The 144,179-nt window shown below is 36.5% G+C and overlaps 1 protein-coding gene and 1 pseudogene across 3 annotated transcripts; one reads left to right on the top strand and one right to left on the bottom strand.

The window, feature by feature from the left end:
* Window positions 1-44,725: 44,725 nt before the first annotated feature.
* LOC142334660 (uncharacterized) lies at window positions 44,726-125,159 on the bottom strand. Of its 3 annotated transcripts, none has more exons than XM_075382869.1 (10): window positions 124,396-125,159; window positions 123,673-124,332; window positions 121,774-122,067; window positions 120,645-121,305; window positions 96,267-96,570; window positions 83,570-83,648; window positions 82,706-83,179; window positions 74,302-74,650; window positions 59,212-59,306; window positions 44,726-45,629 (listed from the first exon to the last, which is right to left on the bottom strand). In XM_075382869.1, exons 1-10 carry the CDS (start codon window positions 124,432-124,434, stop codon window positions 44,898-44,900), a joined length of 3,687 nt encoding a protein of 1,228 aa, XP_075238984.1. In that variant the 5' UTR covers window positions 124,435-125,159; the 3' UTR covers window positions 44,726-44,897. The 3 variants fall into 3 exon arrangements, with proteins under 3 accessions (XP_075238984.1, XP_075238986.1, XP_075238987.1); XM_075382871.1 differs by having other exon boundaries at window positions 82,736-83,179; XM_075382872.1 differs by lacking the exon at window positions 82,706-83,179 and having other exon boundaries at window positions 124,396-125,126.
* A 6,591-nt stretch (window positions 125,160-131,750) lies between these two features.
* Window positions 131,751-138,712, top strand: LOC142334980 (uncharacterized; annotated as a pseudogene).
* Window positions 138,713-144,179: the final 5,467 nt, after the last annotated feature.

The following is a 144,179-nucleotide window of genomic DNA, read 5'->3' as shown; positions in this document are numbered from 1 at the left end:
ACAGTTAGTGATTCTTTCTCCCAACAAACAAGGAAAGACCTTGACTTGGCCATGGGCAAGATGGAACCATTGGTGCAGGACTTTACAAATTCATGACGGAGCATCCTCCCCTTAAAAAACCAGCCGGAAGAGGGACAAGGTCGAGTGAATCGGCGTGAACTGATTAGGAAGAAAATCAGGTTATTCTGCTCGAGGAAATTATCTTTGAGACAAATAAAGAACAAACGAGAAGAATTGCAAAGCAAAAAACGTGATTATCTTTTGAGCCAACGAGAATCCAAAGCTCCAAAGGAAAGACCAACTCAAGCAAGATGAGGACCTAATCCAGATGTTTTTGGTTCAGATTGAGAGATCGGATGCAACTGTAAAGAAATAAGTGAGGCTGGGTAGAAAACCCGAATGCATCAAAAACCCAGTTAAAGCAAGACCTATACGGTTGAACTTCGGCAATGATACGGAAGTGAATGATATCTCGAAAAATCTCAACAGGCTCGCTAACGCGGAATATTCACAGAAGCAGCTACGGATCCATCCAGAGAGAGAGAGTTTCAAGGTCAGAGATACAATCCCGAAGCTCACACAGAGAGCAAAACACATGAAAGAATTGGAAAACGGAATGTACCTGAACCTCATGAGGGGCAAACTAATCATAAAGGTCATATCAAAAAAGCTCTGCAAACGGAAGCGGAAACCTCCACTGACACTTTGGTTCCTTAATGCCGACACACTAACTCTGGATATAATCGCGATCCAAGAACCAAACTTGATTGCAATATTCAAGATGGGGTCGAATGACCGACTTGTAAATACTGCTGGAAATCAGCATTGTCATCTTGCAGAAGCATTTTTTCATTAGGGCAAGGATTCAATTGGCTATTTTAACATTGGTGATGATATGCTTGTCAAAGTGTAGCTTGTTGTCAATTCAGACACCCATATTCTTTTCCGAGTTGGCTGTTTTAACACCATATAGGGCGTACTCGGTTGTCGGCAAAAAACATCGGCACTGGTCATTGGCAAATTGATGCATTTCTTTTCTTGATATTGCTTTAGAGTTTCTTGCGACTAGCTTTCAACGTATTTGAGAATAGTAGAATAGTTTTGTCGTCCGTTGAGTCAATCCTATGGTAGAGCTAGGTGTTGTTGGCGCAGAGTAGAATGCTTGATTCGAGATTCTCTCTTATGGTGTTTGTATGCATGATGAACATTATCGACCCTTAAACGGAACATTTCAGAACACCACTTTGTTTCCTTTTATCTTAATTATCAGCAGAAAGCGTTAGATCAGTATGAGCAAGTCGTCTTTGAACAAACTCCAACTAAGATCCATATCAGTTTGGTTCGTCACTTGCGACCAATCATTTGTAATTGATCCTTGCATTTCTACCTGGCGGCCATTCTTGAAATTTAGACAACCTTTAGTTGTTACATCAACCCGAACAAAAGAAAACATGTCAACCTAATCAAAAATTTCCAAATGAGAACCACGAAATTCGTCAACCAAATGAGAGAATTGGACTATGAATTGAGACTAAGGGTACTGGATCTTCCAGCCCTTGCACACAAACGGAAAAAAGTCAACATGGTAGATATGTACCAGCTAACAAACACTTTTTACGATAGCAGTAAAAGTGACAGATTGTTTGAGCATAACTCCAGAATCTCCAGAGAAAACCAGAAGGTGATGTCGAAAAAGCAGGAAGCGAAAGCGGACGGAACTGCTTCACTGTGCAAACTTCTCAAGACTAGGACAATCTGCCAGAGGAAGTTACATTCAGCCACAGTCTAAACATCTTCAAAGAAGAAGACAAGACATGCACAGGGCTGAACTCCATACAATCATTTTAGATCTGGAATGGCACAATGGACAATGGAGCTGGGCCTAGAGTCAACGCCTGCAGATTAGAAATTCTGACCTGACCTGTAATTAACAAAAGTTATATTATGCCATTAAGGAAAAAAACAATGAGAATAAAAGCGTTTGGTATTTAAATTTGTCAATGTTTATAATTAGTGAAATCTTTCCAATTGCTATTATAAAAGCTCGACGTATTTTGTTTCTGCAATAAAATTGCGTTTTATCCATAATAGCCCCTCCCCATAAAAAATAGCCCTAATTTTGTCTTTTCACTACAATTGGGGGCTATATGTTGTTTGACCACTAAGCTTGGTGAGCAAACAGAATCAAAATTTTGTTTTGTTAGAAGTTCAAAGTAATAGGTACTTAGTTCGGAGTTCGAATTCATGGATGCCTAGTTCGTAACAAGTTTGGATGAATTGGGATGATCAGAATCTTATATGGCAGAAATAGTTCAATGATTTACATTGTACTTTGTACTAAAAAGACTCAGAAAGTATATATTTTTTTCAGTTCCTACTTCATTCGGTCTTCAGCAACAGCAAAATTTTCCAAGAAAACTGAAATTGAGGATATTGGAGAAATGCTCAATTGCATGGAGAAATGATTTAAAGATCTTGTCAATCAATTGATTGGTTTGCCATGAACAAAACATTTGACAAAATCAAACAAACCTACGCTGCTGTAGTCACTGCTGACAAATTACAGCGAGGAATCAAAGAGGAATCAATTTTGAAAAAATGCAACGTCAGTCATCGTGTTTGCATACAGAGAATCAATGAACATTCTAAAAATCAAATGCAGAAAATCTTGTCCCAACCAAAGACGGAGTGACAAACGTACTTAATCGGATTGAGACCAAATATGTTAATCAATTTAAAACACTTAGAAAATTGATAAAGAACGTAGGAAAACCCAAACACTCCTAATCATGTTTACGAGCAAGAAAGATGTTACAGTTATTCAGGCAATAACACTGTTGAAAGCCGAGAAGAGCTGAAGACTATGAAATTGTTCATTCTATCAGCTAAATCCAGAGAAAACGCGATAACAGAAAATAAAGTATTGAAAAAAGAAGAGAGTTATCTGATCAAAGTGTTACGAACAAGCTAGGAGCTTGGAAACTTGAGTTATTCATTTACAGACAAAAATAAATATTGGAGGTGAAAAGACCGAGTCTAACAGACACTGTTTCGTTAACATTCCGCAATTAGATGTACGAAGCCTTGTTAATCAAGAAAGAAGAATGCCGATGAATTCTCATTAGTTTAACTGTTTGAAGATGAATTGTGTTGGCCTGCAGTTGACCTTGCAAATTGCTCCCAAAAAGTCTTGTTGTTTTCTTAAGATACTCTTTCCAAAATGGTCAGACTGACCATGTTTTCTCTGAAACTTGTGATTGATCAGATCACAAAGCGTTATCTTTTTTCAAAATGTCCATCAATTGACGGCCAAGACCCAATTGAAAAGTTTAGAACCTTAGGGAGTGCAAGTCGCAATCCAATGAACATTTTTATATCTAAATACGACTACAAACCCATCTGCTGAAAAGCCGAAACACTGATGCAATCTTCAAACACTTAAAGTGGTTGAGCATATCCCCAAGCTGACCAAAACTGTTGATTGTGAAGAATATCGGAGTAAAAAACGGAATGAGCAAGTAAAGATTATAAACAAGTTTTTCAATTCCGTGTGCTCACCCCTGAGAAAACGTTCAATGATAATGAGGTAAAGGAATTAAATCCGGTGCTAGTAAATTGTTTTGTTTCAAGGCTGGTCATCTGAAAAATGTTGCTCTCCAAACCTGGTGGACAACGTGACTCCCGTCATCATTTTATAAAAAGACCAAATTGATGAGAAAATTCTGGCAATTGAGGAAAATTCCCGATCTTTAAAACGCTGCAGTCACTTTCGTTTACAAAAAAAAGAGACCAAAGAAGTTGAGAACTTCCTTCTTTTGTCTCTACCTAAAATCGATAGCAAAATCTTGGAAAACGCTAATCACATTCCTCTGTACAGTTTTTCAGTAATTATCACACCTTGTATCAGCTCGGTTTTGCAACAAAAATATCAGTCTTGACCAGTACGTGGCTGTACCTTGGAAAAAATAACAGTTCCCTGGTCAGCAATACTCACTCTAAAACTGCTGCCTTCTAAACAAATGCTTCAATATCATTATACAAAAAACAGCACAGCGAAATTATCAGCACAGTGGCAAAGTGGGGAGGTTGCCTGCTGGAAGTCCTCATCAACTATGTTGAAGTCAGAAGAAAGTTGTGAGATTAGACAATGTGAAGTCTGTTGTATTACAAGCGACTATTGAGGTATCTCCGGATTTTCTTCTAGGTCCGTTTCTCTTTTGCATTTTCTGTACCAGCATCCCTGATATCTTGAATTTTTCCGATCCGTTCACCTTCGCTAAAATTATAGAAAATTAGCCGTAGACAAGGCATAAGGGGAAATCAGGATGCCCTCGATGAAATTGAAGAACGGTTTGATGACAAAAAATGGTATTTGGCAGTGGAAAAAAGCTTCAGAAGAAATTTTCGAGGTCATTAATTGTAGTTTCACAATGCTAACTTGCCATTGAACGAATCAGAAAGTGTAAAATTTTAGTCGTTTTTGTGGCAAACCACTTCACAAAGAAAATGTGAATGGGCGGCTCAGAAAAGCCAATAAAGCGTTATATTATTGAAAGGTATCTTGGTTGTCAAGGTGAAGATATTCAGAAATCTAGGCCGACACTATTTTCTGATCAAAACGAGTCCTAACCTACATGTCTTAATGAAGTCCTCGAAATTAAGTTCTCTTGGCATTGATCATAACGAAGACTCCTGACTCTATATTCTAGAATTTGGGGTTTGTTGGCTTGGTGAGCGCCTGGAGATTGGATTTTCCTGGCACCCATTAATGTCAGCTTTTTAAAATAGCTTTTTACTGCCCTGTTTTCAACTATTGTCAACCAAGTTGAAGAGCTAGGAGTATTTACTTTGCTGTTTTGCAATATTTGGGGGATGAACAACGAAAAGGACAAATTAATTAGTTGTCAAGCAACAGCAATATCTTCGAAGAAAATTGAAAAAATGGACGTTGGAGAAACGTTCAATTGCATGCAGAAATGATTGAATGACCTTGTCGATCAATTAATTGGTTTGCTTATAACAAAACGTTTGACAAAGTCAAACAAACCTACGCTGCTGTAGTCACAGTTGACAAAAATACAGCGAGGAATCGAAGAAACAACAAGGGTACGTAAGAATCAACTTCGAAATAATACAACGTCAGTCAAGTTGATCGCATACAGAGAATCAAGGAAGATCCCGACAAATCAAAAGCTGAAAAACTTGTCCGAACCAATGACGGACTAACAGAAGTACTCAATCTGATTGAGAAAGTTGACGAAGAACATTGCAAACCCCAACCACTCCTGGTCTTCAATACGAGCAAAAATGATGCTCAAGTTGTTCTGGCCAAATAACTTTTGAAAAGGGCGAGAAGAGCTGAGGATTATGAAATTGTTCATTCTATCAGCGGAATCCGGAGAAAACGCGATAACAAAAAATAAAGTATTGAAAAAGAAAATACAGTTACTTGACCAACGCGTTCCTCTGAAAAAGATAGGGATTTGAGAAATTGAGTTATTCTTTTATGGACAACGGTAAACATTGGAGGTTAAAAGATCAAATATAATTGACACGGTTTTGTTAACTTTCCTCATTTAAATGTTAGAAGTCTTGTTAAACATGAAGGAAGAATGTCGATGAAGATTCATTAGTTTAACTGTTTGAAGGTGTGTTTGATACTGTTTCCTAATTGCTCAACCTGACCATGTTTTCTGTCATAGCAATGATTGAACAGATTACAAGGCGTTTCATCTTTCTTTGAAATGTCCTTCAATTGAAGGCAGACGCCAGTTCAAAAGTTCATAAGCTTTGGAAGTGCAGGTTACGATGACATGAACGAATTTATATCTATATACCACAAACCCATCTGCAGTAGGAAAATCAAAAAGTATTGTGAAGCAAGTTATCAGTAGTACGACAAAATAGTTGAAATTTATGTCCCCAGGAGATCAATGTATCAACAGAGCCTCCTTCCGAGAATCTCAAGTGTTACTTTGAATCACATGATAAAAACTAAAAACTAGGAATAAAAGATTCGAGGACAAAACTATCAATTATTGAATGCAAGATTTGAAGATCTGTGGTCGACACTTCTGAACGGGAGTTTGATTTGGGCCTGCAGTTGTAATCTGATCATTCATAGCTATCAAAGAAATGGTCAGGTCGAGCACTTAGGAAACAGTATCTATAGAAAGCAACAGGAATTTTGGGAGGAATTTGCAAAGTCAACTGCAGGCCAACACAATTCAGACAAGTTGCTGAAGACCAGGAACACTGATGCAATTTTCAACTTCTTAAAATGTTTTAGCAAATCCCCAAGTTGGCCGAAACCGTTGATTGTGGAGAATATCGGTGTACATAAAAAATGAGCAAGTGAATATGCTCAAAAAAAGTTTTTCCATTCCGTGAACTCACTGAGGAAAATTTTCAGTGATAATGAACTTAAAGTAATAAATTCGGTGCAAACAAAATCAGAACATCAGAAGCATCTTGCTCTCTTGAGAAATATCCTAATCACGTGGTCCAAATTAACTCCCGTCATCATTTTATCAAAAGACCATCCGAAACATTTGCTTCTCTTTAAACCAACTGATGAAAAACGTCAAATGTTTGAAGAAAAACCCCAATCTCTATAAAATTGCTGCTTTCAGTCCCACTTAAAAAAAGAAGACCACCAAAAAATCCCGAGAACTTCCGTCCTGTGCCTCTGCTAAACAGCGAATACAAAGACTTGGAGAGAGGTATTCGCATTCCTCTGTACAACTATTTCAGTAAGTATCTAACCGTTCATTAGCTTGTTCTTTGTTAGGCATGATCATTAAACAAAGAGCCACACTTCGAATTGATCAGTAAAGTGGCAAAAGGGTTGAAGTGCCTGCTGGAAGTACTCATCAATCAATTTGAACCCAAAAAAATTGTAAGAGTAGACAATGTACGGCCTGATGTATTTAACTTTTGAGGTACCTCGGGGCTTCCTTCTAGGTCCGTTTCTCTTTTGCATTTTGGCCTCGAGGAAATTGAAAAATGGTTTGGCAGTGGAAAAAAGCTCATAGATAATTTTTAGAGGTTAAAAGAGTAGTTTCAGAATGCTTAATTGCCAACTGAACATATCAGAAAATGCAAAGATGTAAAAAAAAATCAAACATCGTTGTGACAGAACAATTGACATGGAGAACTCGTGTAGGAGAACAGCTCAGAAAAGCCAACAAATTGTTAAACTTACTGAAAGGGAACGTGGTTGTCAAGGTGAGGATCTTCATGAAGCTAGGCTTAGCCAAATCTAATCTTGCTAGCACTTTCTTGCTGTTTCCCATGCTTTTTAACGGACCGCACTGAGCTCCATCTACTGGAACGATTCAAAAAAATTATGGAAAATGAAACACTGCAATTAATTTAACCAGTTGCAATAATCAACTTTGCCTGCTGAATATTTCGTGTCTGCCAATGTTCAGACAATTGATAGACAATTGAATCTTGTGCCCAATGAAAAAGAGAACTCGAACTACCGGATGTCCAAATGAACAGTGAAATGTGTACTGTCAAAAAACTTGAACTAAGATAATTAGAGACGAATTCTTTAGCAAAAATTGTATAGCAAATCGACTTGATAAACATTTTGATATCACAAATTTGCCTGAATTAAAAGAAAACGCTGCTCATTTTCATATGCTAATGGGTTAATGCAGATTTTTCTGAATTCAACATCTTCACATGGATTTTTTTTTATTTCAGCCTGCGTAAAAACAAGTGGACACCATTTCAGATTGAAGGAACGTGACCAAATGTTCCCTGCAATTGTGTGCTGCAAAATCACAAAAAAAAGACGACAACATCAACATCAAGAACTGTCACAACAAAAATTGGAACTGAAATTCGAAGTCACTTCTGCACAGTCACGTAATCAAGCTTAAGAAACAAAACGAGCACGCTTCAAGATCACAAAATGCAACGGGAGTCAACAACTTCAGTTTAAACAGGATCCTCTAGAACTTTTGGCATTTTGATATGTTTTAATATATATTTAGGGAGCGTAGTTCAGATGATAGTTTTGTTTCAGAGATAGATTGTTTCGTTGAAAGTAGGCTAGTGGAGTCAAGATTAGACAAAACAATTGCATCCCGTAACACTTTCAATTCTATAAGATTTTTTTGCTTGTTTTTCAAAAATCAAAAGCAAACTTATCTCTGAACGTTTAAACAGAACTAAACTAAAACGATTTGTTGACGAATACAGCAAACTTCATAAACATATGTCAACAGAAAAACTTCCAGAGAAGTTCTAATCCTTACGTAAGAAGCGATTAATGATCAAGTGACAACAAAAACAGTGCTTGATGCCCTCCGTGGGGAAAGATCAAGAATCACGACCCACAAATTTGATTTGCCTAATTGAAAATGACCATGCAAAAAATTTGCCATACCTTCAATTCACATTTGAAAAAACAATGGCTCAATGGTGAGAAATTCATCTATAACGCCTGAAAGCCATGGATATTCGGGCCTTGATGCCAAAGATTGGCAAAATCCTCTGACACCCTCCAAGGCATCCTCGACTAATCTCTGCAAAACCAAAACTAAACAACTCATTCGCATAGCAAGTTCTCATTTGACATTCCCTCTTTCGTAAAATTAATTTCAACTGGTAGTTTTCGATAAGTGCCCCGCTGCAAGACCAATTGGAGCCAGGGAACTCTAAGGCGATTTATTGAAAGAACTTCTCTTGAGTGTGTTAAACTGGACTGTAAGATAAAAGATGCCAATCAACAATGATGTGCGAGCCGAAATTGAGGAATTAAATACAACGTTCATTCATTGAAACTTGTTTTAAAAATACAGATTTGGAAGCAATCTTGATCGTTGACACGAAAAATTCTTTCCATAATCTCATTCTTGGCTTGGTCACAAAAAACAAAGACGAATTATGCCCGTCTTTCTATCATTGCATGTGTAGATTTTTGGGAACCGTCGAATTCTCTAGTTACAAAACAGAAATACTCTCTAAAGAATGCACAACACAAGGTTGCCCCCTTGCAATATCGATGTCTGTGATCGCCAAGATCCCCTCAATTGATTATCTCGACGACTGTTTAATAGTTCAAAAGATGTATACGGACAACGGTAACGCTGTCGGCGTTCTTGATTAACTGAAACTTTGGTCCTACTTTCAGTTATCATCTTACCTAGTGCTATGTTACTACCGAAGAGCACCTTTTTCAAAAAGCAAAGCTAAATTTTGTTAAAATAGAAAACAGAAGTCAAGCTACTTAACATTTTAGCTTGTAGCTTTTACTGTCCGATAATGCAGAAGAAGTAATTTGTAGAGATATCACTTGCACAGCAGAAGCCTTTGTTAAAAACTTGGCCGTTCAAACCAAAATTTCAAATAAAATTTGTCTAAAAAGGGTTCAATTTGTTGGATCACTATAAATTGATTTTCTTAGCTCGTACAGTGCCTTATTTTAAAAACCTTTTAAGCAAATGTGCGGAATCAGTCAAAAATGAGCTAATAGCAAAACCAGCAAATGATCACACCTATGATCAAAAACACAGTTAAATATTTTTTGTAGCCAATAAAGGAAAGCCACGTAATCCTCGTTAAACCGGAAGGCCGCTGTTAGGAAAAAGAACAATCAGTTATCTTTTCACGTAATTTATATCCTTTCCCTTAAAAGCAAACTAGAGCGACCGCGGATGATATATGGTACAAAAATAAAGGAGAAAGGTATTGATAGCAAATGGAGAAAGACAACATTCGAGAGCAAATTGAATGATAGCGAGAATGACTCACTTAACTTAGTCAGTGCATTACGACTAAGTTCGACTAAACTCTTTGCAATTGAAGAGACATCAATTTGAGCCAACGAAAAGCGTTGCCCCTCCCTATGGTTAGAACCCAAAATGATGCCTTCATTATGCGCTTGTAATAACAATTTCACTGTCACATGCCCTCTTTTGTCCGAAAAAGGAGTACATCTATATGAGACATAATAAGCTTCGCGTTTTCTTTGTGAATCTGATAAGTGATGTCCGTCAGGATGTTGAGATCGAACAAGAACTTTAGTCGTTGGAAGGGGAAATTTTTGCTCTTTAATCACCGACAACTGATGATTATGCCAGATTAGACGTAAATTTAATCGGACTTTGGGAATCCATGTTCCACAAAACATACTTTGAGGTGGCATTTTTCCAACCACTAGCAAAACCGTGCCTGAAAGCAGTATCAAAGACTGCAAGTGTCATGAAGCTGTTAAAAAGAACATATATGAAAGAAGAGTTTTCGATGTTGAGAACGCAAAATTTTCTCCAGTTGTCTTCGCATGCAATGGTGGAGCTGGTCCATCAGCTTCGGAAGCGCTGAAAGAACTGGTACCAAAGTTCTCCGCGCAAACAGAGGACAGCTACGCTGACATCATGTCATATCTAAGGACAAAAATAATCACTCGCCTAAGGAAGGAGCACCATCCTCTCCATTCGAGGCTCCAGGACACATAGTCAGCGCGAGTTTTTTATGCTTCAATGGGAGCTGTCGATGAAGAGGGATCGCTGTCAGTTTGACTCATCTACTTTTGCCTGTAATTTTTTGTGGTCAATAGTTGTCTATCTTTTATTGTACAATTTCTTTAACTAATGTTTGTGTAATGGTTTCATTTTGTTCAGAAGTTTAGAAGTTTAAGAAATTAAAAATTCAATTTTTGTGATGTTGTAGTGCTGAGAAGACTCCGGACCAGCCCTCAATCACCAGGCGGTGTGGAGTGTATTTCTAAATTTAGGTTCGTTTTTTTAGAAATCAATGGCAATCTAAAAATGAAACTAAAGTGCCTTCCCTTATTCGTACTTCTTTTGGATGTCTTTTTGTTTGATGGTTCCAGACGCTTGTCATTTTTGGTTCCCAAAAGTGTCTTTGATTTGTTTGCAGGTGCTCGATATTAGCTCGTAAATTTTGAAAAAATTCTAGATTCTGCAAGATTTTATTGCAAGTTGTTTCCAGCCTTTTTACCTCATTTGTCTGCGCGCATCAGTCGTGGTAGCGCTTAAAAATTTTTTTTCACCGCATTCTGACGGTAGCGCTGAAAAATTTTTTTTCACCGCATTCTGCTCGTAGCGATGAAAAAATTTTTTTCACCGCTTAAGCGGTGAAAAAAATTTTTCAGCGCTACCACGAAGCGGTGAAAAAAAATTTTCACCGCTAAAATCGCTAATCTTACAAAAATTCACCGCTAAATTAACCGTTAATCTTACAAAAATTCACCGCTATGAACGCATTGAACGCTAAAAGATGCGGGCGCTTTGCGGTGAAAAAAGTTTTATTTCACCGGTAATCACCGCTAATCTTACATTATTTTTTGACCAAACCTCGACCCGGGCGGAGAACAATCAATCAACTTATTGGACAAAGAAAAGTGCTTGCGCTAATTGTTAGCTCTATCCCATGTGGGACAATTTTTGTATCATACGTGATGGGTTATTGGTGGATTTTTATGCAAAGTTGAATTATTTCTGATAAATACGTTCCTCATAACGAAACAGAGTTTTTAGTAAAAATCAGTTGAAAGCTTGCGCAACAATTTGAAACTTGATTTTGAGCCAAAAAGCAGAAAACGCCTAAAAGTGCAACTTTCTCGTTGAAGTCAAGGTCCCTTCTAAAAGACTCTAAAGAGTAAAATAGGTTGCCATGTACGGAGAATTTTTGTCTTGATTCAAATTGTGGAGAGTTCAGAATATGTTCTCTTTCAGATGCGTAGAGATTTGGGCATGCAAATTGCACTCAATTTTTTTGAAAAAGCTTTGTAACAGATATAGGTATGTTGTTCATAAAGTCTAAGGGAATGCTTAGTTTAAAACGAGGGTGAAACACAAGCCAATTTGAGTTGCTTAGGATTTTTTTTGGAGTTACGGCATCCAGTCATCATAAAATGTAGGTGTGACCAAAACGGTTGAGTCTTTCAAAATTGCCGAGTGGATAAAGTTTATTAACCTAGATGTTTACGAGTGAATAGCTGCTTATTTGGCTTCAGTACTAAGTTTTTGGTTTCCCTGTCAATATTGAACAATCTGGTAAAGTTCGGCTGTTTTGCTTATGCGAAAAATTGGGTCTTTGCGTTTTCATGCCCCCAGTTTAGTAGGTCATATCATTTTCAACCCGGACACACGTCCCTGATTTTTACATAACAACTTACGTAACAACTTACTTAGTGAAAAGTGCTCAGCTCCGTTAGGAGATAAAAGTATATTTCGTCGGCATGATTCATTTCATTGATATTCTGCCTTAGACTGATTTTGCATGTTGCGTAAAGGCTTTTTCACTTTCTCTCACTGTTCTTCTCTTTAGTATTTACTGAAGAGCATTTGTTTTTTGTAAAGATTTATGCTCTCATCATCATCATCATCATCATCATCATCATCATCATCATCATCATCATCATCATCATCATCATCATCATCATCATCATCATCATCATCATCATCATCATCATCATCATCATCATCATCATCATCATCATCATCATCATCATCATCATCATCATCATCATCATCATCATCATCATCATCATCATCATCATCATCATCATCATCATCATCATCATCATCATCATCATCATCATCATCATCATCATCATCATCATCATCATCATCATCATCATCATCATCATCATCATCATCATCATCATCATCATCATCATCATCATCATCATCATCATCATCATCATCATCATCATCATCATCATCATCATCATCATCATCATCATCATCATCATCATCATCATCATCATCATCATCATCATCATCATCATCATCATCATCATCATCATCATCATCATCATCATCATCATCATCATCATCATCATCATCATCATCATCATCATCATCATCATCATCATCATCATCATCATCATCATCATCATCATCATCATCATCATCATCATCATCATCATCATCATCATCATCATCATCATCATCATCATCATCATCATCATCATCATCATCATCATCATCATCATCATCATCATCATCATCATCATCATCATCATCATCATCATCATCATCATCATCATCATCATCATCATCATCATCATCATCATCATCATCATCATCATCATCATCATCATCATCATCATCATCATCATCATCATCATCATCATCATCATCATCATCATCATCATCATCATCATCATCATCATCATCATCATCATCATCATCATCATCATCATCATCATCATCATCATCATCATCATCATCATCATCATCATCATCATCATCATCATCATCATCATCATCATCATCATCATCATCATCATCATCATCATCATCATCATCATCATCATCATCATCATCATCATCATCATCATCATCATCATCATCATCATCATCATCATCATCATCATCATCATCATCATCATCATCATCATCATCATCATCATCATCATCATCATCATCATCATCATCATCATCATCATCATCATCATCATCATCATCATCATCATCATCATCATCATCATCATCATCATCATCATCATCATCATCATCATCATCATCATCATCATCATCATCATCATCATCATCATCATCATCATCATCATCATCATCATCATCATCATCATCATCATCATCATCATCATCATCATCATCATCATCATCATCATCATCATCATCATCATCATCATCATCATCATCATCATCATCATCATCATCATCATCATCATCATCATCATCATCATCATCATCATCATCATCATCATCATCATCATCATCATCATCATCATCATCATCATCATCATCATCATCATCATCATCATCATCATCATCATCATCATCATCATCATCATCATCATCATCATCATCATCATCATCATCATCATCATCATCATCATCATCATCATCATCATCATCATCATCATCATCATCATCATCATCATCATCATCATCATCATCATCATCATCATCATCATCATCATCATCATCATCATCATCATCATCATCATCATCATCATCATCATCATCATCATCATCATCATCATCATCATCATCATCATCATCATCATCATCATCATCATCATCATCATCATCATCATCATCATCATCATCATCATCATCATCATCATCATCATCATCATCATCATCATCATCATCATCATCATCATCATCATCATCATCATCATCATCATCATCATCATCATCATCATCATCATCATCATCATCATCATCATCATCATCATCATCATCATCATCATCATCATCATCATCATCATCATCATCATCATCATCATCATCATCATCATCATCATCATCATCATCATCATCATCATCATCATCATCATCATCATCATCATCATCATCATCATCATCATCATCATCATCATCATCATCATCATCATCAGCAAACAATTCTTTTTAAAGAAATTTTGCGGCTATCTTGTTCAAATATAATTTGTCAAGAAAAATGCGTCCTTTTGTAATGTAATAGTGATTGGTTAAAAAAAATTACATGCACGGATGGCAAGTTAGCACTGATAATATTTCCTCGTAGACAGAAGGATTGATGGTAGGCGCTGAACAACTTAAGTGGTCCAATTAAAGTCTCGAAAACAATTTTGCGCTTAAATGATTTTCCGTCCAATCAATGTATAATTGAGTTGTTTCATCTGTTTTTCCAGAATTTTGTTACAGTTAGCAACTTGTTTTGAGTGCATTTGGTATTATTACACAATCAAGAATATTCTTCTACCAAATTTTGCAGGTGATCTATGTTAGAATTTTTTTGTACACAAACTAAGATAGATTGACTTTTAGCATTGCCAAGATTCAAAACTAAATTTTTTGCTGGATGCAATTATTTGGATTAAGTGTTAAATTAAATAACAATTTTTTATTGTAAATGACTTGGGATTGGGAAAAAAATTCAACTCAAACCCAATTATTTAGATTTTTTATGGTTTATCTTTTTAAATTGGTTCTCATGTTGGTTGATTTTTGTTAAGAAGACAATGCAACACCCCCTTTTGTTCATCTGTCAACTTCCTGACAATCCATTTTAATCATTATATGTGCGTTTCCGATGAAAAATGTAAGTTCGTCTGCGTCCATGCCATTTAGCCAACTTGTGAATTAACGATTAATATGATTTTGATCAAAAAAAAGTGCGTATTTTTCCAATTTATTGTTGACAAATGTGCGCGTCGAGCTGCTTTTTCAAGATTTGTGTTACATTTTGGAAAAAATGTTGATAATAATAATTTCGTGGTAATTTAGCGTGTGATCTCGGTTGGTTTCAATGTCTTCATCTGTTTTTAATAGAGACACCATTTGGGTTCAAATTAACAAAATTTTTGTCGCTGCTACTTGTTTGCTACGGAATGTTAAGGTATGACCTGAATTTAAAAGGGGCCAAACAAAGTAATTAGAGGAGCACGATGAGGATTCACCGACAATAATTGACTACTTAAACTTTGACAACTATTAAGGCATTGAAAAACTCGTTCAGAGAATTTCATTCTTACATTATGTTGACAACCAATTGAAAAATGATTTTTGGTCTCAATGAATCTTCTCTGTCAAATTTTCTCTTCCATTGGCATAACAACTTGCCCCTGAGTTGATTTAGCATTGCTTTTTTACCGCTCGAGACAAATCTAAAAATAAATAGATTGCTCTGATTTTGTAGGAACTTTAAGAAAGAGCTACAAAACGGTTCCATAGGAGTAAAAAGTCCAACTGATATTACTTCTAGAGGAACGGTTGTATGAATATTTGTAGATAATTTCTGAAGTTGTCAAAATCTTAATTGATTTTGAAGTCGTGGTTGAAGCAGTCATTGACACCAACAAACGCAATTACCTACTCCATTTTCTTGTCCAAATTCTTGTCTCTATCTCTGTTAGCTGGTCTTGGCTCTGGGTCTATCAAAACCCGAAGCCAAACTATACGGGCCTATCTGTTCTCCATTAATTCCGCTGGTTAAAGAATAAATGAACATAATTGTTGATAATTGATGATTAAGATATACGCATTCGATCAATAATCAATTGCAAATATTTTCCGAATAAGAGCTCAGACTGACTCAGAAGACATCATTGTTTTTTGGCCTTTTCACGCAAGTTTTAAGGAGTGAATTACAAGTAATCATTACCTCACTTTATAATTTGCTCAATTTAAAAAACAGCTGACAATCAGACCATCTCTTGAATAAATTCTAATCACATTGCTTGAATATCTTCCCAAGCAAATGACAATCACACTGCTTGCCAACGCAAAAAATACGCATTCGATCAATAATCGATAGCAATTTTAAGATTATTGATGGAAACTTTTAAGCGATGGGAAGTTATCGTATTGCATTTTTCTTCTAAGTAAGCGGTAAGCCGACGAGAGTAATTCTGCTGGTACCTTTGGATCTTTGCAAGTTTCACTGGAAAGGAACAAAAATCTTTTCCAACTTAATGCTGAGTCCAGCTAACGAAAAACAAGTAATTAATCAATCTGAATGAAAAAAAGTTACATTTCTTAAGGTTCCACACTTGAGAAAAAACATTAGTCAGAATGGCGATTAATTGCATTAGTTTCTATCTTATAGAAAAATAATCAATGTGAGAATTTTAGCGCCGCAAGGTTAAGAAAGTCAAAAATCTAATTTTGTAAGCGATTTCAGTCCAACTTGTAGTCAAATTGATTTAAAAATTTCTCTACCAATGATCCACTACGCTAGTGATCTTGCCTAACAATATTATTCAAATGACATGCAAAAGTAACTTACCAGATACTCCAACGTAAAATTGAATAGCTCTGTCGTACAGATTTACAATCTGTATGAATGAGTTGTTTCGTGGTACCAATTAGCTTTCTCTACAGCGGCCAATTTAAGGGTGAATTGGCGGAGCGGTTTAATGATTTTATTTGTTGCTTTAGAATTAACTATTTGAGCTACAGAATTTAGGTCGAATTGGCGGAGCGAAATCGCGTTCAATTATTTGTAGAGTATTTCGCTTAGCGAAAGGTACTAAAATTTTGATGTGTCTGAATTTATACTTTGGCGAATCAGATTCTAGTTAAAAAAGAGAGTCAACTACTTTGAATTACGAAATTGAGAAGAATGAAATTAGACAAAATTAACAAAACTGCTTAACAATTTGTTCATAAGGTAACATTACTAAATGCGGCAACTTACAATCACGAGACAAGGTGAACAGACAAAAGATCATGCATAGGATGTAAACAAGTTTACAAGTATGAAATCATAAGATTTGATCTTCAAAATTAAACTAAATGAATGAACAAAATTAAAGGTAGATGAAATGAACTAAATTAATTTAAACAGAAAATGAACCAAATTGGCTACACCAAATAATAATAATCTCAAACTAAAAATGTACTATTGTACCACATTTCCCCCTTGGCGAAAATAAATAACATGTTATTTATCAGAAAATTAATAGTCATATGTACTTGTTAAAATAATTAATACTGTAATGTTTTAATCAGAGTTTTGAATGCAACAGTTTTACTTAAATACACATTAATCACTTTCACTTTCGTAATATCTCTCCGCTTCGCCAACTGTCATAGACAACTCTGGTTCTTCGTAATTGGGAGAAACGTAGAATTGAGTTGGATATGAGGTTGTTGGAGAGCATGGGCCGACTGTATAGTTAGACTCCTCTTGATTAGACTGTACTGCAGCAGTTTGTATGGCCGATATTATTGATTTATTTTCAATTTGTTGTTTCTTAATGTTTTGTCGTCTTCGTTGTTTCCCGATTGCTGCAGTACTTTGGGTTGTAGGAGGGCAAGTTTGAATTGGAGTCACAGATTCGTCCGATTCTGTGGTCGATATTGCGGAGCGTTTTCTTTTTGAGGGAAGTAACGCTACTGATGCTTTTGTAGCTGCTTTTCTCTTTGGTCTGCTTGGTGGCTCCGCGATAACGATACTTGAAGTTGGTAAACCCATTGGCACCGCGAGATCGTTACTCGATTCTGTTGGTTGATTTGGCGGCGCCGTTCACTGTTGTTTCTTTGGCTTTGTTGGCATTCTTACTCGGAGGGCACGTGTAACATTGGAGTGAATTGACGACACTGTACTGACGTCATCTGCTACTTTTTTTTGTTTCATGCGTTTTCCACCTTCTAACTTTTTCCTTGATTCCTTTGCATGGTGGTTTATGAGTTCCTCAGTTGTTTTGCCCGTGGGAAATTTCGGTCGTCGATTGGCGTATACCTGCAGTTCTGTGTCTCTCTCCGCCTTCGTCCCAAACTTTGCCAGGTCTGAGTTCCTGATTGTTACCTCTCTCTTGCCCGGTTCTTTAATTACTGATGTGTGTTCATTTGTTTTAATTACTGACGATCCTGGTGCTAGGACGTCATTTAAGCCGTCGAGGCTTTTCTTAGATCTCTTTGTTCGTGGTCTCTTTTTAACCAATTTTACCTTCAGTGATGTTTCTGTTCTGGGTATTGATTGGCCGACATCTGGATGAGAAATCAATCTCGATTCCTTGTGTGGGTCCTCCTTTTGTCTTTTCATTGCCTCTTTTCCCAGTTTGTCCTTGTTTACCTCTATTTCAATGTCACTTCGCTCATCATTGTTCCAATTTTCGTCTGTGATAAGCTGGTCCCATCTCACAGTCTCCAAATCTAAATACTTGTTTAGAATGTTTTTGTAAGTTAAACTTTTTTGGATCTGGTTTAGTCGTTATATTGCTTAAAGGTGTATTCGCTTTTCTCCCAAAATGTGCCTCAAATGGTGATATGTTAATAGTTTTTTGACGACATATTCGTAACTGATAGATTATTGAATTTATTGACGCTTTCACATTAATTTGATTTTGCGCCGCCGTTTTAATACAGGCTAAGCGATTCTTGATTGTCTGAATGAGTCTTTCAACCAAACCAATTGCTCTGTGGTCGTGTATTGGCGCCTCGATTAGCTGTATGTTATTTTGACTACAAAATGTTTTAATTTGTTGCCCTGTTTGACATCTAGCTTGATCCAATCTAATTGCGCGGGGTATACCGTGCAGCAAAACATATTCTTGAGGAAACTTTAAAATATTATCTGCATTAGCTCTATCAAATACTTCTGCTGTTGGGAATTTCGAAAATCGATCAATACATGCAAGAAAATAAATCTCTTGTTTTTTTTTTCATTATAGATGAGTCCTCCAAAATCAATTTGAATTTCTTCATTAGGAACTTTACATAACTTTAATGGTGCCCATTTATTTGCTGGTATAATAGGTTTTAAATTTTTACCAATCTTGACACAGGGGTTGCACTTTGCTGTTTTGGTTGCTATGTCCCTGTGCATATATGGCCACCACGCGTGTGTTGCCATGTCAGTCATTTCCCATGTGCCAGGATGAGTTGCGTGGATTGCGTCTACACAAGCATCTTTGATTGCACGGGGAAGAGCAATTCTGTCATCTATGCAGACACAACCGTTCTTCACATGCAAGTCTTTCCAGAAGGAATGAATGTAAGGTGATATTTGTCTACATCTATCTTCATTGTCCGTCAAAATGCAGTCGCGAATCTCTTTTAAGATCGCGTCCTTGGTTGTCAGGCTGGCCATTAGAGAGCTGGAGAAGATCTTAGAGAGCGCGAAGTTGAATGAGTCCAGGTACAAATCGTCTACTGACGGCGAAGTGGCTGTTGTATCAGTAGTTGGTGTTATTGGTGTCACGGGTGCTGCTTGGACCGTAGATGGTCCCTCTTCCGCAAAGCGTACTCTCGATGGGGTCGATTGTTTAACTGTCATCAGCGTTTCATCATCGGAAGTTGATTGGGACATCATGTAAACGTTCTTGAATTTCGTTGCGATTCGTTGAAAGTGATTTAAATTAGAGAGTGACTGTTCGGTGGGTCGGTTTAAGGCAAAAAGCGAGTGAGGAATGTTAGTTGTCTCGATTTTGGGGATGGAATTTAAATTATTGATTGTTAATTCGCAAATTGAGTCGTCAATTTGCGTGCTTGTAGAATGTTCTGGATTTCACGGTGCGAATTCACTACATAAGTTATTAGTGGAATTTGGATTATTTTCGACGCATTTTGTAGATTGATTTCGCGCTGCGAAATCGATGTAATTTTCGGCATTTAATAAGAAGCGTTTCGCACTACGTTTAATTTCATCCAACTTAGCTACAATAAATTGCTCGTCATATGCGGATATATTAGCAGCTTGTTGATGCGGGTCGCGAGATATATAATCCACTAATCCCATTTTTGTGCCCGGAAGGGGATCAATCAGTCAAATGGTAGTAAACGATCTACCCAACGTGTCAGTCTACTATTATATGATTTGTTAGATCTATTTTCTCTCATAATTCAGAGAAGTGCTCTATGATCCGTTATCACAGTAAAAGGTTTGCCGTATAAGTAATACTTAAAATGTTCCACAGACCAAACAACACCCAGAAGTTCTAGTTCGTTTATACTATATCTGTCTTCAACAGAATTCAAAAATCGTGACGCGAATGCTACTGTAAGCCAACCATTAGGTGTTCGTTGTTCCAATGCACATCCCAATCCTTTACGCGAGGCGTCACATTTAATTCGTGTTTCTAATTCTGGGTTGAAATGTTTATTTTCAGTGGTTTCCGTAATCTGTTCTTTTATTAAAGAGAACTGTTTATCATGCTCTTCCGTCCAAAAAAATTTTGAATTTTTCTTAAGCAATGGTCGTAGGGGGTAACATAATTGTGACAAATTCGGGATAAATTTTCCTAGATGGTGCACAGAACCCATAAAAGTTTTTTAAGATTAGTGGGTGCCGATAATTTTCCAATTGCATCTGTTTTACTTGAAAGTGGGGTTACACCTGATTGTGTAATATTATGACCGAGCCATTCAATCGTTTCTTTCGCGAAATGACATTTTGCAAGATTTATGCGTAAGTTTTCTTGATCCAATTTTATTAGACATTTTCGTACCAAGTCTAGGTGTTTTTCGATTCCACCTCTGCTAACGATTAAAATATCATCTAAGAAACAGAAAGTATTTTCCAAACCGGCAAGCGTACAATCAATAGCTTTTTGGAATTCAGCTGGCATGTCTGTTAAACCGTAAAATCCAGTTTTAAATCGATATGTGCCCGTCATATCTCCACTAACAATATTAAAGTTACAATGGCGGGCCGTATCACTGTGTAGCTTTAGTTGACTATAAGCGTATTGCAAATCAAGAGTTGTGAAATAAGCAGTCTCCTGCGGCGCCGTTGACAGTGTTTGCGAACTTATTTGAATTAGCGAATCTATATTGGGCATTTGATACTTGTTTTTATGAATAGCTTTGTTTAGGATTTTTGAATCGAGTGCTATTTTTATTGATTTGTCCTTTTTTACCGTAATGACAGTCGGAGATATGAAGAATTGATCAGAACAGTTGTTTAACTTTTCGATATGTCCTTCATTTAACAGTTTTTCTAATTCAATTTTCACTTTCGGTTGTAGGTGTATGGGCACTTTTTGTCCTTTTTCATGTATTACTCGATAATTTTTGTGAAATTTTGAATTGACCGTGTGATTTTTTGATTTGCCAATTCGGGATATCAGATCAGGAAATTCCTTTGCCAGTGATTTCTTTATTGCACAAGGTGGATCTATATTGTTAACTTCCGTTTGCGGACAAGGTTTCTGAGAAATTGTGATGCCTAACTGATCAAAAAGGTCTCGTCCTAATATTGGTCGAAACCCATCGGCTACAACTGTTATTTTTGCTTTCTCAATGCTCCAATCATTACATTTTACAAGTGTTTTCATAGTGCCAAGGGGTTGAACGTTATCGTTTGAAAATGACTTCAATTCCAATGGTCTTTTTTCCGACCATTGTGATTGAGCACAATTGAGCATAATTTCTCTTGCAAGTGACATATTAAAAATGGTACAACTACTACCGGAGTCGAGAAGTAAATCACAGTTTGTGTTTCCGATTGTTAATGACAAATTTTTCAGTGCTAAATTTGGTGAACTCATATTTTCAACTGTTGCAACGTAATTATCATCCGAAGAATCATAATCTGAGTTGATTTGCTCATTATAATTGATATAATTGACGTTCTGACATTCCTGACTAGAGTTTTGATTAGATGTTTCAGCCGTTTCTGCAGTGTTAATGCGGTTGTTTTGTTGAGTGTTTCTTGTATTATTAAGTCTTCGACGACATACCTTAGCGAAATGGTTTTGCAAACCACAGTGGTTACATTTCTTACCCATTGCGAGGCAAACCTGACGATGTGTAGGTGTCCAGATTTGACCACAACCACGACAGTGTCCAACGGATGCACGGTTGGTGACTGCTCTGCTTGATTGAGTTCCACGTACACCCGCGCCGCGAAATCGATTGAATTGTTGTATTGCGTTCACCGCACTACCAGTTGCTCCGTTATTAGATGAAATTCTTTGCTGATTCTGATTACCCATTTCCATGTTGACTGCAATGCTGAGTGCCCTCTCTGGTTCAACTGTATCCCGTAGAAGCTCTCGCTGAATGTCATCATCCAACATGTTAGTGATGAAAATGACCCTGATGATGGCTTCTTCACGGTTTTCAAAGTCGCAATTTTCAGCCAATTCTTTCAAGATGCTGTAGAATTACTCTACAGTCTCGCCCTTCTTTTGCTTCCGAGAAAAGAACACATATCTATCAAATGTGATGTTTCCTGGGCGGATATAGGCAATCTCCATCATTTGCCAGAGTTTGAGGGTAGTCAAATCGTAAATATTGTGCGGAAATTTTTGTGTTAGTAATCGTCTTCCTTCAGTACCGATACTTAGGTACAGTGGAGATACGCATTTTTGATCACACAAATTCCATGGACGCTCCCCGCATAGTATTCCCGCTTATGTTATCTTTTGACATTTTAGTTCCCATTGCAACTTCAACTGGTTGTTTCTTATTCTACGCTCTCTCTCTCTGCTTCCTCGGTGTTGTCTTCAATCGGCATCTCGTACTTCGGTTCCGCTGGTAGACGAACTGTCGAGGGTTTGGGTTGTAGCAATGTTTCTATAGTGATATTCTCGCGCGCGAGAATCGCTAGTTTTAATTGAATTCTCCATTTCTCCCATCTGATTGGTGGGTCTGAAGTTGGTCGTTCCCAAAATGGCTCTATCGACAACGGTGTTTTTCTCAATTCTCGAGCTGACTGCGCCATGTCATACAGATTTACAATCTGTATGAATGAGTTGTTTCGTGGTACCAATTAGCTTTCTCTACAGCGGCCAATTTAAGGGTGAATTGGCGGAGTGGTTTAATGATTTTATTTGTTGCTTTAGAATTAACTATTTGAGCGACAGAATTTAGGTCGAATCGGTGGAGCAAAATCGCGTTCAATTATTTGTAGAGTATTTCGCTTAGCGAAAGGTACTAAAATTTTGATGTGTCTGAATTTAGACTTTGGCGAATCAGATTCTAGTTAAAAGAGAGAGTCAACTATTTTGAATTACGAAAATGAGAAGAATGAAATTAGACAAAATTAACAAAGCTGCTTAACAATTTGTTCTTAGGGTAACATTACTAAATGCGGCAACTTACAATCATGAGACAAGGTGAACAGACAAAAGATCATGCATAGGATGTAAACAAGTTTACAAGTATGAAATCATAAGATTTGATCTTCAAAATTAAACTAAATGAATGAACAAAATTAAAGGTAGATGAAATGAACTAAATTAATTTAAACAGAAAATGAACCAAATTGGCTACACCAAATAATAATAATCTCAAACTAAAAATGTACTATTGTACCACAAGCTCAATCCAAGTTTCACAGTCAAAGAAAAGTTGTCACCAAATCCTAATTTATCAACATTTTTCTCAGGCCTGTTGATTACGTTCTTTTACATCTTTTTCACCAAAACCACAATCAATACCCAGGTCTAGGTACAGACTTATGATAAGACAAAGCTCGACCAAAATGTACTATGAAAAAGACCAAACTCCACTAATTTGAGCTATGAAAAACGTGTTGAGACAAGAACTTAGACTTTAATACATTCTGCACTTTAACTCGACTCAGATTTTTCGCAAAAGACTTTCACTGGACTTAAAATGTTAAAAAAAGCTTTAGCTCGACCCAAAACTTGAACTGAACTTAAGCTCGACATAATGTTTGCAAACCAGGTTGAGTTAGAGTCTTTCCATGGGCCGACCATTGGTTTTTTCATAAATCTGTTATTTTGCCACTAATTTTTTACGTGCAAAATTGCATATAACGTAGTCAGCACGTACGCTCCTTCATCTTTTATGATTCAAAAGAGCCACAAATCTCTCGAAAACCTGCATTATTTTTTAAAAAAAGTTCAAAACTTTGGAAGGGAAAACAAACTGAATAACGCCATGGCTAATGGGACTAGGACCAATACACTTAAGCTAGTTGGTTTCATTGAGTCAAGTAATGTGGTAATATAATCTAGCTGCCATAACTCTATCTTAAGACTTGACAAAATTTATAAGGTTTTTGGCAGTTTTCAAAATGTTTCTTAAGTTGGACTGCTCTGATGCAAAACTATTTAGTCTTGCTCCGGTTCTGCTTCTATATGTACAGAAGCAGAAAAACATAGCCGGCAGATTGGCGAAAAATAGCCGGGATATACACTTGGGGCATTCCCTGAAATGAAACAACTAAAGAACTAAGATAAACAGATCGACCACCAGCCATTTAATAGACCACTGGACGTTTTCGGTTAGATTCGGACTGTCAATTTTATGATATATACGGTCTATAAGGAAAAACCCTAGAAAAGTTTTTTTCAAAATTGATATTCGAAATCGAAAACTCAAGACTAATATTCAAGAAATAGGGCATATAAGCTTGGCACTACTTACATGCACACTATTGATCGTTAACTAGTAAATGTTCATAAAATATAAAGCTCCATAAGTGAGATCAGAAGTCATTTTTTGAGTGCAGTAAGTCACGCAATCGACCTAAAAGCAGAAATGACGTCACGCACAAAACATTTAACTGCAAAGCAGTAGAAGTCATTGAAAAAATCAATTCCAAATGTCAGGTCGTAAGAATCATTGATGGAGACAACGAACTAAAAAACATAGCGGGACAAGTCCTGACGTACAACTCAAAGAATTTCCATTGACTAAACAAAAAACTAGACCTAGATCGGACTATGAGTGAATTGGGAAAACAATTTTAAAAAAAGATAAAAAAAAATTAAAAAAAAAATCAAATCGATTTTTAGAATGCCGCATGTGAACTTAAGCCACTGGCGAGAAATAGAAATTTGGCTCAAACAAAAAAAACTAGGCAGAGAATGAACTATGAATGGATTGGGAAAACCATTGAAAAAAAATACCATCCAGAAAATCAAAAAACAGTAAAAAAAAATAAAAAAAATTGCCGCATGTGAACAAAAAACCACTAGCGAGAAAGGGTATTTTTTTCTAACACCGTTTTCTCACTCTACTTTAAAATTAGAGCGAAAAAATTCACACCGCAAAACTACTCGTTTTTTCGCTCCACTTCCTGTTTCGGCATGACCAAAATCACAATTCTAATTTGACTTCAAAAATCATGAAAACGTGTGAACAGATCTTAAATAAAAAGACAGACCCCAATACAATTCAATTTCGTTAATTTGTAAAAAACACGTATGTCCCCAATAATAGCCGCTATCGCTTAGCGGCTATTAATAAAAATTTCGAATTCTGAAAAAAAAACAAACTTATGAAGACACTAATGATGGACCCATGAAAAGACCTTTACTCGACTTTGTTGGTTGTGAAATGACTATTGGTGGACCCATGAAAAGACCTTAGCTGGACTTTCTTCGTTATGAAAAGACTTTAGCTCGACCCATGAAAAGATATTAGCTCAACTTTAACTAGGAAGCTCGAGCGTGTATTTATAACCAATATTGCCCCCTCCCCCTACTAGACTTTTTAAGTCTTTTCATAAGTCGAGGCCTAGGCCTGGGTTGTCCTATGATAGGTCTGATTTTGACGAACGCTGCAAAACGTTGCGCCTCATATTATGACGAAGATGGAAACTTGTACGAAAAAACATAAGATCTAGAGACGAAGGTAATCAAGTCTCAAGAAAGTACAAGGTACATCATGTGGATCTCATAGCAGGGGCAATGTATCGTGTGGCTACTCTTTCACGGAAAGATCTACTGAACTATTAGCTAACCATACGTAAATGTTACATCGATGACGTTAATAATACTAGTACTCTTGAACATTTGAAAAGCAGATTTGATAGGCTTAATAAACGTGGATGAGTGCCTTCGATACATCACAGCAAAATTTGCTAGGGAAAAGTCAGAAAGTGAGATTTTATTGATATCCTACGCAAAATGAGTTTTAAACGCTTACAACCTTAAAATAAATGTCCAGTAGGTGAATTATATGCTTTTATTGATAAAAGCAATTGCTTCGTGAGCTTATGAAAACTTCACATAGTATTGAACACTCTTGGGACAAACCATACGTTGTAATTTTAAAAAAAATTAGGGTAAAACTATTTCTCTTACGCAACCGAATTCTTTGTAGGAAAAAACCTGGGATAAAATGTAGAAAAAAAGAAAAAGGAATCATCTCTTTTTTATAACTGACAGTTGGCACCGAAGGACAAAGGGTTATCGAAATTAGGAAACAGTAGTTCGTAAATGATGTTCTTACGACAATTTATTTTTCGAATCTCATCAAAATAAATTTTACTAACACTGAATGTAATTTTTGATCGTTAATTATTTTTTAGCAATGCAAAAAAGCACGAGGTGAATCATACGAACAGTACTACGAGAAAGTAAAAGATGTAGTCAAACCTTGTTAACCAGCGAACGAAGAATACATGGTAAGACGCTGTATTTGTATCAAATTTGTCAAATAGTGAGACGGGGAAACAGCTAATAACATCAACGTTTGATCCGCGTTCGTTAAAATAGGCGTAAATATGGAAACGGCTGCCTGCAATCAAAAGCCGATGACCACTCAGTTTCCTTACAACCTACTTTCTAAGAAAATCCCTGTAAGTTTTCAAAATAGACCTAGACTTAGGAACTAATATCTCTTCACCACATTCAGCTGTTGCCAATGCAGTCTCTTAGTTTTGCATTTTGTGATCAGTTGCCCAACTAATCTTTCTTCTCGCTACTTGTTTTCAATCACAAAATGAGTCAAGTGAAAATTGTAAGTAGATTCCTTCAGCGAAAAACAAAGTTAAACTTTGTAAAGCGGAGGCGCCTAACAAATTCTGTCTTTGCTAATTGGAAGTAAACTCGAGCTTCGAAATATAGTAATAAAATCTAATTTTATATGACAATCCGAATCACAGCAAAGTTTTTTTTCATACTTATGCAATATTGATTCGACGCACTAATTACGAAATAAAACTTTGCTATGGTTCTGATTGTCGTTAAAAACAGATTGTAGTAATTTATTTCGAAGCTCGAGTTTACATCCAATTAGCAAAGACAGAATTTGATAGGCGCCTTCGCCTTACAAAGTTTAACTTTGTTATTTGCTTAAGGAATCAACTTAAAATTTTCACTTGACTCATTTTGTGATTGAAAACAAGTAGCGAGAAGAAAGATTAGTTGGGCAACTGATCACAAGATGCAAAACTAAGAGACTGCATTGGCAACAGCTGAATGTGGTGAAAAGATTTTAGTTCCTGAGGCGGGATACTAAAACCTGTACAAGAACAAGAATGAATAACAACTGAATTAAGAGTGACACCTAGAAATTGATTTTCAAATAAAATAAGTACGTCTCATATATTCTTACTGCAATAAATATATGGAGGACTAATCAAATGCTGTGATTAAGTACGAAGTTTTTGATAACCTGTTGAAATGTACAGTTGGAAGTATTATAGTAGAAATGTTTGTAACGTACTAAAAATTATTAACCAGTTATATAGCACATAAGATATATTTACTTGTTATGAATAATTAGTGATTTTAATAAATCAAATAAAAGTTTTGTGGTCTAGTTTCAAGTTTTTAATCAGCTTTATTTTCTTCTTCATTCAAAGCAAGATCGAAAATCTAGTTTTGACTGGTTCACCGGATGAATCCTTGGGTCAAAGAGATGGAAACAACCAAAATTAGGGGAAGGTAGTTCACTGACAATTAGCTCCAGTTATACTGCTGTATCGCAATAACATGGCTTACGTTGGCTGGAACGATTCGATGTTGCCTTCTCGTCTTTATATTTTTGGAGTTTTTTCGGAGTTTTGGGATCAAGAAGGGGTGGACTCGATGATGGATTCATTTTGTTCAGAGCCGTAGAATTTTCGCTCTTTTGGTTACGATTGCCACTTCTTGGAAGAACTTATTGTAAGTCCTTCACATGGGGCAGACGAAGATGGAAGGATGAATTCGTTCGTGTATGTCAGAGAAGCCGTTTTGGTGTATTTATTTATGGAATATCAATAGATGGAGTCGGAAGGCGTTCCATTGGAGCGAAATTGCTAGGGAATCGCGTAGACATTAGAGCGCGTAGATGAGATGCCGCTTGCGTTGTCTCGTTTTCGGAGCTTAACTTTGTGGTCCCTTTGTATTCTGACCGACCCTTTATTACGGCTAAAAATTTAAGCCTCTGTTGATTTATCAGGAGTCTTTGGTCTTTGGGTCAGTTCTATTTGGAAATTCCTGCAAGTTTGTTTCTCCTTCTTCTCTCGTCCTTATATTTGCGTTGTCACTATATCTCAACGTGAGATCGAGTTTACCCGGTTCGCAAAAGATTGAAGTTTAGTCGCCATACTTGCGGTCTACTAACCCATACTTCAAACAACCCGTTAAATTTCTTCTTGTAGCGTCTCTGGGGACGATGTTTTTGGGCAAATTTGAATTGCACACCTTTTTCCTTTAGTGGAATCAGTCGGCACAATTTGTCTGGACGCAAAAACGTGATTCGTCGTCCGAAGCTCCTTGCTCCCTATCCATTGACTCTCGAGTGGCCGAGCACGTTTTCCTCTCAAGTTACTCGTCGCTACGGTAATGGTTCCAATTCTCTTCTTACATTAAGTAATTTGGGGTAACCGTTGCTTCATCTAAAAACTATTTTACTTCTTGTCTTATCTTAAACGAACATAATTAGATGGTGTACATATGCTGCTGAGCGGATTTTTCAGTTGAGAATTTTTTAACACCTTAAGACAACGGGCTTGGTCAATTCTAAGAGATCTCAGAACGCCATGAATTTGTATGTTTTTTTTTATAAAACTTCTCTAATTTTTGACGCAATCGCAATAACAAAACTTTCAGCTAAAAGGCATTTAGAAAATCAATCCATGCATCTTAGTATATATTTGTTTTGTGCTTTTTTTGCCTTATTATTTGTGCCAGCAAAATCAATCTGCATTTTTCAACTGAGAACTATATATGGTGTGTGTTGTTTAAACTGATTAGCGGGTATACTGGAATTTGAATTGTTACCAATTTCGATCCAAGGGGTCCCCAAAATAGATTGTACAAGTACCTCGTAAATCATGAATGGCCAACAGCAAAGCTGAGCTATACAAACTATTCCCCAGCTGCTTGGGTGACTTGCGTGTAGATCTTCAATTCAGGTATCGTTGAGGGCATGGGGAATCGCTACTTTCTCATCCATGCAAACACAGCCACCACGCACTTGGAGGTCCCAACAAAATGAATGAGAACAGGGTTAAGTTCCATCAGCTGGTTCTCGTCATCTCGAAGTACACAATCTTGTGCTTCCTTTACTACTGCATCTTTGTTGGTAAGTGATGCCAATTTAGTTTTGTCGAGTAACTCCTAACTATTTTGTGGAAGGACCTGCTGATTATCTGTTCGGGGTGTGCTGATTCTGGATACAAGAGGTGATCATCGAAGTTTGTTTTTGCCCAATGGCGAATGAAACGCTTCAAGGGGGAAACTCTTGAGGATTTTAGCACAGATATGCCTTTCATGGGGGAACCTTGTTTCATCTTTCTCAAAATAAATGAACGCAAAAACGTTTGACAAAATGAATTTACTGAGTCAAAGAGCAACTGATTTTCAGAGTTGGAATAAAAAAGCGGTTTTTCAAATCAGCACGTGATTTAATTGAAGTATGCAAATTGTTTGCGGGAGCGTGAAAGTTAGCGCTAACTTGGAAAGAACTTGCGGGGCAAGAGTGATTGGCAAGTTTGTTTGGTTTAAATATTCTTTTTTTATTGCATCTTGACAAGCGAGAGACGCCAATGTGTTGTTATATGTTACAGAATGTAGTGTTAATATTTTACGTTGTAATTAAGGATTAAAATTGGGATGCTGGTGAAGTACTAAATCAACGCAAGTGTACCCGCGTTGTGTGAGTGGTGTGCCAATAGGAGGGATTAGATTTAGCCAACCGTGTAGTAGTGTTTTGCTCTGCGAAGCGAGGAGCGAAACCGGGAGGTGTGCGTAGTATTCTTATTAGAAGAACTAAATAACATGACTTTGTAGTAGTGATTCGCTTTGCAAGTGAATATAATACAATTTTTAACATTTAACATTTTAACATTCGTTTTTTTTCAAAATTTTGAACTTTACATTTCAACACGCGTTACTTGATCACTGCTTAAAATAGTGAGATTCTTTTCAACTGCAGTTGTGGTATTGTCTTGCTCTGCAAGTATACGTCCTACAGAAATTTTACTCAAATGAGTGGCCTAAATAGGGTCAAATTTCTGTAACCAATCGAGTCAGATGTGATATTTGATAGAGTCGCTACTAAAATTTCTTCGTCACAAGCAGATATAAAATTAGCTGGTTGGTATGGTTTTCTAGATATATATTAAACTAAACCCATTTTTGCACAACGTAAAAATTCTATTTTAAATTAGAATTGTAGTAGGCAATCAACACAACAAGAAAACTGATTATTACATGTTATATTAGAACCCTCTTCGTTAAAAATAGGTAATAAAATTTAATGATTCGCTATGACGGAATATTTTTTACCGTAGGGATGATTTTAAAAGTTTTCAATAAAACTTCCCGTATTACTTGCATTTCTTTTTTAATCTAACGCTTTTCATTGCAGTTTAGGAATCGATTTTCGCTCGTCTACGTCGACTGTGAGCTGTTCTCGGGCTGCTCTAAGTCCGGAGCAAGAAGCGTCACATTTAAAGCGTATTTCGAGGTGCAGATTGCATGTTTTCATGGTGATTTACATTGCGGTTTTTTTTGGATTTAAAATGTGTTTTATTTAGATCTGTCTAACTGCAATTTTCTCGAAATCGTGGTCGTAGAGCGTGGTGGAGTTGGGAAAAATTATAGGTAAAATTATTGAAACAATGTACGGAACCAAGAAAATACCGAAGTTTTTGAAGACTGTTTATTGGTTGAAGCTTGAATATAGCTTACATCTTTGACTGGAGAGGCGAGACTTCAAAAATGATTTCTGTTATAAACGAGCCCCGAAAGTTAAGATTTGCCAAAGTTGGCATTTTCGTAAATTTAAACGGAGGTTATCAGCATCAAGATTTTAAAACACGCCCAATAATTTATTCAAAATATATATCATCCGAACTTTCGTTTCCCTAACTATTAAAATATCACCGATTCAGCAAAAAGTTTTTTCGAATCCTATGAGTGTATAATCCGTGGCTTCCTTGAATTTTGCAGGAATGTGGGAGAAATCAGAAAAGTAAGTATTAAAATTGCACTTGCCTGTCAATTCACCACTTATAATGTTAAAGTTACAGTGCTTTGCTGTATCACGGTGGAAGTTTAATGTGTTGTAAGCATACATAATGTCAATTGTAGGGGGAAAAATTGTATGATGTGGCTCAATGTGAAAGTCATTAATTATTTGGGATATTGATTCGATTAATGCGTCTACATTTGACATTCGATATTTATTTTTACGGAAGGATTTATTGGGGCTTTTCGAATCTAGTGCAAACTTTACTAAATGACCTCTTTTTACGGTAATAAATATGGGAGAGAAAAAATACTGATCTGAGCAATTGTTTAATTTTACTATATATCCCATTTTAGTATGTCCCAATGTATCACAAGTAGCTTTTAAAGTTGGTGTTGACTCTGTCTTGCAAATAAATGGGATCACGTCTTCGTTTTTGGTGTTTAGATTGAAATTTTCTATGATATGTAGATTTGACAATGTGCAAATTTGAACGACCAATGCGTAAGATTAAATAGGAAGTTTCACTACTATTCAAATTTAAATGAACACTATCTGGTTATAGTGTTGACCATAGTACCCTCTGAAAAGCTTGAAGTTTGAAGGACGGTGACGCCGAGAGCATCAAAAAGATCCCGACCAATTAAAGATTTGAAGTCATCGCACCCAGCCACAATTTTGACAGCTTCTACTTGCCAACAGTTGATTTTGTACAGTAGACTGTATCACCCCGATTACTTGAATAGGTAAGGTTGCAAAAGTCTTTAAATCTTGTAGTTTTCTGTTTTGTAGTAAGTTTTGTACCTTTTTGTGGTTAGGTATTCTTTAAATTTGTTACAGACCTTTCATTAGACCATAAGCTGGCCCACTTTAGTATTTTCTATCTGAAGATTAGTATTTCGGCGTTCAATTGGGGTTGTATGACGTTCAATGATTGCATCCATGTTGTCATCTGCTCTCGTAGGTGGATCTGCATTCGGCGAAGTAGTTGTTAGTTGTAATTGCATTAGAGGTATCTTCAGATGTCGTAGAAGTACCGATTGCACTGAAATCGGAGCGTGCATTGCGCGGGGGATTTGATCAAATTTTCCAGCAGAAACGTGCCAAAATTAGCTGTAAGCCACAATTGTTGCATACCTCACCTTTTGCGATGCAAAAATTTTTATGATTCGATTACCAAGGAAGGCCAGCTGTCCAGAAGCTGAAAATGAGGTCGTGTGTTCTCAATACAAAACTGACGCTAAGTGGAGATTGCATTCACTATGGGAGAAGATTGTCTATGAGAAGTTTTAGCTGATTTTCAGTTCCAAATTTCATGTTAATGGCCAATCTTAAATCTTGTCAACCGTCAAGTTTCCTTAAAAAGTTCTCTTTGATACTCTGTAACCTTCATTTTTGCTCCGATCAAATCTAATATTATTGTGTCCTCTGGACTACCCAGGTCAAACTTTTCTGAAAACTCTCGAAATGTTTAACCAATTCTCCCATAGACTGTTTTGTGTGAGCAAAACATAACGGCTGAAAATAATTTTTCTAGGTCAAATGAAAGCCTCCTCCAGAGGCACCAGGGTTCAGCTGTTGTCAAGATATTGATCATGAGGTTCCGATTGCTGATGCTTACAATTCGTCTTCCTTCCGTGCCTATGTTAAGATAGATCCCATGAACAGTTTTTCGATGAACTCGATTCCAGCTTTATCACCACCTGACCCCATTTTCTTTAGCATCCATTTTATTTATTCATTTTGAGCTGAGCATTCCCAGCTTGTTCTTCGCGTTTCGATTGAGATGAATCTACTAAGAAAGTGTCTTCATAGATGGGTTTGAGAGTTATTTGCACTCGTTCTGGTTAAGACAAGTACAATGTCAAGTGTAATGATCTGCTTCGCAAGCAAAGCCAATTTCTATTGGGTCCGCCACTTTCAACACTTGAGAGGAGGGTCTGAACTCGGCTTTTCCAAAAAGGGGTCCGTTTGCAAGATGCTGACTGTGCCATGTCGTACACAAACAAATTTTGGTACTCTATTTCGAAGCTCGGGTTTTCTTTAAAATAGCAAAACAATTTGCTAGGCGCGTTTGCTTTACAAAATTTAGTTTTAAACTTCGCTTAGCGGATTGACTTATTATTTTTATTCCACTCACTTGGTGATTGAAAACAAGTAGTGATAAGAACGGTTAATTGGCGAACTGATAGTTGAGCAGCTGCAAAACTAAGAGACTGAGTTTGGGCAACTGATAATTAGGCAGCTGCAAAACTAAGAGACTGAATTAGCAGCAGCTAAATGTGGTGAACAGACCTTAGTTCCTAAGGCGGGCTACTACAATTCAGGTTTGCATGACAACAAAGAGGATTAACCACTGAAATAAGGGTGCCATCTAACAATTGACATTCAAATAAATTAAGTATGTCCTATATAATCTTACTACAATTAAGATGAAGAGGAATAAGTAAATGCTACGACACTGAGCAAAATTGATTGTCGTCTAGCCGAAAAGTTTGCCCTACGAAAAGAAGAGTTTTCAACATTTGCAGAATCTAGAAACATATTCAAAGATTCGTCGTTGACCAGAAAACCAACGTACAAATCTCCCCTCATCTTCAGAGTGTCTCAACTCGACAGAACGGTAGCGCAGACATCGAATAAGAGTCATAGTGTGAATTGTCATGTCAATAACAATGAACATTGCCATTCAATTTTTGATAGTTCCAACGACAATTAGGTAGCTACAATTTTGAGCAATTCTTGTTCACCCGATGCTCTGAGCAGGAAAACGAATCTTTCAGTAGTAACGGATGAGGCAATGTTTGCTCACGGATCATTGGAAACTCGGCAAACGGGAACATTTTTGGATTTTTGGCGCTAAGTTAGCAGACATGCGGGGCCCTTCTAATTTTCAAACGTGTCCTAGCAAGCCTATTACAGCGCAAATACACCAGGGCAACGACAAACCTCAATACAATGACTGGATAGTGCTATATGCATCTTTAAGTGGTCCAGGCGGTCTACGTCCATTAATTGGACATAATTTGTTATCGTCACTGTTTTGCAGAAAAATATATGTGTGGATAATGAGATGTTGAATTGGAAATACGCACTTACTTACAGTCATCACTATCTAATATAGCGCATAAATGTATGTACTACTATTGTGAGGAAATAAGCTACGCATTAGCTCTTACTGTTCGAGCTATATCGCTAAGCATTGAGCCGCCGCGTTAAGCTGAGCTTGTTGTTATTGGCGGCTATTCCTCTGCTGTGGGCTGGAATCGCCAGCCAGTGGATTGAATCCTGGCAGAGTTGGAAAAAGTGCTTCTAGTACAAGTTCACTGTTTTTTATAGTGATGGTATATACTTTCTGCCAGCTGGCATAATGTGATTGGCTGATTCACTATGTCGATATAGACTACAGCAATAGCACAGTAGGATTGCATCAGATAGCACTAAAAATGATTGAGTTTTGTATTGTGTGTAGCACTGCTACAACTGGGATGAGCTCTAACTCAAACATCTGCTTTTTTCGAAACTAATACAATTAACGCAATTAAGAGTCAATGTCTAATAAAAAATTGAAACACTTCCACGATTTTTCAAACAAAATTGAAAATCCTAAACACAATATTGAATATAGGTTTCATGATCACTGCACTGCTAAACTGCAAAGTGGGCGTATACTAGTTTACAAGAACAAGCTGAACTAGCCAAATTTTTGAAATAAGGACATATTAAACACTTGCTAGTTATTCAGATCAAAATTTTATTTTTAAAAAATAGTAAAGTTAGCATTAGATTCCTAAGTTTGAAACAAATCTATGAACACAAAAAGCATCAATTGACAACATTGAATCAAAAATTGATTCCAGCTCATATAATTTGTAAGATCTCGCCCTGCGAAACGCAATTAACTATTCAAGAATTGGCCTTGAAAAAGCAAGTGGGCACAATAAAATAGATCCTGATACCACAGATTGAAATTGAAGCATGCTCTGTTGAAACATTAATTGAAATAAATAGGTTTGAAATGGGCTTCTAGATGTCATCTTACATGCCAGTAGAGATTAAAAAGGCTACAGACTACACATTGGAGCTGTATTAGTCTTCCTTAATGTGATTTTGTTTTAAAAAAGAATTTAAATGACCTTGATACTGTTTTTTTCAAAATCTGGTAATTTGGTCCTCGAAGCAAAAATATTTCCTTTTTTCACACCTGCAAAAAGACGAACATTGAAAAGTTTGAGACTTCTTCTGGATCCACGACTATCAATGATCTAAGCACATTTATACCCACCTTAGCTCAGCTGTCTTCCCCATAAGACCAATTCAATAGGAAACACTTAATATGTATTGACCACATGAAGCATGAACTTCAATTCGATGCTATGAAAGAGAAAATTTATAAAGCAACATAAGATCGCCATTTTTGACGAAAGCTGGAAACCGAACAATTTGCTTCTACTTTTCTCAATTGTTCGGCCCAAAAATATAGTGTTAACGGACTGGAACTAAGAGGTCTCCTAGTATTTCAATTACTTTTCGACGGGAAAACTTTTACTGTCATAACCGATCATAGAGCCTTACTTCCTTTAAACAAAAACATGGGTCTAATGAAAAAAATAGTCGTCTCACGAGTTGGATAGGTTTCCTTCTACTGTTTAGTTTGTCGACTATATGTCTCGAAATCTCTACCAGAAAGCACTACAGATATTCCTAAATCACAATGATCTCTTTGTAGCAACAGTAACAAACATACGCAATGAAATTTTTTAAGTCACTGGAAGTAATTATTTTCCGCAATCGCATCTACCAATATAATCTACCAGCCATGCCCTTGCACCGCAATTTCACACCTGAATGAATGATTTTTTAAAATCTATTCTAAAATAAAATCAATTTGTTCCTCGAAGACATATGTTCAATAAAAATCATTCACTCTCAACGCAAATTCAGCATGATAAATTTGCAACAGCAGCATAAACAATTACTATTCTGGTAATCGTGACGCAATTTAACAATAATACAGTACCCGAATTGCAAAATCATCAATTTAAAGAAATTATTAATATTCATGAATTTTGCGCCGCAAAAAACAAAATCATAACTAGTAGACAATTTGCACGAGCTCACGCGTTTCTGACATAATTTTCAAAACAACCAAATAAATATGAACAGCCCGATTGTTGTCCAAATTCAACCTGAATTTCAGTCACTCAAAATCTATTAACTCCATCGAAATGTCTCAACTCATTAGAGCTAATTTAAAAGTAACATTTTCAACGTCCTTAACAAGCAACATATCAGCAATACCATCGAATTTATCACTCCCTGGAGAATCACCGCATTTAAATCCATCACCAGATCTTACAGCCGGGCAAGTTTCGATCAATGATATGATTAGCCGAGCCTTTAACCAACAATTCCTGATAGCATTCTGCACTTAAGACGCCGAGCCTCAAGAGTTATACGATTGCATAATTACCGGAAACGAGGCCTACACAAAGAAACAATTTTCAACCGCATTTGCAAAACTTAAGCTTGAAAAGAGGACGTGTGTGCGTAGACAATAAAAGATCTACCAATGCTCTCCAAAGAGAATTCTTTAGGGACATTCATGGCACGCAAGCTGCAGTCTTGGCTGTTTGGCTTGGTAAGCAAGGTTGCCATACATCCACCAGGACTCTTAATTGGTCATTAGAATTGGTCAAAAACTTTTAAACTAAGGTTAACTGCAAACGACTTCAATACTTTTGAAAAAGGCATTGAACCCAATCAAGAAATTTAAGTTGATTTTGGCGGATCATTATAAAAACAATAGAATAAAGGAGATCATTTACTTGCCTGTGTCAATATATTTTCAATAATCTATCCACAACGTTATTTGATAAAACAAATGGAACTCATTAATTTCCTATATCATCGAGCTTAGTACAAGCATTAAGCCAAATCCGGAAAAAAAAACGTTTTGAAAGAGTAATATCATTGGAATTATTGAAGCTCATACTACTAGCCAAAAGAGTTTTGTTGTTCTATTTATTCAAAGAATTATTCAAACTATCAAAAGAAGACCAATCTACATGGCAGACAAAAATATCTCATAGCAACTTTCTTCAAAAACTTGGCCAATCTGCTAACATTTATAATCTATTAGTTTGTACGCAAAAAATTAATAGAGTCCAGTTTCTCCCTGAAAAGCACATTTTCGTTGAAAGCTATACACTCCAATAATCAATATTAGTACAAAGCTAATTCTTTTACAATTTTTCTATTTAGAAGGAGATACTATACGCGTGGATGAACTCCTCACAGGTGCTGTTTGGGAGGATAAAAAAGCGACGTAAAAATTGTTTTTTTAAAAAAGTGATGACAAAAACCTAAATCGCTGCCGCAGAACGAGAAGCAATGCAACAGACGGCTAACAGTGGTTCTTTCACCAACAGTGCTGATTGGCCAAATCTGCTCACAGAGAGAGCTATTCAATTGGAATTCGCCCGCTATAATGTTGAAAAAACGGCTTGATGGGTTTCGTTCAGTCCTTTTTCCAGGCCCAGCAGTTCTAAAACACTCACCAACCACATGTGTCAATCGCCTGCCTTTAAAACAAGACGGCCGTGTGAGAAATTTTTAGATCGCGAAAAACTGTTCACAGAGAAAAATGAAAACGCTTCTTCCATTGTTGCATGAAAAATAATAGCGGAACACCATATCGAGTGCAAATTGTGTTGACAAAAACATGGTGTTCAAAAAAGAGAAAAAAAAACAATGCAAAAGGGACAAAGGAATATTGTATCATCTTCAAATTGTGATTTTGCGCAAGCGACGCAGGTTAGAGTTCCAAAAACGGAACCAAAAACATCCAAGAAAAGAGTCTTCTCCAATTATTCCTCACTCATCTGAAGAACTCATCTGATGAACCTACATCTCTCCATTTAGATGTGATCGGCACTTCCACCGCTCCAATTTTGGTTATTCTTTCAAGTCCACAATCAGTAACAAGTACATCAAAAATTCGGAAGGTGCATTCAGTGCACAGGAATGTGGAACTCTTGCTCAGGCTAGATACTCCTAAATTTCTCGAAAAACCAAACCATCTCGCAAATCTCCGCAAAAGTACGGATTTTGAAAGTCGTCATTGAACGAATCTACTGCTTCAACAACTACTGGCCTCCTCGGCACAACTTCCGCTACGAATACAATTATTATGAATGTACAGACTCTCTCCCGTCGGCACAAAAATTTTGGCCTGATCGAGCCCTGTAAATGGGTGTGGTTGCTCCTATTGTGAACCTTTATGCGCGTCTGTTAGCATCCCGAATCAATTCAACTGTTTAGAGGCTGGAACGGCAAACAAAAAAAATTAGAATGAAAAACTACGAAAAAAAACTTTTCTGAGAAACATTATATTTAGTTAGCTATAACTAACTAATTATTTAATTAATTTAGTAATTAATTAAATTAATTTATTAATTAAACATAACCGACTAACATCGGGCGAATTGCTCTCAAACGCCCCGCGAGCGGTTGGCTTCGTCAAAAGCTAAACACCGTTTAGTGAGGCTAACTTTAGCTTAATTGAAGGGGCGTGAGTTGAGCGCAGCGGGGGGGGGGGGGATAGTGCATCGGGGGGCTGATGGGTGGCGGTACAACGGTGGGAGGGGGTCTTTAGCTGCACACGTGGGATGTGCAAGGGTGCGAATTTTTAGGGGGGTAAGTGAGGGGGCGTGAGGTGAGCGCAGCGGGGGTGGAGGGATAGTGCACCGGGGGGCTGGTGGGTGGCGGTACAACGGTGGGAGGGGGTCTTTAGCTGCACACGTGGGATGTGCAAGGGTGCGAATTTTTAGGGGGGTAAGTGAGGGGGCGTGAGGTGAGCGCAGCGGGGGTGGAGTAATGGTGCACCGGGGGGGGGGGGGGGGGGGGCTGATGGGTGGCGGGATAACGGTGGGAGGGGGTCTTTAGCTTTACACGTGGGATGTGCAAGGGTGCGAATTTTTAGGGGGGTAAGTGAGGGGGCTGATGTGCAAGGTTGCGAATTTTTAGGGGGGTAAGTGAGGGGGCTGATGTGAATTTTTAGGGGGGTAAGTGAGGGGTCAAGCAAAAAATTGCATATAAAAAGACTAACGGGACTAATATGATTGCCACAAACTTCGTATGAGAGCAACTGATTATTTTAATAATTGATTAGTTGTTATATCACCAGCTATCCTAACTACTAGCAAATATAATTTACATATTGTATAACGGTGAATAAAATATTTATCTTCCTAAACAAGATATTTTTTGTATGGTTTTTTCAAATTCATTTTAAGAGGAATTGTGTAACGATGCTACTATCCGTTTTTACGAGTATTTATTTGATTCATATCTGCGCTCTCATTTAATATTATTTGTTCATCAAGTGACTTGCTTATCAAACCACCACTCTATTACTCATATCATATCCCAGCAGTAGCATTTCTTATTAAGTACTGTCGTGGAACTCATTCTTATTCTGCTTATTTTAATTTGGACTAACATTAAGTTATCCGATAACTCACGTCAAAACTAAGTAAAGATTCGCCTGACAAATTAAAGCACTTAATAGAACTTTAGTGAATCGCCTATGCAAAAACCTTGACCGTTCTTGGAGAGAACAACACAAACGAAGAATCCTGACTTTATAATCTACCGAAGGATGCTGATACTTGAAGTCGCACTCTTCTTAAATCATGACAAGCAGTTGGATTTTTCTCCATTAAAACTGCGAACTGATTTCTGATCCTAGTTAACGATACGGTCCTAACAATTTTCACTTTTATTGGACTTTCATTCTGGAATCTTTCCAACTGATTCAATTGATCTTAGGATCCATCGATTAACAAGTTTACTTTCGAACTCTCTGTACACGCTGCTCTGTAAAATTGTGGTCTCCGTTACTTGTTTTGTATTCTTCAAACGGTGCGTTCCAGTATCGTAGGCAACAGCTTTCATTTACAGGTTGTGCATGATGTGTTGATGTGCAGCATTCTTACGGATGCAAATCTTTTATTAGGAAGGAGGAGGAAAATACCTCCATTAATAATTCAAAATTTTAGTTAATGGAGTACCGATTAATTCTGAGTTTGCTTTAACCTACGCAAGGTTGGCTCCGGCAGATTTCCAGTTATCAAGAGAGAATTTCTGGTATGTTTTAGAGCACAGTATGCTATTTCCTTTTTATTATGCCAAAAATAGACATTTACATCTTTTCCGCAATGAACAAAAATGTATGCAATTCTCGTGTTTAGCCATGCCCTGACTCTAAAAAATTCCTCCAACTATCTAATTTTGAGCAGGTTTACAGAAATTGCTCAAGAGGCATCTTCGTCAAAATGACAAAAATGTTAAAACTGCGTTTTACAGTCTAAAATTTGCATCAAATTATATTCCTACGGCCAATTTTTATACAGTCAAGTGATTGGTCGGTCGAAAACAGTTGCCTTATATACTGAGTAGCTTCAGAATTTTCTCCAACGTTTCCTTCCATGAAATTTGGTTCAATGCAAAATACATTATTACAATTCAAAACATACCCGGCAGATTACCGAAAAAATAGCCGCTGTTGATTCCAATAAGCATGATTGGGATTGAAAGAATAGAAGATATTGAAAAAAAAAGATATTTGTACAAAAACATTTTTTAAGTCCGATTTATTTTGATGGCATTTCGTAGTTGAACAAAACGTTCTTCTGTTTCTTAGAGAGACGCTACAGAGGCTACTATCAATACCAATAAGCATTAGAGATGGTAACTAAGACTTATAGGAACGACGTTCAAATAGCGGGCATCTAAATTTGATTTATGGGTTTATCCCGTTTCTACTTCTGACTTCAAATTTTTTATACTGACTCTGTTCATTTTGAATTGTTTTGCTGAGCAACTGATGTTCAAAATCACTTTTACCAGAATGAGAGAAGGGAGAAACTAGCCTAGAGAAGTCAAAAAGATAGCACGCAAAATGTTGAAAAAGCGGCAAAATGAGGTAAAGCGAAACATTTTTTTTATTCGACGAAGTAAAAAAACATAGCAGGACAAGTCCTGACGTACAATTCAAAGAATTGTCATTGACTTAAGAAACAACTAGACCTAGAACTGACAATGAGTGAATTGGAAAAACCATTTCTAAAAAAAATCAGATGAAAAATGCAAAAAAAAACAGAAAATCAATGACAAAATGCTGCTAGGGAGAACAAAAAACTACTAGTGAGATGTAATTTTGATTCTAACAAAAAAGCTAGGTCCAGAATGAGCTGTGAATGGATTGGAAAAACTATTTAGAAAAAAAATCCGATCCAAAAATCGAAAAAACAGTAAAATCAGAGTGAAATTTCCACATGTGAACAAAAAACCGCTACCGAGAAACCGAATTTTTGTTCAAACACCGTTTCTTCACTCTACTTTAAAATTAGAGCGAAAAAAATTCACGTCGCAAAACCACTCGCTTTTTCGCTCCATTTCCTGTTTCGGCGTGACCAAAATCACCACTCCAATTTGACTTCAAAAATCATGAAAATGTGTGAACAGATCTTAGAAAAAAGACAGCGCCCCAATACAATTCAAATTCTTTGAATTGTAAAAATTAGGAGCGCTCTAATAGCCGCCTAGAATTGAGGACGCCGCTATTAAAAACGTAACCGACTAACGGGCGAATTGCTCTCAAATGTGCGGCGATCGGTTGACTTCGTCAGTTGCAAGCCACGGTATAGTGAGGCTAGCTTTAGCTTGATTCGACTAAATATTGCAAAATTTAGAAATAAAGCGTCCAGATTTCGCAGTGAAAATGTTCAAAACCAATTTTTGTTTCTGGAGTTAAGTCAAGTAACCCATCTGCCAGACTTGAGAAGCTTCGTTGGCCAGTAATGATAGCTAAACTCAGAAAAAGATAAAATATTCAAAAATTTTGAAAACAACCGCCAATTTTTTAACAAAATTTTAAGAAAATCTCAAAATTCAAGATATTAAAATCGCCAAAAACATTTCATTGTCTCAAGAGACTATCCAGTATACCTATTTGAAGCTTTAAATAGATTCACTGGCTCATAAAGATCCTTAAACTTGGAACAACAACAATTTTCCGAAAATTTGAAAATTTATCAAAAAATTGCTAAAGCTGGAGACATTAAAATACTGATAACGATTCCATCAACTCCAGAAACTATGCTACAGTTTTCATCAAACCTCGGATGCGGCCCTAGGACCCTGGTGCCGAAAAAAACTAACAAAATTCAAAAAGATGCAAAAAACTTGCAAATATTGCAAATATTTTTAAAAATTGCTGATATCAAAAACTTTGAAAAACAATCCATTACATCTAGAAGCTATGAAGTAACCTAAAATCAAACCCTATACGAGGTTATCTGGCTCTTGAGGCTGTAGAAACCTAAAAATTAAAAAAAAATTAAAAACTTAAAATTTGCTAAAATGAAGAAAAATTTAAAAAAAAAACAGCTAAAATTGGTGATATTAAAATTTGAAAACTAATCCATGGCCGTGAAACATTTTCCAATAACTTATTACCAGAACCTAGTGGAGATTTTCTGTTAGGATGAAGAACCTTAATACTGACAAAATGTCAAAAATTGAAAAAAAATTGCAAAATTTCTTTTAAAAAAATGCTAAAATTCGCAATGTTAAAATGCTAACCATTCCCTTACCAGCAGAAACTATGCAGCAACCTATTATAAAACCCTAGAGGAGGTTCCTTGACACCTAGGCTGAAAAAACTCAAAAAACGACAAAAATTTTCAAAAAGCTTGAAAAAATTGTGAAAATTAGTATAGAACTGCGTGTTTTTAGGGGGGAGGCAACATCGCAGTGGGGGTAGGGGCAATAGTGGGGGGGGGTCAACAGTTGGGGTGTCTTCGACCTCTAAGAACCGCCCTGCACAACATAAGTATAAGTCTCCAAAACAGTGAGCTGAAACAGTTGAAAGGCCCTAAGAGCACTTGATGCCCGCTGGGCGCTACCTGTTTATCCCGTTTTTGAGGACGAAAAGTCAAAAGCGTCAGACGGAAAATCGGTCAAGCGAAAAATCGCATAAAAAACCGACAGGACTAATATAATTGCTACAAACTTTGTTTGAGAGCAATTAAAAATATGAATTGTATTGGGGCGCTGGATTTCTTACATTTGAAGATGAGCATTTTTTAAAATCGATTTTTATCGGACGTACTAAATGTTCAAACTGCGTCTGTTGTGACCTAAAATTAAAAGAGTAACATTGCCATGTGAACTACTTTTCTCTGAAGGAGGAAGGATTTTTGGGCATGTGCTGTGTTTAGTGAATGACTTTTCGACATCGAAGTCTTTTAAAGATAATAGCACTAAGTTTCGAAGACCATTATTATGAGTTTCTCCATGGCAAATTTTTAGCACTGTGTTTTGAGCCTGTGTTGTTATCCATCCTAAGATCAACAACACTACAGATAATTTCTAAGAAATTTTTCGGTATTGAGATATGTATTTTTCAATCGAATGAGTGTTTTAATATTCAAATATGTGCGAATTTTTGTATGGAGTCAGAATCAAGTGGTAATGGTTTTATAGCTGGTTCAAATGTCAAGATTTTTTTCGTTGCGAGTAAATGTTTAACAATTATTTTACTAAAATCTGTCAAGTTATAGAATAAACCTGCTGCATTTGATTTTGCTTTGTGAGGTACCACTCTTCGAGCCGCTTTCCAAATTCATTTGGCTACATTGAAGTCAATTTGAAGCAATGATTTTGGTCACGCAGAAACCGTAAGCAGAGCGAAAAAGCAAGAGGCTGTGTGGTGAGAACTTTTTCACTTCAATTTTAAAGTAGAGTGAGAAAACGGCATTTGAACAAAAGTCACTAGTTGTTTTTTGTTCTTTGTTCCTATACTGCGATTTGACTTTGATTTTTACAGTTTTTTTTATCATTTTTTTGTAAATGGTATTTCCAATTCATAGTACATTCGAGGTTTAGTTTTATAGTCAAATTTTTTTTGAATTATAGGTCAGGACTTCCGCTGTTTTTTATTTTAGAACTTAAATCAATGTGCCTCAACTTATTACACTAGGCATAAGCCAGTTTATCCAATTTTTTTCCAAATCGGTCCAATCCACAAATCGCTCAGAGAAAATTCATATGAAAGATTCAGCAACGCGGCGAAAGCTATTGCTAGCAATTTCTTTTGAGAGTGATTAGTCAAGATAATTAAATTTTAAAAATTTATATAGCTACAAATAAATTACAAAATTATTCAGGAATAGAAAAATGTTTCCGGAAAACTGAAATTATTTTGATAGGAATTGCTAAGTTCAATACTGATCATACGTCATCGTACACTGATAGAGTTGACAGAATTTTGGTCTGTTATAGAATACTTATTACAGCTTGCTCGGCTTCGGATTGAGACAGAGGCACCTCTAATTCACCGTTGATAGTTAGTTCGCTTTGGTGAGGATTAAACTGATGAACTAGAGCGCTATTACAGCTTTCTAGCTGAGACAAATAATCACTAGTGATAGGTGCTGAATTGAATTGCGAAGCGTCTGTACACGGGTTTATTGCTGAAACGACTGCTGGGTTATTTTGGTTCTGAAAAACGTAGTGCTCCGTTCCCGAGGTTGTTATTCCTGTTGTTGAACAACCGTGGGATCCAAGTGATCCACTATGGTCTCTCATTTGAGTTGGGAAACTCGTATCCGCATGTGGTTGAGTTACCAGTAAACCAGTGTTGGTCTGTAGTATATTTGTGGTATTTACTTGTTCGCTGGAAAATTGTGGTTCTGTGCTGTTGTAAAAGCCTGATGAGGTATATGAACAGGGAAATTGGTCATTACTTCTTTCTACCGAATTTGAATTGAGCTGACTTGACGCATTTGTCATGTGTATCATATTGTCATTGGCTATCGAATCATTGGTCGAGTGGGCTAGCAACTGTTGCGTCTGAGACGCAACTATTAATGGCATTGAAATGTTCACTTCCGTTTCAACAGCAGGGTTGCTGATCAATTTCTTCTCCTTCAATTGTTGATAATCTTCGTGTGCACTTTGGTGCACTATTCTTTCCAGCAACGCCAAATCGCTCGTTGGGGCTTCCCTCTAAAACCACAGCAAATGCAATGAATTAAATAATTACCCTTAATTGTGGGCTCTTCTTCAGTATAACCACAAAATTTGAGGGGTTAGAACCTATATCTTCCGAATTACACTATATAGCTTAATGAAGGTGCACATTCATGAAGAGCCAATTTTCATAAGTTTCTAGCTTAATGTTTTTGATAAATCAAGGTTTGAAAAACCGCAATATTGCCGAATCGAGCCGAGAAATAGACGTTCTAGCTACAGCCGATAGATAGCACCGGATATATAACTGACATAAGACATAATTCAACAAAGCTGTTTATGAAAATAAATCTATTTTGAAATTTTCAATACCTTTACAGGAGCAACACAGACTTAATTACAAAAAAACGATTCAGGACAAGTCCTGAAATACAGTCCAAAGAATTGAATGAAAAACTTAGAACTAAAGTACCTGACCAGCAGATCAATTGAACAATGCCAGCCAATTTTCAGAAAAATAGAAATTTAAAATTTTATTACAAAAAATGCAAAAACTCGTGATATTAAGAAGTTGAAAACCATTCCCTTGTCCCCAGCAACTCTGCAGTAACATACTATAAAAAACTAAAGGAAGTTGCCTGTTCTCTGAGGCAAAAAAAAACAGAACAAAAAAATATTTTGAAAAAAACTAAAAATTGCAAATTTCAAAAAAATGCACAAATTCGTGACATTAAAATGTTGAAAACCCTCCCCATTGCCACCAAAAAATATGCACTAACTTATTATCAAACCCTGGAAAAGGTTTTATGCCCCCTGAGGCTAAGCAATACTAAAAAAATACACAATTTTCAAAAACTTGAAAATGAAAAAAATATCATTTTGCAGTACCAAAACATTTAGCCCATAAAATGGACATTAAAGGTAATATCTTGTAAAATACCTTTTTCAACTTTGACAGACGTCAATTCAATTCAAGACTAACCAAACAAAAAACACTCGGAAAAAGACGAAAAACAGGAAAAGTTGAACCACTTTGAGCTCAAAAACTAAAAAAGACCTTTTAACCTTGAATTTTGGCATTCCCAGCAGCTGCATCACCCTAAGCGACACCCTTGGAGGACTATGAAGGCCGGCTGCGCACTGGGCTTTACATGTTTATCCCATTTTGAAAGATCAAAGTCACGAAAAACGTGTGAAAACATCTTACAAAACATAAACCGACAAATGTCTGAAGAATTGCTCTTGAACGACAGGCGAGGCAATTTAAGTCATGGTCTTTAGTATGGATCAATTTTTCTTTAAGGGTGCAAAAAATCTTGACCCCACAGGGATACGAACCACTGACCTCCCGATCCCTGGCCACCCGCACTAACCACTGCGCTACGAGTCACTTAATTTTCCTCTGCTGCAACCGGTTTTATATTAGCAAAAAGCTTTACTTCGGAGTACTAGAGATCACTCAAAAATGATGAACGAAAGCGTGAAAAAGTCACTTGAGAAGTCAAAGAATGTTCTAGAAGATCGAATTGCTCTCAAGTACTTTGCTTTGTCGTAGCTAGCTAATCGCCTTAAGGAGGCTAGCTTTAGCTTTGATCGATGGTGGGGTTGTGAGGCCAGCAGGGGGTTGTGGATGAGGGGGTAGTGGATGGGGGTGTGCTCGAGGTTACGGGTGGAATGAGGTGGAGTGGGGGAGGAAGTGGAGGGGGGTAAAGGGGGGAGGGGGGTTAAAGAGGAGTTGAATCGCTCCGACTCCACGAACCACCCTTCATAGCATGAATTTATGTCACAAACTGCTTTGAGGAATCACATACTTAGAGACTAGAGAACCGTAAGGCTCTAAGTACATGTTAGAACAAACGCTTAGTCGGCTGAGGGACTTAGTGCCCTGGCATGAGGGCGCTTGCTCCCCAGTGCTTGTCATGAGCCCCGAGCGGGACTAAGATATTGCTCTAACGTATTTAGAGAACCCACGGGTACGAAAGTGTTGAATCTCATTTGTCATTGAAGTTAAGAGTACAACTTTAAAGGCTATTGAAAGAAACGGTGAAATAAACCAAACGTCTCTGTCTCCAATAGCGAAGCAGCCGACTATTTAATGCAGTTTGATTCAAGTATCAATGATTAGATTTATAACTTAGTCTAGCGTTTTTGCCTAAACTTAGTGTCCTAAATTGGGACACTATGATGAGGGCAACAAAATAAGGCTTTTACTTCTCCAAGTCTAAGATCAATCTTTCACACTAAGCCCTCTGCCTTGAAATTTTAGTCACGATAAAATCGTACCTTGAGGTCTCTATGCCCTCCGGGCTTTTCCTGTTTATCCCGTTTTCGAGGACGAAAAATCAAAAGGATGAAACGAAAACTCAGTCAGACGAAAAATTGCATAAAAACAGAGCTGATTCGAAGAGTAGCGAAATATAATCTCTAAAGTAACCTTAAACAAGTGCCTTAAAAAAACTAAGTGCCTAATAAAACTGCACGAACTGTTTTAAAAAAATGTTGAGACTGTTCAGAGGCGTGGGTGGTGGGGGAAGGGGTACTGTGGTGGCTATAGGTAAGTCCATTTCTGGTGGTAGCTAGAGGTGTAGCTTGTTGGTGCGGCGAGGAGGGAGGTAGAATAAGGGGTTAAGTATTTAGGTGGGGGTGTCCTTAGTTTGGATAGGAAGGACGATTATGGAACAAATTTCTTAAAATAATCTTTTGACCTTAAGTATTACCATCAGTTCCTAATTACCATGTATTGGACTTTTTATTTGCAAAGTTTAATAGTACTCTGACAAAACATTACATAGCTCTCATGGTACCGAGACAACTTTGCCGTCCTCTAAGAGGAGTACTCTAAAAGAGTACAAAATAGATCAAAAATTTAAGCATCAGAGCCTGGTTACTTTAAAGAATATAAATCTTGACTATGTCAACTTGACATCTTGTTTTATGATATCGCTAACTTGCGCTACTTAATTTGGCTTTTTGTTGCGCGTTTGTTTCCCAATTCTTCTCGGGAAAATCAGTCGGAGATTTGATCTGTATAATGAGTAACGACAGAACATTTTCTTAAACTTTGCAGACATCGCAATTTGCACCTCAAAGATGATAGAAAATCGAAAAATTAACTAAAATGTCTTCTATTTTGATCTCCAAATAATTTTGTCAACGAGAAAATTAACATTTCACGTAGTCAATTTTTATGTAGCACAGCGCTAATTAACAAAACTTAAAAACCAATTTTATAGTGGCCTGTCTCGAATTTAGTCTAGACCTGATGACTTTAAATCAAACATCCAAATTCTATTCAAGAGCCAGAAGTCTCAGGAAAAACCTGATATTCCTATATATGATACATACCATGACTTTCGTCTTCTCACCTCCTTTTTAATTGATTGCAATTTGATGACCCTTTGATTCCTCTTCTTTAATAAAAGTAGAGACTTTGGAATCACTTTTGTTCTGAGTGCTTAGTTGAGCTTTGTTTGAAAAATTCTTGGTTTAGCACAGCAGTTTTACTCGGAAGTTACCAAAAATGGTTCATTGGAGATTGACTTCGACTATTTAGATAAATGTTTTAAAACGATAAGAATTAGATAACTTGTTTTGATATCTCATTGATTACTGTCTCAACTCTGACCGGTACCGTTAATCAATTCATACATGCCAAAGTAGTTCTCTAACTATTACTTTGTAACTAGCTCCTGTTGAACTGTTACAGGAAATCAGCAGTCAGTGTTAAACAAAAGCGGAAGTTCAAGTCATGAATATAGCTGGCAGATAGCCACAAAATAGCCGCAATAGCTTCGTAGATCTGCAGTCTCAAAAAATAGTACAAAAACAGGCAAAAAATTTTGTTTAATTAAATGCTGATACTATATATTTTGATTACGAATATGTATAACTTATTGCTGCTCCTATTAACTGGTCTTAAATGACATTCAATTAGAGTGACGCACAGTCACTTGACCTTATCTCTTTGAGTTAAAGTAAGGAAATGTTAATTTGAGTGTGAGTAAGTCATTTTTGAGAGTGAGGTAACTCACGTGTAACCAAAACCTTCATCACGCGAATAAACAATAAACTAGCTCCACTTAGAGTGAAAAATGACGTCACGCACGCAATTCAGTAGAAATTGCATGAACGAATGAACAAACATAACCGACTAAACGTCGGAAGAATCGCTCTCGAACGACTAGTGGGAGCTCTAATCAATAGCAGCCTGCTTCAGTCGGGAGGGGGAGTCTAAATGGGACTAAGAAGTTCAATAGTGGGCTTCAAATAACCACATTGGAGGTTAACATATACCTCTATTAAGATTTAAAGTGAAAAAAGGCACAAGTTTCGGCGCACTTTTCATTTGACTTTTAGGATTAAATTGCCGCCAATTGAGTTCAGCTGCTTGAAACTGTGATTGAGAGAGAATTTTAGATCACGGGAAACGCAAAAAGTCAAGGGCGTAAAAGTCACTCGAAGAGTCAAAATTGTCAAGCAAAAATTTTGCATAAGACCCACACGTTTACAATAACTGCTTCTATACGAGAGCAATTAAAAAGGAAAATTGAAGCGATTCCGACGTCATATGGTCGTAACAAGAACACCAAGAGAAGGGCAATAAACGCCTTGGCTATTGCTTCGCGGCTATTAAACAAACCTGCTTCAGCTTAAAAAAATATAGCCGACAAAAAACTGGAAATGACTCAAAGAATAGGAAGTGCAATATAATTACTACACTTACTTCACTTCAATGAGAAATATGAAAACAAAAAAACTAAATTCCTAATAAAATTATAGTGCTTTCAAAAAAACTGATAACTGTTTTTAGTTCGTTTAGGGGTTTGGCGTTCCGCAGGTGCAGGCAAGTGGAGGGAAAGGGAGGTCGGGGTAGGTAGGATTGGGGAGTGGGTAGCTGGGTAAGAGCGGCTCTTTTAGGGGAGTAGTGGGGGAGGAAGTAGTTGGAGGAGCGGTGAGGAAGGGGGTAGGTGAGGTGGGGGAGGAGTATGTAGTTTGGATTGAGGAGGACTGTTATGGTAAGCAAACAGCTGAAAATGACATTTCGATCTTGAGTATTGCTAACTCTTTCTAATATTGTAGAAGTTACTAAGCTATCGCTAAAGTTCAAGGTTTGAAAAGAAAGTCAAAGGTCAAGTCATGAATAAATTTGCACCATCAGAAAAAAACCTGTAAACCTGTAGTATACCAATACTCTCCGAGTCGTAAAAAAGATAGCAGTAGTAATATAATTGCTTCAAACTTCGTGAGAGAGCAACCTCAAAATTCTAAGTATCCTCTACTGAATTTAACTCAGAGTTGCAGAGACCACACCGAGAGGGCGTGTCTTTTTTGGTCAAAAAGCTTTAACATAGCCGGCAGATTGCCCGAAAATAGCCTCGATAGACGCTTGTGGCCTACCATGAATTGAAACAACTAAAGAAATAAGATTGAAAGATCGACCACCAGCTTTTAATTTATTTCTAGACTTTTTGGGTTAGATTCGGACTGTCATTTTTATGAGACACATTTGCTCTACAAGGAAAAACATTAACATTCGATATTAAAACTCAAGACTCTATTAATCAGGAATTAGGGCATATTAGTTTGGCGCTACTAAGATGCACACCATTGACCTTTAATTAGTAAATGTTCATAAAATTTAAAGTTCCAATAAGTGAGTTTCTTAAGTCATTTTTTGAGCGAGGTAAGGCACGCAATTGACATAAAAGCAGAAATGACGTCACGATCACCAATTTGAACTGCAAAGCAGTAGAAGTCACTGACGTCATTGAAAAAGTCAATACCAAGAAGTCAGGTTAAAACGCAACAAAAATCTGCTAGACGATTAAAAAAATAGAAGCGCAATAATAGCCGCCTGGAATTGCTGACGCGGCTATTCAAAAGAAAACTGACTACAGGCGAACAAATTTCTCTAACAAAGGGAGGTTGGGAGGGCTGGAAGACAGGGTGGTTTCGAATTGCTAGGTGTAGCCCGCTGGACGGGTGAGTGTTAGGGGAGGTGAAGGTGGTCCGTGGTGGGGAGCCAAACTCTTAAGATTAAAAACCCTCCTTCACACCATGACCTCCAATTGTGTCCTCCAAACAGTTTTAGTGAATCGCATACTTAGAGACCAGTAAAGCGTATGGCTCTAAGAGAGCTGCTCAGCAACTTAATGCCATCTGGGCTTTACCTGTTATCCCGTTTTTGAGGACGCAAAATTAAAGTCAGACGAAAAATCGGCCAAGCACAAAAAATCGTACAGAGAAGACAACAGGACTAATATAACTGCTACAAACTTTGTTTGAGATCAATTAAACAGCGACAGACTGCTAAATAGCTAAGAGACTAAGTAGACTTAAGTGAAGGAAGCAGATTTGTAGAATTGGGTTTCACAATTTAAATGGAGGACGATAAAATAATTAAATTTGTTGAGGCACCTTTCCATATAAGAAACAAAGTTCTATTTCTTGTTCACTTTCTTTCTGTAGAAGCCGCAATGGATCTATTCTGTTTTGGTCCCTCACCTTATTGAGCAAAGTTCTTTTGACCCCCAGGCGCACATGCTGATTTCTTAAATAGTAACGTGCTATATAACAATATTTAATTTGTAACTGGGGGGGTCATAAAAAAAACTGGGACACCGAAACAAAATAGATCCGCCTCCTTTTACAAGAAAAATAGAAGTAATGCTTTAAAAATAATTTCCTTTAAAACCACAGTTCTAATAGTAAAAATAAGGTCACATTGGCGCACGTGGCCAAAAATGCTTTCGATTAGATTTTTGTCAAACATCGCGTCTTTAATTAACCTCTTTGAGATAACAACAGTTGCATCAATTTCCCGTGATACTACAATTTTGACACTTACAGGATCTATTCTGTTTCGCCCCCCCCCCCCCAGTGTTTTTTTATGACACCCAGTAACAAATTAAATTTTGTTATAGCACGTTACTATGTAAAAGTAGCACGTGCGCCTGGGGGTCATAAAAAATTGTGCTCACTAAGCCGGGGGTTAAAACAGAGTATATCACACTTACCAATTAACACTAGAAAATCTGCTTAATCATTAGATTACCAGTTTAGCACAATCTTTAATCACCGCTGTTATTGCAACGAGAGTTCATAAAAACTAAAGCCTGAAAAATTCTAACATAGCTGGCAGATTGCCAGAAAAAAGCCGCAATAGCTTCGTAGATCTGCAGTCTCAAAAAAAAACATTAAACAGACCAAAAAAAATAGTCTTTTCATTGGAAGCTGAGATGTTATATTTTGATTAGGAATATGTACCAACTATTGCTGCCTCTATCAGCTGATCTTGAATAACCTTCATTTAGAGTGACACATTCACTTGACCTTATCTCTTTGAAATAAAGTAAATAAAAGTCAATTTCAAAGTGAAGTCATTTTTGAGAGTGAAGTATGTCACGTGTGACCAAAAATTTAATCACGCGAATGAACAAAACCAGCTCAACTAAGAGCGAAAAATAACGTCACGCAAGCGTTTCAATTAAAATGGCATGAACGAATGAACAAAAAGTGGTTGTGAAGTCATATGGTCGTAACAAAAATCCTGATGAAATAAAAAGAAATAGCAGGACAAGTCCTGAAATACAATTCAAAGAAGTGTATGAATTTATGACCTGACAACCATTTTCTCTGCTTTAAAAGGCAAATGAGAGCTGTTAGTAATGAGACTGAACAAAAAAACAACACAAGCACAACAAAAACAAGCAAGACTAAAAGCTCAACTTTTATTTTTTTAAAAGACAGGGTGCAAATAAGAAAACAACTGCTATGAACTCTAACTGCTATTAACTGCCAACTATATTCGTCTTTTCTCATTATCAAGCTGTTATTAAATGTCGATGAGCCCTCTCACTACTAATATTAAGTGATAAGACAAAAAAATAACCAAAAAACGCAATAAAACTCGCTGAATTCTTAAAACAGTTAGTGTAGAAGTCACAGAACGCAACAGATAATGAAGGATACAATTCCATCAACTAATTGAATCCGCAATGACCACCGCTGAGACCTGTCATAATTGAGAGTAAGTGATAAGACAGCAATAAGTACAACAAATGAACTGAAATGGCTTGCTTTAATTGAAGCTTTTTTTAGCAACCAGTGAGACTTGTCAATAATGAGACAAAGAGTTAGGACGAAAAAATTGGCAAAAAGAAAATTAGCAAAACTCAAAAAAATTCGATAATTATTATTGAAAACAAATAGCGTCAAAGTCAGAACGCTCTATCTTTGAACAAAAACGATTAATTCGATAAACTGAACCCCTATCAGCATCAAAGACCCGTCCTCTATGAGATTAAACAATAAGACATCAAAAGGCACAATAAAAACTTGTAGAACTCAAAAAGTCACTCAAAATTTTTGCGAAAAAGTAGTGTCAAAGTCATGAAAAGCACTAGCTGTCAACTCGAGCCATTAATTAGGTTATTTCATGCTTCATTAGCAGAAAAATCAAACCTGTCAATGACGATACTAAGTGAAAAGACAACAGATAATTTTTTTTAAAAAGGTGGCAAAACCTAAAATTCACTAATATTTTATTACAACAAATAATGTCAAAGTCATAAAAAAATTTAGCTGCCCCTTAGTGAATTCAAGCAAAAACAAATAAAAAAATACATCTCCAGAAAACCGCCAAGATGTTCAAACACCAGTTTCTCACTCCACTTTAAAGATATTTTGAAAAAAGTCACGCCTCATACCCATTAGATTTTTCGCTCCCTTTACTATTTCAAGGTGACCAAACAGATAATAAAAAAAGTCTTTTCATTGAAAGCTGAGAATGTTATATTTTGATTGAGAATCTGTATAAGTTACTGCTGCCTCTATTAGCTGCTCTCAAATAACCTTCATTTAGTGTGACACATTCACTTGACTTTATCTCTTTCAATTAACGTAAATAACATAGCCGGCAGATTGCCGGAAAATAGCCGCGATAGACGCTTGTGGCGTTACATGAACTGAAAAACTATAGAAAAAACTAGACAGATCGATCACCAGTCCTTTAAAAGACCACTAGACTTTGGGTTAGCTTCAGACTGTCATTTTTATGAGACACATAAGCTCTATAAGGAGAAAGCCCTAATAGGGCTTTTCAAAATTAGGATCTATTCCGTTTGTGCCCCCTCAGCATAGTGGGCGCATATTATTTGCACCCCCCAGATGCACGTGCAATTTTTGGGGGGGCACAAACGGAAAAGATCCCAAAATTAATATTCGAAATCAAAAACTCATGACTCTAATATTCAAGAATTAGGGCATATGTTTGGCAGTACTTAGATGCACACTATTGACCTTTAATAAGTAAATGTTCATAAAATTTAAAGTTTAATAAGTGAGCTCAGAAGTCATTTTTTGAGTGAGGTAAGTCATTGAAAAAGTCAATACCAAGAAGTCACGGTAAGACGAAACAAAAATCTGTTAGACGAAGTAAAAAAAAACATAGCAGGACAGTTCCTGAAATACAAATCTCCTGATAAACAAATCTGAAAAACACAGACGTACTCTACCTGACCAGCCGATCAATTGAACAATTCCAGACAGAACACAAAAAAATCATCTCGAAAAATTGAGAAATTAAAAGAATCAAAACAAAACAAAATATACTCATTGCTAAAACTCGAAGCTGTCAAACCTAAGGCAAAATTTTTTCCCTTTAAAAATACCTATTTCAAAAATATGTTCAAAATCAACTTTTGTTTCTGAAATCGATCCAGTATTATATCTGCAAGACCTGAAAAATATTCATTGGCCCTTGAAGATCGATGATTAACTCGAAAATGACCAAAAAATTTAAAAGAAATCAATTGTCAGAAACTGTTGCTAAAAATTGTGATATAAATATCTTCAGAATCATTTCTATGTCTCTAGAGGCTATCCAGTAGCCCAACTCCAAGCTTTAAAAAACTCATTGGCTCATAGATCGATAGGCAATAATTTTTAGAAAAAAATTCAAACTTCAAAAAATAGAAATTCGTTCTATTAAAATGTTGCAAGCCATTCAATTGCCCCCTAGCATTTAATAATTATTTAATAACATACTATCAAACACTGGATGAGGTTACCTGTCTACAGAGAGAACAAAAAATAAATAAATTACAAATGTTTTAAAAAAAGTTGAAAAAAATTGCAAATTTTATCAAAAATCCTCCAGAAGTCGAAAGGTTAAATTGTTGAAAACAAATCCATTGAAACTAAAAACCATGCAGTAACTTTTTATCAGAACGCGGAATAGGTTTTCTCGCACTTGAGAATGGACGAATATCAAAAACTGACAAAAACTTTAGGAAATCTTAAAAAAAATTACAGACTTTATCAAAAAAATGCTAAAATTCGAGACACTAAAATGATAAAAACCATTCCATTGTTACTAGAAACTATGAAGTGCCCTATTAACAAACCTCAAAGGAGATTGCCTGGTCCTTGAAGCTGGAAGAACGGAAAAAATGACAAAAATTTTCAAAAACCTGAAAAAATGCGAATTTTGTCAAAAAAAATTGCTAAAATTTGTGATATTCAAACGTTGAAACCTTGGCAACTAACAATTTTTCAGCAACTTATCATCCAACCGCTAATGAAGTTTTCTGTCCCCTGGGACTCAAACAATTTGAAAAAAATGACAATAAATATCAAAAAAATGAAAAAATTGCAAGCTTTGTCAAAAATGCTAAAATTCATGATGGCAAAAAGTTGAAAACCATTGCATTACAACTAGAAACTATGCAGTAATCTATCATCAAACCCTTTATCAAACTCTAGAGGAGGTTTCTTGGCACCTAGGGCTAAAAAAACTCAAAAAATGACAAAAATTTTCAAAAAACCTGAAAAAAATTGCAAAAATTAGTATCCTTTCGCGAGTGTGTTTGTAGTACTAAAACTAATAGCTCATAAAATGGTCAAACCACCAATTTTGTGTCGCAAACGACCTTAATCAACTTTTAAAAACTTCAACCTAAGATTAATCAAACAAAGAAACTCAAAAAAATCACAAAAACATGAAAAATTGCACCATTTTGAGCCCAAAAACTTCTAAAAATGACCTTTTAACCTTAAATTAGGGCCATCCCAGCAGCTTCATCACTATTAGCAATTGAAGGACTACTATTAGCTCACTTTGGGCCTCTACTGAAACTTAATGCCCGCTGGGCTTTACCTGTTTATCCCGTTTTGAACGATCAAAGCCATTGAAAAATGTGTGAACACATCTTAAAAAAAACACAGCGCACCAATACAACAGCGCATGAACAAAAAACTCGCTCAACTAAGAGAGACAAATGACGTCACACATGCAATTCAGTTGAAATTGCACGAACGAATGAACAAAAAGTGGCTGTGACGTCATATGGTCGTAACAAAAATCATGACGACGAAATAAAAAAACATAGCAGGACAAGTCCTGACGTACAATTCAAAGAATTTTCATTGACTAAACAGAAAAATAGACCTAGAACGGACTATGAATGGATTGGTAAAACCATTTAGAAAAAAAATCCGATCCAAAAAACGAAACAGTAAAAATCAAAGTCAAATTGCCGCATGTGAACAAAAAACCACTAGCGAGAAAGCGAATTTTTGTTCAAACACCGTTTTCTCACTCTACTTTTAATTTGGAGCGAAAAAAATTCACGCCGCAAAACCACTCACTTTTTCGCTCCACTTCCTGTTTCGGCGTGACCAAAATCACTACTCCAATTTGACTTCAAAAATCATGAAAATGTGTGAACAGATCTTAAAAAAAAAAAGACAGCGCCCCAATACAATTCAAATTCTTTGAATTGTAAAAAACAAGAGAAGGCCAATAATAGACCCAGCTATCGCTGTGCGGCTATTAAAAAAAATAAGGAGCGCTATAATAGCCGCCTAGAATAGAGGAAGCGGCTATTAAAAAGTCAATTTCAAAGTGAGAAAGTCATTTTTCGGAGTGAGGTAAGTCACGTGTGACCAAAAATTTAATTACGCGAATGAAAAAAACTCGCTCCACTAAGAGCAAAAAATGATGTCACACACGCAATTTAGTTGAAGCTGCATGAACAAATGAACAATAAGCAGATTTGAAGTGGTTGTGACGTCATATGGTCGTAACAAAAATCTTAACGAAATAACATAGCCGGCAGATTGCCGGAATAGCTGCGAAAGAATAGACCTGCGTGCCATATAATAGAGATAGAAACAGATACAGATCTAAATTGAAAAAAATCGACGCCGCTCAAAAAACTAGGTAAAAAAAATTTAGCGATAAATTAATAAAGCTAGTTAAAATTCATTCCGCAGAAGCCTCTTATTAAGGACCTTTACTGCACATATGAGTTCCTTTGACCTTAAACAAATTCAAATTAAACTTAAGTTTTAAAGTGCAAAAGTCATTTTATTGAGTGAGGTAAGTCACTTGTGATCAAAATCTAATCACGCAAAAAACTTTTGCTAAAGAGAGTGAGAAATGACATCACGCGCGCAAACGCCGTTAGTGAGAGGAAGAAGTCATTCAGAAAATTTGACTTTTTCGGCTTTGCTGTGTGAACAAATGTAAAACGAAAAAAGAGCGTCAGACGGCGAAACAAAAAAAAACCAAGAGCACCGCAATATAGCTACGCTCAGCTTACAGCTTCGCAGCTATAAAAAAAAACAAGGGAAGGCCAATAATAGCCCCAGCTATCGCTGTGCGGCTATTAAAAAGGAAATCCGCTTTGTCATTAGATTACGAGTTCATCACACTCTTCAACCAGCACGGTTACATGAACAGTGGCGATAAAAGAGTGTGATAAACAGTGGTTCATGTTATGCAACTGTTGTAATGAGAGTTGACATAAAAACATTGCCACACGGTTGTTATCGCCTTCTCAAAGTTACTCAACAACTCTGCTTTGCCTAGTAGTTTGATAACTACTCGATGCCGCGTGTGGTTATCATCATTAATCTGCTCCACAAGTGTCATGAAAAAAAATTGCATGCCCGAAATTCGGTCACATTTTTACAGTTGTTTTTGGGTGCCATGCTTTTCTAATTCGACACTCTTATAATGTGCAGAGAAATTCGTTGGCACACCTTGCGTCACCATCTACCCTCCGCTTAGAGCTTCGAAGCTAATTATATGCGACCCCTCGTTTCCTCTAAATTGAGCCATTGAAAGTGTCTGTCATAGGTTATATAAAGGGGCCATCTTGTGGTTCTTTAGTTCTACCCTCTACCCTGAATGAAGTCGCATTTGTCCGCAACACTAATTTTTACTTATGATGTGTTCTTTGTTTCTGCTTTAACAACCGCCATTAGAAGACCTCAATTACTTGACGTTCCCCATCCTCTAAGACTAATATAGTAACGAACATATGTTACAATAGATATAAAATAACTGCAGCTACACACGTCATTGCCATTGATAAACCTTCGATAATTTGTTTCTCAAACATAATACGAATACAAAACAAAGGTAGGTTAAATTGTAACATATGTTCGTAACGTCACAAGGGAGGTTCAATAAGGGAGGTTAAATAGCAACGGGCTGCAATATCGGAACGATCGAATTGATCAATAAAGATCAATCGTTCGAAGCATTATCCATTTACGGAATGACTATCTGCTGTAATACAAGGTGATCTGTGATGTATCAAATACTAACCATGGACTGTTTGAGCATTGCTGATTGAAATCGCGTGAATAGATTATTCGCCCTCTGCATCAGTGCCTCGCAATGCTCTTCAAAGTGCTCGTCCTCTAAAATAAACACAAAATGAAACAGACATGAACACAACACCAAAACTTCAGTAAACAACGAGGAACTTTTCAAAATCCAATTTTTAAAAAGTTTTACAGAGAATACACCGGGTAATATCTATGAACAAAAAACAGATTTCTCCAAAGATTTTTTTGAGAATCCGAAAAGAAGCTTAACTCTGGGAATTATGATGTCTTTAATTAGAGTAATGCACTGCCAGGCTGCCTTAAAATAACATTCAATAAGAGTGATATACTTTTACTTCACACTAACTCTTACCATTAAAATTTAAGTAAGCAAAAGTCATTTAGTGACAGAAGATACTCATTTTGAGAGAGAACTAAGTCATGTGTCACCAAAAAATTATTAACGCCAAAGAACAAATTTACTCGAATAAGCTAAAACATAAACACGCAAGCAGCTCAGTAAAAATGCATGAAATAAAAGCTGTGTAAAGGAAACAAAATCATTTATATTTTCTTCCTAACAAGTTGCTTTACATAACAATTTTATTCAGAAGTAATAAACTGATTTCCACTAATTTGAACATGCGGCGTTTCCTGTATCCCAGACACTCAGCCAATTAATAGAGACTTGCTTGTCAAAAAATTTACGAAAAAAGTTGATGGGGGTAGAAAAAAGTTGGCAACGAATACAGAAGAGAGCAGACGAAATTGACAAAATCTTTTAATACCTCATTAAAATGTTCAAATGGCATTGTTTCATTTCGGCCGTGATATTTACAATTAAGAGCAATCATTATTTAGAGTCCATTTCGGACCTTAATAAACTTAGAATAACATCAAATGACCATAATAATAGTCTTCCCAGCCATCTAAGGAGGTAGTTCATTTCATCACTCAGTAGTATCAAAGTTTGTGGTGTCGAAGCTTTTATCAAGCTTTCAATTGTCTTCTCTGAGAAATCATTCCCATAGTAAGTTGTAGATAACAAATTATACGGCACCAAAGAATTCCGATAAGCATTAAAAAAATTGGCAGCCAACTTCAAATATAATAGGGACAAAAAGCGCGAAATTCGAAACAGACTCTGAACACGCAGTTAAACACCCCCCTAAAACCGACCGAAGATCAGAAAGTGCTATTGAAACAATGAAATTCTGGTATCAAATTCGATCATTAATTTCAAAACAAAATTAAAACATACCCGGCAGATTGCCGGAAAATAGCCGCCGTTGATTCCAATAAGCATGATTCGGATTGACAGAATAGAAGATTTTGAAAAAAAAGATTTTTGTACAAAAACATTTTTTTAAGTCCGATTTAATTTGATGGCATTTCGTAGTTGAACATAACGTACTTCTGTTTCTTAGAGAGAGGCTACAGGGGCTACTATCAATACCAATAAGCATTAGAGATGGTAACTAAGACTTATAGGAACGATGTTCAAATAGCGGGCATCTAAAATTGGGCTTTATGGGTTTATCCCGTTTCTATTTCTGACTTCAATTTTTTATACTGACTTTGTTCATTTTGAATTGCTTTGCTGAGCAACTGATGCTCAAAATCACTTTTAGCAGAATGAGAGAAGAGAGAAACTAGCCTAGAGAAGTCAAAAAGATTTCACGCAAAATGTTGAAAAAGCGGCAAAATGAGGTAAAGCGAAACATTTTTTTATTCGACGAAGTAAAAAAAAAATAGGAGCGCTATAATAGCCGGCTGAGAAGATGAGGCGGCTATTAATTAAACTCACCATACGATCAATAGCTTTACATTAAAGCAGCATGTGTGACCTCTTTTTAATTTTTTAATTTAAATTTAATTTGAGAATAAAAACTTTAAATGAAATTAACCGTTATAATTATCGACCATACTGCATATTTTGACTATTCTTTTGTTCGTGTGTTTGTCTTCTCGCTAAATCTCATTAATGATCGTTCTCAGCGGCTTTCTTCCGAAGCAAAATTATACCTTTCTAATAACTTCATTTCATAACTTACTGTTTTACTGATTTTGCACTATTTAAAAAATAAAGAATTTTTTAATTTTACCGGTTTTTGTCTAACTTCTACAATGACAATTTTTGAAAGTTGCCTTTATTTATTATCTTTGTCAGGTTGTCCCTTAAAGATAATAAAAGTTGGTCGTGGTTTTCTATCATATACGTACGTCAAGCGAGTAATATGCTCAAATAATTAAAACACATTTCACCTGAAAACTTATATAGAATGAAGTAACCAACGACTTCACGCACCAAAATGCATCTGCGCGGTGGCTCGTAATAAAAAATGTGTGGTAACAATGAAAACCAAAGAATTGAATTGAAAAATGACCCCACGATGAGCCCCATTAAAGTAATAGCCTCCGATAGTCAACAAACATATGACTCAACATACAGGTCAATTCGATTACATTTTATTTCAAATTCCAGGGTGCTTAACTAACTATACCGGTAACAATAAGTTAAATCATTGACACTATAAACTGCATAAATCTTTGAGGAAACTATTGAGACGAAGTAAATGGACAAAAAATAAGAAATTTGGCAGATATCGAATTAAAACTGCTGCCGTTCAAAAGTGACCTTAAAATCATTAAAATAAAATTGTTGAACAGATCAAACTATTCATCACTAGAGAACCGCGGCCAGCATTTATTATCTTTTAGGGACAACCTGACAAAGATAAAGGCAACATTCGAAAATTGCCATTGTAGAAGTTAGACAAAAACCGGTAAATTAAAAAGTTCCTCATTTATTAGACACTGCAAAATCAGTAAAGCAGTTAGCTATAAAACGAAGTTATTGGAACTGAATAAATTTGACTCGGGCGAAATCCGCTGAGAACTATCATTAATGAGATTTGGCGAAAAGACAAACATACGAACAAAAGAAAAGGTCAAAACACGCAGTATAGTCTAATAATTATAACGGTTTAATTTCAATTCAAATGTTTATTCTCTAATAACGCAAAAACAAAACTTATCACGCGATAAACCTAAAGAATACATTTAAATTGTTAGTAAAAAAAAGCCGCTTTTTAATTTCTAGGAGAGTATTCAAATGCTCATAACATAACCGACTAACGTCGGCCGAATTGCTCTCAAACGACCGGCGCGCAGTTGGCTTCGTCAGCAGCTAGCGACGGTTTAGTGACCTCTGCGCGCTTGATTGCAAAAAAGAGAAACAGGCATAATATTTGCTACAAAATGCTTTTGAGAGCAATTAACAATGATTTCCTAAAAAGTATCTGTTAGATCGTTTATGATTAAAAAACATTTCCATTATAATTCATTGTTAATGAGGACCAGAGATGATGACATTACGCCACATAATAGCAGCTGAAGGGTGGCATCAACAAAAAGAGATAGAGAGATAGAGTGAGAGATAAAAAGTGAACGAAAAAAAAGTAAAGGAACCCTAACGGACAGAGAAAAACTGACAGGAATATTTTCCATGGTTGGATTTGTCTCTGCAACTTCTAGTTTTCTAGCCTTGTTAATAAAAAACAATAAAAAACTGAAAAAGGCAAAATCCAAAAAAAAATTCAACTTCGCAGTAAAAAAAGTTCAAAACCATTTTTGTTGTCTCCAAAGTTCTGCAAAATCCTGCTAAAATTCAAGATATTAAAATCTTAAGAATTATTTCATTGTCAAGAGACTATCCGGTATTCTTGTTTCAAGCCTTAAATAGTGAAATAGTTTCAAAGGCTCATAAAGATCCATACACTTGAACAAAAAATTTTCCAAAAACTTGAGCTAAAATTTTATGCAAAATTTACTTAAAAAGGAGTAAAAAAATGATGATTACTATATCATTAGCTCTGAAAACTATGCAGCAGCTTATCATCAAACCTTGGAGGAGGTCCAAGAGCCTCTGGTGCCGGAAAAAATTCAAAAACAGTAAAAATAGCAAATATTTAAAAAATAGATTCCATTACATCTATAAACTGTGCAGTAAAATATTAAAAAACCCCAGAGGAAATTCGGTGACTCTTGAGGCAAAGGAAACTAAAAAAATGACAAAAAAAATTGAAAAGAACTTATTATCACAACTTTTCAACTTCTTAATATCACAAGTTTTAGCAATTTTTATTTTATAAAACTTGCAATTTTTGTTAAAACTTGTGACATTAAAAAGTTGAAAATTAATCCATGGCCAACAAAAATTTTCCAGTAACTTATTATCAAACCCTAACGGAGCTTTTCTGACCCTTGAGGTTCAAAAAATCTGAATAATGACTATAAATTTCAAAAAATTGCAAAAATAGCAAAAATTGTAAAAATTATGCTAAAATTCGTGATTTTAAAATCTTTCAAGAAATTCCATTTAAACTAGAAATTATACAATCACCTGTTTTCAAACCCTGGAGGGGGTTTCTTGGATCTTGAGACTGAAAAAACCTAAAAAACGACAAAAATTTTCAAAAAAAAACTTGAAAAGCAAGTTTTATAAAAATTGCTAGAATTTGTGATATAAAAAGTTGAAAAACTATTCCATGGCCAATAAAAATTTTTCAGTAAATCATTATCAAACCCCTTAGGATGTTTTCTGGCCCCTGGGTCTGGAAAGACCTGAATAAAAAATGTTTTAAAAAAATGTCAGATTTTGTCAAAAAAATTGCTTAAATTCGTGACGTTAAAATGATGAAACCATTCCACTACCACCAGAAACTATGTAGTAGCCCACTATTAAATCCTAGAGGAGATTCCTTTACACCTAGGGCTGATAAAAATCAAAACTGTCAAAAATTTTCAAAAAGCTTGAAAAAAGAAATCGCAAAATAGTATAAATTTGCGTTTTTAGCCGTCGGTTGTTCGTCATTAGCTAGCCACGGGGGGACAACGGGGGCTGATGGGGAGATAGGGGTGGTTGGGCAACACTGGGGTGGGGGGCAACAGCGCAGTGGGGTGTTGAGGGCAACAGTCGGGGGGTCAACAGTGGGAGTGTCTTCGCCCTCTAAGAACCGCACTTAACACCATAAAAATAAGCACAAGTCTCCAAAACAATTTGAATTGAAACAGAGCTGAAAGGCTCTAAGAGCACTTAATGCCCACCCGGCGCTACCTGTTCATCCCATTTTTGAGGACGAAAATTCAAAAGCGTCAGACGAAAAATCGGTCAAGCGAAAAATCGCATAAAAAAGACCGACAGGACTAATATAATTGCTACAAACTTCGTTTGAGAGCAATTAAACAAAAATCGGGAACCAACGGTGAACTACAAACGTAGCCAAAAGAACCAAAAACGAACCAAAGCTTCGTACTAACTTGAACTTTTTCATATATGCTTGAAAAACTTATCACAACGTTGAACTAAAAATCTATACAGAAAGCAGTAACAAATGCTGTCACAGACACGAAATCAGCTGCAGAATGATATAAGTCACCGACGAAAGTCGCCCTCTGAATTCTTGCCGCTAGATCAAAGCGAATAATACTATCATAACTTGAATAAGATGTACACCATAAAGCTCGATAGGGTCTAGAATATCCTCAGTATCCTTAGATTTGAGTGAGAACTCATCAAGAGACTAACATTCCTTCTAAAATAGCCACAAAATTTGCCTGAGAGCATTTAAACAGTTATATAGCCTAAAAACAGATTAGCACAATCTTGACTCAATTTAATCATTTCTCCTGCAATATCGTTTCCAAAATGATACATATCCCAATAAAAAGCAACACACGCATCACCGTACCAGCAAAACAACGAAAAGACTGAGTGCAACCAAAAATCTCTCCTTACAATCGGCCAACTTAAAAACATAGCCAGTAAAGTTCTCAAAAATAGCCGCCGTGTTTGAAGCAGAAAAAAATCGAAGGAATTTTTAATAGGAAAGTGTCCAAAAGCGTTCAAAATTGGTACAGTTTCATTTAGATTCCGAAACAATACGTAATTCAAACTCTACACTGAAAGCTTTTAAGTTTATTAATAATATCATGTAGCAATCGCTCTAATGAACTTTGATAACCCAATGCACTATGACCTAATGACAGGGCTATATCGTTTGATCTTTTGATTTTGCTCTTTTGAACTTCACCGTATTCAATACATTGCGAAAATCAGTGAGTTAGTAAGTCAAGAGTCAAACGTGAAAATCGTGACATAAGTAAAACAAAAAAATGTGATCAAAAGGTAAAGCGAATTAAAAAAACATAGCAAGACCAGTCCTGGATTACAATTCAAAGTATTGAACCAACAGAAGACAACACTACCAGCCTCTTTAATACAGCAGCCTCCTTATTTAAAAAAAAATAATAAAGGAACACGTCCACCAAAGCAAACAGGACACTACAAAAATCTAAAAAAACTTATATCAATTCACTTTTAGAAAAATAGGGTCATCGAAGTCAAACAACGCCAACTTAGAAAGACTTTTACGCAAGGCGCTAACACCAAATTTGTTTAAAGAGCAAACAGCAACTTTGTAGAAAACCATTGACAGACCAAGTAAAAGCAAGACAAACCTTTGGCAAAAACCTCTTCTTACGGTACGATTTCATTGAAAATAAGTGTCATCAAAGTCATCGAATAATGCAAAGAAAACCTGAGCCAGAACCTTCTTTCCTACTATCCATATATAAAAAGCAATATCAACCTCAATTAAAATATTAGAGAGAAATGGGGGACCACGTAACAAAAGTAGCAACAAGTGCAGACTGCAATCAAAGGTTCAAATAAATTGAAAAACAAATATTGCCAAACTCAAAAAAACTATTAACAGTATACTGAAATCCCTTAAATGGATTCAATTTTTCCTAGTGAGAGAATGAGAAAAAAACCGGTAGATTGCCGGCAAATAGCCATCATTGATTCCCACAACACGGATTGGGATTGAAAATGATTGAATTAAGAAAACTAACTATTCTTATTTCATTTTGTTGTTATACATACTCCTGTTATAAATGAGGGGATACAGGGGCAATGATATACCAATAGCAATTAGCATTAGAGATGGTATAAAATATAGCCTGCAGAGAAGCTGATGCCGGCTATTAATAAATGAGGCCTAATTTTAATGACTATGCAACAGAACCAGGAAAAAACGAACGAAAACCGGGCAAAAACCACTAAAACGTAATTATCTTTTGAAACAGTCGTTTCAAGGTCGTAAAAATTGTTAGCTTTGAAAAAACGATTAAATATACTCAAACATGACTCATTAGAGAAACTAAAGACATGTCATTAGTGACACTACCTAACGGAACAATGTAAAAAAACTATCAGAACTCGCAATATCTGAAAAAAACTTTGAAAACAATTACTGTCAAATCCGTTACTTTCTTCAGTTTTGAATTGGGAAAAACAGATTACCTCAAAAAAACCTAATAAAATGGCCATTGAGATCAATAATCAATGAGATGAAGTGAAAGCACTATACAACGAAAAAACGACAAAAAAATAATTCTTGAACGCACGTGTGTTAAAGTCATAAAATACGTTAGATATGGAAAAATCTTCAAATTGATCAAATTGTGAAACATAAAGGAGCTAATTGTAGCTGTACATAATCAGGCTGATTTATATAACGCAAAAAAATTACGATAAGACAAAATTTTCAAAAATTCGTTGAATTTTATTCAAAACAATTAGTGTCAGATTTGTTAAAACTATTCTACTCAAATCAGCAAATTCATTGGCATAGACCTCAATAGAAAGTCATCCAGACCCATCGGAGCCCCTCATTAATGAGACTAAATAACAAAACAACAAAAAGGGACTACAAAAACAGGCAAAAATAAAAAAATCACTTAAATTTTTTTTGAAGGAAAATAGCGTCTAAGTATTGAAAACCATTAGTGGCCTTTGGAGGGTTTGAAAATGTAACTAAAAATGAATTATTAGAACAAACGCATCACCTTTCAGAAATAATCGTACAGAAGATGGAGAGAAAACAGTGAAAACAGAAGTCAAATTAACGCACGTTAAACTTCGCTTTCAAAAACCAAATATCTGTTTACACGCCTTTCTCAGTTCATTTTACAGCATTTCGATGTCACCCCTCCTCACTACTCGCTAATGGATCCTTTTACTACTGCAGTGTGATTTGACTTCTACACCAAATTTGCCTTCTAATTGCCAAGGTAAAAAAAAAGTGTGAACAGCTTTTTAAAGAGACAGGACACCAATACAATTTTAACTCTTTGAAAATAGCCTCCGCTGATTCCAATAAGCATGATTGGGATTGAAAGAATAGAAGATATTGAAAAAAAGATTTTCGTACAAAAAAAAATTTTTAAGTCCGAATTATTTTGATGGCATTTCGTAGTTGAACATACTTCTGTTTCTTAGATAGAGGCTACAGGGGCTACTATCAATACCAATAAGCATTAGAAATGTTAACTAAGACTTATAGGAACGACGTTCAAATAGCGGGCATCTAAAATTGGGCTTTATCGGTTTATCCCGTTTCTATTTCTGATTTCAATTTTTTATACTGACTCTGTTCATTTTGAATTGCTTTGCTGAACAACTGATGTTCAAAATCACTTTTAGCAGAATGAGAGAAGAGAGGAACTAGCCTAGAGACGTCAGAAAGATTTCACGCAAAATGTTGAAACATAGCCGGCCGATTGACGGAATAGCTGCGAAAGGATAGATTTGCGTGCCGTATGATAGAGATAGAAACAGACAGATATAAGCTGAAAAAGTTATCGACGCCGCTCAAAAAGCTATGTAAAAAAATTAAACGATAAATTAAAAAAGCTTGTTAAAATTCATTGCGCAGAAGCCTTTTCATTAGGGACCCTTATTACACACATGGGTTCCTTTGACCTTCAACTAAATCAAAATATTATTAAATTTTAAAGTGCAAAAGTCATTTTATTGAGTGAGGTAAGTCACTTATAATCAAAATCTAATCACGCAAAAAACTTTTGCTAGAGAGAGTGAGAAATGACGTCACGCGCGCAAAAGCAGTTAGTGAGAGGAAGAAGTCATTCAGAAAATTTGACTTTTCAGCTTTGAGGTGTGAACAAACGAAAAAAGAGCATCAGACGACGAAACCAAAAAACACAGCCGGTAGAATACCGGAAATGACTCGAATCGTCGTGCAAAATAATCTCAACCCTAACTTGAAAAAAATGAGAATATCGAAAAAACACTAGAAATAAAAATAGTAGACCAATATAACATAAAAAGCGTTAATTTTTTTCAGTTCAGGGGTGTGGGTAGGTGCTGGTTGGAGGGGGTTGGTAGGCTGGGGCAGGTAGGTACGTTACCGGGGGGGGGGGGGGGGGGGGTAGGTACGTTACGAGGGGATGGTAGGTAGGTACGTGGGGGGGTTGGTGTAGTTAGCTAAGAAGGTACGAGGAAGGGGGGAGGTACGTTGGGGTGGGGTGGGGGGGTAAATGCTCGGGGGGTACAAACGGAGGTAAATGCTCGATCAGGAAGAAGTCAAAATTCAAGTCATGAACAAACTTGCTTTCTACTAAAGAAAAAACCTGTAGAATCTCAATACTCCTCTTCGAGTCGTAAAAACCAAGAGCACCGCAATATAGCTACGCTCAGCTTACAGCTTCGCAGCTATAAAAAGCGGCAAAATGAGGTAAAGCAAAACACTTTTTTGTTCGACAAATGAAAAATTAGGAGCGCTATAATAGCCGGCTGAGATGAGGGCGGCTATTAAACACCCAAATAATAGTCATTAGGAGGCTGACGGCGGCTATGAAAAATCGCATGAAAAAAGCTACGAAAAAAGCTGCAAAATGACACAAAAAAGGGCTGAAGATTGCATAACATAACAGACTAATGTCGTTTGAATTGCTCTCAAATACCTGCCGAGTACTTGGCTTCGTCGGTAGCTAGCTGCGGCGTAGGAAAGCTAGTTTGAGCTGAATTGATGGGTTGGAAAGGAGCTCGCCAGGGTGGTCAAGCACCATGCATTTATGTCCTCTCAACTATTTCCGTGAATCGCATACTTACAAACTAGTAATGCGTAAGGCTCTAAGCGAACTGCTCATCGGCTTAATGCCCTCCTGGCGTTACCTGCTTATCCCGTTCCAAAAGAAGTGAAATGGCTACACAAAAAAAGCAAGCCATTCCTCTGTCAGAAATCAGAGATGAACTCCAAAGAAGCCAGCCTGGCTCTCCTGAAATCAGCAGACTCAACCTCGAAATCGATAAGTGTGTTCAAGATCACAAACGCACTAAATGGGTCGGGTTTCTTAAAAATGTCGATTATAGGGGAAGCTGTAGTAAATTAAGGTTGACGATCATGGCTTTGTCTGAGAACACTCGTACAGCAACCAAGAACCGTCCCATTTACTTTAAAAGCAAGCCAGCCTATAAGACCCCAAGACCTGCACGAATTTTTTCAATCAACAGTTCACACCCCATCCTCTCCGCTGGAGAGAAGAACCAGAATGCGTGAACTGAGGAATAATGGCTTGATACTCAGCAGCAGAATCACGTAATAGAGGTCCAGTCGGCAGTGAATGAAACAAAGAAGAGTAAAGCGCTGGGACCTGACGGCCTAGCACTGATACACCTTCACCACAGGTGTAAACGGCCTTTACTATCTCACTCACATAATTATGCCTCACTCCGCAGTGCAGTTATCCCCCAGAACTGGAAATTCGTAAGAATAATCCCACTGCACAAGCCCGGGAAGGACCCAGAGCAGTCGAAAAGCGTCCGCCCAATAGCGCTTCTCACCATAGGCAAAATTGGTACTTCCTCTTTTTTGAGGCCACAATTAAGTTGGCGGACCACCAACATGGCTTCAGAAAGGGAATGTCGACCACCACTTCACTCACAACATAACCAGCGGCTTAAATCAGCCGACACCCTGCCACAGAACACAGCTGGTTTCTCTGGACCTGGTGGCTGCTTTCGACACAGGTGATCATAGTGAGCTGTTCCATGACCATTCGGAAAGCCAACTCCCAGGATTTGCCAGGAGGTGGACGCTTTCATATCTGCAAGTGAGGTTCACATACACAGAATACAACGAATCCAACTCGAAGAGACGAAAAGTGAAACAAGGAGTACCTCAAGTTGGCATCATCTCTGCTTTCCTTTTCATTATGTATGTCGAGCTTTCACGAACCCCACCTCACGTCAGCATTGTCACCCATGCTGAGGACATGACCTTGATCACCTCGGGCCCAGTCGTTGAAGATCTTCCATCCCAGATGAACCTATACCTGGAGAAGCCGAGTTCCTGACTGAAACAGCAAAGCCTCACCCTTTCAGCAGAGAATTCGACAGCCAGTTTTCACGACATGGTCCAAAGAAGTCAGTTTGCACCCCGAAGTGTCAGTCAACGGTCAAACCTTAGCTGTAACGAAGTGTCCTAAAATCCTGGGATTCCATCAGGATAACCTGAAATGAGGTCCTCACTGTCAGAAGGTATGAGAGAAGCTTCAATCCAGAAACAATGTGAAGAAACTCGCTGGTAACAGCTGGGGATGCAGCAAGGAGACCCTCGTCACCACCTACAAGGCCATAGGAAGAAAGGTTCAAAATTATGCTGCACCGATATGACAACCCGGAATGAGTACCACAAACCTGATTAAACTGCAGGTCAAACAAAATGCCGCCCTACGAACTGTCACTGGCTGTGTTTCGATAACGCCGACGAACCACCTACAACAAGAGTCTCGGGTGTTGTCAGACCTGGAGCATAACAACCTCCTCTCCCAGCAGTTTCTCCTGCGAAGCATGATGCCAGAACGTGTAGACCATCACACAAATGACTTCGCCAACCTGTCGAAATGTAAGGGTTACGCTGAAATCAAGATTCTCCACGGACGTCCAACTCCACATTGACGAATCGACTAACTCAACCAACAGAAAACCATATAAATCTGGCATTAAAGACCTGAGCAGCAAGGAAGTCAAAAGATTCAAGACTGTCCACTCGAAACTGTTGAATAAACCTCCTCCAGATATCAACACCGGAAAGCGGAAGTTGGATAGGAAACCAAGTTCAAATTGCCACAACTCCGTGGAGGATACTAGCTCGTTCTCAACAGTTACAGAAACCGTCTTGACCACGAAGTTGAAGATCGATGTGAAAAGTGTCATCAGACGCCGCACGACACCATTCATTTCTTCAACTGTCCGGGAAACCCTACCTGCCTATTTTGTGGACAGACCCGATAGCAGCTGCCAACTTCCTGGAACTCAGTGAAAGTGCAGACACCAAGAGGACCTGGACATCGACAAACCAGATACCCTCCCTTGACGGTTCTACACAGCGCAGGATGACCGAACCAGAATCAACGACGAGTACTCCCGAACTGTTAGCGTGGGCGCATTCCTGCGATGTCCACAAAACCTCGCCAGCCCGGGAGGGCACAGTTCAGGGCAAGGACGAGACGACGCCTAGCATCATCAACAACGATGAAAGGAGTGAAGAAAGCAATGCCGTCTTCTCCGAAGACGCCGCGCGGCGAGGAACCCGTAGGAAGAAACCGCCCGACCGTTTCACCTCCTGCTAACAACGATTCGACAGCAGCGGTTAATACAACAACGAAAAAACTAACATAGCCGGCAAATTTCCGGAAAATAGCCACCGTTGACCCGCTTGACGCTCATTGGGATTGAAACAAAAAATTAAGAGATTGACAGAATTTTTCTAAGTGCAAAGTATTCATATTTGTGAGTAAATACTGCATATTCGGTTAGTTTATAAAATTACACTTAATTCAGCTTCTAAACTGAAGGCTATTAATCATAATAATAACGCCAGCCAGCAATCGCTTTAATGCACATTGATAACCTAATTCATTATTACTTAATGACCTCACTTTATATGTTTATCCCGTTTCTTTTGATTTTGCTCATTTGGATTTGAATGTATTCACTACATTGCGTAATTGAATGCGTGAAAAAAATTAAAATCCAATTAGTTAAAACAGTGAGTCGTGACTTATGTAAAACGAAAACTGCAATCAAAAGGTATAGCGAATTAAAAAAATATAGCAGGACAAGTCCTGACTTACAATTCAAAGAATTTTCATTGACTAAACAGAAAACTAGACCTAGAACGGACCATGAATGGATTGGGAAAACCATTTAGAAAAAATCCGATCCAAAAAATTGAAAAAAAAAACAGTAAAAATCAAAGTGAAATTGCCGCATGTGAACAAAAAACCACTGGCGAGAAAGCGAATTTTTGTTCAAGCACCGTTCTCTCACTCTACTTTAAATTTAGAACAAAAAACTCACGCCTCAAAACCACTCGCTTTTTTGCTCCACTTCCTGTTTCGGCGTGACCAAAATCACTACTACAATTTGATTTAAAAATCATGAAAATGTGTAAACGGATCTTTAAAAAAAACCTAGCCGGAAGAATTCCGGAAACGACTCGAAGGAGAAAATTGTCCATACTTATGACTAAACAAATAGAACAGCTATTGTGAACCCTGAACCTCCACAAAGGCCATAAAAAATAAGGAAGAATAGAAACCTCATTCAAAAACAAATTGAACAAACATAGCTGGCAGATTGCCAGAAAATAGCCGCAATAGATTCGTAGATCGGCAGTCTAAAAAAAACAGTAAAGAAGACAGACCAAAAAAATTCGTCTTTTCATTGAAGGCTGATATGTTGTATTTTGATTAAATCTGTATAAGTTTTTGATGCATCTATTAGCTGCTCTCAAATACCCTTCAATTAGAGTGACACGCCCATTTGACCTTATCTCATTCAATTAAAGTAAATAAAAGTCAATTTCAAAGTGAGGAAGTCATTTTTGAGAGTGAGGTAAGTCAAGTGTGCCCAAAAATTTATTCACGCGAATGAACAAAAAAACTCGCTCCACAAAGAGTGAAAAATGAAGTCACGCATGCAATTCAGTTAAAATTGCATGAACGAATGAACAAAAAGTAGCTGTGACGTCATATGGTCGTAACAAAAATCATGACGACGAAATAAAAAAAAACCAAGAGAAGGCCAATAATTGCCCCAGCTATCGCTGTGCGGCTATTAAAAAGAACCAGAAAAACTAAATGAGTTTTTTTTAAATAGTACAAGGAAACATAGAGCAGAGTAAAGTTCCTTTGCAATTAGAGCAATGAAAACCTCGTAACATAATGGGCAAGTCGTATTAGGCTAAGAAACTTGTGTAAGATTAAAAAAAAAGAAAAACAAAAATAAGAAACTTGGTTCCAAATTTCTCAATTTTTCTGTCAATTTTACTTAAAAAAATATATTTTATACCAAAGAACTTGAGTCAATTGGTATCTGAATATTCCTTAAGTAACAAGCTTCTATTAAAATCCAACTTAAAGCATTAAAACAAAAATAGGCAAAAAATCATTAAATTTCGTCTAAAAATCAGCAAAACTGATCAAAAATCTACAAATTATCAGTAAACTCTAATTAAGTACTTGAAACTTTCAATTCCTATCAAAACAAGCCTAAAACTAATACAATATCATAATCAAACCTCATAACCATCAAAAGTTTTAAATGTCGCACGTGAACAAAAAAATTTCGCTCGCTTAGAGAAAATTTTTTCACACATCAATTTCTCACTTTCTCACTCTCTCAAAAACAGCGTTATGAACAAAAACCACTCTCTTTTCGCTCCGCTCTTAACTTTCGTTCAGCACCAAAATCACCCCAAATTTTTTCACGCGTTTCATTTCCCGCTTCAAAAATCACTCCAATAAAATTGATTTAAAAAAAGACTTCTCCAATACTCCTCTTCGAGTCGTAATAAAAAGACAGCGCCCCAATACAATTAAAATGCTTTGAATTGTAACAAATTCTTTGAATTGTAAAAAAAGGAAAGCGCCTAAACAATAGCCGTTGAGAGGCTGACGGCGGCTATTAATCAGACAAAAAGCTGATAGAATGATAAATCGCATAAAAACGACCAGCAGGACTAATATAATTGCTCAACTGCGTCGAGATCAATTAATCAGCTTGTTTAAAAAATAGTTTGTACTACCGGCATCGCTTTAATCACTAACTTTATCATTAACAAACTATGCCGCGTACGTGTAGTTGAGGCTTCCAACAAAAGCAAAACAAGCGGCCACGAAACAGTTGACAATCAGACTTGGAATTAACTACTACCTCTTGCTAGGAATTCTGCATCGTGGGCTGTGGTATCCTGGAGGACGTGATAAGGAAGCAGACGCAAGGTAGCATCTCTCATATGTTCCAGAGGTCTGGAGAAATCTGGGGCAAGTACCCTATTTTGCTCGTAATTGATGGCTGCTTGAACGTGGTCTGGTGTAGGCTGGGTTGGAGTGACATAATTTACACTGGCAACAGGCACGTCTTCTGAATTCTGACTTTTGTCCTTTGACTCCGAGACCTCGTTGCTTTCTTTATTCGCTTTTTTCTTTTCTTTAGCTTTTGGCTTCGAAGATACCTTCTGCTTCGATTTCTTGTTCCCTTTCGCAGTAGATGCCACCTCTGCCTGATAAATAAAGACCAATTTTCATCTAAATTGAAGATTTACTACAAATTCAACAGCAGACATACATTAAGCTCAAAGCATGCTCTGGCATAAGATCATACATTAAGATCAACATGCAAACCTAAATCCTTGAAATCCACACCGATATTATTTCACTTAAAATTAGAAGGCACCATATAACTTCACACGATTTATAAGTGAATCCGAAACTTTATGGCAGTTGACTTACTGTGCTTGAGTTTTTTCTACAGGCATTCTAAGAAAGAAAAAGTTGGACATTTGAATTCCAGAAAATCCAATTGGGTCTGAAGAAGAAATTAAAAATGACGAGTGTTCTTGAAGACAAAATATAGATACCAGCCTGAAGGCTGGTAGCTATATTTTGTCTACAAGAACACTGTCTTCATTTTTCAAATTATTCTTTAGACCCAATTGGATTTTCTGGAATTCAAATGTTCAACCTTTTCTTTCTTGGAATGCTTGAGGACGCAAAAGTACAATGATATGTTATCTGTCAAAAATTTGCAAATATTTCGATTATTTTTTCATGATTTCAATTTAGCATCCATACTGTATCTATACTGCTGAGTCGGGACACGATATCAAAATTGTGAGAAAATTAAAAAAAAAGTTGTTCGACTGAGTTTACATCAGGCCGTGTAGTTCTTGAATTTTGTTCCCGTTTTTAATTTTCGACTCATCGACCTGCAAAATTCAATGCTCTCATGAATGAGTGGACAGTGGCCATTGAAAACTGGCGCGCCATCAACATGCCTGATGCAAAATGGAGAAAACAAAAACAGTAAGGACGAGCAAGCAGCCGACAAAAATAAGAACAAATTCCGCTAATGGCAACAGGGAGGCGAAACATTTCAAAACTAGAATATGCCAACAGAACTCGCCACACAAGGTGAAATACAGGGAAAAATTCAACCAAAATTGGCAACCGTCTAAAATAACGTTAGCCAGTTTTACAACTCAAAGACCACGCAAAATTTGATCACAGTAATTAAACATAACCGATTAAACGTCGGAAGAATTGCTCTCGAACGACTAGTTGGAGCTCTATTCAATTGCAACTTGCTTCAGTTTGATAAAATATACCACTATTAAGATTTGAAGTAAAAAATGGCACCAGTTTCGGCGCACTTTTCATTTGACTTTTAGTATTAAATTGCCGCCAATTTAATTCAGCTGCTGGAAATTGTGATTGAGAGAGAATTTTAGATCACGCGAAACGCAAAAAGTCAAGGGCGTAAAAGTCACTCGAAAAGTCATAATTGTCAAGCGAAAATTTTGCATAAAAAAGACACGTTTACAATAATTGCAAAGAACTTCGTTCAAGAGCAAATAATAATAAACAGCATTTGTTCCATTGCAGCCCACTTCTGACCTTAAAAGGGGACGAAAGAAATTCAGCGTTACAAGTAAGAAAAACTGCTAGCCACATTTTACATCAACTATTGTTCTCTCGCATTATTTGTTAAAAAGTGAGAACAAAAACCCCTCTATTCTGCAATCACTTCTGTACACCATATATTAATCACAATCATTATTTTGAACGTGCATCATCTATGATTTTGCTCACAAGCAACCGATCAAAAATACAGAAATCTGATTGGCAAAATACCAAAAACTGATACATAGCTGGCAGATTGTCAGAAAAAGAGCAGCGATAGTTTTCTACATCTGCAGTCGCAAAAATGAAAAAAACGAAGATCCAAAATTTCTATCTTTTTAAATTAATTACTGAGATGCTACATTTTGAATAAAGTGAGGAAAGTCATATTTGATAGAAAGTCATATTTGATAGGAAAGTCACGTGTGACAAGATCACGCAAATCAACAAAAAATCTCGCTCAAATAAGAGTGAAAAAAGACGTCACGCACTCAATTCGAAAAGCAGATTTGAAATGATCGTACTGTGGTAACAAAAATTCAAAAACACATTCTTTTAAAGAAAGCTCCCCAATAAGATTCAAAATGTTTGAATTGTTAAAAGCAAGATAAGGTCAATTATGCCAGTTGCTTTACGACTATCAAACACGCAGTCTGTAGCAGAACGTGGCATAAACGTTGAGAGTAACCTGAAATAAGCTTTATTTAACCGTTGAAGTCATTTGGAGGTTATGACCGCCATGTACAATTAGAAACCGCCACTTCAGGCAAATCACTTTAAAGCTCAAAATGAGTAAAACACATATTAATGTGAAACAACCACTTTAAATCACGCAAAAATGAAATCAAGCGTGGTAAAAATCACTCAGAAAGTCAAACCGTCAAAGCCAAAGTAAAAAAAAAAACAGAGGACTAATATAATAGCTTAAAACCTCATTTGAGAGCATCTAAAAACATTGCCACAAGATTCCGTAACCGACTCGAAGTACATATTACTTTAGCACCCCACCAAAAAAACTCATAAAAATTATAGAATTACTCCAATTATAGTTGTCATTATGGAACAAAGAAGGTAGGAATAAACATAACCGGCTAGCGAGCCGTTGGATTTTGTAGTATTCAGTTGGGGCTAAGGTATGCTAGCACATAGGGGGTGAGCTGATTGAGGGGTCCAACGTTTGGGGGGATCAAGGAGTGGGACAGGTTTGGGAGGGCTGGGCGAGAGGGGTTCAAATCGCCGGGTGGATGAGGATGAACGAGGGTAGTGTAGTATGTTGTCTTTACCTGTTTATCCCATCATTGAGGTGGAAGAGTTAAAAGCGGCAGAGGAAAAATCTGTCAAGCAAAAAAATCGCACAAAGACCACAGGAATAATGTAACTGCTACAAACTTCATTTGAGATCAAGTAAACAACGGCAGACTGCTCAATTAAAGCTACGATAGAATAACAAAACAATTGTTCCTTTTGATCAATGAAACACCAAAGCCCGATAAAATATTTTTGCTAGGAAATTTCCAGTAGGAAAATTCCGAGCAAAAATTCAAGTGTCTCCTATTATTAATGACTTCCAATTAGTAGCGCAGCGGAGGGGGTTGCACCGGGGGGCTGATGAGGGTGGCAACAGGGGGGGGGGGGGTCAATCTCAAGAACGGCCCTTCGCACTATAAGTATAAGTCTCCGAAACAGATTCTGTGAATCGCATACTTGAAGACTAGTGATCTGAAAGGCCCTAAGAGCACTTAATGCCCGCTGGGCGCTACCTGTTTATCCCGTTTTTGAGGACAGAAAGTCAAATGCGTCAGACAAAAAATGAGTCAAGCGAAAAATCGCATCAAAAAGACCGACAGGACTAATATAATTGCTACAAACTTCGTTTTTGGGTGCAATTAAAAACCAACCATTAAATCAAAAAAGCATACTAAACTTGCTTAAAACTTCTAAAAGAGGCAATATTACAAAAATAGCTCAAAACATCATCTAAAAGAATTTTTAACATCTTATTTTCTCGCTCTCTCTCCAAAACGCGACATGAACAGAAAATCAGTCTTCTGTCTTTCTGCTCTTAGGTTTTTGTCAGTAATTTGACCCAAACACTTTTAGCACTTCACGCGTTTTACTTCCTATTTCAAATACACCTACAAAATTACCGATTAGAAAGACGCTAAATTCATACTGCTCTTCGAGGGGTAAAAATAGGACCACCTGCAGAAAATGATGCCGTTTCTTCAACAAAAACCGACGAATGTCGGACACTTCCAGCATACCAGAGTGAAGCAATAACCACTCGGCTATCACGGTCTTAGCAGCAGCCTTACTTTTTGAGTAAGAGCACTTAAGTTCACGCGTGAAGTGAAATCGAAAGAATGTTCTAGAACAAAACGGTCAAGCGAAAATTTAACACAAAAAAGACATATTTACAATAATTGCTTCCAAATCAATTCGAGAGCGATTAAAAACAGTTGATGACCGTATTCCAGTTACACTCAGCTATTTACCTCAGAACACTTGCTCAACTGGCAAGTATTTCGGAAGTCGCTAAACGAAATAAGGGAGCTTATCTTTACTCGGTCAGGGGGCAAGAAGTGTGTCGTGGCAAAAGGATGTCTTCATAATCTGTTATCTGAACAAGCCAAAATGAAGAGTGCAGTGGAGCGGATATGGGTTGTAAAATGAGAGTGGAGTGGATAGTGCCCAAAAAATCAAACAAGAATCGCCCTTCACTTGAATTTATGTCTCCTCGGCATTTCGGTGAATCACATACTTGAGACTAGTGACGCTATTAGAGAACTGCTCATCAACTTTATGCCTTTGGGTTTAGCAGTTTATCCCGTTTCTCGTGGCAAAATGTCTAAAAGTTTGAGACGAAAATTTGCATACGAAAGCCTACCTCGGTAAAAAAAAATGACTGCTACAACTTAATTGAAAATTTTTAAAACAACAAAAAAAAACAGAAAAAAACAGGAGAATGCTTTTCGAAGTCCTTATCACTTTCAAAATGCAACTAGAAAATTCCCAGAAACTAGCCGCCCTTGACTAGCTCGACCACTTCGGAATTGAAACAGAAAAAGAAAAGAGAATTTGAATAATTCTCATTTGAAAAGAGAATTTGAATAAAGTGTCAAAAAGTGTTCTAATTTTGTGTGCAGTTTCAGTTTGATTCCGAACTTATACTTAATTCAGCTACTTATTTGAAGTCTATCAAGCTTAATACTAATGCCAGCTAGCAACCGCTATAATGAACTTCGATAACCTAATGCACTATGACTTAAAGACAAGACTATATCGGTTTACCTCGTTTCTTTGGTTTTTCTGTTTTGACTCTATAATCAATTACTAAATAGCCTAAGTCAAAATATATATATATATATATATATATATATATATATATATACCGAGCAGATTGCCGTACAATAGCTGCCGTTGATTCCCATAATCAAGATTGGAATTGAAAGAAGAGAAAAACTAATGAAATAAATGATTTTGTACACAAACAATTTCAAAGTGCGAACCATTTTGATGTCATTTTGGAGCTGAACAAACTCCTATTTCGCGACAAAAGGGCTAGTATCAATACCAATAAGCATTAGAGATAGTAATTAAGATCAAAGTTGGAGTAACAGGCATCTAACACTGGGCTTTATGGGTTTATCCTGTTTCTATTTCTGATTTCGTTTTTGATACTGACTCTTCATTTTGAATTGCTTTGCTGAGCAACTGCTGTCTAAAAACAATTTTAGCAGAATGAGAGAAGAGTTAAACTAGCCTAGAGAAGTCAAAAAGATTTCACGCAAAATGTTGAACAAGCTGTGAACTAAGGTAAAGCGAGAAAATTTTAGTACGACAAGGTAAAAAACATAGCTGGTAGATTGCCAGAAAATAGCCGCAATAGATTCGTAGATCGGCAGTCTAAAAAAACAGTAAAAAAGACAGAACAAAAAAATTCGTCTTTTCATTGAAGGCTGATCTGTTATATTTTGATTAAAAATCTGTATAAGTTATTGCTGCCTCTATTAGCTGATCTCAAATAACCTTCATTTAGAGTGATACACACCCATTTGACCTTATCTCTTTGAATTAAAGTAAATAAAAGTCAATTTCAAAGTGAGGAAGTCACTTTTGAGAGTGAGGTAAGTCAAGTGTGACCAAAAATTTAATCATGCGCATGAACAAAAAAACTCGCTCCACTAAGAGCGAAAAATGACGTCACACAAGCAATTCAATTGAAATTGCATGAACGAATGAACAAAAAATGGCTGTGACGTCATATGGTCGTAACAAAAATCATGACGACGAAATAAAAAAAACCAAGAGAAGGCCAATAATAGCCTCAGCTATCGCTGTGCGGCTATTAAAAAACTAGGAGGGCTATAATAGCCAACTGCAAAGCTGAGGCTGCTATTAAAAAGAATTTGAAATCCATTCAGTGGAAACAGTGAGTGAGCTAAGTTAGGAGACAAGCGTGAATATCGTGACACATTCCAAAAGAATTCAACTAACTGATAAATTGAGAATCATCACAGCAACATCACACTAAGACAGACAACAAAGCCCATGGCCCTATATGCTCAAAAACTAACAGAAAATTAGAAGACAGTAACAATATCTCCTTTTCAATATTCAGTGTTTTAGGAATCACTAAAAATAGCAAAAATTAAAAAAAATATTGACTTCACGCTTCCAAAGATTGAGTACACGATAACAATCTTTAGGTAATCAATAACAGGCAAAGCAAAGAAGCAAAAATTTAAAAAATGACAGAAAGAGAGTATCTTTGAAAGCCTGCGGCCTCAAACTTATAACAACATGCCTGTATCCCTAACCAAAGCACCACACGAATTTAGTAGAATTACTAACAGCCGAAAATGAACATCAGAGCTAGAAATGAAGGCAAGATTCCGAAAACAAAAGGTATCTCAGTCAAAGACAACGTTGGCAATAAGTTGCGTGCAGTAAATTGACACAACAGTACGCCGCACCAGAAGCCAATAACAATTGTTATTTTCGACACTAAGCGATAATACCAAAAGTACAACAAACATGCTAAAGTAAAAATCAATTGTCCGATAAGAAAGTTTTAAAAAGAAAAGGACTGCTATAAACTCAAACGTTTAATTATGTTCACCTCATCAAAAAAAAACAATAAAATCTGTCATAAATGAGATTAAGTAATCAGTACAACAAAAAGTACAATAATAGACAACAAACACTAGCAAAAATTTTTAAAAAATCCCTAAAAAATTTTTTGGAAGCAAACAACGTATATATCATAGAAACCAAACTCTATTAACTGCAAAGAATAAATTAGGAAATCCTGGCCAACAGACGAGACTTCTCACTAATAAGACAAGAGTTAAGATATGTTGAAAAAGGAACACTCCGAAGAAACACACAAAACGATAGTATCTGTTGAAAACAATTAGTAAAAGAAAGCATAAACTTTGAACTGAAAAAAAATCGATTAAATTACCACCTATTAGAATCTTATGATACTTTTCCCCCAGTGAGATAAAATGTCTAGACAAAAAATTTGAAACACTCGCAAAATTTTTTGAGAACAAATAGTGTCCAAGAAATGAAAACTCTAGCCAAAACCACAAACCACTAAATGGATCTATATATGCCTCATAAACAACCAATGAGACCTGTCATTATTAATACTAAGTGATAAAATAACAGAAACAATAATAAAGGGAAAATCAAAAATTCGCCAACATTTTATAGCAACAAATAGTGTCAAAGTCTTTAAAACATTAGCTGCTCGTTGAAATCATGCAAAATAGGCGCAATTAGAACACATGTATTGTAATAACATTCAAGATAATAGCCCCAGCTATCGCTGTGCGGCTATTAAAAAGAAACAAGTCAAATTGCCGCACGAGAAAAAAATCGCTTTCAAAAACCAAAAATTAGTACAAATACCATTTTCTAATTCCACTTTATATCTTAATTTGAAAAGAAACCACGCTTCATATCTCGTTTTATTGCTCCCTTTACTACTCCGGCGTCATTAAAATCACAACTCTAACTTTACTTCTGACTGACGTGAAAAAGCCGCAAGTGAGAACAGATCTTAAGACAACGCACCAATACAACCTAAATCCCTTTGTGAGAAAGGAGAGCGTCTAAATAACAGCCATTGAGAGGCTGACGGCGGCTATTAATTATCATTTCCCAGCAACTTCAGAGCACAGTTCATTTAAGAGACCAACCGAAATGAAAAACCAGTCTGCAACTTAATGCCGTCGGGCATTACTAATTTATCCCGTTCCAAAACGTCAACTCGATTCAAAGTGTGAAGAGATCTAAAAAAAAACAGAGCACCAATACACATCAGGCTTTATAAATATAGTAACAAATCACGAGGAAATCAATAGTTGCCTCAGCTAATGCTTAGCAGCGGTTAAATTAACCTGATAACTGATACAAAGCCAGTGCTCGCCTTAAGTTCGTAAAAAATCAGGAAACCCAAGTGATCTATATGGTTCAAATTCAGGAATATTTAATCACAGGAACAGCAATTAACACTAAAACGACTATTTGTAAAATTACAACATGCATTGGATCAAAGCACTTCAATTATTTAATAGCGGATATTTCCACAATTAGGTGTGATAACATTTTGAGAACACAATTTTCAGCTCTCCAAAACCACTTACAGCTAAGCGCTTGTCAACGAAACCACTAACACATCTTTTCAGGTCATTGAGACCGTCATCTTCACTTGATCGACATTGACCACCCAACTCGCTACCCTCCGATGATTGACAACTGCCTGCCGTTGATGATTCAGCCACGCGTGGAACCGATATGTTTACCGGTAAGTGACGTCCCCCAATGTAAACTCTGCTAGACATGCGAGGTCTGTGAGTGAGGGGACTTCCAGTGGAGGCCACGGAAGCCACATTGACTGGACTTCTGTTTGATGCCAGTGATGACTCTACCTGACGGTGCTTGTATGTGGAGGACACCAATGTGTGACCTTGCTGGGAAGGCACAACCACGCAAGTATATGGAAGAGAGGTGCTCATGGGAGTTGTGGTTCTGTCAGCTGCCAATCTCAAAAGTCGAGTGACCGACTCCTGGTCTACCAATTTGCGCATGTTAACAGTTGCTTCGGCAATGCTACACTCCTGGTGCAACAATTAATAAGCACAAGGACACAGTTACAATACATGCTTCAGTAGAACAAAAAAGGTCTATTTCCGTTTTCCCGAGATTTTTTCTGTTTTCACCCGCTGTGCATTGCTGGTTTGAAAAAACTTGTTTGTATTCAGTACAAATTGTTTGTATAGCCCAATGAAGGGTTGAATGAGCATTACAGCCACAATATATAAATTTTAAGCCTATGGCAGACTCATAATTTAATTGGAAAAAAGGAAACAGTTCAAAAATGCAGGTAACTACATATTCGATATTAAAGAGCAAACTCATTTTATACATAGCCATGCATAATTCTAGCCAGTGCACACATTACGTTCAATAAGCATTAATATCAAGCCTAAAAATAAGACAGTTCTTACCTTGCTTTTCTTTTTATTTGTCTTTGCATTCGGTTTTGGGGTAACTCCCTGCACTCCATCATTGCAAGTTTCCTTATCCCTGAAAGATACTGAAATGGAACAAATAGCAAATATGATCTCAAACAATTGATGCCCGACTGCTCCACTAACACCAACTAAGTAGCCTTACTATAAATATTGTTAGTAAAAGAACTGAGTTTCTCGGATCATAAATAAATCAAATTCGTGATGGCATCGGAGTTAACAGCCCAACAATCCTCTCAGTGTGTTCAGAAAATTTGGGAAAATGTGGACTCGAAAGAATTTAGCAATGCTTTGGAGTTACCGTTAACTCTCAATCAGCACATCACAAAACACTTTTGATGAAGCTGTGAAATATAATGTACCCGCTGAAAAGCGCTGCACAAAAACAAAGATTTGTCCTTTTTTGACACAGAGCTTGAAAAATTGAGGATGTGTTGCCGAACAGAGCGTCTCTACCAGAAAACCCAACCAGTGAGAAAAAATAAGCGTACCAGCAAGCTATTTTAAAGTATAAAAAGGCGTTTAAACAGAAGAAATCGATGTACTTCGACAGAAATGTTAATAAAAACAGCAACCTGTGTGTTAAACTTCAATTGCCTACTTGGTGTTTCCACTGAGCACAAGGTTCCAAGAAACTGGGGATCAGTTAAAATGGCCGTTGACCGAGTTCAGAAGTATTGCAGAGACAAGGCACTTGATATCGGAGAATTCATTCCTACTTCCGCTGATAATGGCCTAACTAGCTTGTTTTTGGTAGATGAATTTTATCACATCGAAATGTCTCTTGATCAGTTTAATTTATTTGAATTGAAAAATTTAAGAGAAGCTCTTATTGATACATCAAATAGTTTTTGCGTATTAGACTCAGTTCCAACGAGTGTGGCCAAGCAGACTTTTGTCTCCTGGTGTGATCATTTTCTGAATTTAGCTAATACCAGCTTTGAACAAGGCACCTTTCCTGATTTTTTCAAAACTGCAGACATAAAGCCGAATCTGAAAAAACCGAACCATGACACTGAATTACCTAGCAGCTATAGGTCTATTGCAAATACATTTTTCTTCTCAAAATTATTAGAACGGTTAGCCGCTGATCAACTTAGGGAGTAACTTGAAAATTACAAAATTTTGGATGTGCAACAGTCGGCATATAGAGCTGGCCACTCTACCGAAACTTGCTTAATTAAAACTTTCAGTGATATCCTGCTCCAACTGAACTCAAGTTTGACCTTGGATCTCTCGGCAGCTTTTGATACAATGGATCAGGACATTTTCGGCTGGTTGTTAGAAAATCGTTTCAGGATCAGAGGTAAATGCAAAAGTTGGATCATGTCTTACATCAGCAAACGGAAACAGAGAGCACAAATTGGAAACGGTCTGTCTGCTGAAGAAATTGCTGATTTTGGCGTACCACAAGGTTCGATCCTTGGACCTCTGCTTTTTACTATGTACGTAACTCCCATTGTTAATTTCATGAAGGAAATTCAGTTGAGACATCAGGTATGTGCAGCTGATACAATAATTCTTTCGAGTTTGAGGCAACAAACTTTGGATCATGATATAAAGGATCTAGAAACGAAATTCAGTCTTGTTACAGGCTTTCAGTCAAATCAAGTTAAGAATAAATCCTAATAAGACTGAAATAATGTTAATCTCATCAAGAAAGCAAAAATTGAACTTAGCTAAGCTTGAATTAGCAGGGGAAACTCTCACGTTGAAGCCCAATATTAAATCACTGGGTATAACGATAGACCAACATTTTTCTTCGACAAGGCACATAAACTCAGTGACTTCTTCGAGCTACAATGAGCTTCGCAAACTGTACAAGATCAGACATTATCTTACGATTGAAACGAGAAAACTAGTGGTCCAGAACCTAAAAACATCTCGTCTTGATTACTGCAACTCAGTCTTATCTGGAGTACCCAAAGCAGAGATTATGAAATTCCAACGGGTAGAGAATGCAGCATGCCGGTTTATCTTTTCATTGAAAAAGTCCGAATCATGCAAAAGTCCTATCGATAAACGGATTCATTTTAAAGTGCTGATTTTTGTGCATGAAATCGTTCATAAGTGCCATGTGCCGGATTATTTGAATCATCTTGTGGAAATTCAACCTGACCAGTACAGGAAAAGATCAGTTAATGCTTTCAAAGCTGTCACAGTTCAGTCAAAAAATTCATATGGTGATGCTTTTGCAGTCGCGGTCCCAAATGATGGAACATAATACCTCAAACACTAAGAGAAATAAGCAACCATAAACTGTTCAGGAAGGAACCCAAGACACTTTTCTTTTCAATGTGTTAAGGACAGCCTGTTTTCAGAAAACAGCACGGATTGCGAAGCTAGAAGAAAGTCCAGATTTCATACTATCAAAAAAACCTCAGTTTGAGGGGCTGTCCTGTTTTATGTCAAATCGAAGCCGTATCGACGAGCTATCGTTGATAATGAACAGCAATTTCAAAAGCGTATCTGCATTTTGGGTTCATCTCTTGTATTTTGTGTTACAATTTCATGTCCAGGTGGTAGTATATCTACTATGTGCTCAGAAAGCGTCTTTACATAAAATTTTGACAGAAATGTACGCCAAGTTATTGTGCTGGCAAGAACGAATAATCTTTTTGACAAGAACAATGAACGATCGATGGGCCCACTAGAGACATCGGATGATATGTTCTATCTTATTCAGAAATTGAAGTTTTACCTTTTGCACGTTTCAATTCTTGTACCCATTAGTCGACGAGGGAAAGCGGAAACATAAGCTAGAGTGAACTATTGTTACAGAAATGTTGCTGGAGAACTGAATGTCCCCTTTGTATTATTGAAGAAATTTAAGGCTGTGAAGCACCTAAGCAATGATGGAATCCATCGAAATCCTCGAGGTATTCGAGAACTTGCCTCTGATTTTAGACGTGCAGTAAAGCACACTGAACTCTATTATACAGCCAAAAGATTTCATTAAGAGCACGGTTAGTGCTGAAGACTTTAATACTTTTAGCAACGTTTTAAATCAATTATTCAGGATGTATGCGATTCGAACAATCTGACGATATTCCAGGTCTTGTTGAGTCAGAATTAGTATTTTGAATTGCCTGGTTAAGGCAGAAGATGAACTTTCCTTGACGCTCAGCACACCCCACCTTTGTGTACATGAAGGGTGGATAAAGAAAGACCAAAACTACCACTTACTATAACCTTACTTCGTCGTCCTCTCGCTCTAACAAAATCTGACTTTTGAGTGTCATTTTTTACCCATTTGAATCTCTATACCGTATAACAGAAATCCTAGTCAACCTTGGAACTTGTACCTTGTGTCAGTGAACTAAGTTTTACGGGCGAGTCAGATTAATGTTCAAAAGCTTCTATCGGAAGAAAACAACAGATATATTCCACGTGAAATTATGAGAAAAAACTTAAACAAAAACTTCTTCCAATTTTAATTTCAATAAGTCCTCAAAGGGGAGGAGCATGTAGTTTGGATGGAGGCGGACTGTTATGGCAAGCAAACAGCTGAAAACGACAGTTCGATCTTGAGTATTGTCAACTCTTTCTAATTATGTATTAGTTACTAAGCTACCGTTAAAGTTCAAGGTTTGCAAAGAAGGAAGTCAGTGTTCAAGTCATGAACAAATTTTCCCCATCAGAAAAAAAACCTTTAGTATACCAATAGTCTTCGAGTCGTAAAAAAGATCGCAGTAGTAATATAATTGTTTCAAACTTCATGTGAGAGCAACTCAAAATCCCCTTTGACCTCAAAATTCTAAGTGTCCTCTACTGAATTTAACTCGAGTTACAGAGGTCATACCGAAAGGGTATGTCATTTTTGGTCAAAAAAGCTTTCAAAGAAAACAGACTAACGGCTGACAAATTTCTCTAACAATTGGACGTTGGGAGGGCTGAAAGAGAGGGTGGTCTTGAATTGCTAGGTTTATCTGGCTGGATGGGTGAGTGTTAGGGGAGGTGAAGGTGGTCCGAGGGGGGGGGGGGGGGGGGGGGTGTGACTGCGGGGGGTCAAACTCCAAACTCTAAGAAACTCTAGGAACCCTCCTTCACACCATTAAATTGTGTCCTCCAAACAGTTTTAATGAATCGCATAATTAGAGACCAGTAAAGCGTATGGCTCTAAGAGAGCTGCTCAGCAACTTAATGCCATCTGGGCTTCACCTGTTATCCTATTTTTGAGGACGCAAAATTAAAGTCAGACGAAAAATTGGTCACGCAAAAACCGCACGGACAAGACAACAGGACTAATATAACTGCCACAAACTTTGTTTGAGATCAATTAAACAGCGGCAGACTGTCAAACAGCTAAGAGACTAAGTAGACTTAAGCGAAGGAAGCAGATTGGTAGAATTGGGTTTTACAACCCAAATTGAGAATACAGAAAAGAATTAAATTTATTGAGGCACCTTTTCAATATATGAAACAAATTTCTATTTCTTGTTCACTTTTTTTCTGCAGAAGCCGCACTTGATCTATTCTGTTTTGGTCCCCCAGCTTAGTGAGCATAAATCTTTTATGACCCCCAGACGCACGTGCTATTTTCTTAAATGAAAACGTGCTATATAGCAATCTATAATTTGTAACTGCGGGTCATAAAAAACACTGGGGGACCAAAAAAGAATAGATCCGCCTCCTTTTACAGGAAAAATAGAAGTAACGCTTTAAAAATAACTTCCTTTAAAACCACAGTTCTAATAGTAAAAATAGGTGACACATTGGCGCACGTGGCCAAAAAATGCTTTCGGTTAGATTTTTGTCAAACACCGCGGTATTAATTAACCCTTGTTGCGATAACAACAGTTGCATCAATTGCCGGTGACACTACAATTGTGACACTTACCAATTAACACTAGAAAATCTGCTTCAAAATTAGACTACCAGTTCATCACACTCTTTAATCACCGCTGTGATTGCAACGAGAGTTCATTAAAAATTAAAGCCTGAAAAGTTCTTAACATAGCTGACAGATTGTCAGAAAACAGCCACAAAAGCTTCGTAGATCTGCAGTGTCAAAAAGACAGACCAATAGGATTCTTTTCATTAAGGGCTGCGATGTTAAATTTTGATTAGGAATCCATATGACTTACTGCTGCTTCTATTGGCTGCTCTTAAATAACCTTCAATTAGAGTCATATAACTCTCACTTGAACTTATTTCTGAAATAAAGTGAAGTCAATTTCAGAGCAAGGAAGTCATATTTGAGAGAGTGAGGTAATTCAGGTGTGACCACAAATTTAATCACGCGAATGAACAAAAATCTCGTTCCACTAAGAGTGGAAAATGACCTCACGCACGCAATTCAAATGATATTGCACAAACGAATGAACAAAAAACAGAGTAGAGTAATTGAGACGTCATATGGTCGTAACAAAAATCTTGACGAAATAAAAAACATACCCAGTAGAATTCCGGAAATGACTCGAAGAGCCGGCTCTGAGAAAAAACATTTTAAAAATTAACTGGTACTTACTAAAGTGACTACTAAAACTTAAAAAAAACTAGGTCAAAAATTGAAAACAGCCCACAAAACCAAATAAACAAAAAAAATTGAAAGTCCATTACTCATGTATTTAATACAAACAAAAATAACTAATATTTCTCAATAAAAACACAAATTTATAACATAAAAACTGTAATCTAACATAAACTGTAACATAAACTAAATAAACCTTAAGCAGTATTTTTCGTTTTAAGTACCAAAGAACGCGACGATAAAACTAAACAATGCCCAATAAATTTATTCAAGTCAGAAATTTATCATGAAAAAATTATAAGAAAGATCAATATTCACAAGCAAAAGTCTTAGGTTATCAAAACCTAGCCCTGTGAATAATCCCAGAGGAAAGAAGTCATCAAAAATTTTGAAATCTAAAAATTTTGAAAAAAGTCATCAAAAATTTTGAAAACATTGAATCTAGCAAAAACTCGGTGCTATATTGCATCTAAAAACAATGAGCAAATAAAATGAAAAAAAAAAAATCAAGACTAAAATTATTAGTTCAAATCAGTACTTTTAAAACTAGTAAAAGCAGGGCCAATAAAACAATAAACCTCAGGAGATTGATGGAAAGATAGAGTGTGGAGAACACAGATATTATAAAAAAATATATGAAAACTAACTCGCAACTTTTAAGAAATAAAAAATCGAATAGGAAACTCTAATTAAAAATCAAAAAACGTAAGCAAAAAACATGGATTTGTCATTATTATGCAATCGAGGCTCAAAAACCATGCATACCCATCTTCCTGTCTCAGCAAGCAATAAAAACCGTTCATGCTCGAAACAAACAATTTGAAAAAAAAATGTCAAAAATTGGTCAAAATTTTTTTCTTAATTTTGATAGAATGACTACCAAAAACTACTTCAATTAAAAAATTAGAACGTACAAAATCCTTGGCTGTGAAGATGAAGAGTTTTTAAAAGAATTTTAATAGTAAGTAACTACAAAATACAAAAAAAAAACTGCGATAAAAACGCCAAAACCGGATTAGTTTCTGTACAGTTTTATAAAAACAAAACATCTCACCTCAAAAAGAAGAATTCAATTGATAAATTATCAAAAGGACGTTGCCATATATATTGAGCAGGCACAAAAAGTGCACTCAAAGCTCCAAAAATGACGAAATTGATGAAAAAAGCCAAAAATTGACTAAAAATTGAGAAATATGTGCAAATTTTGCGCTTGAAACGCATTGTTAGGCACGCAAAAACATTGTGGTATCAATTTCAGAGGGTTACAAATTAATGCAGCAACGATGAAAACTAATTTCGACAAAAAAACCAATTAACAACAAAACAATTGGGCGAAATAGACGAAAACACGGGTAACTGTCATCTATATGCGCCACTCTCTCAAAAACACTTTTCAAAGTCGAAAAGTCATTCACTCAACGCAGCGCGTGATCAAATAACTTCTCTGGCTCAGAAAAAATTAGTTCACATGACAATTTTACTCACTTTCGCTTTTAGGTCAAAACGCCGTTTGAACATATAGTGCTTCCAGTAAATAAAACCAATACTCCTCTTCGGGTCGTAACAACCAAGAGAAGGCCTATAATAGCCTCAGCTATTGCTTCGCGGCTATTAATAAACAAATTGATACCACGAGATATAAATACAACGGACTAACGTCGAATGGATTGCTCTAAAATGACTTATTTTCTGGATTGGATAGTTTAAACTGAGGGAGTTTAACCGGATTGCGTAGCCGAGGCGAAAAGGAGGTTCTCCAAAAACAAACCAAAAAGGTCCTTCTAGCCAGAAATTATGCTTTTTCAATCGAGCGAAATATTGCAAAACACAAATAGTAGAAGAATACTATAGAAACCACTCCGACATTTGTGCGAATATGACTCCAAAAACAGCTATGACCCAAAAATAGGGATACAAGAAAAATAGACGCCGCTGACCCCATTGACCGATGTTGTAATTGAAACAGTTAGAGGAAATGGAAGAAAAAAATGACGTCAGCCTAAATTAAAATAATTGTCACGAAAAGGTTATAATTTAAAACGCAGTTCCATTAGATTCGATAAACAAGGTGAACTCCTCCTCTAATGTGGCAGACAATAAGCTTAATACTAATACAAGTTCGCACTATAATCTAAGGAACGTTGATATCTTAAGGTATTAAGTCTTATAATGACCATATTTGCGTAAATTTGCCGACTGAATTCTAAATTCTATTAGTTGGAACAGTGATTGAGGTAAGTCAAAACTCAAACATGCAAGTGTTGACAATGTTAAACGATTAAAATAGAAAGTGCGGACTAAAAAAAACGAGAGCGCCTAAATAATAGCCCTTGAGACACTGATGACGGCTATGAATAACTAAAACGGCAAAAACGTCAAAAAATTGTGATCACAGAACCAACCCAAAAACGGCTAAAGGAAAAACAATCCAAACAGCAAAAAATCTTCCGTTCCAAAAATTTTTGTTCTGAGCAAAATAAATAGAAACTTGTGAAGCGACAAAAAGCAGTTAAATGATAACAGAAAGACTAATTTTCCTGGAGAAACATTCTCCCTCGAAACTAATTGAGGAAAACGGGACTAAATGCAAATTGAGGAAGATAAATTCAGGAAAACGGGACTAAATGCAGAAAATGTGGCCTTCTCAAAATTCATGGCTAGTTTAATTTAGACCGTGTAAACATAGCCGGAAAACAACCACCATAGACGCTTGTGGTCTTCCATTAACTGAAACAACTGAAGAAACAAGATAGACAGATTGACCAGTCCTTTAATAGACCACTAGACTTTTTGGTTAGATTCGAAGACTCTAATACCAAAGAATTAGGGCATTTACGTTTGGCACTACTTAGATGCACGCTATTGACCTCTAACTAAAAAAAGTTAATAAAAATAAAAGTTCATTAAGTGAGTTCAGAAGTCATTTTTTAGTGAGGTAAGTCACGCAATTGACCTAAAAGCAAAGCAAAGGTCGTCACGCACACAAATTTCACCTGCAAAACAGTAGTAGAAATTACTGAAAATGAAAAAGACAATTCCAAGAAGTCAGGTTGCAAAAATATCGATGTAGACAACTAATAAAAAACATAGCAGGACAAGTCCTGGTGTACAATTCAAAGAATTTTCCTTGATTGAACAAAAATTAGACCTAGAACGGACTATGGGTGAAGTGGGAAAACCATTTCCAAAAGGAAAAGATCAGATCAAAAAATTCAAAAAAAAAACTGAAAATCAATGACAAAATGCCGCATGTGAACAAAAAACCACTAGCGAGAAATAGAAATTTGGTTGAAACAAAAAACTAGACCTAGAATAAACTACGAATGCATTGGGAAAACCATTGAGAAAAAAAATTCGATCCAGAAAATCGAAAAACAGTGAAAAATAAAAAAAATTGCCGCATGTGAACAAAGAACCAGTAGCGAGAACGGGTATTTTTGCTCAAATACCGTTTTCTCACTCTACTTTAAAATTGGAGCGAAAAGAAATTTATGCCGTAAAACCACTCGCTTTTTCGCTCCACTTCCTGTTTCGGCGTGACCAAAATCACTACTCCAATTTGACTTCAAAAATCATAAAAATGTGTGAACAGATCTTGAAAAAAAGACGTGTGAAAAAAAGACAGCGCCCCAATACAATTCAAATTCTTTGAATTGTAAAAAACACGATGTCCCCAATAAAAGCCGCTATCGCTTCGCGGCTATTAATTACAAGAAAATGGATGTCCGTAAAATAGATGCTTCAATTGCCGACAAGGCTTTGGTGGGTGGCGCTCCATTAATAATGACCACAGCACGCAAAGATACCTGCATAAACCCAAAACAGGTCGCCGAATAACTTATGTACAGCTAATTTTTCAGAGCCAGTAATGCACCAAAATTAAATACTTGATTGTGACTGAGCTATCAGTGTCTGAGGAAAATGCAGTTCCCGAAATTCTTAACCACAGAAACAATAACCAATTTTGCAACAATGAGCTTAACGATTATCATAGTTCCGTTTATATGATAATCGAAGCTCTTTTTTGTTTAAAAAAAGGAAGAGAAATCACATCAGATCTCATATTCATTAAAACACAACGTGAGAACGGCCAATTATTATTTTATAACTTAAAAAATTGGCAATTAAATGGCCAGTACAGCCTCTTAATAGGCTAAACAAATCGGTTTTTGTGTAAAAGATTAAATTGTTTATTAATGAGAAACATAGCCGGCATATAGCCGGAATAACTGCGAAAGAATAGACTCGCGTTCCGATACAGAGAGAAACAGATCTAAATTGGAAAAAAATCCACGCCACTCAAAAAGCTAGGTAAAAAACAATCAGCTATAATTTAACAAAGATTGTAAACATTCATTCCGCAGAAGCCTTTTATTAAGAACCTGCACATATAAGTTCCTTTGACTTTTATTTCAAACTAAACGAAAGTTTTAAAGTGAAAACATCATTTTTTTAAGTAAGTCACGTATGATCAAAATCTAATCACGCAAATGATCTGGAAACATTTGCTATAGAGAGAATGAGAAATGACGCCATCCACTAAAACGCCGCTAGTGAGAGGAAGAAATCATTCAGAACATTTGACTTTTTCAGCTTTGCTTTGTGAACAAATGAACAACGAAAAAGAGCGTATGACGAAAAACAAGCCGGCAGAAATCCGGAAACCACTGAAAGAGTCGTCTTCGTGAAAAAAAAATACCTTTTACATCAACTGCTTCCTACTAGACTGAACACTAAAAACAAAAACAAATCAGTCAAAAAAGATAGCCCATAAAAAACCAGCTGAACTAAAAAAGACATTACACCTATATATAAAACACGCCAATTTTTGTACGCAATTTATAACATCAAAGTACGCAAGCAGCAAAAGTCAAGCCGTGTTAGGCTCCCAAAACTTTGATTTTGAAAAAACAACTTTGAATACTGTAAGAAATCGACAAAAATTGTTTAAAAAACTCATCAATTTCCGTAGGTTCTCTCAACCGAAACACTATTTTACAATCTGAAAACAGTTATCAAGCGGTAACTAAATAAACTATGTCTTCAACTATAAACATTTGTTGTCGAAAAACTATACAAACAGAACAATATTCAAACGCGAAAATTCGTATAAAAGAAAAACAAAGCCCTAAACATAATCGCGGAAAATGATTGTTGATCAAACTTTGTAAAAGTGACGCTAAAAACCTCAGTGGCCTATTAATTTAAAAAATTCAATTACAAAGAAAAAGAACATTAAAAAATTGAAAAGAAAGCGATAAAAACTGTTAGTTCAAGTCGATAATTTTCAGTTTATTAAAAGCAAAGCGAATAAAACTATAGGTCTTAGGAACATGTTAAAAGGAAACATGCTAGAATATGGAGAATACATACACTGTGAAACCGATAAAAAACTAATTAGCAAATTCTGAACAAAAAACATAGCCGGCAGATTGCCAGAAGAGCTGTGAAATAAGACTTGCGTGCCGTGTAAGAGATAGAAACAGATACAGATCTCAACTTCGACGCCGCTCATAAAAACTAGGTAGAAAAAACATTTAGCAATAAATTAATAAAGCTGGTTAAAATTCATTCTGCAGAAGCGTCTTAATAGGGAACTTTACTGCACATATGAGTTCCTTTGACCTTAAACTAATCCAAATTAAACTTAAGTTTAAGTGCAAAAGTCATTGTATTGAGTGAGGTAAGTCACTTAAGATCAAAATCAAATCACGCAAATAATCTTAAAATCTTTGCTAGAGAGAGTGTGAGAAATGATGTCATGCGTGCAAACGCCGTTAGTGAGAGGAAGAAGTCATTCAGAAAAATTGACTTTTTCCGCTTTGCTGTGTGAACAAATGTAGAACGAAAAAAAGCGTCAGACGAAACAAAAAACCAAGAGCACCGCAGTATAGCTCCGCTCAGCTTACAGCTTCGCAGCCATAAAAACATGAATTTAAATTGAAAACTCTAACCAAAAAGAAAAAAAATAAGGTGAAAAAACATGAAATTTTCTGATTAGGCAACCGAGGTTCAAGAACAATACATATCCATCTTCCTGTCTCAGTAAGAAGTGAAAACAGCTCATTTGTAAGAAAAAAAGTAAATTATGAAAAAAATGTTCAAAATATGGTAAAAAATTTCACTGAATTTTGAAGAGCTATCGCCAAAACTAATTCAATTAGCCACAAAAACGAAACCAGAACCACCGATGACACTTTATCAAAACACTATGATAAATAAATTCACAGTACAAACAAAAAAATTTAGGAGAACTGTGCCAAAAACCGCCAAAATCGGATTAGTATGTGTACAATTTTATAAAACAAAAAGAGGCATCAAATTCAGGAATTATCAAAAACACTTTGCCATATTTACTAATTTCGTTAAGAAAGTCCACTCAAAGAGCCAAAAATGAAGAAATCAAGGGAAAAAAACAAAAAAACAAAAAGTGACAAAAAAATGAGAAATAAGCGCCAATTTTGCACTTGAAACGCATTATCAAGCTCTCAGAAACCATGTGGTACCAATTTCAGATGGTTGCATATTCACTTTCTACCAAAAAAAAAACAATTTACAACAAAACAATTCGGTCAAATAGACGAAAGGCTAAAAGGAGTCATTTATAGGCTCCAATCTCTCAAAAACTCTTTTCAAAGTAAAAAGTGTTTCACTGAATGCAGCGTAAGAACAAAAACTTAAAAATAAAAACAAGAACGCTCAGAAAAAGTTAGTTCACACGAAAAATAAAAACAAGAACGCTCAGAAAAAGTTAGTTCACACGGCAATTTTATTCACTTTCGCTATTCGATCCGCTATTCACTATTGGGCCGCCTGAACAAATAGTACTTCTGGCAAGAAAACCTTCAGAAAAACAATACTCCTCTTTGAATAGTAAAAAAAACCAAGCGCACCGCAATATAGCTCCGCTCAGCTGACAGCTTCGCAGCTATAAAAAACATTTTTAAAGTTTTTAAAAAATACAGCAGCACATGGTAGTATTAAAATAGGAAGGTCAAAAAACGGGCATAGGATCTTAAAAAGGCCGAAAAATGTGTTCAAATTGATGAGGTCAAATTTTGCCATTTAATTTGAAAAATTTTTGTTCTGGTATGAACTATCAACAAAAAGCTGTAAATGGCACCAGTTAAATTCTCTAGTGTGGCAAAGCATTTCGAAATCTGTCAGAAAATGGGTTGAAAGGAACAATCGTGATCTTACGCAGTGGAAGCCTCTTTGCCCTGGGTTGACTGAGACGAGCTATCAACCTGAGCATGTACAGGTTTGGGTACCAATAGCGGTCCCATTGAAGGCATGTTTCCTTGACCGCTTGCGCTAACGCCACCGTTAGCGCCCGAGTTATCCAGACCAGAATTTGCAAATACTGGGGAAACGGTTGCTCCGAGAGATTTCAAAGCTGCCGAAAGCTGGTCAACCATCTCTTTGCTTTTAGTGCTGATATTTCCACCAGGATTTTGGTTTGAGGGTCTGCCCCTCTTCTTAGGTACTTGTATCAGACCACAGGCTGAAACAACAGATCAAAAATATGCAACAGAAGTGTACATACGCCTAGGCAACTCACCTGTTAGGCATTTCAACCTCCTGGGTTAAAACCAACTGAAAATTATCCCAAAACTACAAAAGAAGCTCTAACTTAAATTCTAAGTGGGAATTCTCCATACCACATCTAAACAGACTCAGTTTTAGGGCACAACTGATACCCGCAACGGCATAAAATAGTTGCGGACGATGTCGAACCATTTTGGTATGGTCCTAAGTATATTAGCTCTATTGAGTGCCGAACTCCAAGGTGCATTTGCAGTAATTTGTGTCTAGTGTACTTGCAATCAGACCTCTGCTCCCTGGAAGAAAAAAATTAAGACCGAAAAATTACATTCCAGAAAAGCTATCAGAACAAAGCCTTCGCGTAGCTATAACTATAACACTTATGGCGCTGATCCTGATAACGACTGCACCGTTTAAAAACGGATTTCGAACAAACTCTGCAAAATGGATTCTTCTTTTTTAAACTTCTAATCATGTAAAACTATCGTTAGCTGAAAATGTTCGATGAGTTTATTAACAATTTGCTGTCTGCTCTATTGAAAATATGGACAAAACAAAACTGGCTGAATTTAGCTGCGAAATGCCTGTAGTAAAATACAGATAGAAACCGATACAGAAATGAGATCATGAAAATATAGACACCGCTTAAAAATATGAAAAAAACTTCAAATCAGCGTGCATTGATAAGGGATCAATTCCATTCCGCAGCCTTTTTATTAGATACGATAAAAAAATATGAAATTCTTTAATCTTGAAATGAATTAAAGTTTTAAACATAGCAGGCAGATTGCCAGAAAATAGCCGCAATAGCTTCATAGATATGCAGTCTCGCAAAAAAAAGACAGTTAAAAAGACAGACCAAAAAAATTCGTCTTTTCATTGAAGGCTGATATGTTGTATTTTGATTAAAAATCTGTATAAGTTTTTGCTGCATCTATTAGCTGCTCTCAAATACCCTTCAATTAGAGTGACACGCCCATTTGACCTTATCTCATTCAATTAGAGTAAATAAAAGTCAATTTCAAAGTGAGGAAGTCATTTTTGTGAGTGAGGTAAGTCAAGTGTGACTAAAAATTTAATCACGCAAATGAAAAAAAACTCGCTCCACAAAAAGCAAATTTGAAGTGGTTGTGACGTCGTATGGTCGTAACAAAAATAGCGACGGACGAAAAAAAACATAGCAGGACAAGTCCTGACGTACAATTCAAAGCACTTTCATTGACTAATCAATAAACGACTTATAATGGACTATGAGTGAAATGGGAAAACCATTTCTAAAACATATAAGATAAAATTAAAAAAGCAAGAATATCGGTGTCAAAATGCCGCATGTGAACAAAAAACAAATAGCGAGAAATGGAAATTTAGTTCAAACAAAAAATTAGGCCTAGAATGAGCTATTAATGAATTGGAAAAACCATTTAGAAAAAAAACGATCCAAAAATCGAAAAAACAGTAGAAATCAACGTGAAATTGCCGCATGTGAACAAAAAACCACTAGCCAGAAAGCGAAATTTTGTTCAAGCACCGTTTTCTCACTCTAGTTTAAATTTAGAGCAAAAAAAATCACGCCGCAAAACCACACGCTTTTTCGCTCCATTTCCTGTTTCGGCGTAACCAAAATCACTACTCCAATTTGACTTTAAAAATCATGAAAATGTGTGAACAGATCTTTAAAAAAGACAGCGCCCCAATACAATTCGAACTCTTTGAATTGTAAAAAAAAACCAAGAAAAGGCCAATAATAGCCCCAGCCAACGCGGTGCGGCTATTAGAAAGCAAAAAAACAAAACTTTTGAGTGAGGCATGCCATGTATCATCAAATTCTAATCAAGCAAGTTAGCTTTTTTGCACTTTTTAGTTTCAAACTTGTCCACGCAAAAAAACCTGAAAAAAAAACTTTTTTTTTTAAATAGACTTCCTCAATTACGACATTAGTGCGCGTGAGTTTATTTCCAACTCCATCTCGCTAAAGGTTTTAGGTTATGTGCATGACTAAATTTTAATCATACGTTACTTATCTACCTCAAAAGGATTTTTTCACTAAACAAAGAAAACACGCTTATACTTTAATTTAAAATAGTTATTTCTTGTTAGACTAATTTTTAAAGTTTTAAAGTGCAAAAGTATTTCTTTGAATGAGGTAAGTGACGTATCCTCCAAACTATAATCACAAGAGTTACCATAAACTCTTGCTATATATATATATATATATATATATATATAAATATATATATATATATATATATATATATATATAGAGAGAGAGAGAGATAGAAATGAAATCACGAACGCAAATAAAAAGCTTTTCGTTAGAGTAAGAAGTCGTTAAAATCTTTCAGCTTCTATGTTTAACCACAATAAACTGAAAAATCCATATACAGGGAAAAAGAACAGCAGAATCAAATCCTAACTACAATTGAAAGCAATCTAATTAACACAACCAATTGGAAAGAATGGCCCTTAGATTGTTTCGGAATGAACCTTTACACCCAATAAAAAAACTCAAAAGACGAAAAAAATGATATAAATGAAATCAAGTTCAAATACAACCAGTGACTAAAAACTCCGTCAAAACGAACAATTTTTTCTAGATCGGTCTTTTCACTGCATTTTAAAGTCAGTTTGAAATTTAGACCTTAAAAAATTTGCACGTTTTACCATTACGACGCAGAAGTATATTCCACAATTTCCGCCTTTAAAAATTGATCAAAAAATAGATACACAAAATGAGCAAAATTAAGAGAAAAGCTATTTTTTGCAAGTGATTCCGCCGTTTTTGCAAAACAGATGAAATCAATTTGAAAATTAAGTGAAAAATCCAGTAGTAATTTCGTTCAGTTTCCGTATCTATTTTCCGCATTGAATGAATCTGTAATCCGCAATTGTGTCTAATTAATGCGCGGTTTTGAGTATGAAAAAATGTTTTTAAGGCTTTATTAATTGAGCATGACAATTGTTTATAAGATACCATATACGGCTTAGATAAATTTACAAATCTGTTCAACAATGGGGACAGATTGAAATTGATACAAAAGATTTGTTTTGTTGGTCAGCGTGTCAAAAGTCACTTAAAAAGAATGGAGAAATTTTTCAGACAAACTTAGATACCTGCCAACAGACACTTGTATATAGACGCAAAAAAATAGCAGATTGCAGTGGATTTTCAGAAACAATTCACTGATATCTGTCAGATCGCGGGTTTTACGCCACTTAGATCTGGAAAAGTTGTGTGACAGACCTGTCGGGAACGTCGTCGGAAATGATGAGTTGTAATAATTACTTCCATTTTAAAAACTTGTTTTCCTTTTAGTGTATCAGAAGGACACAGAAGGGTAAAGACCCAAAATGGAGTTTTGCAGGAAAAATAGTAGACACCTGTAAAAAGAGGCAGAAAGGCGGGCTTTTTCAGCAAAAAAAATTTGATAAACACCTGTACACAGACGAAGCATGGAGGTTTTTCAATAAGACACCTGGAAATAGGCTTTCAGACTTCATTCCTCTTTTTATGCTAACGAACAGAACAGCCTGCAAAAAACCCAGTTTTAAAACAACGTTATTCATTTCATTGAATCAAAATAACATAAAACTTAGGCAGTATAACTGATTTTTTTCTAAAACTCCCTCAGAAGAAAAAAGCTTTGGGAGTGTGGTGATGTCAATCCCATTTCCCGACCTACACTTGAAAACAAATAAAAACATTCTGGTAAATTTGAGACCCATATGGTGTTATTAAACTTCTAACCACTTTCAATTACTTTGAAATCTATCAATTAAAAAAACTTAAAAAACCACTTAGAAAATTGGGCACAATTGCGGCTTATAGGTACATTCAGTGCGAAAATTAGATAAATCAGCGCGGAACTGAGCTACGCTGCGTGCGACAAAGAAATACCTTAATCGAGCAAACTGTGCTACATAGCGCGCGAACAATATTGTACATAGATTGTATCTCAATTCTGCTGTAAATTTTGAGAACACGGGTTGCAATTTCCTTCAATTTCAGCCGATTTTGCTTAAGTACCTATTTCGCAAATTAATTGCACTTTCAATGTTTTAACATAGACAAAACGAACAAAAGATACGCAGATAGGGCAGATTTTCCCGTGACGATTTGGGTATACCTCTGCGATGTTATGACTACTCCAGATTGACAAGAATCACATCCCCGATTTGACTGCTGACAAAAAGCTCAAAAAATGTCATTTTTTATGGAAGACAGCGGCCCAATGCAATTCAAAATCTGAAATCTTGATGCAAACACCGTTTTCTAAGTCACTCTAGAAGCAGCGAGAAAAATTTATGCCTCAAGACAATTAGCCTTTGCTTGTTTTCTACTGCAGCGTGACTAATATCAATTTCAAATTTTGACGCACTTTCAGCTGACCAATGGGAGTGGAAATTTTCCTGGTTACTCTTATTTGGAGAGAAATTTCAATTGTTTCATTCTCTATGGCAAAATTAAAGTGTCAAAACTAGATATTTAATTCTAGGAATTCACGTAGAAATTTAAGGATAAGATATTACCTGATCATACCTTCTGTTACGCACTTACTTTTAGAATCATTACTTCGGTCTTTTAGAGATCAATACTCGGAGTAATTAACTAGATTTATGGCCATTGAACAAGGACTTATTATGGATGTTTCAGTGCAATTTTTAGCGAATACAGTTCGAATAAAATGAGCTATCAATAGCTTTTTATTGAGCGGTTCAGATGCGTCAAATATACACTAGTTGCCGTGTGTTTTAATAACCTTTCACAGTGTTATTTAGCTCTATGGAAATCTGTAGGGAAGTCTGCGTTTTATACAGATTTTCCAGTTCAATCTTTAATTATATTAACAGAATTAAACTAAAGTTTTCTAAATTAAAATGTGAAAGTTTCAAGATTATTAATGAATTCTTAATCAACTGGTTATTAAGCTGGTTTTACGGTGTTCTGGTGATCGTAGGTTCCGCAGAGTTGTAGCTCAAGTTGTATTGGTCCTTCGGAAACATTTACTGATCTTCAAAGTGGGCAATTTCCGACTTTTGTACGTCTCTTGATGTTTGTTAAGTACACATACATTTTCCGTATTAGCACCTACTTACCAGCATAATTACTTCACCAAGTACGTATTTTCTCATGATGTTATTAACCAATTATAGAAAACACATCGTTACGCAACTTAAAAAAATAAATATTGAGGCTTTTGGGTACGTAATAAGCTTACCATTAACCTGTCAATTTGCAGTTGTTTTTAGTAAACATAAACAAGAAGTTACAGGCCTAGATGGAAATACCGGCTATATATGGCCTTGAGAATTACCTGAATATGAACTATATATCACTTTTTATAGATATTAAAAGGGAAAACCTCACGCAACTATGATGCACGAAATAGGGGCGTGACACTACCTGACTTTCTGAACATTTTCCAAGAAAATTTTAAGAAGGAACTGAGTTTTAAAGTTTTTCTATAAAACATACAAAATCTAGACTGGAATAAACATATACACATTTTTTGTTAGAGCCACCCAATTTATGTTTCAAAGTGTTTTGAACAAAAGCATTAAAGTTAAGACAATTAAACAGTTTAAAAAAAAAATTTGAGTTAAGACGAAATTGAATAAAGATTAAGGTGAACAAAGATAAGACAAGATAAGAATTATTGCTGTTTAAGGGATGTTAAAGAATTAGGGATGGGCTAATTCCGGAGAAAAAGGAGAAGATATATGTTAAAGTTAAGATTGAGAGAAGAGGGTTGGAATTAGTACTGAAATAATGAAGGTCAATGTCATCGAATGAAGGCTCTAAACTTGAAGAAGACAGCATAGGTAAACTGGTTAAGTGAATGGTTTAAAGCACTGGTTACTTTTATGGATTTTAGCACTGAAGCACTTTCATGTTTAAGCACTGGTTGATAGAGCTTAATAGGTTAAATGCGGCTTAATGGGGTATAAGATTAATACTTTTCCATCTATGTCAGACTTTCAAGAACCCAAAGCACACTTTCCGCTTGCGATTGAGTTTCGTGATCCTGTTCGTCTTCTGTATCGAATTGTTCAATTGCGTTAAGCGACATTGTGGACGTTGCAGGCATGGAGTGTCGTCTGTGTTGTCGTCTTAACGTTCCCATGTCTTCTGGTGCTATAACTGTTGGCGGCGTCTTGAGCTGTTTTTTGCGGTTGGCCACTGCTTCGGCATTGAGATGTCTGGGTACGGAAACCACTGGTTTTAGCGGTACATTTTTTCCATTTAGCCTCATAAAGTTTGGTACCATTCGTCGAAAAGCTACTTCATGGTATAAATACATGAAGAGGGGATGTAGCGCTAAGTTTCCGATAAAGACAAAGATTGTAAATGACAGAGAAAGCATTAGTGGCACACAGGATTCGAGTTTCTCAATTAATGCTGGCTGGCAATACTTCATTTCGGTAGTGGCTTTTATATTTCGTCAAGAGTCGGTTGGTAGTTTTCTATTTGAATAAATGAATTCTGCTTTAACTTCTTACAATAAATCGAGGTTTGCTTCAGTGCTAGTTACATATTTCGGCAATTCATCAATGTTTGGCGCAAAATCTATTAAGTGTGCAAGTGGATCAGGCAGCTTCACATTGATTCTCTGGGAGGTACTGACAACTTTGTAAATCAGCTATAATTTTAATGTGGTCGCTGAACATGCTATGTCCACATTTTAATGTGATTAAACAGTTGTTACAATCTTTATGAGCAATGTTGGTTTGTCGGCCATTTTCGTCTATACCAATCTCACTAAGGTTAAAATCACTTGAAGCTGAAAATCACTTGGAGCCAAATTCCGAATCCAAGATTCTGTGCTCGTTCTGGGTTTGGAAACACTACCTTCTCTGTGTCACCTACTTTCAATGTTGTAACGGCATGATGAAAATTGAGGATTTCTAGACACGTGGAGAAATCAAGGTGGGTTTCCATTGTCTCGTGACAGATGAGGTATCGTGGCGATCCGAGGCAGTTGTCATACTGAACCCTCGTCACTACTGAACCTTCGTCAATACTGTTTGTCACATCTGTCCTTCTGAGATTGCTAGGTATTATCCATCAATTACCCATTGTAAGGCTAACAGAGTCCTTCTGGGGCATATGGATTGCGTTTGCACGATATACTTCAAACAATGTCTTGCTTGAGGCTAGAAGAATGGCTAGTTTCAGTAAAAAACCGCCTTCATCTCTTGTACAAGTTTCGAATAATAATACGAAAGGACGTCAGCCATAGGTATTATCAAAGGTAGACGATCTGGGGCGTTCTTTTAAATTTCATGGACTAAGTCGAGAATCTCTATCAAATATTTATGTGTTACTAAAGAGATTGGAAGGCGTTTGTCAAGCAAAGTTGGAACGGCATTAATAACATTTATTCTGAGTGAATATAAGGCAGCTCGATAACTTTTATATCGGCTTAGAGAGTAAGTAGTAATAACGCTGCTGTATCGAAGTTGAAGTTGAGTTGGTGTTGTGATGCTTGCATTTACATGCATTTTGTTATTTTTGTTATTCCATTCAAGTTATTGTCTACAATAGCAAATTGATCCTCAACTAGTTTCCAGTTTCTGTTCTGGTTTTCTTGCATTTCATTTTGAACTTTACAAACTTTTGCAAGTTCGTCAGCAACTAAGAAAAATTTCTCATCTGATTGGTCGCTGATTTTTATGACTTAGTCACTGAGGCTGTTGAAATTGTTGGCTAATCTCTCAATATATTCGGAGTCCTGAGATAGTCGTTGGCAAGAGCCGAAAAATTCCTGTGACTCCGCCTCATCCTCCGCTGCCAATTCCTGGGCCGAAGAGTCCAACTCCGGCAACAGCTGCTGCTATCGCGAGAGGGGCGGCTCTCTTTTGTTGATTTTTACTGTCTTCTTCGACTCTGGTAAGAGTTTTTGTCTCATTCCTCAGTTTGTGCACTTCAATTTCAGCTTCTACTGTTTCGTTGAGTATTTTCGAGCAGAGCCAGTCAACGTTGAACATTTCCGTCGTGTAGATGTACGTTTTGGTGTACATTTCTTCACAAAATGCTGACGATGTAGCCCATTTTTTGTTAGTTCAATAAGTAGCGTCTCTACTTGTTGTTGAATCTGGAAATTATAACGAGGAAACGGGACTAAGAACTCAACATTGATAAATTTTTCAGTGATAAGGATCTTCCTTCCTTATGAAATAAAAACCTTGAGCTACTGCTTATTCAATGTTGATCGGTGTCTCAAACCTACGGCCAAAAAGTACGAGATTTACAACGAATGTAAATCATTAACATATTCGTGTTTCAACAATAACGACTATGTTTCATGACAATCTTCTAGTGATGTGGCTGATATGGACTTCAACTGAGGTCTCTTAGTTTTCCCGGTGTTTATTTACTCACTTATTTGGTGTACTCAGGCTTCTAATTTTAATTTTTTCACTTCGGTACTTGATTATTTGGTATTTAATTGCTTCAGGTATACTTTACTTTATGTTCATGTGTATTAATGTGTGTGTTAATTGATATTACTACTAAATATGGCGTTTTAGAGTTGAAGCGTATTAATATGGTTGCATGGTGGGTGTGTGGTCATGGTAATAACGGTTGGGGGGTCGAATTATGCAGTGTTTACATGTTTTTTGTTTTTCAGGGCGTAAATAGGGGATACGGGGACAATAAGTGAGTCTTTGTTAATTAGTAATAGTCAGTGAAAGGAGTGATAGTTCGTTCGTATCTTTGTTGTGTGGTTTGGTGCGCGTGTTAACAATTGGTGAACCGTGCTGTACCTTTTGTGCCTGGACCGTGCTGTGTGCTGCCCTGATGGACATTAACTAGTTTCGGTTCAATTTCTATCATCATGTAGTATAGTTTCGTTTATAGGTATATTTTTCAGTAATATATTTGAATTTTGACATTTATGCTTGATTTTACTGATGACCCCATTAGGTAAAATTCATGTGAGCATGTGTCATTGGTTTCGTGAAGGTTCGTCGCTGTAAAATGACTTGTTTGTGATAGATAAAGAACTGCGATAAAAACTACTTTTCATTTTTGAGCATTATTTTTGATTAACTAGCGGAATACTTGTAATAGACCGGTTCTAAGGGTTCTAGGTGATTATCCTGGTTGCTGGTAACTGTTGTGTGTGCTGAACTGGTTTGAGAAGGCATTTGGTACTGAGGTTCTTGGTATTTAATTTTGTCACAACTTTGATGATTTTGCACATCAGACAGGTGGTACAAATATGTAAATTTTTCCAATTTTATCCTTTTTTGAGCAAATTTTTGGTCTTGGACTACTCGGTAGGCATCTGTGGGGAATGACTATGCTGTAAGTTTATGTTCAGTAACGTTTTTTGATCGACACTTGTAAATTTCTGAAAAATGAACAGAATTCAGGGTGCTCACCGTCACTCGATTTTTATATTGCTCCAATCGTGCTCAAAAATTGCAGGTCACTTCAGCGGCTCAATAAAGCTTGCACCGCAATAAGTTGGTACGAAATGAGCATTTTTGACAACGTTATGACTATTTTGCAGATCTGATCCTGGCTATATTTGAATCACCAGAGTTGTGTAAGTCGCCACTGTTCATACAATTTTGGTGAAGGATGGTTAAAACGGCACTGGCTGTACCAGGTACTGACCTTTTCTGCTGAATTATAAGGTTTGCAACTATTTATCGGGTCAGCACATTTGATTTTTCTGTCAAAAATGCTAAATTTTAGAGTGATTTTTCCACTAATTGAGATTTTTTAAGACATGTGCTGGTCTAGTAATTCTCTAGCGGCCTAAATCAGGTTATACCAGCTAGAACTGGTTCCAATAGCTGTAAAAGTAGCATTTTTTATGACTTTGGAGGCCACTAACATTTATTTTTTATCCGCTTTTTCTGGAAAAATTGCAGGATTTTTGATTGTGGTTCGTCATGTCTGGTGTATAAATTGTCGCAGGTTACAGATGGGTAAACTTTGTTAATAATTGAGACTCGTATTTGTGAACACTAGGTTGGTAGCAGCTATTGTTGCAGTTTGGTGCAAGAATTAAAATCAGGATTTTGAGTTTTTCACTCTAGAATTTGGCACTCAATTGTGTCAAATATATGCAAATTTCGATTTTCAACAATTTTGAATTTCTAAGCGATTGAATGGGTTGATTACACTGGAGCAGACTACTAGAAAAAATTAATAGAGACACTGAATATTGGATATGGGCTCATTAATCGGCTATTTGATACTAATTTTCTCGTCAAAATCTGGCTCCGTTTCGGTTAAAAAGAAGACTTTGGTAGGCATCAATAATTCCTATTTTTTTAACATTTTACTTTACAATTTTTACTAATTTGGATATGAGCGTGTAGAGCTTGAACCTACGGATGTCTTAAAAAAATGATTTCAGGGTTTGGACTATTATTGTGGATTTTTGAACATTTTCGTGAAATCTCAAAAAGTCTTCAATCAAAATCAGGGTGATCGCAGTCACTCAGTTCTTAAAATGCTCGAATCGATCTCAAAAAAAACGGCCAATCGCTTTATCAGCTCAAAATACCCAGACCGCTCATAAGTAGGGCTAACTGAATCCATAATAAAATCAGGCATATTCAGGTTTTAAGATGCATTTTTGACAACTCTTCAAGAATTTCTAAAACTTTTCAGTACTTTGACAGTCCTTTCCCAGCTTGCATCTGCACTAGGGGGCTGGGAGCGCATATTCTGAGATTAATATATAAGGCAGGACTGGTGGTAAGGTTAATGTCTGTCAGAGGTCAATATTTTTGATTTTAGAAATTAACTAAATTTTTGCTAGGATAATTGATGCAATTTTGGAGCTTATTTGGGTATAAGTCAGCATGGCTGGCACAAGTGTCAACTTGGACTAATTTTTCTGGTATGATTAGACTAGTGACGGGCTATACTAGGCTATTAAGGGGTATATACTGTGTCAATCGGGTCAGGGAGGGCATAAAATGACAAAATTTTAGAGGCGGTGATATGTGTTTGAGGCCCGATTTTCATTTTATCGTCACATTTCCACATATACTTGAAATAAACGGCTTCTGCTGATTGATTGAGGTTGCATCATGTAGGTGGCTTCTGGGGTTAGCTAAAGGAGGCATTTGGGGCTGAATTTTGCATGTTTTTAGGGTATAATTTATACTACATTTTGATCAATTTTAACGCATTTTGGTAGTACTCGGTATTTTTGTCAAATCTGAACTTTTATTCATTACTGACATAATTTTTGGATACTGGGATGACAAGCATGAGCAGTAAAAAGGTCTAGACATATGAAATGGGTCAATTGGAGAATTTTTATTGGTGTTTTTGGCGAATTGGAGCAGATTCGAAGTGTCAAATTTCAGGGTGCTCGCCGTCAGTCGATTTTTAAAATGCTCCAAATCGCTTTAAAGTTTCTGGTCAACTCCCCTGCTAAAAAAAACTGCAGCGCGAATAATTTGGAGTAACATTTTAACTTTTCTGAACTGAGCCTAGGATTTTTGGAAAGTTCAATTTTGGAGTTTTTGCTACCTAGAGCGGGTTGGAATGCGTCGATTATAGCTGCGATCAATCCTAATTGACAAGGCTTTTTGAGAACACTAGGTTAATCTAGGTTTGGATATATGGTTCACGCGATATATCGAAAAAACTGGAATCCGAGGTGTGGTTTTTCCGAATTTTTGGCTGTTTTTATGCTTTAGAGTCATATTGCTCAGAATTGTTGGGCTTTTTGGGCTAATAGGGGTACTGCGGGACTGTACTGAGTTTACTTGCTAATGAAAATCGATGGTTATGGGTGGAGGGTCAAAGACATGACATAATCCAAAAAAACGTTGTTGAAGTCAAAAGATTATAGCCACTGGCGAGTTTTTGAAGGTTTAAGTGTCCAATTCCTTCACCTATAACCATTTCTCTCAGTTCATAAAGGCTTGCTAGTAACGAGTCGTATGTGGGCTTGTCATAGAATCTAATTTTTGTAACTAAGTTGAACACAACGGTCGAGATATGGGTCAAAATTTATTAACTGAGCCAATAATTGGTGGTTATTTGAATTTGTTTTAGCTGGGTATTGCAGGGTATCAGCTAATGACTTGTCGCATTATTCCTTTTAACATTGAAGGGTCTAATGATACAAAGTGTGCAAAGGAGTGTGGAGATTGTAAGATATTTGTTGGGGAACTGAGATGTTGAATTTATTTTTTGATTAAAGTGATTTAAATTCTGATGAGATGGTCCTGGTGCAGAATGTTTTGTTTGTGATCTAGTAACGGCTCTAATTACTGAACTGCTGGGCTTTTTCCCTGAACATTTTGCTATATTTGTTCTGACTTGGTCTAATTTTGTCTCTCCAGTTGGTGTGTTTGTTTTGCAGATCGTGCCTTCATTGCCTCCCGTTTTTCTTCTTGTTCCAATCCAGCTCTTGCATTTTGCGGTTTTGGACTACCTGATCGTCTAATTTGGTCAGCTCGGTAAGGGTTTCTTTGATCTTCTTTAGAAAATGAAAGTGTTTTTTCCAATTTGAAGCCATGTACGTGTTTGTGTTGCGGGTTACTTCCTGGTCATTTGAATGAAATTTTCTGTGGTTTCCGTTTCGGGTGAAATGGTCGCTCTCTTATTTCTTTTTCGTTCATTTCATATTGTTGTTCATATGTTTCTGGCGGCGATTCAATATCAAATGGTACTACTGTTGGTTGAGGTTGTTCGCCATCTGCTTAAGAGGATGATACCAGAGATGTTGTTGCCGAATTTCATCTGCAGTCAAGGGGTCAACCCGCATTCTTTCTTTTGTGCCTAATCTAGGTTCAATTCGGCTAGATTTACGTTTGAGTTGCTATTGTCTTCAAACAAGTTTGGGACTCATTCATCTGAACTTGAAGAGTCAAATACCGGGAGATGTACTGATGCTGTTCGTGGTATAACTACTGGTACTGATACTCTTGGCCGGGGTGGAGGTGGTGCAGGTATTGCGCGGGCTGCGGCTGCTACTGGTTCTGCCAATGGTCCACCTATAGTAACGTTTATAGTCCCTCTGCCCGGTCTGTTATCCCTGGTATTGCTTTCTCTTTTGATTCTTCCGGTTCCTTGAACAGTTCCGGGACATGTTTGTCAAGAAGGTATGGTTCCATGTGTTGTCGCCCTGAATGGTCAGGTTGAAAATTTGAAGGATTGATAAATTCGAGGTCTTCAGGAGTTTCACTTGGCTTTATTGGTTTTGATCTGATACGGCGAACACATTGCGCATAATTTGTATTTACTTTTCCGATTATGTAAATTGAATCAGCAAGGGCTTTTTCCACATTATATAGCGTAGCCAATTCTGAAATTGGGAAGCAATTACCGTTGATTGTTGTAGCAGCTTAGGGTTCAAAAGTAAATAGAAATTTTCAGGTATGGGCTTTGCAGACGCTTTTCGGTCATTTTACTTTTTGTACTTCAAGTATACTGTTGTCAGTTTTTCCTTGTTTTCCCCTAACTGTTGCTTCATGGCATCTTGTAGTTCATTTATAAAGTCTAAAATCAACTGCTACTGCATCTATTACTTTTCTGATGAACCTAATATCAGGGGGCTCTATTGGTTCCCTCCCATGGAATAAAGTTGACGGACAACAATTTATCGCTGAGTGATATGACGTATTTTAGTGTGATTTTTCCACTAATTGAGATTTTTTAAGACATGTGCTGGTCTAGTAATTCTCTAGCGGCCTAAATCAGGTTATACCAGCTAGAACTGGTTCCAATAGCTGTAAAAGTAGCATTTTTTATGACTTTGGAGGCCAATAACATTTTTATCCGCTATTTCTGGAAAAATTGCAGGATTTTTGCTTGTGGTTCGTCATGTCTGGTGTATAAATTGTTACAGGTTACAGATGGGTAAACTTCGTTAATTATTGAGCCTCGTATTTGTGAATACTAGGTTGGTAGCAGCTATTGTTGCAGTTTGGTGCATGAATTAAAATCAGCATTTTGAGTTTTTCACTCTAGAATTTTGCACTCAATTGTGTCAAATATATGCAAATTTCGATTTTCAACATTTTGAATTTCTAAGCGATTGAATGGGTTGATTAGACTGGAGCAGACTACTAGAAAAAATTAATAGAGACACTGAATATTGGATATGGGCTCATAAATCGGCTATTTGATACTAATTTTGTCGTCAAAATCTGGCTCCGTTTCGGTTAAAAAGAAGACTTTGGTAGGCATCAATATTTCCTATTTTTTTAACATTTTACTTTACAATTTTTACTATTTTTGATATGAGCGTGTAGAGCTTCAACATACGGATGTCTTAAAAAAATGATTTCAGGGTTTGGACTATTATTGTGGATTTTTGAACATTTTCGTGAAATCTCAAAAAGTCTTCAATCAAAATCAGGGTGATCGCAGTCACTCAGTTTTTAAAATGCTCGGATCGATCTCAAAAACGGCCAATCGCTTTTTCAGCTCAAAATACCCAGACCGCTCATAAGTGGGGCTAACTGAATCCATAATAAAATCAGGCATATTCAGGTTTTAAGATGCATTTTTGACAACTCTTTTCAAGAATTTCTAAAACTTTTCAGTACTTTGACAGTCTTTTCTCAGCTTGCATCTGCACTAGGGGTCTGGGAGCGCATATTCTGAGATTAATATATGCGGCAGGACTGGTGGTAAGGTTAATATCTGTCAGAGGTCAATATTTTTGATTTTAGAAATTAACTAAATTTTTGCTAGGATAATTGATGCAATTTTGGAGCTTATTTGGGTATAAGTCAGCATGGCTGGCACAAGTGTCAACTTGGACTAATTTTTCTGGTATGATTAGACTAGTGACGGGCTATACTAGGCTATTAAGGGGTATATACTGTGTCAATCGGTTCAGGGAGGGCATAAAATGACAAAATTTTAGAGGCGGTGATATGTGTTTGAGGCCCGATTTTCGTTTTATCGTCACATTTCCACATATACTTGAAATAAACGGCTTCTGCTGATTGATTGAGGTTGCATCATGTAGGTGGCACCTGGGGTTAGCTAAAGGAGGCATTTGGGGCCGAATTTTGCATGTTTTTAGGGTATAATTTATACTACATTTCGATCAATTTTAACGCATTTTGGTAGTGCTCGGTATTTTTGTCAAATCTGAACTTTTATTCATTACTGACATAATTTTTGGATACTGGGATGTCAAGCATGAGCAGTAAAATGGTCTAGAAATATGAAATGGGTCAATTGGAGAATTTTTATTGGTGTTTTTGGCGAATTGGAGCAGATTCGAAGTGTCAAATTTCAGGGTGCTCGCCGTCAGTCGATTTTTAAAATGCACCAAATCGCTTTAAAATTTCTGGACAACTCCTCTGCTTAAAAAACCTGCAGCGCGAACATTTGGAGTAACATTTTAACTTTTCTGAACTGAGCCTAGGATTTTTGGAAAGTTCAATTTTGGAGTTTTTGCTACCTAGAGCGGGTTGGAATGCGTCGATTATAGCTGCGATCAATCCTAATTGACAGGGCTTTTTGAGAACACTAGGTTAATCTAGGTTTGGATATATGGTTCACGCGATATATCGAAAAAACTGGAATCCGAGGTGTGGTTTTTCCGAATTTTTGGCTGTTTTTATGCTTTAGAGTCATATTGCCCGGAATTTTGGGCTTTTTGGGGCTAATAGGGGTACTGCGGGACTGTACTGAGTCTTTACTTGCTAATGAAAATAGATGGTTATGGGTGGAGGGTCAAAGACATGACATAATCCAAAAAAACGTTGTTGAAGTCAACAGATTATAGCCACTGGCGAGTTTTTGAAGGTTTAAGTGTCCAATTCCTTCACCTATAACCATTTCTCTCAGTTCATAAAGGCTTGCTAGTAACGAGTCGTAAGTGGGCTTGTCATAGAATCTAATTTTTGTAACTAAGTTGAACACAACGGTCGAGATATGGGTCAATTTTTATTAACTGAGCCAATAATTGGTGGTTATTTGAATTTGTTTTAGCTGGGTATTGCAGGGTATCAGCTAATGACTTGTAGCGCTATTCCTTTTGCCATTGAAGGGTCTAATGATACAAAGTGTGCAAAGGAGTGTGGAGATTGTAAGATATTTGTTGGGGAACTGAGATGTTGCATTTATTTTATGATTAAAGTGATTTAAATTCTGATGAGATGGTCCTGGTGAAGAATGTTTTGTTTGTGATCTAGTAACGGCTCTATTTACTGAACTGCTGGGCTTTTTCCCTGAACATTTTGCTATATTTGCTCTGACTTGGTCTAATTTTGTCTCTCCAGTTGGTGTGTTATTTTTGCAGATCGTGCCTTCATTGCCTCCCGTTTTTCTTCTTGCTCCAATCCAGCTCTTGCATTTTGCGGTTTTGGACTATCTGGTCAGTTCGGTAAGGGTTTCTTTGATCTTCTTTAGACAATGAAAGTGTTTTTTCCAATTTGAAGCCATGTACGTGTTTGTGTTGCGGGTTACTTCCTGGTCATTTGAATGAAATTTTCTGTGGTTTCCGTTTCGGGTGAAATGGTCGCTCTCTTATTTCTTTTTCGTTCATTTCATATTGTTGTTCATATGTTTCTGGCGGCGATTCAATATCAAATGGTACTACTGTTGGTTGAGGTTGTTCGCCATCTGCTTAAGAGGATGATACCAGAGATGTTGTTGCCGAATTTCATCTGCAGTCAAGGGGTCAACCCGCATTCTTTCTTTTGTGCCTAATCTAGGTTCACTTCGGCTAGATTTACGTTTGAGTTGCTATTGTCTTCAAACAAGTTTGGGACTCATTCATCTGAACTTGAAGAGTCAAATACCGGGAGATGTACTGATGCTGTTCGTGGTATAACTACTGGTACTGATACTCTTGGCCGGGGTGGAGGTGGTGCAGGTATTGCGCGGGCTGCGGCTGCTACTGGTTCTGCCAATGGTCCACCTATAGTAACGTTTATAGTCCCTCTGCCCGGTCTGTTATCACTGGTATTGCTTTCTCTTTTGATTCTTCCGGTTCCTTGAACAGTTCAGGGACATGTTTGTCAAGAAGGTATGGTTCCATGTGTTGTCGCCCTGAATGGTCAGGTTGAAAATTTGAAGGATTGATAATTTCGAGGTCTTCAGGAGTTTCACTTGGCTTTAATGGTTTCGATCTGATACGGCGAACACATTGCGCATAATTTGTATTTACTTTTCTGATTATGTAATTTGAATCAGCAAGGGCTTTTTCCACATTATATAGCGTAGCCAATTCTGAAATTGGGAAGCAATTACCGTTGATTGTTGTAGCAGCTTAGGGTTCAAAAGTAAATAGAAATTTTCAGGTATGGGCTTTGCTGACGCCTTTCGGTCATATTACTTTTTGTACTTCAAGTATACTGTTGTCAGTTTTTCCTTGTTTTCCCCTAACTGTTGCTTCATGGCATCTTGTAGTTCATTTATAAAGTCTAAAATCAACTGCTACTGCATCTATTACTTTTCTGATGAACCTAATATCAGGGGGCTCTATTGGTTCTCTCCCATGGAATAAAGTTGACGGACAACAATTTATCGCTGAGTGATATGACGTATTTTGAACAAAGGTTGCTACAGGAACATATTTGTACCAGCCCTTCCATTGATCCTCAGTGTTGAGCTTTAGAATTCGTTTTGAATGGTTTATCTGATTTTTCTACTGCCCCGATGGCTTGGGGGTGCTTTTGTGAAGCAGGTTTTGACTTTACTTCCAGCAAACTCGCTAATTCGGACATTAATTCTGATGTAGAGTTTGTTCCTAAGTGACTAAGTATTGTTTGAGGAAAGTAGCTGTGCTGGAAAAAAACTTTTTCTAGTTCTCGAGCTACTGTGTCGGCATATCCGTTTGCCAGAGGGACTGCGAATAGATATTTCGTGAGAACATCTCTTCCACTCAAAACGATTAAACTGTGTTGAGGGCCTACTAAATCGATTTAGAGTATATCACCTGGGTGTGAATGTAACGAGCAGATTAGTTTGCGAAATGTGGCTTTTTGGAACTCCATTCAATTGAAGGTTTGTTAGACATTTTTGATGAAATGCTCAGTAAAACCTTTGTAGTAAAATCGCTTTCTGAATTCTTGAATTGTTGCATTGATGCCTAAATGTCCTGCTGCTTGCGAATTATGCAACCTATATGTAGTCTCTGCTTAGGTACACAAAATTCTTTATGGAGTATTTTCTTGTATCATCATAAAAATTCCGGTATAAAACAATTTTTTCAAGAATTATCTTGTACTTTTTTTTAAATTAGTTGAGGCATACTTTAAGTCTGGTTAATGAAAATTTTGGTGTATCCAGCTTATTACTGCTCTAATATCTGCATCTTTTTGCCGCTTTTTTGCTAAGTTAAGGCTAATTAAATTGTCTGAGGTCCGGAAACTCATCTAATGGATTTGGGTACTGAATTGAATTCATTTGTTGCTTTTTTAAGTTTAAATAGTCCTTGAATTTCTGATATAGGTAAATTACTTTGTCGTTTTTGTAATCCTTATAAAGTCCAAGTTTTTTGAGCACATCAAGTTCATGAATATTTATTTCGTCACCAAGATTTTCAGTATCAAATAACACAATTAATTCAACACCGGGGTTTTGTGCTTCTGCGTCAATTTCAATTTCTAACAGGAAATCTATCTGTTAATTACCAAGACATTGAGGCTGGTTTGTCATTCTCCATTCTAGAGAGGAAATCTGCTGCATAATTAGAGCGTCCAGGAATGTGGGCAATTACTAAGTTAAAGGCGAGTAATCTGTCTAAACAATTCCAAAGAGATGGCGGTTTTATTTTTGTTTGAAAGAATTATGTAAGGCTTTTATTGTCAGTGATTATAATTACTTATAATTACTTGTTTTCTCGATCCCCAAATGTAGTGTGAAAAATAGTCCAGCTCATAACACAAAGCTAGGAACTCTTTGTAGCAGACAGACAATTTTAATTGCGTTGCATTAAACAAGTGCGATCCAAACGATACAGGCGCGTATGCTTTCTTTTTTCCTCCCAGTTTCGTTTACATAGCCTTGCACCATTAGTACAAAACCTACGCCATGGTAACCAGTGTCAGACAAGATTACCTACTGTAAGCCAGCTTTTGGTAGTCGCAACGTTACAATTAAGGCTGTGGTTTCTATGACTGCATCCTTCTTCAGGAGATTGTAAATTGACATTACCTTCTCACCTAAATTAGGGATGTAATTACGGAAGAATTGTATGAAGCCCATTAATTGCTTAACTTGCTTTATTGTTTTCGGGATTTTTAAATTTATCAAGGAATTTTGTTATTTTCGGCTTTTCTGGTGATATTTTTTCTCAACTAATGTTATTTCCGCAGAACCTCATTGTATCTATTGCTATTTCATTCTTCGGATGACAATTTCAATCCCGATTGACGTACACAGGTAAATATTTCTCGTAAAGATGGTAGCAACTGTTCAAAGTTTGTTACCGCATTACCGATATCATCCATAAAATGGGTACAAATTCTGGTGGCTGAGCACGGGTCCAAGTAATGCCTAGTGAAGAAACTAAATCCAGTTACTGACTTTTTTAATCCCTGGGCAAGACATTTATATGCATAAATTCTCGCAGCAAAGTCAAATGCTAGCAGCTGCAACGATACATAGTCTGCCATTTGCACACAGTGATATGCTTGAGAACAATCAAGTTTCATTAACAACTTTTTTTCCGGCAAAGTAGTTTCTTGCATCACTCATGTTTGATTTAGGGAAATTCGTGTTTACACAGTCGATTATCAGCAAACAGTTATTCTCAAGTCGATTAATAGTCTAAGTCTTCCTGAGTTTTTTTGTTGTGCAAGAAGGGGACTACTATATCTTGATTGAGACAAAGTGGTTATCAGTCCATAGTAATGCATGAATCGAGTTCTACTTGCAGTTCATTTCTCGGATCAATAGGCGTACGCGGGCCTTGTTGCTAAATTGATATACTTTCTGGAGTTTTTATTTTTAAATCTGTATTATATCAGACGTCAAATCTGTTTTTTGCAAAGATATCACTAAATTCAACTAATAAGTCGACTACTACAGACTTTCGTTCATCATTCAGGCCCAATTTTCCCCACGGGAATTTAAGTCACTTAGAAAAGTGATTTTGTCAAAATGGTTACCCTTTGGATCTAACTTCTCCATTTGCAGTTTTAACAATTGTTCAAATATTTCTCTCTGCAAGGTCGACAAATTTGTCGGATCAGGGCACCTTTCAGGAGTTAGGAACCACAACTTTTCAAATTAGGGGTTGCGTTTCTCTAGTTGCGCTTTTCGTTTTGGGGTATCTGTGACTCGAATCAATTGGTTTATTTCTTACTCATTTTTGCGACATTTATTAATTGGAGATCTACTTCTAATAACTTTTCAAGTTGGTCAGACGTTAAGGAAAATTTGGCTATTTCTTGGTGACAGGGTGTTCAGTAATGTTCAGGACATAGATATAAAGTATGTTATTTTCAGACTTCACTTAAAGAGGACGCTAATAATACTTCGCTACCTTTTTCAAGGATTTCATTCGGAATTATTTCTCCACAAAGTTCAGTGAATGCTTCTAGTTTGTCCTAGAGCTTGACTTCTAGTATTTCTCGTTGATTTGGCTGGAATACTTGCTTTTTGTGGGTATAAACTCACTTTTTCCGCTTTACTATCCTTATAGGTTGTTTTTCTGGCTTGATTCAATTTATTTGCAGAGTTTGATCAGGGAATTTAACCTAGCTTTGTCCAGGGCAGATGCTAATTTTATGATTAACAAAGAACGGGTCTTACAGAAGTTGTGACAATTAAAAAAAGGAAGTCTTCAGTGAATATACGAGTGCCCAACTTAAATGTAACATCAATTGCTTTATCAATTTCAACTATTTTTCCGTTAACCATTTTAACTTTATCTAGATCAGGCTTTTTTACTTGTGTTACTGAATTGATATTGGTGTAAAAAAGTTCCTTGTAAAACTCACGACTTGCCACGTTTGCAAATGCTCATGTATCAATTAGTGTGCGTCTATCTAATGCTTCATTGAATTCAACTTTAACGTAGAAAAATGTTCAACCTCATATTGGGACAATGCTGAATAGTTGCTGAACATTTGTTAACGGCTTTGGTTCATGTTGGGGTACTTGTGTTGAGAATTGTACAGATTTATTCACTTTATTTTTGTTATTATTTCTTTTTCGCTTTCTGCGATTATTATTTTCGTTAAACTGGTTTTTATTAAATTATCTAAGCTAGGACTAGGCGTGATTTTGTTACAAAAATTTCCTGAGTTCTGTGGCTTTTTATTATTTTTTGTGTTTTAAGTGGCTTTATTAGTTTTTTTGTTGATTAAAGGGGTAGTTCATACCTCTTGCATTCTTGTGCTGAAATGCACCTGCATAACTAAACTCTTTTGCTTTTAATACTGCATCGGTCTCCGTTAGAGTGGGACTATGATAAATTAGTCCCAGTTGAAGCAGAGCTGAAAGGGTATTTTTGTTTGGAACCGATCAATAGGTCTATTGACAAAAGATGGGTGAACGAATGGTGGACTATCTGGAGGTTCATTCCAATAAAGCCGAGTTTGTGGTTGCTCTTTATAAAACGGTTTAGGAGTATTAAATCGGGGTCTAAACCCTCAGTATTTATTAGAACGGGAGTGTACTGCTGCTGAGGCCAATAGATTGGTTGAAATTGACGCTAGTTTGGCTGGTATTGACGATAATTTGGCTGATATATTTGATAGTGGGCGATAATTTGGTCTATAACTGTCTGTATATTTTTTAGGGTAATGTGGTGTGAACATGTTTACTGAGCCTTCTTCTGATGGCTCATTTCAGTTTCCACTCGAGTTTCTGTTCAAGTTCTTTTTGATTTTTGGAGATAACAGTTATTGCCTTTAACATTTCATCTGTTTGATTCTGTTATTTCGTTAATTCCGTTAATTCCATCATCAAAGTACTCTTCTCTGTTACAAATTTCCCTGATTGCATTTTGTTGGCTAGCTAAGGTGCATAATTGATCTATTGTATCTGTTTCCAGCCTTTCCAACAGCTTAGGTGTTAGCCAATTGGGCATAGACTTTATTGAAAAAAAGCTTTATTTGCATGTTTCAAGGGCAGAATCTCTTTCTGCTGTCTCTCATCCCAACCTACGGGCTTCACGGTCACCTGCTCCTGCTGGCGCTACTACTATTTCGGGGGCTGGGTATGCTTTATTTGCTTCTGTTCTCAATATCCCCAAAAATTTTTTACTGTATCTGTTTTTGGATTGAGCTTTTGGTTCTGACTTTATTATTCTGACTCTCTCAAGTCATCTTGAGGGAATCTATTTCTTAAAGCTGTTATAATATCTGCAAAAACTAGTCTGGTGGCCCCTGGAAACGCTAAAAATTATCTTAAAGTGTCTTTTTAAGCGTAGCTGTAGAAAATTTGATTGTTGCGCTGCCTCAATTCCTGCAACTCCCGTTATTTGTTCGAACTCGTTAAAATTATCGATTTCTGATCCAGAGAAGGGAGTGATGTTGATTTGTGTCTGTGCCATTTTGCTTATTACCCATTTTGGATTATATACTTATCCTTCAATCAGTCTCATTGCGTTCTAAAGTATTAATTAGCACGCTCAGCTTAACTAAATGAGATTTTTCGGTTAACACAGATGATTAAAGTAAAAAATTTATCCTTATCAGCTAATGAGTACCACAATAAGTCAGAAAGTAAAACATCTGGAACCATTTGCTCCAATAATAAAGATGGGCTACTTATGAAGCTAGTGCCTACAGCTCCGGTCGAATCGTCAGACTGTTAACGTTGAAGCCGCATGGAACGCCGAAGTCTCAACATTGAAGAGTGCCAAGAGTGCCCCTTAGTCGAGGAAGGTTCGTGGGAACCTCTACTGCAAAGGCCTTGTGGAAGCTGCACTCAGATAGGCAACGGTATAATGGGCGAGGCCGTCGTTTGATTCATTCACCTCCGGATCTGATTAATTTTGGTTTACCCTTTCTTAATCAATGTTCAGTAATTCACCTTATTCTGGGGTTATCTGATAATCAGTGATGATTATATCAAGGTTAATCTCACTATCTGATTGAAGTTTGTTTCGAATAAGGTCAAAATTTCTCGCTCTTTGATTCAGACTTTTTGCTATCCAAAAAATTACACCACGTTTTTCCGTATTAGCACCTAATACCAAGTAAAAACTTTCTCAAGAAGTTATTTACTAATTATACAAAATTCATCGTTACGGAACTTATAAAGGTAAAAAAATTGAGGCTTTTGGGTACGCAATATGTTTATCAAAAATCTGCGGTTGTTTTTAGTTAACATAAACAAATAATAGGTTACAGGCCTAGAGGAAAATACTGGGTAGATATGGCCTTGAGAATTATTTGAATATAAACTGAATTGAAGCACTTTTTATAGATATTTAAGGGAAAACATCACGTAACTATGAGGCTCGAAATATGGGCGTGACACCTTCTACAGCCGACCGAATCAAATTTTCTTTTTACTTTCAACCAATTACTAACTGCACCTATTGAACTTCGATCAGCCTATTAACATGAGATTTTTAAACATAAACCGACAAATGTCGGAAGAATTGATCTTGAACGACAGGCTGTAGTCCAGATCAATTTTTCTTTATGGGTGCAAAAACCTTTCCCGTCCGGGATTCGAACCATTGACCTCCCGATCCGTGCCCCCAAGCACTTCCAACTGCGCCATCATAACCTTATTCTTGCTGTACTGCAACCAATTTATATTAGCAACAAGCTTTACTTCGGAGTGAGACCAATAGATATCACTAAGAAATGAAGAACGAAGGCGTGAAAAAGTCACTTGAGAAGTCACAGAATGTTCTAGAAGAAAAGCGCAAAATTGTCAAGCAAAAAATTTCCATAAAAAAAAAGAAACACGTTTACAATAATTGCTATGGAGTTCGGTCAAGAGCAATTAGAAATTCTGAATAAACAAATTAGATCACGCAAGAATATCAAAAAGTTAAGCTTACAAAAGTTAAATCGCCCAAAAATTTCAATTGCAAAAAAATACCAACAAGGGCTAGATACTTGCTAAAAATGTTTGAGAGCAAATGAAAACGTTTTGAAAATACGAACATGGTTTCTTCGATTTACTCTTCTTAGAGGGGGTCGCAACCGAAGACGAGATTTGATTTTTCCCTACTGCTACTGCGGGACCATCCGGATCACCTGGAGCCTGTGCAGTTTCACCCACAATAGCAGCCGGCGCTGTCGCCTTAGGCTGCACTGGTTTTGGAATGATCTGGATTTGTGTTTTTCCATTAGAAGGTCCGACAGGTATAAACTCAATAGTACCGGTCTTCGAATTCTGCACAATTTGAAATGTAATCATTGGTTGCTGCGAAGCACTACTTTGCTGTGTGTTACCGCCAGAAATAATGTTCGTTGTCTGATTCGTTTGAGCTTTCGCACTACTTTGGCTATTCGCACTGATAACCTGTACGGGTGCATTGCAGCTCGGGGGTTTCACAACTACTGCTGGTTGCGTGGGCTGATGAGTCCCTTTCGGCTGTTTTATATCTACATACGTTTGATCCAATTTCGAAGTGTTCGAATGGTGGGGAAGAATCTGTACTTTAATTGGCATATTTGTACCCGTTGTCATTTTGTCATCATTAGTAACATTCGAGGAAATTTTGACAACTTGGGTTGCCGAGATTGTAGGCTTGGCTGTCAGTTGACTGTTTGCAATAGCAACGGGTGAGTTAGCACCCGTTCGATCATTACTGATTTGTCCCTGATAACACAAATACTGATCAATGGCATGCTCTAAATTGACCCGAGTTCATTCTATGTTATAAGAGACTTTGTCGCATTCAAACTTTATGCAATGACAAAACTTATTTATCGAATCTCCTTACATTAGCAAGCTTCGTTCCCGGCCACTGATATATATATTGCCGCTCTCATTTATTGTCCCAATTTTTTCCAGGCTTGACTTAAACTCTTAAACAGGCTTTATGAAACATTTCTACGTACGGTTCTCAGATTCGGTTCTCAGATTAATTCAAGGCTGAAACAGTGTGACTGACCTCCAATAAGGTGACGTGAAAATTATCTGTTGTAAAGATTATCTGCTGTCGTGAAAACTACTGCCGATTAAACAGAAAAATCTTTGGGCGCTCCCAATTCTAGATATCACTCCAGAACCATACGAACCAGGACCATAAAAATCTATCAAATTGTTGTTATTATTGCCACTAACCGTTCCATTACTCTTGAGGTTCAATGAAGAATTTAGATGGGTGCCCTGCGTAACGCCAGAGGCCACTGATGTTGGGGGACTTTGGTCTACTTTTCTCACCACCGGCTGTTGCTGCTTTTGAGCTTTGGCATGTTGCGACAGTGCATTTGTAGTCGCAATTTGAGGCGGAACGTCTAAGCCTTGAGCAGCGGCAGCAGCTGCAACTGACAGGACAGCGCCTTGAGCAGCTTCAGCAATGTCCGTTGGTTCATCTCCGTCCTCTTCATTTGGACAGGGGACTGGAATGTACATCACCTGTAAAAATTAAAAAAAAAAACTTTTACAAACAAAGGTGTAAGTAAACAAGCGGCACAGTAATTACACAAAAATTTAATACATAAAACCTGTGACACAAAAATAACAAAAACTGAACAAGCTCCGTAAATACGAGATTTTTTCTGCTTTTTTCAGTGTCAAAGTGTTCTAATTTGGCGTGCAGTTTCAGTTGCGTGCAGTTTTATATTTAATTCAGCTTTTAAACTAAAAGCTAATAAGCTTAATACAAATGTCAACTAGCAAACACTAATGAACTTTGATAACCTAATTCTCAATGACTTAATGATCGGGCTTTATTGGTTTATACCGCCTCTTTTAATTTTGATCTTTCGACTTTGACAGTATTCACCAAATTGCGTAATTGAATGCGTGAAAGAATTTAAAATCCATTCAGTTGAAACATTGAGTGAAGTAAGTCACAGAAGTCAAACGTGGAAATCGTTACTTAAGTAAAACGAAAAACGTGATCAAAGGGTAAAGTGAATTTAAAAACATAGCAGGACAAGTCCTGACGTACAATTCAAAGATATTTCATTGAAGAAACAAGAACTAGACCTAGAACGGACTATGAGTGAATTGGGAAAACCATTTCCAAAAAAGATCAGATCAAAAAATTTTTAAAAAAACTGAAAATCAATGTCAAAATTTCGCATGAAAACAAAAAACCACTAGCGAGAAAGAAAAATTTGGTTCAAAAGAAAAACGGCCTAGAATGAACTATGAATGAATTTGGAAAACCATTTAAAAAATCCGATCCAAAAAATAAAAAAAAACATAGCAGGACAAGTCCTGACGTAAAATTCAAAGAATTTTCATTGACTAACAGAAAACTAGACCAAGAATGGACTATGAATGGATTGGGAAGACCATTTAGAAAAAAAATCCGATCCAAAAAATCAAAAAAACAGTAAAAATCAAAGTGAAATTGCCGCATGTGAACAAAAAACCACTATCGAGAAAGCGAATTTTTGTTCAAACACCGTTTTCTCACTCTACTTTAAAATTAGAGCGAAAAAAAATCACGCCGCAAAATTACTCGCTTTTTCTCTCCACTTATTGTTTTGGCGTGACCAAAATCACTACTCTAATTGGACTTCAAAAATCATGAAAATGTGTGAACAGATCTTAAAAAAAGACCCAATACGATTCAAAAGGAGAGCGCCTAAATAATAGCCGTTGAGAGACTGACGGCTATCAAACAACCAAAAAATAATTTGCGGCTGTTAATTTGTTTTTAGGTGCATAGGTTGATGGTGGGAGGGTTGGGGGAGTAGGCTGTGAGCAGGCGGGTGCGGGGAGGGTTTAAGTAGGTGCGTGTGAGCACTGGAAAGAGGGGGAGTACGTAGGTATGAGTATATATAACCTAGCTACTGTCAAAGTACAAATTTTGCAAATAGAAGTCACCCTTCTAAAAAAGAAGTTAACGTTCAAAAACAAACCAAAAGTCATGGATAAACTTTCTTCAGCTAAAAAACCACTGCAGAAACCCAATACTCCTCTTCGAGTCGTAACAAAGACCGCAGGACTAATATAATTGCCACAAACTTTGTGTGAGAGCAATGATAACGACTGAATTTAACTAACTTTCTGCCCGTTGTAGGTTGAGAAAAATGGCTGTGGTTTTTTCTTGGGTGTATTTTTGGGCAATCCCTTTGGACTCTTCGGCCTACCACGAGGCCTTGGAGCTGCACTGCTAGAGGATTTTGAATTTACAGGTGAATTTTTCCGCTTTCGAAAAACAGCTTGGGATGATTGCACTTGTGTTGTCATCACAATTCCGGGTTCGTGCTTGGTTTCTACCAATTGATTTTGACTAGTTGGTAATATATTTGGCTGTAGCTTTGGGGTGTACGGCGGCGTCGCGTTTAACACAGCGTTTGCCGGATTTTCAGAAACCGTTGGCAATGAAATCAGACCAGGTTGAGCAGTCGATTCCGGTAGACTTTGCACTGAATAGTTTGGATTTGTTGCATGATCATTTGCATCCTGCATTGGATAAAGCGAAGTATGCAATTCTTCGGCTTTCAATTCTTCTTCGGATATATCAGCTAGATGTAAGGCTGCTTGTAATATGTCCATTTCAGTTCCTGCAGCTGACGGTGCTCCATTGCTCTCAATGTCGCATTGATGCTGACTAAAAATTGTTTCATTAGTGCTCGCAAACCCTGCATACGATCCAGTCGAAGCAAAATGATTCCCAGGAGCAATCTGAGAGGAAGCATTGATGTCCATTTGGTTGCCAAGCTACAACATAACATGTTGATTTTTGAGTTAGCTAACAAACAAATTTATCTGAATGAAACTAACCAATATTGCCGCCTCTATTGTGCCTGCTGAATGACTCATGATACATTACAAACACTGCAAAATACAAACGCATTCACGCCGAATACGCTTTGAATCACGGATGTGGAAAAAATCTGTCAATTAAGAGAAAGCCTCTACCCTTATAGGGTAGTTCGTCAACTCTGGGGCCGCGAGTCAACTCCTATATACATGTATAACATCTGACAGTAGTCAAACATCAATTACGAAACGGTATACAAGATGATTTTTCAAAGTGACCTAAGATAACGGATCAGCATTCTTTAAGAAGACGCAAGTCCTAAAATGCCGAAAGTCCACAGAGAAGAGAAAATGCCAGTTCTTATCTACGCAGCCAGAAGTCATCTTTTCCGCTAGCGCCCCTCCCTCCATTCTTAAGAAGCGGAGAAAAAGTAACAAGAGAAGCAACAAGGAAGCATGAAGAGAAATATTGCAAGAAGTCGGTCATCTGGTCTAAGTAAACTTGTCCCTATTTCTCTGCACAATGAAAAAGCTTGAGTTCATTGGTGCGGAATTCAAAGTGGTCAACAAACTAGTCGCCAATAAGAAAAGCCAGTATTATACCAATATGATCCTGCATACAATTTCAACAAAAGGCAATATCTTCAGAGACCTCAACGAAATAACCGGTAACCGGGTAGAGAGCGAGCAAATCTAAAGCTGCGCTACTGTTGACCGTAGCTGATTTGTTCAATGAGTATTTCACGACCATTGCTGGCAATAAACAGGAACAACCTGATCAGACTAGGAGTAAATTTAGTGTTCTTCAGCCGTAAAGTCAATGTTTTTTTTCCAGTCGGTGCTGGAGGTAGAGAAAATAGTGACCGCACTTAATCCGAATAAATCATTTGGACTCGATGGTATTGCTGTGGAAATACTGCAATCTATGCTTCCGTTGATTTTGCCATACTAAACCGCATTTAAAATCAGTTCATTTTCTCGAGGTCGTTTTCCAGATTCTCAAAAAGGCACGCGTAATTCCGCTTATCGAAAAAGGCTCAAAAATTGAGGTGAGCAATTATGGACCAGCATCAATCTTGCTTGTTGTTAGCAAAGTCTTCGAACGAGCTATATACTAGTTTGTATAGCTTTATGAGAAAACGATTCAAAGAAAAACAATTCAACTTTCGAACTAGATGTAGTACGGCATTGACAATCGCAGAGATAGTTGAGAAATCACGATTTAACATGTCAACCGAACAATTTTGTATCTTTCTTGAATTCAGAAAAGCATTCGATACCAATTACCATGATTTGATGATTGGGAAACATGAAAATTATGGCGTGCGAGGATACATTTTGAGTTGGTTTCGCAGTTATTTCCTGAACCACCTGAGCGGCAATAGACTGTGTTCATCAATGGAGCATTCTCAGCTTTCAAAGTAATCAGTAGCGTTGTGCCACAAAGGTCAATACTCGGCTCTCTCCTTCCCATTATATATAACAACGACATTCTTTATAGTTGCAAATATTTCGACATGTATATGTTTGCGGATGTTGCAACACTTATGTACTCTGCTTAACAGATGCATTGATCCTGACATTCTTTGCCTTCAAATTTGGATCGTTTGTAATAAAATTATATTTGAATGTTTTGAAAAAAATGCCAACTCAAGTGGTTCTGTTAACCACTGACAGATATCAGGCTTCGAAAAGAAATATTGAAAAACTCATAGTCTGCGAAGTACCTGGGCATTCATTTAGACAGAAACCTTTCTTTCGAGATTCATAATAAAAAATGTGAAACGTTTGTCAAAGCATGTATTCGCTGTCGTAAAATCAAGAAGAGCGTGGGTAGAAACGTTCTCGTTATTAAAAACCGTTTCTTCATCAATCCGATAAATCAAAAAGGTTTTTTATTCCATGGGTGTACAACATATTTTCAGTTACGTCGTATCCATATGGTGCAGAAAAAACGCTTAAATTGATACTTTTCAAATCAATGAAGAGAAAGTGAATTGTGACTTCTCTTAGAAACTATTATCATAAATGAGTACGATGTATACATCCTGGAACTGTTGAAATTTGTTTTGAAATTGCTCAACACTGATTCTTCTGCACGGTTTTTTTTCGAAAAAAAAATTCCTGAAAAAAAACCTCAGATAGGATTACCTTGGCTTGAAGAGGATGCGTTCTGTTGAATTACTAGACTGGTATTGGCTATCTGTTGATCGCATTTGCTTTTGATAGCTCATCTCAGAGTTTTGTTAACAAGAAAAAATTTGTTTGATACCTTGTTCTATTAAGAGTTCAGATTTCTTTCTTCCCTTCTTTCTTTCGTTTATACTAGACTTATCTGTAACTTTTGTTGGATTCTAGTTTCCGTGGGATTATTGCCTAGAGGAGTTTGTCTTCTGGTGCTTGGTATTTTGTTTAAAATGAACAAAATTATATATGACTAAAAGAAAAACAGATTCTTATTCTTCTAGAATAGAGACGTCCTAAATTTACACGTTTTCTAATCGCTGGCTCCTACTACTAATACTACTACTACTACTACTACTACTACTACTACTACTACTACTACTACTACTACTACTACTACTACTACTACTACTACTACTACTGCTACTACTATTACTTCTTCTACTACTACTGCTACTACTACTACTACTACTACTACTACTACTACTAGTACTACTACTACTACTACTACTACTACTACTACTACTACTACTACTACTACTACTACTACTACTACTAATACTACTACTACTACTACGACTACTACTACTACTACTACTACTACTACTACTACTACTACTACTACTACTACTACTACTACTACTACTACTACTACTACTGCTACTACTACTACTACTACTACTACTACTACTACTACTACTACTACTAATACTACTGTATGAACTCTTAAATTCCATAAATAAATAAAGGAACAATGACAATAAGTACAAACAGGTTAATAAAATGCATATAAGTTTGAGCTTATTTGCGTTTATTTAATCCAGGAAATGCTCTTCGACAAAACTGTTGAAGCGGGATTTAGACTCACTTTTTGCTTTCTGTTGTAAGGTGATGTAGCTCATGTTGTTCCTTGAGCAATCTTCTTCAAGTTGATCCAGCCACGTCTTGCGTTGACCCCCTGGAGCTCATTTAGCATAACGATATTCTTCTGTCGGCTCCCAGGTGAAGGCTCGGTGCGCTAGACGATCGTCATTCATCCTCAGGACATGGCCAAACCATTTCAACCGTTTAATCATGATCATTGCAGAAAGTGTCGACATATGTGATCTAGCCAGTACTTTTTCATTTGTCACCCTCTCCATATATGAAAAAAATAGTATCCTTCGCAGACAACTGGTGTGAAAGCTCTCAAGTTTCCGTTGCGTTGATTTATCAGTGGTCCACGATTCAGAGCTATATAAGACCACTGATAACACGAGAGCTCTGCATAACTTGCATTTGAGGGGAATACTAAGTTTTTTGCTCTTCCAAAGCTTCTGAAAGCAGGCAACTCGCTGTGTCTTCCGTCCGCCAGCTTGACACTTATTTCCTTTACGTCACCATGTTGCAAGCTCATGAACGAACCCAGATACTTGAAAAATTCTACATTTTCAAACTCCACTCCATCTCGATTGTGGACATTGCAGGAGAAAATGCTTCGAACCTTTTCTCTGCCGCAGTATCGTGACTCGTGAATTCGTCGGCCTTTCACAGTCGCGCACTTTCTAGTGCACTTTTGACAAGTGAGGCTTTTCTCTAGCCCAACAAACTTTGACGCGCTGTCTTTGACACTCTTCGAATCTACTACTACTACTACTACTACTACTACTACTACTACTACTACTACTACTACTACTACTACTACTACTACTACTACTACTACTACTACTACTACTACTACTACTACTACTACTACTACTGTTTCAACACTTTAATTCCAAATATGAAATAAAGGCACGGTTGGCAACAAATACAAATACAAATACAAATACAAACAAAACAAGAAGAGTTATTTGATTGGTTATTCTGTGAAGTGCTGTACGACGAAATTGTTGAAGGCATTCTTTGACCCGGTTGCTGCTTTCTCCTGCAATCTTGTGAACGATACTTTGTTTCGTACACAGTCTCCTTCGATTTGACTCATCCACGTTTTCCGTTGCCCCCCAGGAGCGCGTCTGGCTTGGGCGTATTGATCGGGCGGGTCCCAATCGAAGGCACTGCGGGCTAATCTTCCTGGTTCCATTCTCTGGATGTGACCGTACCATTTTATCCGTTTGAGCATGATCATCGTGGATAGTTGGGGCATTCGCGATCTTGACATAATTTCATCGTTCGTTGCTTTCTCCAGATATGACACACGTAGAATTCTCCGAAGACAACCACAGTGGAAACTCTCAAGTTTTCTCTCCATTAATTTCGAAAGAGTCCAAGTCTCTGAGCTGTACAGCACGGCTGATAAAACGAGTGCTTTGTACAAATTGCACTTGAGGTGCATGCTGAGCTGCTTGCTCTTCCAGAGATTTTGGAAGTTAGCAAACCGTTGTCTACCTTCTGCAAGTTTGCAATTGACTTCCTGGAGGTCTCCATGCTTGAGGCTGACATATGATCCGAGATACTTGAACGCTTCTATGTTTTCAAACTCGTTTCCGATAACATCTTGTACTTTGCAGGAAAACACGCGTGTGGCAGCTGCTTTAGGTTTGCCACAGTATCTCGATTGGTGAACTTTTCGGCCATTGACTGTTTTGAACTTCCTTTCACACTTGTCACAGGTGAGGCTCGCCTCTAGTTGCTCGAACTTTGACTTGTCGACGACATTCTTTGACAAACCGGCTTTGCAGAATCTTGTTTGGTGCACTTTGCGTCCGGTAACTGTACTGAATTGCCGCTGACAGTTCTGACATCTTAAAGACTCTTGATCAGCCACCGCTGACCCACTCTCATTTTCTAGCGACTCTAAATCCGCTACTGCAGATTGTTGTTGTGAAGCTACCAACGCTGGCTTAGCCTCCGCTAAGCTTTTCAATCTGAGCTTCCGGCCATCTTGTGTTTCGAACCAGCCCGCTTTCTTTTTCGTTCCCAGCAGCACCTCCGTGCCGATGGTTAGTCGTGACTGGCTAGATGTCTCTGCCAGGAGTCCTAGTTTGCCTTTATGTGTTCCAGTGAGTATCTCCACGTTCTGTTGGATACTAGGCACTGCAACAACATTTGCGCTGTCGCATTTTACGCCCATATTCTTTGTTTTGGCCACATTAATCTTCAGACCAGCGGCTTCCGCTAGGGCCTCGATTCGATGTAGGTTTTCTTGCACCTCACTGTCTGAGACCCCCACGAGAGCAACATCATCAGCAAAATCTAAGTCAGCCACCAATCTCCCAATGTCTAATCCTCCATGCACCGAGTTAGCTAAAATGTAGTTGATGACAAGGCCGAATAGGATTGGGGACCACACATCACCCTGCCTAACGCCTGTTCTGACATCAAATAAGCGTCCCTTCTCACCTTCGGCTTTGACTCGACATTTGAATACTACTACTACTACTACTACTACTACTACTACTACTACTACTACTACTACTACTACTACTACTACTACTACTACTACTACTACTACTACTACTACTACTACTACTACTACTACTACTACTACGACTACTCTTAATACTATCATTTCCTCAGAATAATGAGTTCCTCGGACCATCAAAAAACTTGAAAAACCCGGGCGTCTATGTAAGTCATAATCTATTTTAGAGAACTCACTGATGAAAAATTGAAGAAAGCTGTGAATAATTTAATAAAACTTTTGAAATCAAAACACCATTCTACAAGTTTACAAAACAGTAAAATGAACTTATATAAGTCAGTGATTCGTCCTTTAGTAGCTTAGGCGTCGCCATGTGTTCATTTTACCAAACTACCTATACAGATACTCTCAGTTTTCCAAATGAGTTTTCTAAAATGGAAGCTAAGTGATTTAACATCACCAAACGCAAAAACACTTGCTGCATCCAAACTGCTGCATTTTTCACTCTTCACTCTACTGCCAATCCTATTGCAAGCACATTTAAACCAGTGCCATGTGATACCTCGTAGAATGAAAGTTAAATCTCTAAATATTTTAATTTGAACGGAAAATTACCCTACTGATTTCTGCTTAAAAATTTGGAAAGTTGCGGGTTGTCAACCACCATACGTAAAATTTGTCGACCTCCGAGGACTTAAAACAGTTTTCTTATGTCAATATTATGTATTTAAATAAGACGAAGAAAACTCCAGCACGTGGCTGCTTGCGCGAGTACCAAAAGTGCCGCGTCTCTTGGAGCGTTTTAGGAGCACATAGAGAAATCCCCCTCTTTTCAATTGCTCAAAACAACTGCAAAGGTATGTTTTGATTTTATATATTGCGTACGAATGAGTGTCCATATGCATTTAGGAAATACTAACAGACCCAAGGTTTGAAGTTTATAGGTTTGTAGTAAAAACTTTGTGCATATAATGTAAACTTGAACTCAAAACTTGTTCACTCCTATCGCAATTACTTGAATATGCGTTTCCAAGGTGTTCTACTAATTTCAAAATCCTGAAATCTACGGCTTACACGGTTGTAAGTTTGTTATACCAGGAGAGTAGTTATGAGGACAAATAACCTTATGAGACGAAACAAAAATATTATTTTTTTTGCGCATGCCTATTTTTCTGCTATATAGGACCTGTAGGAATGGGATGAGAGGAGTGAAATAAGAAAATCAGGTACAAGCTTCAAAATGCTTAACTTCAACCATGCTTGAATTTTTTCTTTACGATGCAGTATTTTGGAAATTTTACTGTTGTCTAGTATCGGAGTCCGCTACAGAGCGATTAGGTTTTTTGGTCGGTAGTAGCCTAAGTGGTTTGGTAGGTTTAATAGAATTTAATGACTAAAAGCGGACAACCAATATGTCTTTCCGCAGAAGACCAATGAAGAACAATGACCGATCTGCAATTGGATGCGCGAAGCTCAGGCGGTTTCATGGCGCATGCGTCTCTCTTTTGCTCAAATCTGGATTCAATTGACGATAAAATCTATTTTTTCTTGTAAAACACTCTGCTGAAGGCCCTGCCCTAGAAAAGTATTTGCTGAAAGAGTTCAACCCACGCAGTTCTTCAAAGGGCTAAACGAACTAATCGGGCTCTAAGCAAAAACTTTAAAAATGCTGGTGATATTGAGTGACTCTGTGCCACACTTTTTACTCCTGAAAACCATCAGCTTTTGATTTTGATTCTAGTTTTAATGAATCATTCGAGTTTTGAATGAATCAGTAGAACCCGCCAAAAAATAAGGAGTTTAACGCTTTTCCGAAGAAGTAAATGTTATGTCTGCTGTTTTCGGGGTAATGCGTTGGGACAGCTTCTGTTCGTCAAGTTCACAAATGATATGACAGGTTCGCTCCAGCATTGTCCGTTCTATTTGTATTGTGATGACCTCAATTTTGTTGCTGCGTCCACATTATGTGACATTCAGAAAACAGCAATAATCTGTCAGGGTCATCGCAAACGAGTAGATTAGTTTTTCACCCTGAAGATTTCAGTTCTGTACCAGACGTTCAGCTCAGTCTCAACGACTCAGCCCTCCAATAGTCAAACGAACCTACGCTATCCTGGTTCTAGGAATTTTTATCAGTGAACATTTAATCTGGGAGAAACATACATGTCAGTGCTTTTTCAAAGCTTAAAAAGTTTTAACATTTTTGAAAAGAAATCTTCCGAAAGGAATAACTGTCTTCAATAGCAAACTGTTACTTTAATTATTTGTCATAATTGCTATCTTTCAGTATGCCAACATGACAACCTCTTTTGCGCCAATGAAACGTTTAAGATTTTCGTTGTCTAATGTAGATTCTCAAAACCAGAAGCAGCTACTGTGTTGAACGCATTAAGCAGCTAATTCTCTATTTGTTTGATGATACCGCAAGCAGTCCTTATTTTAGTTGGGATTTTAGTTGATGGAGATATAAATTGTGACACAGTTAGAAAAACAGGAAAATGAAAACGGATGAGCATTTCGTCATACTATCATAGTGTGCTGCCAACTTTCGTTTACGAAGAAAAAGATTACCGTTTGATATGACGACAAGATTTTTTGTGGAAATTGACACGGTTTTGTTTCTTTTTTTGAAATCGTCAAGAGAAGACTCAAATCATGTCGAAAACGTAAGAATCTTTAATTTATAATTGGCCATAGTCTGTTTGTTTTGGTCCAGGGTCTGACTTGGGTCTGTTCGGATCTGAACCCTCCTTTCCTCGACACAAGTTGCCTAGCCAATACCTGTTTTTAGCTGAGGACCTCATATTGGCTATGACGCTACATAGCAACTAGCCAATGTAAGAGTAATTATCCAAAATTGGGACGTGCCATTTCGACCAATCAAATTATCTCTTGTTTCGTGAATTAGGGACCAAAATCAATAACATCTTTCTAAATCTCTTCTTCTGCTGACCATATATAGAAACAAATTTCTTTTTAAGAGAATACTGTTATCAAACATGTTGAACTTTATTAAGCTCATTTTTTGATTGAACTTTGGTTCCGATTTTAGGTCAAGGAAGCAATTGTTGGTCAAACCTAAAGAACACACTTCGTTCATGCATAAATATTTTTGATGAGTGTCTCACGAAACGGGGTACAGAAGAACAATCCTCTCAATTTTTCTCGAGGGGCGCTACGAAGAATATTTTTTGAAACAGAAAGCTAAATGTTAAAAAAATCAGCAACCAAATTTTTAATAATCAGTACGAAAAGATTGGAGTGTCGAGTTTCTACTTTTTCGGCTCATATGTTTCATTTTTCATACAATAGCTTTTTACAATTTGTGAAGCAAATTTCAAGACAATTTCTTAATATTTTAATAATTTTTTTTTGTGTTACTACTTGGAATTTTTAGGCAAATGAGCAGTCAGTAACAGTCAGTAAGTCGTCCAGAAACTATTTGTATTGTTGAACAGATTTGTTTATTAAGAAACAAATTGTTTTTGATTTTAGAGAATACACAGTTTCAAGAAAAAATGAAAAAAATTCTGAAAAAAAATCACCCTCGCTTTGAAAATGCAGCATCTGAAAATAAATTTTTGCTCTTGGTCTGATTGGATGCGAGCGTTATGACTCAATGACTCAAACTCTAAAACTAGTTTGAAAAACTGTTTTCTAATTTACCACAGAACTACCAGGCAACTCAAATTTACTTGTACAAAAGTTCATAATATTTTTTTCAAAAATAGCAAGTTAGTTTCACATAAAATTGAAAAATTCAGGTTCGCTGTTTTAAGAACTAAGCAAATGAAAACTAGTTAATCAGTTTCAGCAACCTATTGAAATCTTTAAACAAGTTATAATTTTAACGCATATAAGACATATAACTTAAACTGTACCCTGGACAGTCATTTCTTTTTCGAAAACTTTAATATTGCGAACACAACTAACAGTTTCAATTCATTCAAAAGAATCTCAATTATGCAAAAAAACTTGCTGTACCAGCTTTTATAGCTTTTATAGAACGAACTTTGAGATTTTTTCTACCTTCGTTCAAATTCCAGCGATTAATCATTTGCCGTGTGTATTAACATGTAAATAAATAACAATGGCCTTTTTTCAAATTTCCGGAGATTATCAAAATAGGGAAACCAACTTTCAGCTGAATGCAAAACTAAAATTATTTCTTAATTGAATCTGAAATCGTTTCAATATGAAAAAAACTTTTCTTCAGCATTTTAATGTAGAAACACAAACAACTTTACCAACAGTGACATATATTGAGTGCCAGAAATGCACTAAAAAACTTCGATTTTTAAAGCAACTTAAATATCAGTTTTTGCCCAAGTTTTGTATTTTGGTTTTCGTTGCTTTCTGCAGTCAAAATGTTCAATTTCTTAGAAAATCTTTGACCTCAACGCAGCTCAAAAAAAGTTAACTAGAATCAAGCCATTCTGATAATTTTTTTTTTTAAAAAATGAGTCAGGAAATCAAAAACAGTGAGTATTTGTCAAATACTGTAGTTTTTATCTTTTTCGAAGAAAAATCATCAAAAATAAACATTCTTTTGGAAAATTATCTCAATTCTCAACAAAACAACATATTCAACTTCAAATTTAGCGAAAAGTCTCAACATGATTTAAATTTCTTAACAAAACAAAAAAAATGGTGTTGAGCAAATAATCTAAATCGTCGGTCGCTTTTGCAAATTTGTTTGAATTTATATTATCGTGAAATCAGACAACTTTTGTTTTAGCATCTATTAAAACAATTTAAAAGAGTCAAAGCCTCACGATTTACTTCCAAACTTAGGTATTGAAACAAAATACCAACAAATAGGATGCTTGATTTCAACTTTTTGCTCTATTTATCTCCAAAAACGATTATTGATCTTTCATACTTCTTTGAAATTATTTGATATCATATTGAAAATAAGGAATGTTTAACTTGTCATAAATGAACGGAGTCTTTTATTTCTGGTATGATTCAAAATTCTAAATAGCACCCAATCGATGTTTTTTTTTCATTTTCAGTTGCTCCTTCCAAAATTAAAAAAGTCCCTTTTTGGTTTGTTGAAAAATTTAAAACATTAAATGGCTAAAGACAACTGGTCTTATTCTCCTCTACAAATTGAAAATTTTGCTGCAGAAAAAATCCATCTTTGTTTACATCAACTCTATTTTGGAATAGGCATTTACAATTGAAAATAAGTTTCATGACAGTCTTATAGGCTTCTGAAGAATTTCTCAATAACGTGGTGCTGGTGGTGAAAATTTGCTCAAAAGGTTTTCCGACTGTGATGCAAAACTTGTTTAATGAAGTAACAAATCTGATAGAAGTAAACAGTCTGATTATATATTTAATACAGGGCAAACTTAAACACAGAATTCAATCGTTGGGAAAATTTTCTTTTTTTGTTTCGAGTTTGCTTCAGATTTTTATCTAATTTGCTTTGTTTGACTTAGTTTTTGAGAAGTTAACTTGTGCTGGTTGGCATATTTAATTTTTCAGGAAAAGATTTATTTTTTCTACCCGGCTGGAGTATATAAATATTTTTTTTCAGATTTTCCTTTTCCGCTGGTAAGTGGTCATAAACCTATTCCGTGGTCTATTTTTTGTGAAAAAAAAACATGTAAGCTGAATAGTGAAAATCTGTTATTATTTAACCGTAGTTTCTCTATGTTCTCTTGAGTGTGGTTTATGGAAAACTTTTTCGTAGTTTCAGCTAAAATTGGGTGTGATCTTGTTGTACACTGATAGTGAAAGTTTTTGAAATTATTTGATTGGCGGTGCAAATCAAGCTATATTATTATATATTTGATTAGAGTGATTTGCCTGCCAAATCAACGGTTAGCCTTGAGATATCCGATTTAAATGTTGATTGGACAATTGAGAGACAATCGAAAAAGATTGAATCAACTCACAGTTAAGAAATACAGATTATCCAATGAAAGTCCAACAAGAGATGATGATTACAAAATAAAATACGGCATGAAGAGATTTACTCAGGGAACCGACAAGATTTTTTATACTCGCTAATGAAAACAATTCAACAGTGCGTCGACAGAAAATAAACAAGACTACTCAGAAGTGGTCAACTAAAAAAGTCAACTAAATTAAAGGCATGGAATAGACTGGTGGAATTATGATGAAGGACGTAACGATGTACCACATTTCCCCCTTTGCAAAACAAAAATTAAGAGAGGCCTATTTCCGTTTCATGTTATGGTGTAAGGAAGTTTACTCTGAAATTAATAGAGCCTTTTTGTTATGGTATTGTTCCATGCGCTCTCCCTTCTTCTGTTTTCTCGAAAATAGAAGGTACAAATGTTATGTTTCTGGGTCTTTTCAAAGCCTCCGCCATTATCTTCCACGAGTGTCGTCAATTCGTTTTATGTTGTGTAAGGGTATTTTTTGTTTAAGATTCGTCAGCCTTCGTTGCCTACTTCAGATACACTAGCCAGATGGATTTTTGTTAACCAAGTTCCCATGGTTTTTCGCAGCATAAGACTCCCGCTTCTGTAAATTTTGTAAGATTCGCGCGTCTGTGTTTTTTGGCATTTTAATTCCCATGAAAGGTTCTTATGTGTGTTTCGCTTTTTGTGCTTTTTGTCTGTCTCGATTGAATGACATTTTCTATTGGTTCTTTGTATACTGGTTCGGTTGACAATCGCACCGGATTTGGCTTGTTGTGAAGTAGAACCACCAGTATTATGTTTTCCTCCAGAATGGCTAAGTTAACCTGGGTACGCCGCTTAAGCAAACTGGTTTTTTCGTATATTTGATTAGAGTGATTTGCCTGGCAAATGAATGCTTGACATTGAGATATCCAAAGTGAATGGAGTTTGGCCGGTTGAGAGACAACAAATTAAAGTTAAATTAATTGGAAGTTGAGAAACAAAGATTATCCAATGAAAGTTCAAAAAAATGATGATTACAAATTTAAATACGGCATGAGAAGATTAACTTAATGAACAGACAAGATTTTTTATACTCGCGATTGAACATACAATTCAACAGAACGTCAAGAAGGAATGGACAACATTTCTAAGAAAGGATGAACCATAAATGGATATTAACAAATTTGCGGATATTAACAAATCAACTCAACTAAAGACCTCGATTAAGCAGGTGGAATTCTGATGAAGGGGGTACTGGTGTACCACAGATCTCTTTAAATTGATTCCCGTGGATTTAGAGATAGAACTCCTGTCGAAATCAAATGATCAACCAGTAAAATTTGGAACCTTGGTAGTTTTTTTTTCAATTATTTAATGTTTTATGTAGAAAAAGGCATCACGGAGACAAACAGAAACGAAATAGCACAATTATGCGTTTAAGATGGCACTGAGTTTTATTTAAGTTAATTAAATTCAATTAAAAATCAACTATGAAATTTATAAGATAAAAACGTGCCAGATCAACTTTGATGCAGAGAAAATTAAATTTCAACTAATGCAGGTTACGTATATTCTCCGCTTCTTTCTGACTCTACCACCTTTTTTGTCGATCAATCATCTGATCATTTTCTAAACGGTGACTTTGTCTGTGTATACTTACCAATGAGTTCAGTGACAAAGTCATAAAAACTCACTTCTGAGTTAATTGAATTATTTTTAAAAAATTTTATGCATCTACTACCATTATCACACGTGCAAATGGGTACATATACAATTAAGGAACTTCTTCGGGAAAGGCCCAGACGCAAAGACCTATATGACAGCAGCGTGACAAAGAACTGGACACATCGCCTAGAAGAGGCCCCAATTCGTCAAAAGAACAAATTCCCAACCTCGAAAACGTGTCAAATAGTTTAACAATTGAAATGCAAAAATTCATGCCATAAGAACATGGATCCAGCAATTTGAAAGCTACAGCTCTATCAGAATTTTAAAAAGCCTGAAAAACCACCAACGTCGTCTCTATAACTCGCAGTTTTGACAAATGTCGGAGTTGGACTGCATCGAATTTACTTTCTTTGTATGTGCGTGCGTGCGTGCGTGCGTGCATGAGCGTTGGTGTCTGTGTGGGTGTATGTGTGTGTGTGCGTGTGTGTGTGTGTGTGTGTGTGTGTGCGCGTGTGTGTGTGTGCTAGTGTGTGTGTGTGTGCGTGTGTGTGTGTGTGTGTGTGTGTGTGTGTGTGTGTGTGTGTGTGTGTGTGTGTGTGTGTTTTATGCATGTGTGTGTATGTGTTGTGTAAGTGTGGTGTGTGTGTGTGTGTTTGTTTGTTTGTGTGTCTGTGTTATATATATATATATATATATATATATATATATATATATATATATATATATATATACTAGCAGGCCCGCTAAAGCATAACAAGATCATTTAAAAGAATAGAAGTTTTAAAATTCATTTTTTTCTCGTACCACGACGGGCTGGAATATATGCCACTCGTTCAACAGTCATAGGTATTACGTTACGTTCCGATGTGTTTGATTTAGTATATTACCCCCAATAACCAGCAATTTTATGTTCAACTTTTTGGGCTTTGATAATTTGCAAATTTAGGGAGCGCTTAGACTAGTACAGATATCGAACTTCTACATGGTGGCGTAGCGTAACGCACTTAATACGCTAGGCTGTATGTTTGAGGAGCGTAAAAAAAGATATGGAGGGAAAAAAACCGACAAAAAAACGAAACGCAGAAAGGAATGTGAAAAGAAATAAACGAAAAAAAAAGAAAAGAGACAGGAGACAAAAGAGAGACAGAAAAAAGAGAAAAAAGACTGAAAAGAAAGAAAGAAAAGCAAGAGCAAAAAGGAGAGAATAGATAAAGAAAAAAGACAAAATAAAGAGAAAAGACGAAAAAGAGAAAAGACATAAACGACAAATGAAAGAGAGAAAAGAAAAACAAACGGAAAAATAGAAAAGGAACAGAAAAAGGCAAACAGTAAAGAAAAAAGATGATGGACAGAAAAGGGAGAGAAAAGAAAGAGAGAAATGAAGGACAGAAAAGAATGAGACAAAAGAGAGAAGTAAAAATAAAAGAGAAAAGCAAGAGAGAAGTAAGAGAAAAACAGGAGTAAAAGAGAAAAACAAGAGACGAAAGATAGAAGTAAAAAAGGCAGAAAGGAAAGAGATGTGAAACAAATGAGGAAAGAAAGGTAGAGCAAAGAACAAGCGAAAGAGGTAAGAGAAAGATAGAAAACACACATAATAGAGAAACAGGAAAGAGAGAAAAGCAAGAGAAAAAGGAAAGAGAAAAGCAAGAGAGAAAAGGAAGACAAAAAATACAGAGCAAAGCGAGAGAAACAGAGAAGCAAAAGAGAAAAAAGATGGACAGAAAAGGACGACAGAAAAGAAAGAGAAACGAAAGAGAGAAAAGAAAGAGAAACGAAAGACAGAAAAGAAAGAGACAAAATAGGTAAAAGCAAAAAAGAAAACAGAAAAGCACGAGAGAAGTAAGAGACAAAAGCAGGAGAGAAAAAGAGAAAAACAAGATGAAAGATATAGATAAAAAAAATCTAGAAAGGAAAGACGGAAGAGAAAGAAAAAAAATGAAGAAAGAAAGAACAAAAGAACAAGAGAAAGAGGTATAAGAAAGAGACAGAATTGGGAAAAAGGAAAGTGAAAGGCAAGGGAGAAAAAAAATAAAAGTAAGACAAAAGAGAGAAAAGAAAGACAGAAAAACAAGAGAGAAACAACAGACAGACAAAATAGAGAAAAGCGAGAGAAAAAAACACAAAAAAGGAAAAAAGAAAGAACGAGAAAATTTAGAGAAACGACAGAGGCAGGAAGGAGAGAAAACGAATGCGAACAAAGAAAGGCAGGAAAAACCAAAAAAGAGAAAAGAAATTGAGGAAAGACAAAAACGAAATACAAAAAGTAAGAGACAAAAAGACAGAAGACAAAGAAAAGCAGGGCAGACTGAAAAGAACAGAAGAGATTAGATAGTCAGAAAATAAAAAAAAAACAAAAGAAACGAAAAGAGTCAGAAAAGACAAACAGAAAGAAGTTAGAGAAAAGAAAGACAGAAACAAAAGACAGAGAAGAAAGAAAAAAGGAAGACAAAAAAGGACGAAAAAGCAAGCAAGGTATAACGAGAGAAGCTAAGGAGAAACAAAAGAGAGAAAAAGGATGAGAAATATGAATGGCAGAAAAAAATTACCGAAAAAAATACAAGAAAAGCAGAAGAGCAAAACGAAAGGCAGAAAATGAAAAGAGAAAAAGTAAGAGAAAACATAGAGTAAAAAGGCAGAAAAGAACAGAAAAAAAAAGAATAAAGAGCAGAAAGAGAGGAGAACAACAAAAGAGAAAGAGACAAAGGATGAGAAAAAAGAGGCAGAAGAAAAGAACAGAAAAAGGAAACAGGAAAAGAAAAGCAGAAAAGAGAGCAAAGCAAGAGAAAAGAAAAACAGAACGGAAACAGCAAAGAACGACAAACTAAAGAGAAATGAGAGGAGAACTAAAGTAAAAAAGTTGAGAAAGAGAACGGCAGAAAGAAAATAAGAGAAAAGGAAAAAAGACATATAAAATACAATATAAACAATACAGAAAAGAGGCAGAACAGACGAACAGCAAAAATGAAAGAAATAAGAGAGAAAGGAATAGCAGAAAAGAGAAAAACAGAAAGAAAGAGACGAAAGACCGAAAGGATATGATAGAGAGAAGAGCAAGAGAAAAAAGAAAAAGCAAGAGAGAAAACAATTACAGGAAAGAGAGAAAAGCAAGACAGAAAAAAAACAAACATAGCTGGCAGATTGCCAGAAAAAATCCGCATTTGATTCTTCGCAGATCTACAATCTAAAAAAACAGTTAAAAGATAAGACCAAAAAAATCGTCTTTTCATTCATGGCTGATATGATATATGTTGATTAAAAATCTTGATAAGTTTCTGCTGCCTCCATAAAATGATCTCAAATAACCTTCATTTAGAGTGACACACACCCATTTGACTTTATCTCTTTAAATTAGAGTAATAAAGTTAATTCAAAGTGAGGAAGTCATTTTTGAGAGTGGGTTAAGTCAAGTATGACCAAAAATTTAATCACAGCGAATGAACGAAAAAAACCGCTCCACTAAGAGCAAAAAAGGACGCCACGCACGCATTTCAGTTGAAACTATATGAACGAATGAACAAAAAGCAGATTTGAAGTGGTTGTGACGTCATATGGTCGTAACAAAAATCTTGACGAGAGAAAGCTAAAAATAGCCCCAGCTATCGCTGTGCAGCTTTTAAAAAGAAAAGAGTACAAGAAAAAAAGGACAGTAACGAATAAGAAAATGGAATGAGCAAAAAGAAAGGGAAGAAAAGAACAGAGAAGAAAAAGAGAAACGAATGAGAAGACAGGAAAGAATTACAGAAGGGAAAGACAGCAAAGCAAGAGAGAAATGAAGGACAGAAAAGAATGAGACAAAAGAGAGAAGTAAAAAAGAAGAGAGAAAAGCAAGAGAGAAGTAAGAGAGAAAAACAGGAGTAAAAGAGAAAAACAAGAGACGAAAGATAGAAGTAAAAAAGGCAGAAAGGAAAGAGATGTGAAACAAATGAGGAAAGAAAGGTAGAGCAAAGAACAAGCGAAAAATTAAGAGAAAGATAGAAAACACACATAATAGAGAAACAGGAAAGAGAGAAAAGCAAGAGAAAAAAGAAAGAGAAAAGCAAGAGCGAAAAGGAAGACAAAAAATACAGAGCAAAGCGAGAGAAACAGAGAAGCAAAAGAGAAAAAAAGATGGACAGAAAAGGACGACAGAAAAGAAAGAGAAACGAAAGAGAGAAAAGAAAGAGAAACGAAAGACAGAAAAGAAAGAGACAAAATAGGTAAAAGCAAGAAAGAAAACAGAAAAGCACGAGAGAAGTAAGAGACAAAAGCAGGAGAAAAAAAACACAAAAAAGGAAAAAAGAAAGAACGAGAAAATTTAGAGAAACGACAGAGGCAGGAAGGAGAGAAAACGAATGCGAACAAAGAAAGGCAGGAAAAACCAAAAAAGAGAAAAGAAATTGAGGAAAGACAAAAACGAAATACAAAAAGTAAGAGACAAAAAGACAGAAGACAAAGAAAAGCAGGGCAGACTGAAAAGAACAGAAGAGATTAGATAGACAGAAAAGAAAAAAAACAAAAGAAACGAAAAGAGTCAGAAAAGACAAACAGAAAGAAATTAGAGAAAAGAAAGACAGAAACAAAAGACAGAGAAGAAAGAGAAAAGGAAGACAAAAAAGGACGAAAAAGCAAGCAAGGTATAAATAGAGAAGCTAAGGAGAAACAAAAGAGAGAAAAAGGATGAGAAATATGAATGGCAGAAACAAAATACCGAAAAAAATACAAGAAAAGCAGAAGAGCAAAACGAAAGGCAGAAAATAAAAAGAGAAAAAGTAAGAGAAAACATAGAGTAAAAAGGCAGAAAAGAACAGAAAAAAAAGAATAAAGAGCAGAAAGAGAAGAGAACAACAAAAGAGAAAGAGACAAAGGATGAGAAAAAAGAGGCAGAAGAAAAGAACAGAAAAAGGAAACAAGAAAAGAAAAGCAGAAAAGAGAGCAAAGCAAGAGAAAAGAAAAACAGAACGGAAACAGCAAAGAACGACAAACTAAAGAGAAATGAGAGGAGAACTAAAGTAAAAAGGTTGAGAAAGAGAACGGCAGAAAGAAAACAAGAGAAAAGGAAAAAGGACATATAAAATACAAAATAGACAATACAGAAAAGAGGCAGAACAGACGAACAGCAAAAATGAAAGAAATAAGAGAGAAAAGAAAAGCAGAAAAGAGAAAAACAGAAAGAAAGAGACGAAAGACCGAAAGGATATGAAAGAGAGAAGAGCAAGAGAAAAAAGAAAAAGCAAGAGAGAAAACAATTACAGGAAAGAGAGAAAAGCAAGACAGAAAATAAAACAAACATAGCTGGCAGATTGCCAGAAAAAAGCCGCATTTGCTTTGTAGATCTACAATCTAAAAAAAACAGTTAAAAGAACAGACCAAAAAAATCGTCTTTTCATTCATGGCTGATATGATATATGTTGATTAGAAATCTTGATAAGTTTTTGCTGCCTCCATAAAATGATCTCAAATAACCTTCATTTAGAGTGACACACACCCATTTGACCTTATCTCTTTAAATTAGAGTAATAAAAAGTTAATTCAAAGTGAGGAAGTCATTTTTGAGAGTGGGTTAAGTCAAGTATGACCAAAAATTTAATCACAGCGAATGAACGAAAAAAACCGCTCCACTAAGAGCGAAAAATGACGCCACGCACGCATTTCAGTTGAAACTATATGAACGAAAGAACAAAAAGCAGATTTGAAGTGGTTGTAACGTCATATGGTCGTAACAAAAATCCTGACGAGAGAAAGCTAAAAATAGCCCCAGCTATCGCTGTGCAGCTTTTAAAAAGAAAAGAGTACAAGAAAAAAAAAGACAGTAACGAATAAGAAAATGGAATGAGCAAAAAGAAAGGGAAGAAAAGAACAGAGAAGAAAAAGACAAACGAATTAGAAGACAGGAAAGAATTACAGAAAGGAAAGACAGAAAAGCAAGAGAAAAAAGGAGAGAGCGGCGAAAACTAAAGGCAGAAACGAAAAATAGGAAAAAAACCTTGAAAATGAGACAAACAAAAGGCAAAACAAGACCGGAAAAAATACAGAGAAAAGAAAAACACCAGAGAATTACAGAAAAGAAAGACAGAAAAGCAAGAGAGAAAAGGAGAGAGCGGCGCAAACTAAAGGCAGAAACGAAAAATAGGAAAAAAACCTTGAAAATGAGACAAACAAAAGGCAAAACAAGACCGGAAAAAATACAGAGAAAAGAAAAACAAGAGAGAATTACAGAAAAGAAAGAAAAAAGGAAGAGAAAAAAAACAGAAAGGAGAGAAGAAACGAAATAGAACGAAGACTGAAAAAAATTCAAATGGAAGAGAAGCGAACAGAAAGAGAAAATCAAAAGAAAAAATACAGAAAGGACAGAGAAAGGGAATAAACGAAGAAGAAAAACGAAAGAGAAAAAAAGGCAGAAAAAAACAGACAAAAAAGAAAGACAAAAGACAAAACAGTACGTCAGAAGAGAAAGAGAGAAAAGCACAAGAAAACCAGGAAGACAGAACAAAAGATAGAAAAGAAAGAGAAAGAGAAAGGTACGAGAAAAAACAGAAAGAAAACAAAGATAAATAAAGAAGAAATGAAAAAAAAGAGAGAAAAGGAGAGAAAGAAGGAGCACAAAAAGAAAGAAAAAAAGTGAGAAAAGGAGGGAAAGAAGGAGCACAAAAAGAAAGAAAAAAAGAGAAAAGATCCGCCTTCGAGATTACAAAAGAAAAAAAGAATCGATTTTTTTCGCAGGCTAACGCTTCGTTTGATCTTGAAAAAAC

The sequence above is a fragment of the Convolutriloba macropyga genome, chromosome 2, assembly GCF_964194025.1.
Source record: "Convolutriloba macropyga chromosome 2, txConMacr16.3, whole genome shotgun sequence".
Lineage (NCBI taxonomy): Eukaryota > Metazoa > Xenacoelomorpha > Acoela > Convolutidae > Convolutriloba > Convolutriloba macropyga.
This window is presented reverse-complemented; position numbering and strand designations above follow the sequence as displayed.

Bases quoted from the DNA above. Each gene is read 5' to 3' on its own strand.
- LOC142334660 (XM_075382869.1), bottom strand. From the start codon at position 124,434: ATGAGTCATTCAGCAGGCACAATAGAGGCGGCAATATTG. The intron at 121,306-121,773 runs GTTAGTGGCAAT...TTGTGTTATCAG, and splicing joins ACCTCAAGAGTAATGGAACG to GGACAAATCAGTAATGATCG. The intron at 83,649-96,266 runs GTAAGATCACGA...AGTATCTTTCAG, and splicing joins GGCAAAGAGGCTTCCACTGC to GGATAAGGAAACTTGCAATG.